Genomic DNA, 144,179 nt, shown 5'->3' with positions numbered 1-144,179 from the left:
CCTTTTCTTAACTCATGCCTTTAGTTTTTTTGGCTTATTTTTGTTACTTCATTTTAGTAATGTTCTTCATGTAAAGCTACATGAACAGCATGATGAATATATATGTACAGAATCAGCTGAATTTCAAACTGGATAATTAATTTTGGGGGGAGAAAGCCCTCATTTTGCTAGATGAGCATAAGACTATCAAATGTATGCTGCAAAAATCCACATGACCACTAGTATGCCCTCCTATTGTCTAAATGATCTTGTATCTCTTTGTTGCCATCTAGTGGTTCTCCACCTTTTTGCAGCCCACATCTGGTTGCTTTAGTGTTACAACAGCCCACGTATTTTGGAATACATTTTTTGGAGCTAAGAGCCACATTTAGTCTTTGATTGGCAAATATAAATAAGAGAATGTGGCCAGAATAATGAAATGCATTTTGCCACTAATTCAGTCAAATTACCTAAACCCAGTTATGCGCTTTTCATGTATTTAGGACTGCTTTCCTTCTCTCATATTAAAATTGTTTAATATAATCTTGTAATTATTATTTTGTGATTCTTAGAACTATAAATTATTAAGTTTCAGATGGAGTTGATGGAGTACCATTTTTATATTCAGGTTTATTTATTGCCCATGAAATTCTGTGCCAAGACACGCCTTTCGTCACATAATCAGAAGGAAATCAGTTATTTACATTTCTGTTTGCACCAATTAATTTTTATAGTGGTAATCTCCTCTAAGGTTAACTCTAACTTTACATTTCCCTTTCTCTTCCTCACCAAACCAAGGCCTATGGGAAAATCATTTCCTATGCTTTGTGCAATGACTTTTACAGAAAGATCCTGTGGTATGTTCAAAAGATGCACTATGAAATGCGATCATAAATAATGAACGCTAAGAGACAGCTGAGATGATGAATAAACCACGAGTACTTTGTGATGTACATTATTTGCTTCACTGCTCTCTCTGATATGCAGAATTTGGAGGGGGGCGGGGTTCTCCATAGTGAACATGTAGATGGTTTCAAAGGATCTGGAAATATTTAACTTTGCATAGAAATGGGCTCATTTTACTAGATGTATAATTTAGAATTGAAGACATTTATGATTTCTCTGGGCACAGTCACAAAGTGGTTGGGTTCATACATTGCACTGAGTCATGGTTTATTGAGTATGCTGTAGTGATCTGGTTCATATATAACATTAGGTCATAAACTCAAGGTTACAAACCATAACAGCTACCTTTATAACATGCAAAAACCACCAATATACATTATGACTTAATATAAGTGTTAACTCAAACTGTGCACAGTAACAGCTAAAAATCAAGCATCTCCGCTTGACGAATTAACCCACATTCTTCCTTTCCTGACATATGCATTTGACTGAAGAAAGATTGCTGAATAAATATTATTTTCTTCTCTAGGAAAAACTCAAGCTTTGTAGTAGCCAGTAAGATCATTTTAAGACAGAAACTCTTGACTCATGTTTTAGCTAAAGGCTAAGAAATGTTTTAGGCAAGTTGCTAGAGTGGTGGAACTAGAGTAAAAATGTCCTCACTTGCAGAGAAAAGATACTTGCATACCACCATCGATTCCACACAAACTGTAAAGAATGTAGACAGAGAAGCTGGAAGGTGAGTAAGAGTTCCCACCATAGAGGGAGTGGAATGCCCAGAAGTTCTGCAGATTTCAGTACTTAAAAAAAAATGACTAGCTTTGTTGCAGTTTTGCATAATTGCAGCAGGGCTACTAATTGACTCAGCTCTGAGATTCTTCCAACACTGTGAGAACAGGCCATTCAGGAGCAAACTGTAAGCTCCAGATTCCAAGGTCCACTGGCCCTTTGGTACATTGGCCCTTCAGTACATTTCATAGTATTAGACTTGGCCTAAATCAATTTCTGCCCTGATTTCACAGCCATATACTAAGTTATCAGTTTTGCTATTATAGCCTTGCCAAACTGGCTGACTCTCATTCCTGACTGATAAGTATTGTAGCCATATAAAATAAATCATTTTCTACTCTCTTCCAGGGAGGGAAGAACTTCAAGAAAACTTCAGCTAGATTTGCTGTTCTTCCAGCCTGCAAAAGATAATGCCTCTTTGCTAGGCAGTGAAGAATTGCATACAAAGTAGAGGACAGGGTTTGACCTACCTGTTCTTCTTGGATTTGTATATCACTACTTTACCCAGAGGGCACTCAAGGAGACCTACAATAAATTAAATCACATTTTTGTCCTGATCCACCCAATTTTTGGAGAGGATCCCTTTGCTCTGCAGCTATCAGCATGGGAATTTTGTCTGAGTTACAGTAGGTGCAGAAAGAAGATCTTCACCTTCACTGCTTGTATGGATGTGTTTCATTCAACTTGTACTTTGGAATGCTGAAGAGTCTAGGGTGTCCTCACAGGCATCTGAGTTCCCTCTGCCATCTAATTCCACCAGACAAATAATCAGCCAACCTTGGCAAGCAGAAGACTCTATGGCTAGAATAAAAGTTTTCATGCCAATGAAATGCAAACATAAGCATGGATCTGGCCTTACCTCAGATGCTGTGGATTGATCTAATGTTTTACACATGCAGGGCTTTCTCTTGTGTGTAGGGCAAGGAGGAAGGCACAATCCAGCTTTGAAGTGATCCAGTCGATGGATTCCTTTAAACTTTATTGTAGTCATTGACCAGAAATGATGCATTGACCTTTTTCATTCCATGCTGTAAAATTAATCAGTTCAGAGTTAATCCTGGGAATGATTTCAGTATTGTCAGTTGCCCTACGCACTGGACCATGGATCTTGGTAAACAACAAGAAGGTCCAATCTAACAGGTAAAATGTGAAAGGGAACAAATAGGTATTTGAAAATGCCTGTGTTATACAGTTTTGCATTTGTTGCTATATAATATTCCAGGATCCGTACATTTTGGCTTTCTTAGTAGCCAAAGCAAAATGGATGGTTGTCAGAAAATCAGGAACAAAGTCAGGAACAATTCCTTGTTACCCTTCCCAGGGAGAAACAATCAGAAGAGCTCAATAGCCTAGTGCAAGAGAGACCACTATTTTTCACTCTCTTCACGTTCACATCCAGAAGAGTGGAAATTGTTACTCATAGTGAGGAGAGAGGAAAGACTTGACATGGGCAGTGATATTGCGGACAGTTAGTAGTGCAATGTGTAAAATGCTCCAAGCTGCAAATGCCTTTGATCAGATGCTGCTGCCCACGCTCCCCTACCCTGAAGGATATCTGCCTTCTTTTTGTCCTTATCCTTCTCTGTTGCTAAACTACAAAGCCTATAGCATGACACTTTTCACAGGGGCTCAATTCATTTAATTTCAGTTACCACAATGTGTCTTGATTTTTCCAGCAAGTTGGCACAGTTGACAGAATCGGGTCTGTTCTGTTCAGGCTTACCATATAATGAAAATACGTATCAAATTGGGTTGAGCATTCACTCAGCATTATGAGTAAGCAGCAGTGGGGCAACCTAACACCACAAGCAAAGATGATACCGAATTTTACTCTGGGCTTTTAGTGCTGATTATGTGGAAGGGTTTCCTTCCTTCTCCATCATGTGAAGCCAGTTACATTTGTCACAAAGACTCTTGAACCTCTTAGGCCAGTCCCCAGAACTCTAACACAATTCACAAAACTTAGCAGGGTGGTTTTGCATCATTTTTTTCCCTATTTAATTAATCTTTATCTTAGAAAAATACAAAATGTCAGCAAAACACCAAGATACACTAAAACGAAATGAAACAAAAAAGAACAATCCTTCAATATCATTTGAAGTGGAAAGCACCCTAACCCTAAGCACAGAGATATAATTAACACAGGTAAATATTTAAAAGCATTTCCAGGCATTACTGTTTCCATCTCCAGTCTCTCCAAACTATTTTGAAGCCGCTGTGATGTGTGATCAGCTGCTTCAGAATCACCTGGAGACCTTGAAATCCAAGCAACAGGCAGGAAGCACCCTGAGCCAAACAATGCTCTCCCTTTATCTTAGTAATATAAGTGCAATGTCATTCTCTCAGTGACCAACCCCAAGCTACAGTAGGTTAAGGAAAAATAAAAGTTCCCTCACTTCCCATTCCATGCAAAAAGGAAAATAAATTACTCAGATTTTTAGGGCAAGTTATGGATCTTTGGTCATTTGCTAAACAAGCAAGCAAGCAATAAATAAATAAATAAATCTGAGTGTAACGCAACTGTTGTTGTGTGGAAAATATATGGCACATTTAAAGAAATCTCTTTCCCTCTTCCTATATGCTCCTCTTTTGACTCAGAGGAGGCCCAACTTCTGGTTTCTGGGAATCAGCTAGAGATTACACTGACCAGGAGAAGGGTGATATCTGGCCAATTTGGCCCAGTTTGTGCAAATCCATTGTTAATTTTTTTTTCAGTTCTTCCTGGGCTTCTCTTTGAGGGAGGTCACCCTGGATCTTGGCACTGATTCTGCATACCTGCTCCAGGCAGCCTGAACACCATACATCCTCCGACTCTACTATTTCCTGCAGAGGGACTTTGTGATGGGAGACCAGTGTGCAGTGCAGCTTGAAATAATCTCATTTTTACTGGGTTGCAAAGGAGCTTTCAGTCATCTTATACTTAAGTGTGGAAAGTGGGAGTGGAGAGAATGAGCGCCATAACTGGTCTTTATGGCATGGAGTAGGGTAGGGAACAGGAGCAGATGGATGAGTTATTATTCAAACTAGTTGTTGCCTATTTTAGATAACCCAACTGGGAAAGGAACTTCTCAGGTCTGGGTCTTTCTTTTTCAAACATCTTGTCTAAGAAAACCAAGGATCTTGCCATTTCAGTCACAATGATAAAAGCAGTGTTGCAGCATTGTGATGCAAGTTCTGTCCCTTTAGGTGTGCATGTAACACACCTGTAAAGCTTGCATTGTGATGCCGTGATACTATGTTCATTAATCTGACCTCCCCTTGTGCCCCCATGTGGATGCAACCGGTTGTCTGATACTTGCCAAGTTTAGGTGTTTCAGTTTTATTTACCTGTCATTAGTATTCCTGATTTAAAACAACATTGTTGTTTGGCTACTACCATATAAATTTGCAGGCAAGCCAAGAATTTTAGGGCTAAAATGCACCCAAAAAATCAGGTTTGGCTTATCTATGGACGGGCTTATTCACAAGTATGCATGGCAATATTCTTTTAAAGTACCCATATTTCCCATATATACTTGTGTATAAGCTCATCCACGGAGAAGCAGACCCTTGAATTTTTAACCAAAATACAATGAAAACTGTGGGTCGGCTTATTTGTAGGTGACACATTTTCCATGGTATTCTGGTTAAAAAATCAAGGGTCAACTTATCCATGGATGGGCTTATATGTGAATATATACTGTACATCATTTTAATTTAACTATTTTTTTATTATGTTGTAAATTGTGTCTCAAGCACCCTTTTAAATCAAATAAATCAGTGTTTCTCAACCTTGGCTGCTTTAAGCTGTATGGACTTCAATTCCCAGAATTCCCCAGCCAGTCATGGTGGCTGTGGAATTCTGGGAGTTGAAGTCCATACATCTTAAAATTGCCAAGGCTGAGAAATACTGGAATAAATAGGATATACTCTTTTTAAATAAATACATAGTTTTGTAAGTCTGTTTTGCATCTGAAATTGTTGGTTTCAGGGTGGAGGGGGTTAACCATTGATGGTGATCTAAGTAGGGGCATCAACATTCTCCCTTTATTGTTTCAGTGTCTCATGATATTACAGCAAAGAATTGGCTATGTAATGAAGCATTTCATTTTTTAAAAAATAAGCAAATAGACCTACATCATTATAAGCAGAAACTTTCTCAAATAATATTATTCCCTATCAACATCCACTATAAATCAAATATTTAAACTGTCAAGGTATGTTTTGTTGAATGTTTCCTGGGCTCTACTAGAGACATGTACAGTTGAATTTTGCATTGCCGTATGAGAGATAATACCATAGAAGGAAGTCAGTCTTAACTTTTCAATAATAAACATGTTATGAAGAGTATTAATAGTAGACTGCACCAAGCAGCAGGTTGGATTGAATTTGAGGTCATTCCCAGTGCTATGATTTGAGGTTTCTCTGTTGATAATGATGCTTAATTGTAACTGGAATTGGACATGTTTTAAAGCTGAGTCATTCCTCTCCCATTGTGCAGATAAATTGCAAAGAAAACGGATGTGTCAACGTATGCCTATTGGAAAGTTTCTTTTGTGGGTGTGACATCCATTGCAACCATCCTTGAGTCACAGCAATATTGGAGGTTACTGCCACCTTTCATCAAGAATTGCATAGGTCAGTGTTGTCCAAACTTGGCCACTTTAAGGTGAGTGGACTTCCACTCCCAGAATTCCCCAGCCAGCATGGCTGGCTGGGGAATTCTGGGAGTTGAAGTCCACTCATCTTAAAGTGGCCAAGTTTGGACAATACTGGCATAGATAATTTCTATCTCGCTCCATCTGAAGAGCTGAACATTTCATGTTGATTGAGAGAGAAAGAGAAATATGAGCTAGAACCTTTCCAGAATGCTAGATTTCTAGCTGCAGAGAGACTTTATATAAAAATACATGGAACAGCTTCCATACCCCCCCACACACACTTTTTTTTTTCTTTGTCACTGTCTCTCTCTGAAGTGGTAACAGATTTAAGTTCTTCCTGCTGATAGTGGTCCCATTTATGATCAGCACACTTGGTCAAGTTTATTATAAAATAAACCTCCATTTTGTTTCCCATTACGGAGACTATACAAAGTGACCCAGAGAATGTTCAGCACTATGGAGTTAACCAAATGTTCCCAAAAGAGACAACTTCAAGGGAATGATGGGATGATTCTTAGGGAATTTGCCTACATGCAATATCTATGATGTACAAGTGTTTCAGCTGAACATAGTGTAAATGTATCTACTAAGCCTTTCTGTCCTTGCAGATATATTATTTCAGGTTAACTTTATACAGGTAGTCCTCACTTACCAACCACTCGTTCAGCAACCGTTTGAAGTTGCGATGGTGCTGAACAAATGGTACTTATGACCGGTCCTTGAAGTTCTGGCCATCACAGTCCCCCCCACAGTCACATGATCACAATTTGGGCACTTGGCAACTGGCTTGCACTTCTGACAGTTGCAGTGTCCTGCAGTCACGTGATTACCATTTGTGACCTTCCCTGCTGGCTTCCCACAAGTAAAGTCAATGGAGAAGCCAGCAGGGAAAGTCGCAAGTTGCTCTGGTAAGTCCCTCCAGCCTTCCTCCGCTCATACCGCACATGTCATCCACCCACCCAGCCTCCCTGCACTTGTGCTATGCTGCGTCACCCACCCCCAGGCCTTTCTATGCTCAGGTGGAGAAGAATGTTGCAAAGGCAGGGGCCATTACCAAAAAGGCATGCTGCCTAGATCCTGCTAGCTGGCAACATTTAAGGGAAGGGATGTGGAGTGCACCCATCCTATTGGATCTGGTGGAGTGGGCAGATACACTCAGAGAGATGCAATCCCACAAATCATCTGGCCCCATGCCATTCTGGACTTTACAGGTGATAGCCAGCACCTTGAATTGCACCTGGAAAGAAACTGGAAGCCAGTGCAACTCGGGCAGCAGCAGTGTAACGTGGGCAAACTGCAGCGTGTCCAAAACTGCAAGTGCTGCTGCATTCTGGGCCAGTTGTAATTTCCAGATGCTCTTCAAGGGCAGCCCCATGTTGTACTAATCCAACAGAAAGTGACTGCAGTGTGAGTGACCATGAGCAAGGCTTCCCAGTCCAGGAATGACTACAATTGGTGCACAAGATGAATCTGTGCAAAGGCCCCCCTAGGCTTGGCCACCACCTGCTCCTCTGCCAGAAGAATGCAACCCCAGCAAGAGCCATAGATGATACCTCACCATACCCAGGGGGACCAAGCCCCAGAGCTGCTCTGGACTGAGTCAAAACTGATTCCTCCCCATCCAAACCCTTACAGCCTCCAGGAACTGGGCCAGCACCGGGACAGTGTCAGTCAGCCAGGGATGGAGATGTATAACTGGGTATCAGCAGCATACTGATGATACCACACCCCATGCCATCAGATGACCTCTCCCAGCAGCTTCATGTAGATGTTGAAGAGGAGGGGTGAAAGACCCAAGCCCCACTTGCACAGGCCTAGGGCTAGACCTCTCCCTCCCTCCCTACCAACTTTAACTGGAACCTATTGCAGAGGAAGGAGAAGAACCACTCTAAAATAGTGCCTTCCACTCCCAACCCTTGGAGCCAGTCCAGGAGGATACCATGGTCAGTAGTATCAAATGCCACTGAGACATTCAAGAGGGCCAGGATGGATGCACCACTCCTGTCCTGAGTCCTCCACAGGTAATCCACAAGCACAATCAACACTGTGTCACTGCTGTAACCCAGTACCCGCCCTGAACCCTGACTGAAATGAGTCTAGATAATCCTCTGAAGCTGAGTGCCCTAAAATCTTCAAAAGATTTTTAGAATCTTCTCTAAAAAGGGGAGGTTGGAAACCAAAAGAAAATTGTTTAATGATTTGGTTCTTGAGAAGGGGGTGCACCACTGCCTCCTTTAAGACAGGCAGCACCACCCCTTCCTGCAATCAGGCATTAACTTGGACTCAACCTTATGCTATCTAACCAATGAGGGAAGGCATAAGTGCAGTACACATATGGCAGAAGTCACAACCCAAGGACCTGTCCACTTCCTCAGAAGTACAAGTAGTTCTTGGGTCACAACCACTCATTCAGCAACCATTCAAAGTTACGACAGTGCTGAATAAGGGGGACTTACAACCAGTCCTCAGAATTCTGGCTGTGTCAGCCTTACCAGGTAGACCAGATAGGAAACACAACACCAGATGAACTAATTCTACTTTATTGTAAAGTCTGAAAGTACAATTCTCCCACTATCACCTTTACAGCCAAAAACTTCAGAAGGGTCCCTTCTGAGCCTCTTGCTCCACCTACTATGCAGCTGCAGGCTATGCTGTCTCTTATCTGACTATTTCCTAGGCAGCATCTCTTTGCCCCATGTCCCAAGGTCTTTCTCACATACCATTAAAGGCTGTTGCAGCATCCCTGCAGTCATGTGGTTGCGATCCGGGCGCTCAGGTGCCCAGATTGTGATTATGATGTCACAGTGAGCCATGGTCACATGATCACCAAAAGCCAGCAGGGAAGGTTGAAAGTTACTCCCATAAGTCACTCCCACTGCTTTTTCTCCTGAGGAGCCCCACTACAGAGTATGAGATCCCAGGGAGTACAAGATCCCAGGAACCTTGTACTCCATAGCACCTCTTGCCCACCTGCATTCCGTAGCAGCCTCTGCTGACCCTCCCATGCTCCATAGCACACACTTGCAGTCCCCGTCAGCTCCCCTGCACTCAGTAGCACCCATCTGGAGTGCTCACCCACCTGCCCACAGCTCTTGCCCACCAGCCTGCTTGTCTAGGGCTTCAGTCACGTGAGGTCCTCTCTTAATGACCCATGTGGTCTCTCGGTTACGACAGCAACCAGGACTGCTGGGATTGCCATTGCTAAGTGATGCAGCCACATGGCATTGTGTTTTATGACCACATCACTTAGTGATAGAAATTGCTGTCATAACCTGAGGACTACCTGTAACCAGCTCAAACTCTTCCCAGATAACAGAGCCCTGTCATTTCCATAGGACCTGCTCAGCCAGATCCAACTCTGAGTGAAGTCAGGTGACTTTATCTGACAGATGCTGCAAATATTCCTCACAGTGGCCCAAGAAGAGCCCCCCAGGCTTTCCAGGTCCCTCCATCCCCAGAAGGGACCTGGTCACCCTAAACAGGGCCAACCTCACAAGGACAGTCTGTCATCTGGTTATGTCTAGGGCAGTGGCCTAAAGGCTACCAAAGACCCCCAAAACCCAGGAGGGAACATTTCAGAGAGGGGGAAACCTGCTCCCCCCATGCCCAACCAGGTTTTGGCCCTCTCATCCACCATCAAATCAAAGATGAGGTGATCTTTACTGGGTTTTTTGGCACTGAATGTCAAATCAAGTCACCTTATGCTCAGAAAGAATCACCAAAGGTTCCAAATGTCACTCCAAACACATTGCTTAAGTAAGTAGGCTGGAGTCCAGCCAATCCCCAGATGAGAATTCCAAAATGGAAGACAGGCGATACACCTATTATTTGATAGGTGTATCGATTAATATATGTCTCTAATTGTTTTATAGGTGGTAAACTTAAGTACATGTAGCTTTCAGAATCAGTAATCAGTGTCTTATATTAGTGAGCATCTGCTTTCCATTTTTATACAATATAAAACATTATTTCAGAATAGGACTCTCAGACAAGGGCTGTGAAAATCTGGACAACTGCTAAATGACGGCAAAGAGTTGCCGTTTTCTGTTTTTTTGTTTTTGTTTTTTTTGCTTCATCCAGTCATCTGGATTTCTTGCAGACTATATCTGGTAGCTCTATTCCACTATATCTATTATGTGAAAATGGCCTGCTATTAGGAACATATGGCAAGGCATATGTTCCATCAATGACTAATTTATCACAGGTATTAGCTTTCATACAACGGGACATTGCATCCTTGTACACATGCTGGACTTGGACAAAAGTGGAATTCAGACAGAAGGTGCTCTAGTTTCAGGTTCCAAATGTATTGTGGATCTCTTTTGGATAGTCTGTGTTCTACCAAGGTAGAAAGCATAGTTTATTCAGCATGCTATTTTAGACCCCTATTCCTTAATCTCAGACGAAAAAACTACTAAAGGTACTAGAGACCATTGATCAACACCTGTTAATGACCACTCATTTAGTGTTCTTAAGAATACACTTCAAGAATACACGAAGGTGTGAAAGGAAGCCCCAAATTACTCATGAAAGAATGAATTATCCTGCTCTGAAAAAGAAGAAGGAGAAGGAGAAGGAGAAGGAGAAGGAGAAGGAGAAGGAGAAGGAGAAGGAGAAGGAGAAGGAGGAGAAGAAGAAGAAGAAGAAGAAGAAGAAGAAGAAGAAGAAGAAGAAGAAGAAGAAGAAGAAGAAGAAGAAGAAGAAGAAGAAGAAGAAGAAGGGTAAGATTCCTCCCTTTTTTCAGAGCAGGACAATTCATTCTTTCATAAATCATTTGGGGCTCCCCTTCACTCCTTTGTGTGAGAATTAACTAAGGTTTATTTTAGATCAGAATTTAATGCAAAGGTAAAACACATTCATTGAAATGCATATTCAATTTCTTCTTCAAATTCTCCTGCAAATATGCATAAACACAGGCGTGCATACTGAGAGACAAAGAGGCTCCCATTCTGCTTACTCAGGGCTTACTCCTGAGTAAATGCAAACAAGATTTTAACATTCCATGAGGTCTTTGGAGGCCATCAAGTCTAACCTATGTCAATACCAAGCTAACTCATCCCAACAGGTATGGTCCAGTCTCTGCTTTGAGGATCTCTAGTAAGAGAGAATATACCTCTTCTTTAGGCTGCATAATTTAGTTCACACTGAATTTCATTAGAGTAACTAAGCTCCCTCTGGTCCACTTGCTCTACACCGTATGCCTCTGTACCAGCCTAAGAGCACACATGATTCGAACCATGGACAGATTGCTAAAATTAATTAGGAGCACAGAAGTTGAAATCCATTATCAGCCATGGAACTAACTAATTTCCCTTTCTAGCCATATCTGCCCCATAGAGTTGTTTAAGGACACATGCATTGTCCTGATCTCCTTGAAGAAAGGCAGAGATAGAAATGTGATCTATAATATTAATTGACCCTGGGTAGTTGTGTTTATTCTTCAGCTAGTGGAATGGTCTGACAATATAAACTCAAAAACTGAGGGCAATGTCATGCTGCACCAACTTTTTAATTCCTGTGGTCTGGGCTACATTTGTTGCATTAAGTCTGAACCAATGTTCTCATACTGTTTCCCAGTATTTAACTCTTCTACTCCAACTTGCTGTGCCAAGGTAGGGCAACATGGGCAGAGCTTTGCAGTTAATAACCAACTGACTGGGTCTGTTATAAAATACTATGGATGTATTCTATAACTTATTACTGTCCTGCAGCTACTGAACAATGAGAAGGAACTATGAATGAACCTTAATGTGTTAAAGGTTTTGCAGATAGCTTAGTTACCCAGGACAGAAATATTTAGTTCCTTTTCAGCTTGTCAGCACAGGCATGATTTCAGAGATATTTTTCAGGCCTTACTTCCAAAAGCAAAATGATTTCTTTTACGTAGATAAAATCAAATTCAGCCAAAAACACTTGGTAAATGCATGTCTAGACTTAAGGAAATTGATATTATGCTTCCTTTTTGCATTGTGCTAGGTGGAAAGAGCTCTTCTGTCTTATCATGATATCTCATCAAAGAATTGTATTTATAATATTACTGGATTTACAGCAAATATTTATTATACTCTTTATCCCTCTTAAACCTGAGTGAGGAGATTATTGTTTCTGTTGTTTGTCTAGGAAAAACAACTCTGCAAGGAAACCACCCTCACAAGAAACCTAATAATACAAAGTTCTAGGCATGCACTTGTTGTCCAGAGGAAATTCCACGAGCCAGCCTTCCCTAATCTGGTATCATCCAGTTGCATAGTGCTTAGTTCTCATTTCGGTCACTCTTAGCATATTACCATATAATACTCCCATTTTTCCTTAGACCTTAGCTTATTCCATCCCAACTTCAGCCATAGCAAGAATCATCTTCCGTTAATTCCATTAAGTTTTTGTTAACAAAGCTTTGTAGTCAATGCTTTGACATCAATTGTCTTATTCAACATGGGGTGAAAAGCAGGGAAAGGTGTCTCCCAATGGATAAGGAAAATAAGGCCAACTCAGAGCAGAGGAAAAGCAATGAGAATAGTCAGGGTCCAGACCGAATGGCAGAAACAGCAGTGACTGTCCTGTACAGACATAGAGGGCAGTCTGAGGCCCAGGTGAGCAAGACAGGTCAGAGTCTAGGTGCCAAGAAAAACATTATCTCAGAGGTTCCCTAATTCCTTTAAACTTGCATGCCTCCTCACTCAGTGTCTGTTTAAGCTGCCTGCCATTTGGCATTTGTGTAAAAAGATACGTTGGGCCTCCAGTCCTCATCTACTGCCTATTTTCCTGCCAGCCTTGATCTTCCTGTTCTACACCCTTGAATAGGGGCATCCATGGAGAGGTCAAAAAGTCAAGATAGCAGCTGCAACCACACAATAAAAGCCCTGCCTCTTTTTATTGTGAGTTGTCCTGCAACATCCCTGCCCTTGAACTTCTCACTCAACTTTGTGGTATTTCTCTCCTTCTCTTCATTAATCTATCCACCCATCTATCTTCTCAGTCCAAGAGATCTTCATTTGACAATTACTAAATTTTCAATGCTGATGAATTTTCTAAAAAATGCACATCCTCGTGCCCTCCTTGGAATTTCAGATCAGAATAACTTCATTACAGTCAATCACCAGGGCAAAAGAAAAAGAGAAAGAGAAAATGCAGCAAAATATCTATCTACTGTACATACACATAAATGAAAAATAGGTAATTTAAGACAGCATGAAAAATTATAGGCATAAAACCGGTAAATCTGTTGAGCTGATCTAGTTAACTAAGCCTATAAAAACTTTTCTCTGTAAAACTTGTCTGTTTTATTTGCTACTTTACAATCCCTGGCAGACAAGAATAAGTAAGAGAAAATGAAGTGGAAGAAGTAAATAATTTTATGGCATACAATATTAAAGTGGGAAGAAATGTAGAATTTTACCTTGGTAAGCCTGCTGATTTTTCTTATCCATAAAGACTTATGCTTTTCTATGGCTTCAGAGGAAAATCTCTCAATTTGTGCTGAAATAATTGGAATAGATGAAGGTAAAATTCTGTGGACCACCCTTTAAATCTTTTAATAAGTAGAGTTACCCTTTGTGTCTGGCTTGCTCACAGAAGGGGCAACTTAGAAAAAGATGAGCCTTGGAATTTCTTCATTCTCTCTTCCTCCAAGTTGAGCATTCCTGAACTAGCTGGTGTTGTCTTCACTATCTGACATGGGGGGTGAGGGTGGGAAGTGCAACTACCAGGAAGATGAAAGGAAGTGGTTCTGTCTCTAAATGCCCAGGTGGGTCTGAGGCCTCAGGTCACTGAGTCACTGAAAAGATCAGGGCAGGAACTTTGAAATTCTAGAGATGTTCCTGCTAGGGGTGCTTTTAGATCGTAAATCAGTTCATCTGGAACAGCAAAACAAAGTGATTTTCACTCTCAAGACTAATATGTGAAACAGAACATAGAATTTGTTCTGTGCCTTTCTCTGATTTTTGCAATATAGCTCTCAGTATCACAATGTGTATAAAATTATCCATTTGGGGCTAAAATGTAATTTTAAAGTAATTTGAGTTATTTGGGCTTTTTTAAAAAACTCTCAGATTGATGAAAAATGTGACAAAACAAACGAATGAATGGAGCCAGAATTGACAGAGACTAAGAAAAAGATTGAAATCTGTTTGCCTCCATTCCCTGCTGATATTTTCAAAACTACCAAGGATATTCAAATTGAGGCAATGCCATTCATCTCCTTCCATTTGTAGATAAAATTATTTATCATGAACTGTGCAAAAATGCTTGAATGCAAATCATAGATAGCAGCAGTTTCATTGCCTAATCACTACTTGATGCTCAGCATTTAAATAGGTTTCATCCTGTCCTATTGATCTGCTTAATCTGTTGACTTCATCAGGGGCAGAATTTCTTGGATAAAAATTGGGCAAAGATGCACCGGTATAAAATCTGGAATCCAATTCTTTATTACAGCATGAAAATATATGACCTGAGGATTCAGTGTTTTATTTATATCCTGCCTTTCTTTTGGAAGCTCGAGATGGCACACATGGAGTTGCCCCTTATTTTATCCTCATGCAAAATACGTTTGGAGAAGTGACAGTCAGTGCTTCAAAAATCACTTAGGGCAGGGGGCAATGTCAAGGAAGTCTTTCTGATCCCATCCAGCAATTTAACCACTAGGTTACACTGGCTTGTTATGATAGCAAACACAAAGACGCATCTCATACATCTTCTGTCCCATCAATGTGCTTTGCAGCTTAGCAAATTAGGCAAAACCAACCAGCCAATTGTGCTTAAGCAAGCCATGCTTTAGGAGGATATGCAAAACCATTCATTCTTTCTTTGGATACTTCCACATAATCAGCCTCACCTTTCTTATCTTTGCAGCAGCTTCCCAGCATTGGAGCCACCAGTCTTCACTGAGGAGATTCCCCCCCTCCCCTTCTGTTGCTGGATATTGCTTCTCCAGTTGGCTAATGGGAGCGTGCAAAACATGGCAGCCAGCCTAATCTTTTCCTAATCATGTTTTCCTTCTGTGACAAGACAAAAAAAATTGTAAAATTTGCCCAGCCATTGTGTAAGGGGAGTGGCAAAGCTACCCTTCAGTGTGACTGTGGCAGATGGAGGCAAATCATGATGGCACTTTGCCTCTTGGAGGGAGGGGGGAAATCCCAGGAAGGGGAAGGCAGGGGTTCTCACTGAAGGGAAAACTCTTGTCCTGTGGCTGCAGCTCCTACAGAAGTGTTGCAAAGCTGTTAATCAGCTTTGCTTTCTAAGCGCCTCAGAAGCCCTACAATATCTGGACATAAGGGGTAAGGACAGTCTCAACTGGCACAGCTCCTGTGTCTTCCTTCTGAGAAGCACAAATTTGCTCTGCACATGGAACTGGTGTCACAGAGAAATTGACCTTACGTTTGCTTTGTAATTATCAAGCAGATGTAGAAGAATTTGTAGAACCACATTCTTTAAGATGTCTGGAGGAAGCTACAGAGAAAAGTTGCCCAGAGACACACTTGTGGGAGAGGTGGGAAAGAAACCTTCTCACCCACTAATCTGCCAATTTCACTCTGGAGTTGGATTATACACCCTGCCTTTACATTAATACATAATTTCCCCTGACAACCTTCACGGAAAGACATTCCATATTCTGCCATAGAGGAAGAGTCATCATATCTTGGAAGTCTATATACAGCCTGCATTTGCTTTCATGTTAAAGAATAACAATCTGCCCATTGCATGGCACAATGCACAAGCATGACTGTCTATCTGTCTATCTACAACCATGTGTGTTTAAGGTGAGCCGCACTAAAACTCCAAGAATTCCCTAGACTTACTGGGTTCCAGTTGAGAAAGGCTAATAGGAAACACCATTGCTACCTGCTGTAATATTACAATTCTTGTGCTTTTTGTTGCATATATTTCACCTTCCTTCAGGGGTGCCCACAGGGTATGTAAAAAAAAGTTGAGATGGCAGCCACAATGGTGCAAGTGAAATTCGGCTGGTATTTTATGTGCAGGCAGCATATACAGTAGTCCCTCTGAAATGTAATTTTTTTTTTTTTTTACTTCCAGAGGAAGAAATGGTGAACTGAAGATGACTCCGCGAAAAGCAGAGCCAACAACCCCGTTATAGAATGAAGAGCCAGTGAGTGGGGCAGCTCTTTGAACCTCATCGGACAAGGAGAGGACTTGAGGTCACCCACAAGGGCTCTAGACAGCTTATTCTCACGAGGAGACCACAAGATAGTGGTCTCCGGTGGGTTCAGAGCTCTGGGAGATGAGGGAATAGCCATCTCGCTCAAACCGCAATAAGGTATAATACACTGGAAGTTTACATTACTAACCTTGAAGTGTAGATTCAGTTTATTTAACCACATATGTGACAAAGTTAAATCTGAGCATGCAAGTACACCTGTATAGCACCTGTGATACCATTTGTCTCCTAATAGCTTCAGCCCCAGAGACGAATTTTGCAACCTTATAGGTAATGTCTGGGTTTGGACCTGATGAAAGGAGGTTAACATAAAAGATATCTGGTCTACCTGGATATTTGCTCAGAAAAGGTGTTATAAGTAAGAGTCAGGAACCCTCATTTAAAAAAAACACCTCAATATAATAATACACATGCCACAGACTCAGCAGAGCCAGAAAGGCACAAACCTAGGGGTTTATCACGTCGGACACCAGCAGATCTACTTAGCAGACTTGCAGAGGGTAAAGCATTTAAATAGGCCAAAGAAAAGGCACACCAGTGCTTGGGGAAAGATCACTAAAAAGGTAAGAAGGTGGAGTGAAAATTTTAGTTGCATTTCCAACTGCAGAGCAACAGCTGATTCTGCTAAGGTCACGTTGTTTTTGATACCACCTAGACAGCACCCATCGTACCCCGCCTGGATTTTTATCCTTGCAATTGTACCGTTCGGCAGGTCAAAATGGAGAGGTCGTGATTGGCCCAAAGTCAGCCAATCAGTTTCATGGCTAACTGGGGAATGATCCTGGATCTTTTACAGCCCAGTCTGACATTCTCACAACCAAACTGTCCTGACTCTTCAAAGCTCAGCATTAACTGGTGATGGGGTTTTTCACTTCCTTTTTCTGCATTAACTTTCTAAGCAAAAATATTACCTCATTGAAAGAGGACATGCGTGTAAAAATTCTCCCCTCCCCATCCTGCACCAGTTTAAAGCTCCAGGACATACAACTTGAATATTCTCTCCCTTCTTCTCCTTGAAATTGCTACATTTCACAGTCTCGCTTATATTGGATGCTAACTCTTAGCCATCCAGAATCATTAATTTGAGAAGTCGGCATGTAAATTGAAATAATAAACAAACAAACAAGCTGGGTATGCTCAGTCAAGTGGAGGAGGAAGCTGAACTGAAGCAAGATTAGCTTGCAATTCTTCTGCAGACAGGTCTCTATAGATGTACTATTTCAAACATGCAGTTCCCCACTTTCCCGTACTGGAAAAAGTGCTGCAAATTCTTGCCTTCATTAGGAGAGAGATCTGAAAATGTCTAGCATTTTTATGATGTCTGCTATTTATTTAGCATAATATATTTTACAGGCAACATTTGGACATGTCTTTGTAGGATGGGCCTATACAGAAGTATTTAGGACGGTGTTTCTCAACCTTGGCCGCTTTAAGCTGCGTGGACTTCAACTCCCAGAATTCCCCAGCCAGCTGGCTGGGGAATTCTGGGAATTGAAGTCCACGCAGCTTAAAGCGGCCAAGGTTGAGATACACTCACTTAGGGTATACATGGCCATGGTGGGTAAGGGCGAAACACAGTATGTCCAGCTGTGCCTACCTCATAAAACCATAATTCAATTAGCCTGTCTCCCATTGCTTCTTTTCTTTCACCTTCTCTCTTTAACTTCCCCCATTCTTTCTCTTCTCTGAACGCTTTCCCATGTCAGCCCAACCCTCCCCCCACCATGCAATAATAAAGGTTGTTAAAAAGTTTTTATTGGCACAATGGAAGCATTTTATAAATATCTTATCCCACAAATATGATTGGGTGGTTGATTGTGGGAGTGGAAGGAGAGTCACAGCATGTGATGCGGAGAGGATGAATCCCCAGTTTCCCTCCCAGCTTCTGAAAAACTATATTGTGTGGGAATTTATCTTTTAATCCTCCTTCTATGTTGTGATCTTGCTCCCCCCAAATCCTCCAATCAGTTATGTGGGTTAGAAATGGACTTTATTGTCCACTCTGGCTTTAAGGCTGCATCACATCTTTACAGAAGCAATAAATATGCCAGGCTAATTATGTTTTTGTGAACAACTGTGTATCGTAAAGCTGTCTGGAAGTTGAAACAAATCTAAGGTAATGTCCTTTTATGACAAGAAGTGTTTTTTTATTTTTTCTCAGGATCCATTCTGGGAAATTTCTCCAGGAAAATAAGAATTTATGCAGTTTCAGAACGTGCAGCCGTAATACCTCTTGCAGATGGGTGTGCACTGCAAATGCATCAGATTTGAAAGCCCCGAGATATATTCCGTAGAGATATATTTTGGCTAATGCCACAGCAAATGCTGTTAGTCATAGCAATCAAAGTGGGTGATTGGATTTCACTGCATAATAGAGCAATGTCACACAGCACAGTACTCTGTGATGGGTTAAAGTACATATACCACCTTCCTTAAAATAGCATTTCGGTTCTCTTGTTCTTTCATCACTTGTTTTTTATCCTGCCACTTTTAGCTGCCATTTCGCTTTACCTTCTGTTGCATAAAATCTTCAGAACGCAGAGTTCCCGTCCTCAGAACTTTGCTGTCGGAACAACCAGACTGCAACACTTCACTACAAAGGTGAGGGAAGGGTCCAACAGGCCTTCTGGCTTACTTAAAACTATCCATCTTGCCATCACCCATGGGGAATATAGAGGGTGGGTGGAGTTCACTGAAGAAAATGGGTAAAAAAGAGAATGAATCCTCTTTCTCCAATATTGTGATCCCATCTCCAGCATCTCCCTGCGTCTTATTTTTAAACAGTGGGAGAGCTTAATCCCTTAAGAGATATAAGGGACAAAAAGTAGTGAAGCGTTTTTTCCCCTTCTCTGGATCTTCCTTCCAGATTCCTTTGGATCACAAATCAAGTATATTAACATTTTTCTTAGCTGCAAAACTGTGCTGCAGTAAAAACTGAGCATCTAGGTCCACAACATTACTTTGGGGGATCCTGAACAGACCATTAAATGAAAGGATTTCATTTATGAAGTAGTACAATCAACTATCTGCACCGAAGTCTCATTTACACAATACATTGCCCTCACTGACTTATACAGGCTGCAGCAATCAAAGATGACTGGAACTATTTCACTATAACTTCAGCATGATTGTAAGCTCTTTGGGCTTTTAAAATTACTTTGCAAAGTACTATATATACTGATGGAGATTATCAAGATGATTATGAATATTAACCAGGAGCTATTTATTTATACATTTTCTCACTCTGGCTTGTGCATGTAACAGCTCCTACATTCATTTGCATGAAGCAGGTTTTCAACTGTTGGGAATGATTGTTTGAGTTTATCAAATTTTATTAGTGTTTGGTATACAGACACTGTATTATGACATACAGTGTCTGACATACAGATACTGTATGTATGAATGTTTGTATACATATGTAAATAAGTTATGAAAATAGTAAAAAAATATCTTTGTAATGTTAGTAGCTCAGCTCCTAGCACTATGGCCAAGGGACATGTGTGCATTTCTGCTCATGTAGTCTTCATGAAAGATCATTTACCGTTGTTATTCTACTTTCTTCACATCAGCAAAGAATTCAGGTGAACAGAGACTTGCAGAAAAGTGATAAAAACTTAGTGCATACTGAAAATATTATATAGACTAGATGTTTGCTGTCATTTTGTCTTGGGACAAAATTAAGATGGGTTAATTAAAAAGTAGCTCAGTGGCAGAACATTTGGTTTCTCCAGTTATCTGAGTAGATAGCATTTAGCTGGATGGACATAGGTACTAACATGGTCAGGCAGTTTGCCTGCAAGACTGTTTCCTGTGCGTGCAATTCCCAGAAGGGACAGCGAAGGTGAGTCTAAAGGAGCAACCGCTCTTGCTATTACAGTATTTGCATGATAAGCTGCTATATCTCTGGGAATGATTCAAAGAGAGCCAACCAAAGACATTTCTAATAATTCAAAGATGTCTTTCTAAAAAGTTGTGCTAAGAAAATGCATTGCAGCAACATGGAAAGTAGATTAGACATTCTCAATGAGTGTTGAGCAATCTGCTCCTGAAGCTGCCTGGTAGACTTTGCCTAAATAATCTGGATGTTGTGGACTCTGATCTGTTGCATTATAACACCCCATCACATGCTAGGCATTTCTGTTAGTGCAGACTAGTAAAATCAGTTGTACGCTAACAAGGAAGCTAGCATGGAAAAGTACCAGCAACAACATGGGGTAAAGCCTCAAATTTCAGGAGGCAAGCCCCCGCAGCTTGTCACGTGCTCAATCGAAGCACATGATCCCTTGCGCTTCATGTATTACCATATATAGTCATGAGCTTGTATTAGGTAGTGTGACGTATATATGCTTAACCCAGCCCTTTGATGTACTAACCCAGCCCTCTGATGTACTCAGTAAAAGAGGTTTCCAGACTCCGGTCTGGGCGCTCTCATCCCCCTCGAAGGAGAATCAGTTTGGTGTCTTCTTTCCCCTCACTCGTGAGAGGCCCGCGGTAACTGCGTGAATGTGGATGATATTTTAGTTGCAGCCCCTGGCTCAAGGGGCACAGTTTTGAAAACTTTACCTCACCTGCAAAAAATTTTACAACAAGGAGGTCTTTATATTGCTTCTGACAAAGTCCAGACCTCTCCTCCTTTTCAATACCTAGGGCACAAATTGCTTTCCTCTCACGCTGCTCCACTGTGCCCGCAGGTACAATTACCCCAAAAGCCGACCTTGCTTCAATTACAACAATATTTGGGATCAATTAATTGGATACGCCCTTATTTAGGCCTCACTACTGTCCAACTTCCACCTCTTTTTTCTGCCTTGACCAAAGGAAAACAACCGGCAGACATAATCCCATTGCAAAAGGAACAATTGGAAACAATTCAATTAGTGAACCAAGCCTTAAAACAAAATGGGTGGATCGGTTGTTGGATGATTTTCCTCTTGCACTCTTGTTAATCAATACTTTGAACCTACCCACAGGTGCGATTGTACAAGTCACACCCTCGCTGTTAGTCCTTGAATGGGTCCACCTTTCGCATACACCTCGTTCTACCTTAACCACAAAACCAGCTCAAATGGCACTCCTCATTACTAAGGGTCGCCATCGTGCAAAAGCACTTGCTGGACAAGAACCAACGACACTTTATGTTCCCTGCTCTCTTGCAACTTGGGAAACCCTTCTGGCCTCCAGTAAGCAACTGCAATTTGCCCTTGCTGACTGGCCTGGTTCTGTCTCCTGTCATCACCCTCCTGACCCCAGACTACAACTTTTGAAAACCACACCCTTTGCATGGAACTCTCCTTTTGCTTTATTCCCTATCCCAGACGCCATCAGTTTTTGCAGATGGAAGCAAAAAATATGGTGCCTGTGCCTGGCAATCTAAAGGCCAATGGCACACAAAAATCACTCCACCACAATCCTCTGCCCAATGGGCAGAACTGTATGCTTCAATTCTGGCTTTTCAACAGTTTCCTGACCAACCCTTTAACTTGATATTGGACAGTCTGTATGTCTCACAGATTGTTTCTTCTATCTATCAGGCCTATCTTTCGCCTTCTATTGAACCTTCGCTCTTGTCTCTCTTCCTCACTCTTCAACACCTCATCTCTCAAAGAACGAACCCTTTTCACGTTTCTCACATAAGAAGCCACCAACCATTTCCAGGCATCATCCAAGAAGGAAATGATGTTGCCGATGCTGCAGCCACTGCTGCACTCTCACCTGATGCTTTCTCTCTTTCTTCACTTACCCCGTGGGAGAGTCACTCCTATTTTCATCAAAACAAGAAGGCACTGATTAAACAATTTGGCATAACAACAGCAGAAGCAACAGCTATTTTACAACAGTGCCCTACTTGCAGTAAACAAGCACACTCCATCCCTATGGGGGTAAATCCCCGAGGGACTGAAAGTTGTCAAATTTGGCAAATGGATGTTACCCAGTATCCTTCTTTCGCTTCATGGAAGTACATCCATGTGTCCATTGACACATATTCGGGTTTCATCATGGCTACCCCACAAAGAGGAGAAGCCACAAAACATGTAATTAATCATTGCATTCGCACATTTGCATCGTTGGGACGCCCAAAGGAACTCAAAACTGACAATGGGCCTTCTTACACAAGCACAGCATTTGCTGCCTTTTGTCAAAAATGGAGCATAACTCATAAATTTGGCATTCCATATAATAGTCAAGGACAAGCCATGGTTGAAAGAGCTCATCAAACCTTAAAACATGCTCTTGACCGCTACATCGGCTCAAGGGGGAAAAATGCCCCTGGTCTCCCAGCAGTGCAAGACACTCTTAACCTGTGCCTTTACACCCTTAACTTCCTTAACCTGACTGGCCAACCTGCAATGTCAGCTGCTTGTCGTCATTTTTCTTCTTCTCCCTCTGCTGAACATCATCGACTGCTCGTCTATTATCGTTGCCTACCAGACCTGACGTGGCGAGGACCTGCAGAGCTCATCACCTGGGGTCGGGGATACGCTGCAGTCGCCCTCCCTGAAAAAACCTTGTGGATTCCTGGTCGACACATCCGTCCCTGTCATCTTCCACAAAAGCTAAAAGATGAAGATACCCCTTCTTCTGATCCTGTCATTCCTCCAGCTCCACCTATTCTTTGTGACGACCGCCGCAATCAGTAAAGGATCTCAGACCGCACTGTCTTCTGAAAGGTCAAAAATGAGGCCTTTTTGGCTTATGCTGCTTCCGCTTGTGCTGATATGCAAGGCCTCCGATAACCCCCACGTTCCCCTCAACCAGACGTCGGTAATCCTTGACTCACATTCTGAGGTGGTGAACTCCTCCTCAGCCAACCGATCTGGACCTTGGTTTCCTGACCTCTACTTTGACATCGCAAAAATGCTCCGACTCACTGAAGGTGATGACTTCATTAAAAAGCACCATTTTTATGTATGTCCAGGATATAGAAAGGAGTCTTCATACAAGAAACTTTGTGGGCTGATATGTACTTTTGTGCAAATTGGGACTGTGTTTCCACCGGACATATTTGGTGGGATGCCCCAATAAAAACTGATTATGTTTCCATTAAAAGAACCACCCAAAGCTTAAAATGTCAACAAAAAGAAGAAGATGGGACTATACAAGGCTATTGTAACCTGGTTCGCATTACCTTCACTGAGCAGGGGAAGAAATATGAGGGTTGGCAAGCGGGACTCACTTGGGGGGTTCGCCTCTATGATAAGGTTCGGACAGGCCATCGTGATAAGGGAAACATCTTTACCATCAGATTGATATCTACCCCTATTACTCCCCCTGTGCCGGTTGGCCCTAACCAGGCAATCATCCCTCTCCTTCCAACTACTCACTCCCCGGGTAGCTCTACCATCATAGAAGGAGTTATTTCTTCTCCACGCATTAGTAACCCATTGTGGGACATTGCCCAGGCCACTTATCAGCTTTTGAATGCTAGCCACCCCAATCTTACTTTTTCTTGTTGGCTTTGTTATAATGTTTTGCCTCCGTATTATGAGGCTGTAGCTTTTGAGGCAGCCTTTAACACGTCTACTTCTGACAAGGGCTGCCGATGGAGACATGGCTCTCAGACCATCCAGGCCATAACGGGTAAGGGCACCTGTATAGGCAAGATACCTTCCCCATACAAATCATACTGCAATGTTACTGTCAGCAACATTGACACCACCCTTTTCTACATTCCTCCGGAAAATGGGTGGTGGGCGTGCTCCACGGGACTTACAGCCTGTGCACATGGTAATGTGCTAAACACCACGGGCTTTTGTATCCTTGTACACATCATCCCACGCATGTACATCCACGCTGAGGATGAAATCCTTAATGCCTATTCTACCACAGAGTTGTCTCGAAGCAAACGAGAACCGGTTTCCACCCTCACCATTTCCTTGCTGGTAGGTTTAGGTCTCACAGGTGCTGGCACTGGGATCGCGTCCTTTGCCCACCAATATACACAATATCAAAATTTGAGAGCTGCAATTGATCTTGACTTAGAACGCATTGAAACGTCTATTTCCCACTTGCAGACATCACTAACCTCCCTTTCGGAGGTAGTATTACAAAATAGACGAGGCTTAGACCTCCTCTTTCTACAAGAAGGTGGCCTGTGTGTGGCCTTGAAGGAAGAGTGCTGCTTCTATGCTGACCATTCTGGAATTGTTCGAGAATCCATGACCAAACTGAGAGAGGGCCTGAATGCCCGCAGGCGAGAGCGTGAAGACCGACAAGGATGGTTTGAGGGATGGTTTAATCTCTCCCCGTGGCTCACAACCTTGGTTAGCGCTCTCGCTGGACCGTTATTATTGTTGATTATAGCATGTACAGTTGGTCCTTGTGTCCTTAATAGGCTTATAAGGTTTTTTCAGGATAGACTGGGTACCATAGAAGCACAGGTCAACATGGTCTGCACTCATAAATACCTGCCTCTCCCAACCACGGAACCAGTGGCACCTGAACAGCTTTTTTGCAAACCTCAACTCACCTTTATCAGTGATGAGGAGGAAGCTGCCCTTTAAAACAATAAAAACAGAGGAGATGTTGCATTATAACACCCCATCACATGCTAGGCATTTCTGTTAGTGCAGACTAGTAAAATCAGTTGTACGCTAACAAGGAAGCTAGCATGGAAACGTACCAGCAACAACATGGGGTAAAGCCTCAAATTTCAGGAGGCAAGCCCCCGCAGCTTGTCACGTGCTCAATCGAAGCACATGATCCCTTGCGCTTCATGTATTACCATATATAGTCATGAGCTTGTATTAGGTAGTGTGACGTATATATGCTTAACCCAGCCCTTTGATGTACTAACCCAGCCCTCTGATGTACTCAATAAAAGAGGTTTCCAGACTCCGGTCTGGGCGCTCTCATCCCCCTCGAAGGAGAATCAGTTTGGTGTCTTCTTTCCCCTCACTCGTGAGAGGCCCGCGGTAACTGCGTGAATGTTACACTGATCGCTCTCCCAAAGAGAGTTCTTGTCAGCAATATGCTTTGATTCTTCTGGAAGTAATCACGAATGGTTACCAGTTGGTGTTTTATAAAAAAGTTACGGCAGTAAGCACATTTTGTCAGGGCCAGTTGTTTTCTTGGATAAGTGACTATGGGAAAAATGGGTCAGCTCAGCTCTCCTGGCAAGACTGCAACTTTAGATGAAGAGGATGCAGCCATTTCTTGTGCCCCAAATATTTTTAGCACTGTTATACATAAGAAAGCATGGCTTTTCTACTGAATTGTTTCCAGGACATTTAGAGTAAATCAGAGGACTCGGGCGGAGATCGTTCACAGGTTGGTCAATTGTATATGCAGAAGCCACCCACATATCACTTAAGCTAGAGCCAAGGGGTATCTGCACGGGGGTCAAAAACCTCAAGGTGGCAGCCAGAACTGCACCATCAAAGCCCTTTCCCCTTTTTGTGCAGATAAGAACATGGGAATATGTTCTGCACATCCAATTTTCATAATAAACATGAGTCCACTGTTAAAGATGATGAAGCACTAACTGTTTTGCCCTGAATTTCATTCCTAACAGCCAGGTTTTTTTAATCAACTGCAATCCATAATCTGTTTCTTATTGTTAAAGATACACTAGAAAATACATTACTGTCCTAAAATAGGCTGCCACCTGGTCAAAATCTATTTCAGCAGCTCCTAGAGGCTTTGTAGCAATTTACCACATAATGTCTACTTTGGTGCAGGGATTCTTTCTTCACTGATGATCCTGAGCAGAACCTGCTCTTCCTTTTGCAACAGAAGATGCTGCCAGCGTAATGATGAATTGTCCTGACTCTCTTCACCGCTCTCTTGAGTTCTGCAATGCAGAAAAGAGCAAGATAAGGGTGTTTCAATCATGGCCTAGAGATGAGATAAGGCAAACATCATGGGGAGAATTGAGCTTGCCAAGTCACTTTGGTGTCCTATAAAACCCTCGTGAAAAAGTATCAGATTTACTTCGGTTTATATCCTGCCTTTCTTCCAGGAATTAGAGGCAGTATACATAGCATTCTCTCCACTAAATCTTTCCCACACAACAAACCTGTAGGTACATTGGATTGAAAGTGACAGATGCAAAGTCACTTAGTGACTGAGGGTGGACTTGAACCTGGGTATTCCTGCATATTAGGAGCCTCCTCTGCTAGCACACATAAGGTGACAGAGAATTAACAGAGAGATTTTGGGGAGAGAGCTCATCCCTGAGTAGTAAAAACATTACTACTGTCTTCCCCAGCCTGTGCTTAATTCCAGAGAATTAAGATGGTTGAAATTCAAAACATCTCGAGGGTACCAGATGGACTGCTGTACCAAGTCTGTCTGAATAGGTTAACAAAGCATGACATTCCCAAAGGGCACAATGCAGGTCACATAAGGACAATTATTCATTCCGGACAGTACTAAAAACTGGGGAAACTTCAGTACCCCATTCCAGTTTGGAAGTAACTTCAGACTTGTCAGCTGATTTGCAGTGTGTTTAAAATCAGAGCAAATCAAGTGTCCCCCCCCCCCCCCGAAGTTTTGCATCTCTGTTGAGCTTGTGGGAGGTCTGTTTCTCATTAATGGGAAACTATAACTCAGCCTCTCCCAGCTCCTGGACTTTCTCCCACCCCAATGATATCATTTCACATTGACAGTCTTTTCAAGATAGCAGAAGAATGGTATTGAGGTAGCTTTGATTGTCTTTCCTTCCCTCCTTCCTTCTGATAGCTTTCATCACAGTAATATGGACAGATCCTGAAGTAGCAATTAATGTTCTAGCCAGTTTGCATGGACTGCAGTTAAGGGGAGTTTTATTGCTGGGGGACCTGCAGTTGTTCCGAGGATGGGATACTAGCTGGACACCATTTTTGGCACCCTTCTGTTAGTCAGCAGGTGGACACATTGATTACTTATGTACATTTGCTCAGTGTTTTAAAGGTAATTGTAGTCAAGATGATTAGAGAACAAACTGTTTCATGAAAGTTTGGAGAGGGAAATACTATGCTATGGAAATGTTCTGGTATTATTACCAGAGAGTAGGGACTGCTGATGGTATAGATTTGGTCTTGTCCTTTAGCCTAAGCATTGAAGGGACCCAGTCAGTTGTTATTTTGTAGCAGACTCTCTTTTCCATCTCTTGGGGCCTGCAGTGAACTATTCCCACTCCATATGGCAGCAACCAGGTCATCAAACTAAGACTGCTATTTTTCCTGCTACAATACATTAGTTTGGTTCACTAAGCTGTAATGTATTTTGTTTGGTTTTGGCTTAGCATTTTGTGTGAACTTAGCCATTTATGGCTTCGTGCTGTGCAGGCCTAGAAACCTGTACTCTTTTCAATATGTCATGGCTACACAAACCGTGGTTTAATGCAATGTATACATGCAATCACTGGTCTCATCTATTTACTGTGCTTAACATTGCAACAGACATTTTGGCCAACTTGCTAGAAAATTTGTGTAAAAAACAATACATGGATCACACAGACACCGAAACATTAGTGGCAATAGCAGAGATTTGCTTTAGATTACAGTATTCTTTATTTTTGGTCAGTTAACCAAAAGACGTTATTTTCAGTCTTTAGCTCTTTTAAATTCATCCTGGGAGTTGCTGGGAATCAGGCAGCATATAAATTTAAGAAATTATTATTATTATTACTAATAATCATTAAATATATGAGCAACAAATAAAAACTGCTACTGTGATCTCTGCAGCCTTGAGCAATGTTTCAGAGAGAGCTCCATTGCCACTGTTTATCCACTTTTACTATCTTGAAATTGAATCAAGACAGGTTGAAGTCAGTGGTGCTGTTTTGCTACTGGTCAACCATTAAAGAAAAAATGCAACCTACCACATAATGGTTCAATTGTGTCTCTGATAATGTACATGCACCTGCTGACTGCATGACACTGATTACTAACAAAAGTCATTGCACGGCAGGCTTCTAAAACTCTGCTTCTTATCCCTAGTTTGGTGGTGGATGACACTCTTATATTAGTGAGTTCAAGTTATGTTTGTAAGCATTTCGTTCCATTGGAGGGACTATCTGCTATGTCCCAACTTGTGTTTCACCCAAGCTTTCAAATGCAATTTAGGTGCCATGAATGTTGTGCCTATGCAATATTCTCAGGATGTGCTAACAAACTTTCACTGCAACAATGATTTAGTGCCATGCAGAGGTGAAGGCATTTTAGGCTTCGCTGCGTACTTGTTTTTGGTTCATCTCTTCTAACCACCTTGTAAAAGCCTACCAAGTTTTCCAAACCAACAAATGTTGCCAAATTATATATCTGCATATGTGTGAGAGAAAGGGAACTAGAAACTTATTTGATCTCTTTTTGAAGAGGAAGAGGAGATGGCTATGTTAGCTTGTGGGTATCCCAGAAGAAATAATCTCAGCAACTGGCAAGTTTAAAGAAGAGAGAATGAGTGTTCATTGATTGGTGTACTCTATGCTCATGCTCAGAAATGATTGGTTGATGGTGCTCTCTGTGAACTCCAAAACCACCAGCATATGGATAAGAAAATCTCAGAAGCAGGAAACAATACCCTAATCAAGGAACTACCAAGGAGACAAACAAGCAGGCAGACAGACAAGCAAGTAGAAAACAATACCCTAATCAAGGAACTACTAAGAGGAAAACCACATCCCTACCAACACTGGCAAGGCAAGCTACTGTATATAAACAAGAAGCAAACCCCCCACACACTAGCATTGATGTTGTTACCTAGTTGGGTAATGAAATGTCTGCAAGCAAACAACCAAGCTCAGAGAGCAGTATGGACTCCACAGTTCAATACTGAGCTGCATATATTCTCTTCTGTTGGATAAGAAAGTACTGAAAGCATTCAGTCTGCAGATGATGAGGACACAATGGAGGAGTAGCAAATTGATTTTAAAGGTGGTAATTTTTAATAGGGTGACCTGGGTGATGAATGGTCCAGATAGGTTTCTGTAAATTAGATCTCACCATATTGTTTATGGGAGAGACACTCTTTGTCTGGCTCCTCTGCTGAGACCTGTCCAGTATGGTTGAACCTCTGCCATAGCTCTCATCCTCCTTGGAGCATTCAAGCCCCACAACCAGGTCAAGGTAGTGCCTCACTGGGGTTAATAAATGTATATGCCGCCTAACTCCCAGTGACACTGGGCAGTTAAATTAACACACACACACACACGCATATATGACTAATTCAGGTTTATTTTTATTTCAGAAAAATTAAGAGCTATTTTACTTTGTGCTTCACTGGAAAGCGTCTTTTTGACATGTCTTTCCCCATTTCTCTTTGACAGTGTTAAGTTCCATAAAGACTGGGTGGGGAGATTGGACCACGTTCCCCATAATAAAGAAATCCTCCCAAAGCATACTAGAGTATTTGAAGTGGGGAGATGGATTCACATTTTTATTAGTAAGATCAACAAGTTGAAATGTAACCCAAGAGTTACTTTGAAATTTCCATACATACTCCCCATTACATTGCCTTTCGTGTACAAAAAAAAAGGCGGGGGGAACACATTGATACAGGCTGGAGGGAGAGGAGTGTACAATGGTGGAGTGTTCAAATAAACATTCTACTTCACGGTCTCTTTAACATTTTGAGAGATTTTAAAGCCACTGGTTCCAAGCTGAATATTCTAAGAGTTGCTTCCCAAACCGGTAGAGCAAAGAGTCCACTATGCATACTTCCATGTTATCAATGAAGAGGCTGCCTTCTCGATAGTTCATTAGAAGACTATTAAAAACAGAATCAGAAAATCTCTACCCAGGGCTGCTGCAGGCATACAAGATGACCCTGTGCAGAACCCCAACTAGCCCTTTCCCTCCAAAGAACAATTTTTCCTGGTGTTCAAAATGTTCTCTCTTTCTTGGACCATCTCTTCCTTTATAGCCGTGCTGCGTGGCATTTTATTCGTTTCCTTTTTAACTTGCAAGTGGGCCCTCCCTGTGCAGTGCCCTTGTGTGGCATGCAGTTTGCATGCTGGATTGTGGTAACACTGACTCTATTCTACTGTACATGGGGATTTTTTGTTTGCTTTTGTTCCTTGTCAGTCTTAACATCAGGCGACTACATGGACAAGTCCATGCAATTTTCTAGCAGCATTTTTTCAAGTGCTTTGCCCTTGCCTTCTTCCTAGGGCTGAGCGGAGTGACTGGCCCAAATTTACCCAGCTGGCTTCATGCCTAAGGCAGGACTAGAACTCATGATCTCCCAGTTTCTCGCCTGGTGTCTTAACCACTGGACCAAACTGGTTCCCAATTGGAAATAGTTAAGCTGCTGGAATTTTTGTAGACCCATTCCATCCATCTCAAAGAATCTTGTTAAAGAAAACTCTGTGATAATCACGCAAGGAAAAGAATCACTTTTGGTTCAGGCAGCTGCAAAGAACTAAACAATATTAAACCATCTTAAAAAAACAAAGACATGGATTTTACCTAAAAAGGTTTCCTGATAAGATAAATACATGGACTATGGAAGAGGAAATCCTGGAAATCGTTTGTTCCTTTCAGGCAGTTTTGACAGTTTCCAGATTTTCCATTCTGGGGAAGAGTCTGACTGAACTTGTACATGGATACAACTAAAAGCGTGGGAGAGAAGGTTTCCTTAACATCTTTTTTTGGAGAGCTTCTACAGCTTTCTGCAAAGACTTCTTAGTTCAGCCAGCTCTAGAAATAGTAGATAGCAAGGTGAATTGGCCTAACTTTTCTTAAGCCTACAGGACATAGAACTTTACAAAACTTTATGAAATATCTTAAGATGCAAGACGTAATGCAGCATAAATGAAATTTCAGTGTTTCAGAGTTATTATTTTTATAACATGTGAAGTCAATCCTTGCATTTAAAAATATTTCGAAAAGATAAGGCAACAGAATGCATATTTGCAACTAAAAATCAATATTGTCAGGTTAACTTAGCTAGCTTAGTTTTTTTAATGTTTAGCTAGCTAGCTTAGTTTTTTAAATATCTGGGTTTCAAACCATACACGAAGAAATTAGGTTTGTGGAGACCTAACTTAAGTCTGGTTAGATGCTTCCAGAAATACAAAATATTGAATATTCCATTTTTATTGGAATTTGAAACAAGTAACAGTAGGCCATCTGGTGGAGAAAGACTGCTATTTTCTCCAGTGGTGAAATAATCACAATCTCTGGTGTCAGTGCATTCATCATTCAGTCAAAAATATACTTAAACTTGTTTAACCCACCTTCATGACTTTGACCTACATCATAAGAAAACTGCCTATATCTGACTAATTGAGACATTGTAAAAAGAGAAAGGGGGGAGAGAGAAATGAATGTACATTGAGGAATATCTGTCTGTTGTGGAGTTCAAGCGGACTCAGGACATTGCACATACTATTGATCTGCTTCGAAGATAAGAATTTCTTAAAGGTAACCATAACATCACAGAATCATAGAATTGGAAGAGGTCATAGAAGTCATTGAGTCCAACCCATGTTTCCATGCAGGAATTGAAATAAAACAGTCCTGATGCTATTAAGCCTCCACTTTCCAGAGGACAGCCACCATCTCACTAGGGCAGTGTTTCTCAACCTTAACAACTTTAAGATATGGCTGGCTGGGGAATTCTGGGAGTTGAAGTCCACATATCTTAAAGTTGCTAAGACTGAGAAACACTGCACTAGGGACTTGGTTCAACTGTGGAACTGCATTTACAATTGCAGTTTTATTGCAGATTGAAATAAAATCTGCACTCCTGGTCATGACTGGCTTCGATTCCAATTTTATATAATAAAAATATTTCTTCTTAGTTATGAATCTAGAGAAAGAACAAAAAAGAAGACAACAACTGCACAATTATCTCATATATTTAGATGACTAAAAGAACTTTGACAATATTTCAGAAGGAGTTGTCTCCAACCATGAACTTCAGAGCTCACCCAGAAGCAAAGGTTTGCTTATAAGGGCAGCTTCTTGGCAAACACAAAGGCTCATACTCCCCAAGGTTTTTGCAACTTCATAGGCTATAATTTTTAGGCTGTTTTTCTTCTGGCATTATTGCTGGAAATGGCCTTATCTCTGCAGCAGAACATGAAGTTTGCCAAATTCTGTGTTAACTGATTCACTAACCCTTCAAAGATTCAGTCATCAGGAGGAACAGCACTGAGTACACGACTGGTTAGACTTGGGGCTATTGTCATAATAAAAGCAAGGGCTTTATTCTGGGTGCAAGATAAAGCAAGCGCACATTAGGGAAACAATCTCCATGATTGTCTGAACCCAGTTGATGTGTTTGCTGTTGTTACAAAGCGTGCTGGAAGAATTGTGAAAAATGTGAAGTGTTTATGAAAATTCTCTGCTACACCAAAAACAATTTGTTCACAGAGCAAAGCATTTTATCTTCATTTCTTTACATGTTAGATACAGTTATCCCAGGAGGGGTATATAACACAGAGTAAAAGGATTTCCCATTTCTAAGTACATTTGAAGGACTATTTTTATCTTACTTATAGTACTGATCTTTGGAATTTTCCAAGACAGTTTAACCATTTGTGGGTTCTCCCCTGAGTAAGAGATCCCTTTCTTACTATTTTTGTGATTAAAATAGGATGTATATGTGTGTATGTGTGTGTGTACACACATATGTACTCATAACACTGTTCTTTTTATTCAGAGTAAAAAACAGTATTCAAACTGTAAAAATGACCCAAAAATATAATAAACCAACAAAATTCAACACATGAGATTGGAGAAAAGAAAAAGGAAACATCACCTTGGATGTTATATGGATATAACTATTGGATATAAATATTGAACACACACATACACCACTGTTCCTCATGGGTTTGGTGAATTGAAGTGTTCTCATTATGCTTTTTAAAATAGAAAAGGGGTAGCTTAGGTTACCCACCTTAATCTTGCCTACATTTCATCAAAAGATAACACACACTCAGGACAGGACTATAAGCCTTGAGATTGCCTTGAGAACATATCCTGGACAGGGATACCCACCTGCATTTGGTCATTGAGTGATGTGCTGGGACTGGGGGGAAATAATATAGCAGGTGGGTGGGCCAAAAGAAGAAGTGGATGGAACTGGAACAAAAAAGCTAAATTAAATTAAAAGCTAAACAAATATAATAAATGTGATTATTTTTATTTCCTATGAATTCTTTATTTTCCCCCTTCTTTTATATTAAAAACAGCAATTTGGTGACAGTTTTGGGAATCTCTGTAGGAGATGCCCAAGGCTTTAGGGGTCATAGGTGGCCCCATGGCTCCCAATTATCATCCCTAACCTAGGACTTAAAACAATCTTCCTCAACCTAGTGCTCTCAATATAACTCCTGGTAACAATGCTGTCTAGAAATCACGGGAGTTTCAATTCACTATACCTGGACGTCAACAAGTTAAGGATGGCTGTGGCCTTCCTAACTTCTCTGTGGCCTTTGTTCATTTCTATTTGAAATATTTCTTTTTCTCATAGTACAAAACACTGGCTAGCAAACTAACAGCTCATCCACACCTAAGAACGTTTTATGCAGAACACTGGGTATAAACAAAAGCTTACTGAACTGCATTTATATTTGGGAGTCTGAGCAAGGAGTCTTTTATTCATGAAGTCCTGAGCAATTTCCTATAGTAATATGTGGAAAGCTTGATACACATGTAAGAAGGCCATATGTTGAGTGGGCTCAGCCAGTGCTACCTTGCTCCAGCAATTATCCAGCTGCATAAGTTGACCTTTGCACAAATAGCCTTGTCAGAGATATCAGTTCATGATGTAGCAATTAGCGACATCAACACAACTGGTTGCACATCTGTTATTTCCCCCTCCCCACTTCTTGCTTTTGTTATCCTTTTGTATCTGTGATACTGTCAGTGTAGCACCCTTAATTTTCTTTCATGCCCTAGATCATTCAGTCTCTCCTCTTTTATCTAACATGTTTGTCCCCGCCATACAAATTGTTCTTCTCTTAATCCTTTCTTCTTCAATACTCTTCCAGCTGAGTGGTGTAAATGGGCATAGGTACATTGCAGCAAACAGAAGCTCAGCCTGTAAATCCTTAAACTAAACCTTCCTCTCTCTAAGGAGGAATCTCTTGCTGAGTCTGCTGCTCCAGAGTGATGATGAGATTCTAAGAGGAAACTTGCCCGTCAGAAAACCTGACCAATCAGTGCAATCTAGGGGAGGGGAATTAAGCACACACTGAAAGTTGCCTGGAGGCTGGCAAGAGCATCTCTTCAGTGTTCAGTTAGTTGCTGTTTCCAGCTCTAGCACAGCAGCCTCAGCAGCTAACCATCACTGAATCCAGGGCAGTCAGTGGGGCAGGCAACTTTTTGGAGGGGGAGGGAAATCAGAAAGCCAGTGTTGGTGTGAAAGAGTTGACGAATCTCTAGCACGAAGATGATGGCATGTACAGAGATGCTGACAATGTGCTTGCTCTCTGCTAAGCATGCTTACAGCATGAAATCCACAGAGACCCCGCAGCACTATGGCAAGGGATTAGCAATCTTCCACGATGTAAGTAGCTGCATAGTGCATGCTTTCCATGTTTTGTTAATAGAGTGGTTTTGAGAGATGTGGGGTAATCTGGACTGTCAACAATATATGCATATTTGTATATTTGACCTGCAATTCTTCTCCCCAGTAATTCCCATTCAAGCTTTCTGAAATGCTGTATGCATAGAAGTCTGATTCTTTTTTAAAAAAACTTACTAAGCATCAAGAAAGAAAACAAATAGAACTCCATATGTTTCTGCCTAGAAACGGTCCATTCTGTACTTTTGCCGAGAAATGTGTATCTGTAGACCCAGGACAGAGATTACAAGCCAGGAAGGTCAGAAATGGAATATTAGAAAAGGAGGTAAAAGAGCTTAGTTCACAACCTTCCTATAAATATAATCTATGATTTGAGTAACTGGTGGTTGATAGTAGGGTTCCTATCTTTAAAATGGGAATGCGAGTGCTCTGCGTCTTCTAGGTCTATCCTCCTGTAATATTTCAGCTCCATTCATTTTTGCCCCTCATAGCCTTGCAATTTATTTATATTTCTTTCTCACCCTACTTTTAAAGCAGAAATTCTAAAGAAAATCAAATTTATGCACTTTCACTTATGCTGTACTAATAAATGTGTTTAATAAGAGAAAATGGGTGGACCTTATAGAAAGTCATGAAGTACTCAGGTTTCATTTTGACTAGTGAGATTGCAATTGCAATGACCAAAATATGCAAGTAAATAAAGCATTATATATGTTTATGTAAGAGCTAGAAAATCTGGTGCTGTCCAGATGTTTTGGAGAACTCCCATCATCTGCTTGCAATGGTCATGTTGGCTGGAGCTGATGAGTTGAAGTCCAAAATCTATCAAGGACATCAGGTTGCCACCAGGTATCTGCATTACACGAGATATCTGTCCAAAGAAATCATGGCATGATCCCTTCCTATAGGCATAGCCAAGTTGCAGCAAAGAATCTTGAAGCACTTTGAAGAATAATACATTTTCCACGGACACATAATATAAATGTGTTCTTATTATACACCTGACATAAACTGTTATGGATTGAGATGTATTTTTTAATCTAGTAGTTTGTATCACCTAAATGAAGGACACTTTTTTCAGGAGAAAAACAGGAAGAAGAAGCACCAATTATAAAATTACACAATTATCAGTAGCAAATTGTGTTTGTGTATTGGGAGGCCACTGAATGCACCCGAAGACTAAATTATATGTTATGTAAATGAAGGATGAAGGAAGAGACTGGTAGGATTTAGACTGTACCAGAAGTGAGCGAGGCAGGGAGTTTAGGCAGAATTCTAAGGTGCCACTCCACATGACTCCCTGCCTTCATTGAAAGAAGGGCCTTTCTAAGGGCTGACATACCAAAATGTTGGACCATTTAACTATTTAAGGGAGAGGGAGTACTGTTAAGACCATGATCTCCAAGATTAGAATTATCTCAGCCGCTGCAGGTAATTAATACATTAAAATTCCTTTCTTTCTGGAAGTCTGTGTCACCTTGAGGTTCCATCTCAGATGCTGCCCAGTTTTTTTCTTGCCCACTGATCATTTCTGTGAGTTCTCCATCCTTGAACTGCTGGCCCTGCAAAGGCAATAAGGACTTTGCAAAGCTTTGAAAATGTTCTAAGTGCTTTATTTGAAATAACTGACATACTTTATTCATAGTATTTGTAGACCACTTTTTTGGCTAAAAAAATGCCAATGTAGGTTTATAATATCAAGCTAGGGAAAGCTTGCAGAGTATTCTGGAATTCCAGAGCTTCTTGAATTCTTTCCAACATCTTTACCTGCAGTGGCCATTGGAATTTATGAGAGTTTGTGTTTTTGTTCTACCCCCATACTGTGTCTGTGCATGTTGTGTGTAAGTGTGAACTGGGAAGGACAGGGCAGGCTGTCTACACTTCACTCTAGGTCATGTGACTAAGAGGGAGAGGGGAGATAGCAGCAGCAGTTGGAGCTGCTGCCCCACTCCTATGGGATGCATGGAGAATGTTTTTCTCTACAACCAGCAGCCTGATCCTGACCATTTTCAGAGACCATCTTTCTTTTGCTGACTTAACTCCCTCTGAAATTTGGTTCCAGTTTTTTGAAGAGTTACCCTGCTGATGGGCAGACAGATGGACACAGTCCCAAGCTCTTTTCCATAATTTCTTTCCAACATTCCAATGGTTTGGAAAGAATAAAAACATACATTCTGATAAACATAAAAACTAAACAACTAAAAATTACAAAGTAATAATGATGTAGTTCTGTATGATGCTTTCAACTCTGAAGTATTATTTGGGAAAATAATGTAATGTGTTTTAGTTATGTGCTCTTTATATCATCGTCGTCGTCATCTTCGTTGTTATTTTCTATGCTTGTATGCTGCCCAGAGTCTACAAGTTACAAAACTGTAAAATAAATACAGAAATAATACTTGTCATGTATGATAAAATGAACACTGACATAAAAGAATTTTATGCAGTTGATAAATTTGCTCTGTAACAGTGTAAAAATGGCTTCTTTTCCTAGCCCATCCAATAAAATATAGAGGAGTTTACATATATTTTCCCAAACTTTTCTCCTAGCCTGTTCTATCCCTGACATTCATGATTGAATAGAAATTTCTTAAAAGATCAACTTTTAAAATTTGCCTGAATTCATTTACAATTCCACCCAGAATCAGAAATCCATAATTGTTTGGATGTTCAGTCAATCCTGGTAAGAATTTCATTGTAGGACTTTAATGGGAAAGTATCACAAATGGATCATTTGGTGGGAAGAACATTGTGGCACCCTCCATTTTCTCTTCTTTTAGTATGCTAAAATGTAACTTTGGATGGGAGTTAATGTGTTAAAATAAGAGCTCATTTCCTTCATCAGTCAGTGATAAATATTAGTTGAACTCCTGGTAAGCTCTGCCTGGGATGAAAAAATGTTTTTGCTAGGTGTTTGACTTTAAGCTCCTAATAAGATAAAACATAGAAACTTTAACATTCTTCTGCAATCATATTTAAAATAATGACATGGGTAACATTTGACAAATACATTTGCATCTAAGTTGTTCAATTTCTCACTGATTTTCATGTATTGTTAAATCATTATGTTTAATACACTTAAGAAATAAAAATAATTCTATATAATAAATGTAGGGTTGAAATGTGGTCCATATTTACCTTGGAGTTAGTCTTACTCATAGGAATTGCTTCCAAGGGAATAGAGCCAGGATTAAATTTTTAGAAGGATAAGAATGCAGTGATTCAGACAGCTCCAAACTTCTGTTAGTATCTTCCCCACTTGTGAGTACAAGGAAGAATCAATCTTTTGTGTTTGATTCCATGAGCACAGATATTAACTAAAAGCCTTCTGGCTAACTGCACAAATGCAAAGCTCATAAAATTTTGAGAAGTCAGACATTTTACCCTAGTTGTGTCAATGCTGTGAAGAATTACCAGTTTTATTTTAGAATCTCTCTCTCTTTTGGAAACTGGTTTAACTTTACAGTGAAGAAGTATCAGCTGCAAAAATGATGCTACCTGTTTATCAGCATGTTTATCAGGTTTTGGTATTTGAGGGAAATTAAATACAGAATTCTCCTGGAAAATTCATAGAATAATTTCTTCTATCATATAAATGATTTAAATATTTACTTATGACAATAAATCTTGGGCACTATCTATTGGAAATAACTCAAGAAATGGCTGAATTTTAAAAAGAAAATAATTTTAAGGAAGCAGGCAAAAATTAATAACAAATTATTAGGAACTATATACACCTACACACAACAATCCAATAAGCTACTTAATAATTATTATTTGACCAAGTATCATTCAACTGCAACAAAATTCAAGTTAAATGTGTGGTTAGAGGTATAACAGACGGTCCCTATTGACAGATTTCAAATTCTAGAAATTTCAGGGCTGGAAAACAAGCTTGTAATTCTATATAAACTTATCTGGAAGTAAGTTTCTGAATATATAGACATAGTCCTGTAAAATACATTAAATTTCCTTACTTGGCTAGAAATACTAGCACAGTAGTGGTTATTAGTAGCAGTAGCTATAGTAATCACAGTAGCATTTAGAGATGCACGGCATTGAAAGAAATTTAAAGGAATTTAAAGATACACGTCTTTTAAGAATAAATTAGTTGATGATATTTAACTATCTTTTCAAATACAAAATTTCAGTATCTCAAATTTATATTCTCTAAGGAAGATAAAGATCTAGCAAAAGCCATAATATGAACTAAACTAACAGAAAGTTGATGTAAAAATTAAAATAATAAATCATTAATAAATAAAATTAACAAAACACATTTAAATATCAGTGAAGAAGAAAGGCATGCTAATGAGTCAAATGGAAAAAAACTGATTTTTTTTTTTTATGGAAGACAATTTCTAATTGTACTAAGCCATAATGAGATTTATTTGGGGTTGGCTTAGCATGTAATATGAATCAAGCTAATTTTGTCTTATTTAGAAAACCATGGTTTAACACAATGTATGAAAACAATATAAATTCTGTTGGGAACTTTCTGGGTTTCAGTCCAATATATCAACAGGGGGTTAGGCTGGTTTATTATCTAAAACTGAAGAGATAGTAATGGCTATCAGAGGGTTATTGTCTCTTGAATTAGGACTAATTAATTCATTCTCTCCATGAAGATGCTTGTAAGACAACAGGATAATTATGATAATGATAATGAGGTTATATACAGCCCCTTCCTGTATGCAAAAGTATGAGAGGGATGAAAGTTAATAGAATAGCAGAAAGTCTAAGAAGATCTTAGGGCTTACAAGCGTTGGACTTCCAAATTTTGGGAGTCTTCTACACAGAGGTTATATAGAAGGGGAATATCACTAGTTGTGAATTTTCCTTGGAATGGGAAAACTTTATTTTGTGGAAAATTTGTTTTTGAAAAGGTCCAGAAGCTATTTCAGCAGCTACTGTATGTTACCACAAGGAAAACTCAAATGCTGCTGATTTCATGTCCATCTCCACGGTGTTTTCTTGGCAATAAGACAGATATGATTTGCTAGTGCTTCCTTCCAGAATGTCTTCTTGATTTCCAGCTCTAGTCTACAGCTCTGAAATTTCTTATGCTCCCTATCTAAGTACAAAACAAGTCCAAGCACACTTAATTTTTTTGAGATCAGCTGAGATTGTTAGGTGCTACAAACTAGCTGGGAACATGCTTCAAAGATGACATCCTCTCCTAATGCATCTTCACTAAGCCATCTTAGCTATTTAACAAGAATTGAAAGTGTGTCTTGGTGAATTGAGCCATTTGACACACATACCTCACATCTCTTACAATTAAGTTATTTTATGGATTTTAGCACATTAAATAAATATATTCAAGTAACTTCTTTAGGAAACAGTTTCTAATTTTTTAAATTGGAAAGATCAATAAACCATTTCAAAATAACAGGTAAAATGCAAATTAAACAAACCACAGAAATAAGCAGTGCAAAACACAAACAGAAGGAAGCATTTAAGCATTGGCTAGGGCGAGGAGCTTAAATGCTCCTCGTGTTTTTAAGTTGTTTTTTTTTTAATTTTGTTTTTCCTGACTATCACGAGTGGAGAGAAGAGTTTGCTAGAGAAAGACTGGGTTTGTGCGAAATTGAGGGGACACAGAAGGTTTTTTGAATTAGGGTAAAGTAAAGAAAAAGCTCTAAAAGGGATCTTGAAGACTGTGGAGATTTATCTCCTGCTGTTATATAACAATTGGGGAAAAAGAGTCAACAACAGAAAAAGAGATATAGGGAACCTTCAGTTCAGAGACAGACATTCTTCTAGAGACAGAAAAAATGGTTCAAAAGATTAGTTTTCCTAAGAGTCTTGTTCAACCAGCTTTTTGAAGCACTATCTGGCTCTATGTAGTCTCTGAAACTACTAAGGCTTCCACAAAAGGGCATTTTTGTGGCTTCTTTCACTAGGCTTTCTCTGGGAAGCTGGAAGAAAGTGGAAAGCAGAGCTATGATCTCTGGGGCATCCACTTCTGCTTATCTAGGAAGATGGATTTGCCCAAAGAGAGTCAGTAGATGAATGTCCAGACTGCTGGACGTGAGCGACGGCAGCTATAGAACTCACAGCAAATTGCAGCACAGATTGACTGGCTTCAGTCCACCAAAATAATATGCTAGAATAATGATGTCAGTGTCAGGGAAAACAATATTAGTTAGAGATACCTGATTGACCCATTAACCAAGTATTCCACTTTTGATCAAATTAACACATACCCAATTATATTGAGAAAGATGATCTGGTGGGGCTCAGGCCCATGTCCTCCCTTAGAAGTATATTTGTCACACAGATACTCATCCCAGAGAAACTATTGCTGAAAGAATATTTTAAAGTATCTTCTGAAATCAAGATTAGAGGGTAAGACTCTTTACACAATGCATAGCTCTTGTCTTTCAGGATTCAGATAGTCGCCTGTACATATTTTTACTTCCTTCTGCAGACTCAGGATGAGGGCAGGATTATTTTTAAAACTTAAGTCCAATAGTTTTATATGCATATATAACGTAACCGTCATAAACTGAGTACTCAGTGACAGCTGGCAAGTTTGGGACTGTGTTTTGTTTTAAACATACTGGTCTTCATATTATGATAAATGCATTTCTTTTTCTTTTAAAGTGTATTCAAACTCACAATTTAAATTTTTTATATAAAAAGAGCAGCTAAAAAATCCCAATCAAGATTATAATGTTATCTGGGAACTTGTCTCCCACAGAAAGACCCTCAAATGTTAACTGGAAACAGCAGATTTGGGGCAAAGAGTAGCTCATGAGAGCAGATTTTGGAAAGAAATAATTGTGAGGTTGTAGCCTATATCCCCTCCCCTCTTTTTATCACGGCAAGTAGCATGGCCCTCAGGCTGCAGCTAATATCTAACTTTATACCTGTGAGTGGGGGAAATGGCTGAAGGTGAATAGAGTTGAATCTGGCAGAGGGACAATCCTATGGGGTTTGTAAGAAAAAGGAGTTTTTAAAATGATGTTTCTGTGCACTCTCCTACAAGACAGCCCAGAATAACTCTACCATAGCCTTTGCTCTCAGCTCTCAACACGACTTTTACTTAATCCTTATCTGTATACAGGGAGGTAAAAGAAACGGGAGCAGATGAGTGTCGGTTAAGTCCCAGCTTTAAGGGAATGGCCTGTTTGCCCATATTACAGCACACGATACAACAGTGCATTAGCATGGCCAGCCTAGATGCAGCTGGAGGGGGAAGGATAGAAGAGTTGACAGGAAGAATGAATGCCAGTACTATCCAATTGCACCAGTGTGCATCAGCTTGACTCAGGCCTAGTTAATGAAGCTTGTACAATGGAAGCACATTACTTTGTTGCAATTAATCAGTCTACATAATTATCTTGCTAATTAGCGCTGAACATCTTGAATTTTGGCTAACACCCTGCTATAATGCAAATTATATTTGCTTCTTAAGCAGATAGATTCTACGAGAGTAAACTCTGCGTATTAGATTAAATGAAGATGAGGGAAGGTCACACTCACACCTATGCATCTATACACATACATCTAATAATCATTCATAATAAGATTTTGCTGTGTGAAGTGCTTTATGGCCAAAAAAAAGATGCAATTATTAAAATATAGTTCATTTGCAAGAGTGCCTCTGCCCAATATCAAAACCAGAGAGCTCTGTATAGAAAGGAGGATAGTTTCCTACTACTACTCTATTCATGAAATTCTTAATGTGGGACAATAAATCAGCACTGCAACTTCAGAAGACTTTAGTGCCAGAGTCAGGGGACTAACATAAAAATAAAACTTTATAGTTTTTGCATAAAATTATTACAGTATTTACATTTGATTCTATTGACAGTAATGATCGATAGATAGCAAATTTACATTTGTTTTTATCTGTGCTAACAATGCAGCACATTTATGATATACTGAAATGGTAGGGCACAAGTAATTTTTAAATAGTTGAGTCTGATTTGAAAGAGACATAGCTGCTTGTGATGTTCACGTACATTCTTCTTCCAAGAAGTAAGTATGGTGGGCTTTTTGTATTGCTTCAAAAGTATGCAAAGCCAGTTTGGCTAGAGAAGAAAAACAATGTCATTATTACTGTGTCAGTTATTAGTTCATATAGCTCTATTTAGGTACACGGTACTTGCCTTAAAAATAGTATTTGCACAGAAGAATAAATCATACATTTTCTGCATTCCAGCTTAATGTATCATTCCCATTCTTCTCCTGCATACAGATCTTCTTTGAAACAGGACTTCTGGCATGTTCTTAGGAACCACAAACTCATTTTTAGATAATGAAATAAATGTAAAACAATAAGAGGTGGATAATATTTTAATCCAAACAGCAGCCCTGTAGTATATTTAGAAATGTGCCCACCTGCCAGGAAAAAAAAAGAAGAAGATAAAGATAAACTGCATTGGGGGCCTAAAGGATGGAAGGGCATTGATCATATTGAACAGTTTACCTCCTGATACAAACTGGGGCAGGGTGACTGGTGATATCTCCCATGGCAGCCATTTTGTGCAAGCACCTGTAACATACTCTTAAATTCCAACTGTGCCCACTAGCATAAAAACATTGGAACACATGCTGTTAGTCCTGGAAAGATTCACACAAGATAAGTACTCCTACAAGTAGTGTATTGCCAAGCTATTTAAAAGTCAAAAGCCCCACATTTTTTTTTCCAGAAGGACCTTGGGAACCAGGACAAGAACAAGACATTTTCTTAGCTGAGGTAGAAAAGCAAAAGAAACTTCTCACCAACCTAAGACAGGGTGCACTCTAGCCAAAGTCAGCCGACTTATTGACGGCATTGGGTGGAAAATCTCACAGCAGAAATCCCAACAATAAATAATTACTTGACTTCTCAAGACACCCAAATCAGTTACCTAAGATAGTTACCTCACTCTACTAAAGGTTCAGCCAGTCTTACCAAGAAATAATTAAGCTCTTACAGCATATATTTAATATGATTAGGACATCATGTCCTGGTAAGAAAATGGGCTGCCATATTCAAATAAAACCATCTGAGATTTTCAAGAGCTTCCAGATGCAAAACTACTCATATTTCATTAGGTACTGGAAGATTAGTTGTAAGTGTTGTAAGTTGTAAGATTTGTTGTAAGATTTTGAATTATGTCTGCATTTAGGACTTCTAGTTGTGATTATGGAGTATGGACAACATCTTTTTTTGAACAGTAAAAGTCTAAGTAGATTGGAAATTTAAGATCTACTTTTGGAAGAATCAGATCTTCAGAAGCACCTTCCAGATTAGCCTCTATTGACCCTTTGTGGCTAAAATATTATCTAAATTAATCTGTAGTTTTATCAATACAACCATAGCTCTCTTTCCTTTTCTTCTCTGCCTCACAAATGCTGCTTAATACTAGATACAAATTCAAATAAGTGCTAGACTTTAGCATCTTTAAGAGACTTTTTAGAGTGCTAAAGTCTAGCACTCTATTTTTTAAAATAGAGACATAGGAAGCTTCTATATACCAAGTCAAACGCTGATCCCTCTATCCTGATCTTGTCAAGTGACTGATGGTGACTATCAAAGGTTTCGGCCGAATTTTTCCAGCTGTATCTGGAAATGCCAGGGATTGAACCTGGAACCTTCTACACCCAAAACATGTACTCTACTAGTGAACCTGGCAGACAAATGATGGACCTGGGAAAGTCTTCCTTATTTTCAAGATCTACAGAGAAGAAAGATTTCTATGAGGAGAAAGCCACACACAGAGATCTTTCCATCTATGAAATGGTCAAATGTGCCAGTCTTCCCTTTCTTTCTTTGCAGCTGCTCCCTACCTGAACCTATGTGACCTGGCCACCTCCATGGCAACTTCTTCTGCACTTTCCCATAGCTGTGAACATGATGCTTATTGTGCCCAGAAGGATCTGTTTGTTATCTCTAGATGTATTTTGCTTCTTTGCAGAGAACTAGGAACACTGCAAACAAAAACAGCCTTATAGCAGGCAGCAGGTGTTATTGCTAAGCAGCAGGAAGTTTTAGAGGAGGTAGCAGGGTTGCCAAGGGATAAAAGAATTGGCAGAGAGACCCATATTATTTAAATCTGTTATATCTGATGTTTGTACTGCTATTATTATCAGAGCATAAAATGCATCCTGTTCTTTATGTGATGAATGGGAGCAGGTTGGGGACAGGTAAGTCAGATGTTACATGGGACTGTTCTATGGAGGAGCTGCTTTGTTTTATTTTTACAATTTCATCTTCTACTCTTAAAATTCAGTATCAGGGAAAATCAGATGTCAGAACTTCCTGTTCTTCAGAACAGTGAGACACAGTTGATTTAATATGATTGTTGATATTTTAGTAAAAAACTCTATACCATTATACAATGGATGCATTCTATTTAGCAATTGGATTATACAGAGTTCAGAGGCTTTGTTGCTGAAGGGTACAAAAGGTGAAAGAAAGGATAAATAGACAGCTCAGGAAATGAAAACTTACTGGGAATGGGAGAAGAAAGAGGAAACCTAGCTTTTATGGGAACCAGAATATGGAGAAAGTCAGAGAAGACCAGGCTGTAGGGCAGGGTTCACTATCATGGTGCCAATGAACTTTAGCACGTCTGCGACAATTAAGATGGTCTTCATGGATCCTCAAATATAAAGTGTATTCTTAATTTAAAAAAACATTAAAAAGCTAAAATAAGAGATAACCACATTACATGAGAATTCAGTATTCACATAGGAGATCTTGTGCAATTTCAGTCAAGAATGAAATGAAATTATGCAAGATTTTAGCATTCTGACTTGATAATGAATTGGCCTGTTGTTTAAATTCGATAGATTCAAAACAACAGGCCAATTCATTATCAGTTTTCAAGTTGCTTTGATGTTGGATTTTCCCATGATTCTTGCCTTACCACAATACTCAGTTTGGGTACTGACTGGGTCATTAACAAAATTCATAAAATAAAGCCATAAAATAAAGTTAAGGCCAATATCCTGATAGTTTTTCTAATAACAACTCAGAAGTGATTTGTTGTTGCCTTCTGGGATGTTTTTGAGATTTCTCAGTTTAATCTAGAGCTCTTGCTTTCCCAGGAGTTTTTCCATTCAAGTACTAAACAGATTTTTAAAAACTGTAGAGGATAAACACTTTTTTGCTTGTGCACATGGAACAGAAAAAAATACTGTAGGAGTGTAAGTTGTCTGATTTCATACTCTGATTTCATACTCTACCCTCTTTTTCATGGTTGAAGTTACACATGGTTACACTTTATTGTGTAATACGGTTCTAGGCCAACTTCCTAGTTATAAATGAATCCAGACTTTATGAGATAACATTGCTGTAGTAATTGAAAGCCCAAGCTATAAATTGGAAATATCATGTTCAAACTGTCAGCTCAAACATGAGCTTCTTAGGTGGATTTATGCAATCCAAAATTCACTTTATTTTATGAATGTTAATGACCCAGTCAGTACCCAAACTGAGCCTCCCATTGTATTGTGTTATATAGCCATATGATAATGTTGCCCAGATCTTGCAGTGAATCAAAAGGCTTATAAAGACCATACATGAAAATGCTTTGAGCAGCATGAAGAGGAGTTAGCAAACATTTACGGTCTTGAATGACTCCAAAATAAGAGTAAATCATTTCTACATTGTTAATCTCATGTGATTTCAGGCAATCCTATGAGATTTCAGAGTTCTCACTCCTGAGAGTCATACAATTTTGTGTGAGAATGCTGAAATTTCTCAAGCTCTTACTTTAAATCTCCACAGATTTTGGAAGTTTTACTTAAATGCCAAATGGTGAAACCTATAATATTTTTTCAGAAATGAATGAATGAATGAATGAATGAATGAATGAATGAATGAATGAATGAATGAATGTTTGTGGATGTCCTCCTATTCACCTATTATGGATACCATGTGGTCAAGTCCTGACCTAAGGGGAAAAAAATTCTGTGAACACTAAATATCATAAATCCCTTCAAGCAAACATAAGAAAGAAACATAAGAAAGTTGTACTCTAGTTACATATATAGCAAAATAGTTACAAATGTGTTGAATCCTGTGTGCTAAAAAGTTAGCATAATGCTACTGAAATCTAGGATTCTTGCTGACAACACATTTACACTCTTAGCACTTACTACTGTAAGTTAATTTCACTCTGACCCTAGTGGTCTTACAATAAGCTCTTCTTTCAATGGTAGTATTATTTCATTGATTTCAGGTGTAACCTCCTCCTATAGATTATGCTAAATGGGTATTCTGGAATTCTGGATTTTTTCCCCCTCTTTTCTACAAAAAGCAGTTATGGAAGAAAAGACAGACCAGCTACACAATGTCTTTTGACTGGTAGTGCTAAACATCTAACTTTTTATGCATATCTAAAATGCTGATATATTTTAGAAGATTGACCACCTTAATGTTCTGAGAGAAGCCTTAGTAATGTCTACTTCAGGGCAACCAGAATGGGGCTAGTTGCCTAACTCTAGCTGTGTTGGGATTTCTTGTGGAGATTTTATTGACAGAAACAAGAACAACAAATGTTGGGTGCAAGAATTTGTATGGAATTGGTGTTCTGAGCATTGCTACATTGTAAGGTCAGCCTTCAAATGTCTCTGGACTTTGCTTTGAAGTTCTGAGCATCTTGGATCTTTACCAAAAAAATACTAAAATTCCCATCAAAATGAATACACCACTGCTTTCTTTGAATGGTTTTAGGTTTTTCTGAAGTGTTTTGAGCTGAGAAGGCAGAGCTTTACAGCTGAAAATAATAAGTAAATAAGTATCTTGCAGCAATAGAGAATGGAGCTGCCCTGTAGAGCTTCATGGGGTGAAAAAGTGACTGGAGAAAATATTGTATAGAGTCATTTTGTGCATATTCTGTGATTGAGTTAGGCAAGCAGAAAAATTGCCATTGCAAAACTGATACAAAGAATTTGGCTTCTTGAAAATTTCATTAAAGAAAAATGGGTTTGACAGTTAAGGGCAGGACTTTGGGAGCTGTGAAGGTGAACCGATGTAGAGCTTCAAAAGGCATGCCCAATGTGTTTGTTTTCTTCATCCCCCATCCAGATTCATCGGTCCTGGATGGACAGACTTAAGAAAATTAATGAGGATAAGAATAAATAAATTTCTGTGTCCGAGAAGCTGTCTGTTAATATTCATGTAATTTTCATCTAGCATGCACAAACCTTAGGAAAAAAGGTTTTTTGTTTCATTTTTTCTTGCTTGGAGACCAATAAATTCAGCTGGCAGTTTATTTCATGCACACTGTTCATGGACATTCTAGGTAGCATTATGCCTTTTGCAAGCTACCTTTCTCATTTATTTTTCTCTGTCCCTGCCTTGATTTCCCCATATGTGAATGAATATTTAAGGTATGAAGGATGGTTCTTAGGGGACTTGGTGCTTAGATAACTTTGGTTAGGAATCAAAAGGTCTGTGGAGGGAGAGGACATCAATGAAACTGGTGACAGGACCGATCTCAGTGGTGCCTTATGAACAGTTTTAGCTATTTAGGGAGACAATCTTTTTTTTTTTTTAATTGGTGGTGATACTGTGAAAGTAGCACTGCCCTTTATATAACCTGTCACTACAAGTTAGTGGAGCTTTCCTAAAATAAAAACATATATTTCGTTATTGTCTTAGACTGTTGTTGTATCATCTTACATATATCTGTCTAGAAATCAATCACATTGTTCAACTTACCAACTTTTGGAATAATACATTTCAGAAGATAGGGAGGGAAGGATAGATAGATAGATAGGTAGATAGACAGACAGACAGATCTTGTCCCTTGTTGACTTCCTGGACTAGTCCCTGCAGTTTTCTTGGGAACATTTTTGGAAATGGTTTGCCATTGCCTTCTTCTTAGGGCTGAGAGAGAGTGACTGGCCAAAAATCACTAAAGCAGAACTAGAACTTACAGTCTCCAGTTTTTAAGCTCAGTGTCTTTAACCACTACACCAAACCGGAGCATTCTGCCTCTCACACACAGACATACATACACACAGAAATATGCACATAGATCTATAAATAAAATACACTGTATTCTGTATTACCACTAGCACTGTGTTTTTGTACTTTGTTGCTGTAGTTTTCTTTCTGATATTTAAGAATTGTATCTTTATTTTTAAAAAGGGTGGGGGGAGAAAACGCCTTAAGATTAGCACCACAGCAAGTAACATTCTGCTTCCATGCTTAGTTTTGGGGGAAGAAAGTTTCTGAGGAAACACGGTCCTTTTCCTCATTGGCTCAAGCCTATGCCACACTATACCTTGTACTCCTAAGATTTTTCCCCATCTCTGTGGCGATAAGGCAGGTTGTAGCAGAAAGATTTTGTCTTGCTGGCAAGCTCAGCCTAGGAACTGAGAGTCATGCTGGGTTGCTGCTGACTCACTCGCTATTATCTGAAACAATAATTCTGCCTTTTGAGCTACTACAGTAGTGATGAAAGTTCCTGAATAAAATCCTGCTCATCAACACAGAGAGGTGTTGGATCCATGGGGAAGGAGAGAACGGGTGGAGGCCAAGAGACGGTTAAATGAGAATCACTTTTGTGGGCCTGTCAAGCGGTCCTCCTTAACCCGTGAGCAAAAGATTAGCCCTGGGATAACACAGGCATTCTAAGATTTAGGAACAAACTAGAATACATATCACAAGCTAAAACATCTACTAATGCTTTGGCAGTGGCAACAACAACAAACACCACTTTTTAAATGCAGAAGCAGCAGGGGAAAACTTGCTTAAGTCCTTCCCTCCTGCTTTTCAGTTGTTGTTCCTTCAAATTGCTCACATCAGTTGTTCCTTCTTCCTGCAGTTCCAGATGTATGTTTTGAAGCAGTCCCATAATGAGAATCTAAAGTCCTGATGGGTCAAAATAGATTGCAGAAAATGTTGGAATGGAAAACTATACCGCAGGGAAAACCATTTGGCACTCCTTCTCTTTGCCGCTTCTCTCCTCAAATATGCTGCTTTTAAAAAAGAAAACTGGGGAATCCAGCAGCAGAAGGTTGCAGCTTTAAACTGTGTTATTTTCAATAGGGCTGGAAAAAACCCTGCCTGAACACTTGAAAAACTGCTACTAGTCAGTCTCAAACAAAGTGGGTTGAACGGGCCAGCAATTTTACTACAAAGCAGCTTCTTATATTTCCTCTGTTCCTACAACCTGAAGGACATTCATTTTGCAGAGGTTTCTGCAGGTGAGGTCTGCAGCTGCAACACATGTAGAAAGAGGATGGGGCATCAATCATGCAATCCCTCCATGAATGCACCTACAGTGTGGAAATGTGACATTCTTCCAGAGTTCAACTTAAAGATCGTCACTGAGATCACTGGGACTTGAGTATGCCTAGTATTTCTACTGTAGTCATGGATAAGATGAGTCACATTTTAAATTAATGGGACTAATTATGACTTGGTTTAGATTTTTTTTCTTTCTTTAATTTCTTAGCTGAAACAAACATTCTTTAAATTGCTGTTTCGAATTGTTTTATATTACTATTTTGTTTTTTAACTACCTCAAGATAAATGAAGAGGCAATTAGTAAATTTAATTGTCCTGCTGAAGAAGATCATTGCTTTCTTCTTCGTAATATAACAAACCAAGAATAAATATTTTATCCTGAATTATTTGAGGAGGGAAGGTCATTTTGATGTGATGAAGCAAATGCCTATGATCTGGCAAAACTAATCCTTTTCTTTATTAAGACTGATGGGCTGTTACTACTAGTGAACAGAAGTAAGTACAGGAAGAATTGGGAAGTGTTTCAAACACATAATGGGGAAATTAAAATAGGACCAGCACTTGCAAGTCCATTTGAAAAAAAACACTGAGTTTAATTTGCTGGAGTCACGATTAGTGGCACCACTTCCTACAATCTATATGTGCAGAATCTTAAGAGTCATGGACACTGGTCCATCTAATTCAGGGGTGGTCAATCTGAGATCTTTGACTCATGCTCTTGCGTCTCCTAGACCCCTGCCTGGCTATGCTGCTACATTTCATTTCATTTCACAATCTCTGAAAATTGACAGAACAATTTCTTACCATTTGGGCATGGAAAAACCCACCAAAATCACAACAGGCTTACCATTAAAAAAGATAGAAAACCACACTACAGTACTAATCTGTTTTTCCTAAACCCCAGAAAAATTAGAAAAACCTGGCCCTGCTCATGTTCATGATAAACATTCAATCATTTTGTATTATTGCTCCTTCCACTTTGCCCTTGCTTTCTCAAAAGTTAAGGGGTGACTAAAAGGTGGGCTATCCCTGATTTACCACAGCAGCATCTATACGTTTCGATATAATCTTTCCAATGTTTCAGGCAAGAATACTTCCAATCCTCTCTGGAGATTCAAGGTGGAATCTTTAGTAGGCAAAACATGCATTCTATGCTGAATAGTGGTCATTCCCCCTTTTCATCCCACATATAAACTTTAGCCTGCAACATATAAGTTTTCCATTTACTTTTGTATATACTACCTTCAGCTCATCATATGTACAACTCTGTGCTATTAAAGGAAATAGAAATTCTTTCAGTGCTGCAATGAGGAGAAGAATCTGTATAAGTCCTAAATCTATTAATAAAGCTGTTGTGATGCCCCCCAGAAAATACAAGATTGACAGCTATTTCCTAGACATGGAATCAATGACCTTCTGTCTCAAGTAGGATCTTCTTGATTAACGTATGGATTAATGAGGTAGTCAAAAGAGCTCCAGCCCCTCTCCTTATGGAGACTGGTTTTTTGCCTTTTAAAATCCAGGCCAGAAACTGGAGACTGGGGCCAGAAAAGGAACTAAAGTGATATTGTTTTTGAGCCTCTAATTAAAGATTAGAACACTGCAAAAATCAGGGAGACCTAGACTTTTGGGATAGGACACTTTCACCCTATGGGTTCAACCCTGCCGCACAGAAACTCAGAAAGTGGTTTGGCTAAAGGTGACCATCCTTCCTACGAATGAACTTTAGCTTCACTAGACAAATTAAATTACAAAACTCTTGCACACAGTTGGGATAACTCTAATTTCCATTCTTACCAGTAGATATTATGATTGGTACTTGCTAGCTAGTAGCATGTGTGGGTGATATCTCTATATCTATCTCTATCCTCTATATTTATCTCAAAAAATCCCACAAGATACAGTATAAGAAAGAAATCAGAGATGAGTCTGACTTCATTCCAGCTGCATTTTTTCCTTGCTTAGCCGTGCTATAACAAGGATGGGAGACAGTTGAGCTAGTTCTTTGTGAGTACTGAGGTGACAATGTAATGATACTATCCTATGATTGGCTTCCTCCACAAATAAGTATTTCAAGAAGTCTAAAAACATCCATATAGTTTTTATTTATATTGCATTAGTGTTTAACAAAAACTTTCCATACCAACTTCCTCCTTCTCCAAATGGTTTAAATGTGGAAAGATTGATCTGGAAGGCTGATCTTGGAGATGAATATGAAGGCTTTCAGATAATTGTGAACATTGGTGATTTTTTTTTTTTACCTTTTTCTTCATGTCATTTATATTTAAATCCAGTGTTTCTTAATCTTGGCAACTTTAAGATATGTGGACTTCAACCCCCAGAATTCTTTGCTGACTGGGGAATTCTGGGAGTTGAAGTCCACATATCTTAAAGTTACCAAGGTTGAGAAACACTGTTTAAATTTAATATAGAAAACAAAAAAGCCCTCAAAATGTGTAACTTCATCTTTATGAAAAACATCTACATGCACTGGGAAAAAATTAAACATGTTCTGTGAAAACTTGATTCTTAGCACCCAAAAACCAATATTGCCCCTCTCTGCAAATGCTTCACTGTTTAGCTGAGGGGCTAATACTGGTTCCTGAAGGGAGGATTCCAGCTGTCATTTAGTGACCCATTCTTACACATCAAGATGGGACTAATTGAGATAACTATTATTAAGCAGACTTTGTTCTAAGGAAGGTAGTTGAGATGGGGATGGCAGGTTATAATTTTCCAGTCAGAATTTATGCTTACATTAAGTAATGCAGTGACAGCTTCCTTCTTGTTGATTTTTCTACCTCCTTGTGACATCCAGTCCGCTATCTAGCACAACTGAAAATCAGTCAGAAGGAAAGTGGCAAAGAATGAGTCCCACACATCTCATTGCTTGTGCACTATTGAAGCTCATCAGGGACTAATATGCATACCTTAAGTATTTGTGGTTCTAGTGATCCTTGGGATCTAGAAGGATCATGTTCCACTGCTGCTGAACTCATCTCTGGCTCCTATACAGTAGCAATAATATGGCAGCACTGGCACGCTAAAGAACGTTCTAAAATTATGTTTCTTGAGCACAGTCCAAGAATCATAACAACAACAACAACAACAACAACAATTTTACTTTCCTATCTTTTAGGCACAGCTGGGCCACCCATAGCAACAATCTTGGATGCCAGGAAATTTGGGCTGGCCCTCCAGGTCACAGGCTCCCTGTTTTCCACTGAGGGCCTGAAATACCTCAAATTCCCAGAGTTGCCCTTGTTCCTCCAACAGAGCTAGATCTCTGACTCAGAGTGAAATCCTGGCAGCAAAAAGGCTGCCCATTTATGTGCTAGGCAATAGTTTCTTTTCTGGCCCCATGACTGCATGCATTCCCCCCACTCATCCCCATCAGCCATGGATGTGGTCATCAAAGTTCTCCACAAGTTTTTACCAAACTGTAAAATTAATGTGATAAAAAAGAACATGTAGAATTGACAGCTTGGGACTACTTATGTTACTTAAATTTAAATGAAAGTGAAACTAACACCATACAGTTACACATCCCTCTTTTCAACTTAGTCTGAACAAACCAAGTTGGCTTGATTTATATATATTAAGCCTTAAGTCATGGTTTACACACCACAACAAACAGATTCACATATCAGACTAAGCTGAAACTGAAGAAATCCCATTATGCTTAGTGAAATGTATGAATCCAGTTTCCTTAGAAATAGGAATAGAGGAGCTTTTAGTCCCTTACTCATTTCCTTTTCCTAGCTCTGTGCAACCTCTGAATGAATATCAGAATCATTTTCTGTGTGGTCTCTTTCTGGAAGAGTTATAATGTAGTTAAGGAGGCAGTGCTTTTTCAAGAAGTAGCAGAGAAAGTCACAGAGCCTCTTGGCATGAGATATTCAGACACTGATTGCAGACACAACTTATAGCCTCACTATTTCAAGGTCTACGGGTCAAAAGAAAGAACAACTGCCAAGCCAATTCATATTTAATGAAATATGATAAAATAATATGTCTGTAAAGGACACATGAAAGTTTGTTAGGAAAACAGTCTCCCTGGCCCAGACAACTGCAATGCATCCTTTTTGTGTAGCAGCCCTGCTCTTAACCATTGCAGCTAGACAAGACTATGTACAACAGTGAAGTTTTTATTAGCAAATGAGGGATAAATACATCCCACCTGCAGTTTGCACCCTACCTGTACCCACAGAGGGGATTCAAAATGCCAGCACACTGGGAGATGCTATTATAGACCTATCAACAGCTGTCCTTGCAGGGGAGAAATAAAACAACAACAACAGATGAGCAGTAATTGTACAGAAGAAGAAAACAAAAATGCAGAACCTGAAACATTTTTGCCAGGAATGATTATTGTTCTCTTCTTGTCACCGCCCCCCCCCCCCCACACACACACCATTTTTGGCATTTCCTCTATCACATGGAACTCTATTATATTTTTTTGCTGCCAGTATGGAAGTCTCATCACTACTGTATTGAATCACTGAGTTTCTGCACTCAGAGATGTCTTTCTAAAGAGCCCTTCAATCATATTACCTTGAAGTTTGGGTCACTTCAACTTCTGACCTTGTAGAAATAAACCAACAAAGGGAAGGCATGGTCAATGAATACCCAATAGTATAAGAGCTTATTAAAAGTGCTTTGGGTTGAATTCTAAGACTGCAGTTCCATATATACTGTATATCCTAAGGTGGGTTTAGGTCCCACTGTAGCCTGTAGCAACTTATCTCCAAGTAAGCATCCATATAGTTTATCTATACAATAAACATATATCAGTACTTTTAATTGGCTTCCAGCAAATGGGGAAAGTGGCACATTCACAGCAAGGTTTGGGATAGAATTCCAGAATACCGATTTAGCATAATGTATAGGAGGAGGTTACACCTGAAATCAATGAAATAATACTACTATTGAAAGAAGAGCTTATTGTAAGACCACTAGGGTCAGAGTCTGAAATTAACTTACAGTAGTAAGTGCTAAGATTGTAAATGTTCCCAAAGGATGTTAGTCCACATTTCCATGTTAGTCCTTTGCAGAAAATATCAGAGAAGATTCTTGCAGAACCTTAGAGTTCACATAGAGAAAATACTAGCATATGTATTTTCACATGAGAGTTTGTGGATCATGTCCACTTAAATAGGAGCGATCCATAAAGGTTAATGGGAAAATGAATTTGCTTGTATCTAAGGTGCCATGAGAGTCTTTTCTATTTTCAGGAAATTACTCTTTGAAGAAATATTGATATTACTCTTCTAGAGAACTTTCCCCATCTGCTTGCAAGCCATATATTCTGGGTTTAAATTATTTTAAAATTGAAATGGTTGAATTCTGTACTACAGAGATGCTTTAACAATTCTATACATTTATAATCAATCCAACATCTCTCTTGGGAAGCAAAATGCAAGACAACAACAACAGCTATTTACAGACAGATACAGTGAAATTGGCAATAACTTATCTCACAGTTTACCAGCTAGTTTTTAGATTTGCTACAACTGACTAATATAGAAGCCATCATACTCCCCCTGGAATTTGTTATACATATAAATACTCACAAGTATTTGGCTATATAAATCGAGTTTTAAGCCAGTATGAACCAAGCAGGAATTTGTTAACAGATCAGAAAAAGTGCTATCCAACAGGCAATTTTAGAAGAATAGATATTTAAATGAATGTGTGTATGTAAGAGAGTATAAAGCTGTAAGGAACATGGAAGCAGGGGAAGATGTTAGTTGACATTAACATTTTCAGTTGGTAGGGAGAAAACTGTTACTTAGGAATCCCCAGCCAAACAATAACCCTTAAAACTATGGAATAGTAGACACATTTATTATCTACCCACTCACCCACACACACTAAGCACATCTGAGATGGCAAGGCACAGCTGAGCCTTTTACATAGCTTTTCACAAAAGGGAGGAATGTTTTGAAAAGATCAAACTCAATGAGAAGAATGTGCGTTGTGCTCATGTTATTCTCTTACTTCTGTTTTGCACAGCCATATTTTTTTAACATTAGAGCTGTTTCCATTTATCTCTAGCTCAACAGTAGAGAGGGAAAAACTCAACCACAATGCTTTTGCTCACAGTAATGAACAAGGTACCTATGAGAAATTCCATGAAACTTTGAGTATTGTTTAAACCCAGCATAAAAATGGCTACCAAATGCACTGCTAGGTGCTGATGTGTGCTAAGGAATAATTGTTGACAAGAAAACAGTCTTGCAGATATCAGAAGATCAGCAGAGGAGAAATGAACCTGGAGAAGAAGCACAGGGATGGAGAAGGCTATACTGCTGGGTGGATTGCAGGGAATGAGGAAAGAAGAGAGGACGATCCCTTGCATCATCCATTTGTTACTAGCACGTGTGTGGAGCTGCTGTCTGGACACAGTGTTTATCGAGATTAATTAACAATGCAAAAAAGATTTATTCCCTCAAGAGTCATGCTGTGTAACAACATAATAAAACTGAAGAGCTGGGACATCGCCATTCTGAATGGGCATGAAAACACACACTTACACATTTCTCTGTAATGGAATGGAAATCTATTACTGAAATGCTCCATCATAAATAGAAATAGAACCATGAAACACTTCTGTTCTCATATCAAGGAATAAAATGCAAGCACTACATACCACACATTAACGAAAACTCTAATTTATGCACTGTTTGTGGCCTCTGATTGAGATGGGTTTCAAAAAAGACGAAATGTTTTCATAGAGGATGAACTATCTAGTCTTGATGGCCATATTCTATTTCTGAATCACAAGCAGCTTATCTCAAATGCCATTTGCTAGGAAGCAGCAATGGAATATGTTTATTGCCCTCAAGTACGGCTTGTAAGCTTCCAGATATTGCAGCTTGGAATGGTGGACTAGATAGGCCATTAGTCTGATCTAACAGGGCTCTTATGTTCTTATGTTTTTATGCTCTTTTAATTTACTCAGAAGTACAGGGCTCATTGTCTTACCATTCGATGGAGTGAACCAATTGTCTTAAGCAGTAAATCTTTTGGCTCTTTCTCCTAACACGGCTGCTGCATGCGTTGCCGTGTTTTATATTATGTTTTGTATTGTTTTTAAATATTGTAAGCCACTCAGAGTTGCTGTTGTGAGGGGGGCAGCCATATGGAAGGAAGGAAGGAAGGAAGGAAGGAAGGAAGGAAGGAAGGAAGGAAGGAAGGAAGGAAGGAAGGAAGGAAGGAAGGACAAAATAAAATAAATTCCTCAGCTGTTGCCTTTTTAAAATCCCTCTACTATGATTGAAGAAACTTATTCCATCACCAGATTTTGTTTTGCCATTTTTTGCTAATAGCAATATAGTCATATCTACAGTATCATCTGTATCTATCTGTCTATCTATCTATCTATCTATCTATCTATCTATCTATCTATCTATCTATCATATTTTAACACTGCACTTTGTTTGAACTGTCAGAAGAATCTTATAATGACCATATGAAATATGACATAAGAAACAGGGGGGAAAAGCAAAACAAAAGAAGCAAAATGGCTGGAAAGTTGTTTCATAAATAAAAAAGGAGATCTGATCACATTGTTCAAAAGTCCTCTTGCTCTTCTGCCAAAAATGAACTAATTCAAAGATTGACAAAAAGCACTTTTCAAAATATCTTTCCAATATTCTATGATAATTCTTTGGCTGAATCTCATGCTCAAAGCATGCAGAACTCTTGATTTGCTTTGATAAATTCCAGATGCTGAGGATAGAAGCAAGAATACCCTATTTTTGACGATCAGTAGTCACTCAAAAGTCAAGCTGGTAATCTTGTAAATTTCAGTCCAAATTATGACAGCAGAAGGCAAACCCAAACTATATGAATGTTCTCTTGTCCTGTAACTGGCTGGGTACCTGACAGCCTAACAAGGTAGACCAGAATAAGAAGCCAATGCCATAAAGATCAGTACTACTGTTGTTGGAACAGATCTAGTAACAGAATCTTGCAAGTCTGAATGTGCTTCCCCCTCCTCAATTTATCTTCATGTCAGCTAGGGAAAGGATTGTCTGAGACATTTTTCTTGGCCCTGGCTCAAGCCCCTTATCTGACTGTTGACTTGGTAGCAGCTCTTCCTTCTGTCCTTCAAGACCATTCCTATGCCCTCTACCTAAGTTTTAGGTTGTCTCAAAAAAGACCTGATGTGCATCCCCCTACTTTTTCTGGTCCTTCCCCTGAACTTTTAAACTGGGAACAAGCCTAGTTATCTCATCACCAGCGCTGAAGATTCTCCTTCCAGTTATTTAAGGAAAGCTTTGTGTACGGACTGAAAGCATGTGCCAGCTTGTGCTTTGTCCCAGTCAATAATCTAACTTGAGCTAGCTTTGCAGCAAAAGACTGCCCTGCTCTCTTTTCTGAGAATTATTTTGCTATTTTGGTTAAAAATATACTAAAGAAAAACTGCTGTTCTGCAATCTCCTATTTCTGACAAGTGCATTTATAGTACATACATTACAGTCAAGAGGAAGACACTTCTTCCTAACCTCAAACCCAAGGAATTTATCTTATATAGCTTGGGGGAGAAAGCTAAGCAATAATTTATCAGGAGGGTAACACTTCAACAGAGTTACAGGTAGTTCCTCTTTTGGTGAATGCAAACTTTTACACCAATTGATTTATGATTCTCTGGGAGGCCATGACAGCATGATGTTCCATGTGTGTGATGCAATTCTTTCCCTACCTATTCTCCACATTCATGACATGCATTCCCCATTACCTTAGTCAGCACATTGATGCCCATGCTGTGAGTTCTAGTTTTAAAACTATCTTATCTGTGCCTTTTAATTATTTCCAAAGAGGGCTGACCTGAAACTCACCACCAGCGCCACTGTTTTATGAAGAAAAAGGTGCCTTCATTACTGGTATCAAATGACAGCCCTTGGTGCTGTCAGTTGTGCAGTGATTCTATTTTCTCTTTTTAATAAAGTTTTTTGTGCCTGACTCTCATCCAGCTCCAGCAGGAATCACAACTGAATAAGCAATGGTAAACATGGGGAGGGGACAAATGAAAGACAGTGATGATGTGAGGTCAGTTAACAAGGAAGTATTGTGTTCTTGTAAGTGTATAGTACATTTCTCAAGAAGAAAGTATTCTGAAAAAAACATGGGGGGAAGGGGGGTGGGAAGAACACTAGGAAGTTTTTTCTGGGGTGAGAGAGTTTGACTTAATCTCAAAAAATTCTCAATTGATGATTCTTCATTTAAATGAAGAACTTTCTGAACTCTTGCTAATTAACATTTCAAAAATGTACAATTATATTTTAATACTAAGACAACATTGCTGCAGGATTCAAAGTCTGCTCCCACAGGTACCCATAACCTCACATTAGTAAGACAACCAGATTAATTTCTTACAGCAACACCAGAGATTACACAGAGGTGTTTTGTTTTGGTGGGAAAATCTGTAATTGCCCATGTACTCTGTAAGTCAAAGATGCCAAAACAGGAGGTATTTAATGAGAAGCACTTTTCGAGTGTATTTATTGTGACAATGTATCTCAAACAAATAAACAAAGAAATCAATCTTAAGGAAGCCAAGGCAGTTTCATGTGTTTCTATTATTCCCCTGTATCAGAAACAGTCATTATGATGTAAATTGTGGGAGGGGGAGGCTGAATCTTGGGAACACTTTGATTTCTCCTTCCAGCCTAAAACTACATATGGCCTTATACAGTATGTATCTTTGTATTTTTTTTTTAAAGTACAATTCATAACTACTGTGGGATTGTTCAGTATCTAGGATTGCTGTTGGTGTACCGTCCTACCTGCTGCTCAGTGGCATCCCTATTTAAACTGTTTTCTGGTGCTTGGGGATTTCAATGTATCACCTGGTGATGTTGAATCCAGGGCAACTCAGGAGTTCATGGCCTCCAAGGCAACCCTGGACCTGTCCCAACTCATCCATTGGCCACTGCATACCAGTGGCTGCATGTTAGATCTGGTTTTTGTCTGAGGGCAGTTGTGACGTGATCTGGTATTGGAGAACGTTAATATCAGTCCGTTGTCATGGACAGATCACCCTGGTTACCTTCTAGCTTGCTGGTGCTCCTCTCCCCCATGGGGAAAAGGCCTATTAAATTGGCTTATCCCAAGCAACTAATGGATCCTACTGGAATCTAGATGGAGCTTGTGGTTTTCCCTGAGGATCTGAGGGGTGGTTCGACTGAGGCCTTGGTTGTTGTCTGGAATGGACAGGTGGCTGGGGCCTTGGACTACATTGTCCCTTTGTGGCCCTTCAAAATGCCCCACTTCCGGGATACACCTTGATTTACTGAGGAACTCCAATAGATGAAGGGCCAGAAGAGACACCTGAAGTGCTGTTGGAGGAAGATCTGGAGCAAGTCTGGCTGAACATGGGTAAGAGCCCAGATTAGGGACTAACCTTGTGGCAGTAAAGACAGCAAAACATTTATATTTCTCCAAACTTATTGCATCTGCCAATAGCTACCCAGCAACTCTGTTTAGGGTGAACTGGTCCTTGGTCCCTTTTGGGTAGGGATGGGCCACCAGATCATTTGCAGGGTCACTGTGAAGAATATTCTAGCTATTTGGTGGATAAAGTTGCTCAGAACACTCTGGGTAAGTCCAGCTGAGGTGCTTGCGGCACAATCTGGTGTGATCTGGGATGAGTTTGAGTTGGTGACTCTCAAAGAAGTGAACAGGTTTCTCTGTGCAGTTAGCTCAGCCATCTATCAGACCCAGGCTTGTTAAGGTAGCTAGAGAGGTCACCTGTAATTGGGTCCATGCAGTGGTATCTGCCTCTTTGACAGAAAGGTGGTGTGCCCCTCTTCAAGAGACCATCTCTGAACTCAACTATTTCAGACAACTTCTGTCCTGTCTTCCCTTTTCCTTAAAAGGGCAAGGTTGTTGAGAAGGTGATTGGGCTGCAGTTACAGAGGACCCTGAAGGAAGCAGATTATCTATACCCATTTCAGTCAGGGTTCAGGCTTAGTATGGATACAGACTTGGGCACACTTGTTGATGACCTGTGGCAGAGTTGGGATGGGGGTGATGCTTCTATCCTTGTGATCCTTGATCTCCCAGTGGTTTTTGATAGCACTGCCCATGGTATCCCTCTGGACCAACTGTGGGAGTTGAGAAATGGGGGCTTCGTTTTATGCTGGTTCTCTTCCTTCCTTCAGGGTTGGTTCCAGTCTATGTTGTGAGGGAGAGAGATAATTCCCTACATCCCTCCTTTGTAGGATGCCTCAGGATTCTGTATTCTCTCCCCTCCTTTTTAACATCTAGATGAAACTGCTGGGTAAGGTCATCTGCTGGTTTGGGGTACAGTATCATCGGTATGTTAATGATACTCAAGTGTATCTTTTGACCCCAGGCTGGACAAGTGAGGCTTTCAAAATTCTGTCCCAGTAGGCCTGGATGAGGAGAAACCATCTCTGGCTCAATCCTTCCAAGACTCAGTGGCTGTGGCTGTTGGAACCACCCAATTCAGAGTTCTTCCATCTTTACTCCTGGATTGGGTTTCACTTCCTTCCCCAGTCAGGAGTAGTGTGCAACTTGGGGGTTCTCTTGGACTCACAGCTCCTGCTTGAATCCAGCTCCATCTGGTGTGCCAGTTGTACCCTTTCCTGTATCAGTCAGTCCTCCAGATAGTCACTGACATCCTTGTCACCTCATGGCTTGACTATTGCAATGCACTGTATGTGGGGCTGTCCTTGAAGACCACTCAGAGCTTCAACTGTTCCAGAATGCGGCAATGCAAGCAGTGATGGGCTTGCCTCAGCAGGCCCATGTGACACCTATGCTCCACAAGCTGTGCTGGTTGCCAGTGTGCTTCCAGGTGTGATCCAAGGTGCTGGTTATCATCTATAAAGCCCTACGTGGCATAAGGCCTGGCAATTTACAGGACCACATGTCTTCCACGGTTTCTGCCTGCCCAATGCAATTCAGCAGAATGGGTGTGCTCTGGATCTTCTTGATTAAACAGTGTCAACTTTTGGGATCCAGGAAGCCTGCTTTTTCTGTAGTGGTGCCTGCCTTTTGGAATGAGCTGCCCCCAAGATCCATATGGCTCCCAGTCTGGTGATGTTCTTTAAAGACTTGGCAATTTACCCAAGCCCTGGGATAGGGTAGACGGGACTCCCCTGTTTGTGAAATTTTATGTTTGCTTTGTTATTGCATTGTCATCTTGTGATCATTTTGTTGTTATTTTTGTACCATTTTGTTTAATTTTTTGTATTCTGCTGTTTTCCTGGTATTTATTGTTGTGAGCCCTCCAGAGCTGGTTGGAGTCAGGCAGCATGCATATTGAATAAAACAGACAAGAGCAAAATCTTATTTTGGTAGGCAGGGATGGGAAAATTAACTTTTTTCCCCTCCTGGGGACTGTAAGGGTAAGCGGGAGAGGAAAGGATTATTTGCCTGCCTCTACTTGTTAAGATTACAATATTCATATATAATTCAATAGTAGCTATTACTTCCATTTTAAAAATGATCATACTGAATGCAAATATTATATTTCTGTAGAATGCTGTGCCTATACATTGCATGTACTGTACCTCTGGGTTGATGTTCTCTAGTTTATTGTGGGTGTATATGAAAATAGGGTCCAGAAGTTAATGATAGCTGCATGTTACATTCCAATGAATAGCCATAATAGAAGGGCCAGAGGAGAGTTTTGAGGGAAAATGTGCAACTTACTGAATGTCTGGGTCCAGAGAGGTAGAAAGAATATTCTGTTAGATGGTATGGATGGGTGAAGATGAGAGAGTACTGAAAAAGTATGTGGGCCATTTGGAAGCCCAAGGATGAATGAGAATGGTAATTGTTTGGTCAGCATTTGCCTAGAAAAAGGACTGTTTGTTTCAAATATGGGGAGTCCCCGGGTTAAAAATGCCCAGTTTACAGACAACCCATAGTTAAGAACAGAGCCCATTGTAGCAAAATTCAAGTTAAATACACAATGGTTCAAGTTAATTACACAATACTACTTATACAGTATTATACAATAATACTGTTCTGGCTTACATACAAATTTGACTTAAGGACAGACCTTGGGAACAGAACTCATTCTTAAACTGGGGACTTAACCTGTATATGGTTTAAGTATTAATCTATTCACATGTACATACATTAAAGGAATAAATATAAATCTAAAAGCATGATTGATTTGATTGTTATGCAGAAGACTGAGATTGTAAGTGCAGGATACAAGGGGCTTTAAATGTGGGCAAATTATATTTGGGTAGTAGCAAGAGTGGATTTTGCAGCAATGGACCTAGAAGAAAAGGAAAAAAAGTGAAAGAAATTGGGGTAAGGTATAACAACTGCAGGAACAGAAAATAGGAGTTTTATATGGAAAAGCGTATAAAATAAATTAATCGCTCAACAGAATGAATGAAAAGTGGATGTATGGAAAGAGGTTAGGGAAACTGCTTGAACCAGACTGAAAAGAATTATGTTGCAAGGTGCCACAGAAGTGTGCAGAGCTGCACTCATGGGAAGTATGAAATCTGATTTTTGTAGAACACTGAAATGAAAAAGGCTCTGAATGAGTAAATGCATGTAAGAAAATGATTGCTCTAAAAGTGAGAAAGAGAGAAAGGCATTGTGTGGTGCTTATGCAGAGAAAAAGATTGTTACAAAGAATGTAATCAAAGAGAGCAAGGAACGGTTAAAAGAGGCAAAGAAAATGCAAAGTGATTTTTGAATGAAACAAAACATTGTTTGGAAGTGGATGAAGAAGGCTAAACAAGAGAGCTGAAATATCCTCCAAAAGAAAGAAGTGAGAAGTGGTACATGGATGTTCACAAGGATGGTTTGCAAGGAAAGAAAAGTATGGAAAGGCATCATGAATAGGATTAGTATGAATAGACTTACCAATATTTCCTTGCCTTTTCTTATATCATGCATTTGTCTTTGTCTTACTATTCTTATTCCTTGTCTGCACTTTACATGCCGGTGTTTATGCAGAAACGGTATGTATGATGGCTATGTATGCAAGTAGGTATGTTGTGCCTGAGTTGTTATCAGCATTCAGCTTCCCTTATCTTCAGAAGACAATTCTCTACTGAGATGAAGCATTGCTAACATCCATGCATTGAGGCACACATTCATGAACACTAAGGTGCCACATAGTATATACTGTAGTTGGTCATTTTGCACGCTGGTGAGATTAACTCTGTAACTAATTGCATTGCCAGTATATATTTCAAGTGTGTAGTACCTTTAGTCAAAAGAATTTCATTTTTGGTAAGAGAGAACAGGTAATTGCAGAAAAACCAATATAACAAATGGAGTAAGCCTTCAGCAATGTTGCTAGAGGCTTTAACATTGAACATTTACTATGATTTGTTGGGTTTTAGAAGCCTGCCTCTTTTTTCATCTGGGAAAGAAAACTGTAGGCATTTCCACAGGGGGGTGTCAGAAAAAGTCATGATGGTGGACACATGATTGAAGCTGCCATCTTGACTTTTTTGACACACTCTTGCAGATGCCTCTGCAAAACTATGCCACCATAGAATTGCTGATCTTTAAAATGGGGTAAGATGGTCTTCCTGATTTCATTGTAGTCAAGGAATTTATGTAGGAGTGAAATTCCATTTCTACTGTAAGATTCAGGGATTTTTTTTTCCCATTTGGTAACAAAATACAGCTGTTAGTGCAGGTCAACTTTTATTATGGTACATTGAAACTAAATCTTCTTTATTTAAAGCTGCTGAGAATTTAAAGTCATGGAAATAATGCAATGATGCAGTGAAGATGCACTTGGTGATGTTTTTTGCTTTGAGAGGCTTCCATATATACCCTTACCTAGAATGTGTAAAACAGTGAAAGGATGTTCCTGAATGTTTTGCATGTTGCTGAAATATAGACAAATCCTCATGGGGGCCTTGTGGGTTAAAGTTTAGAAACAATTGCCTGAGTTAGCCAATGAAAATTCCTTCCAACTCTTTCTGGGCATCTTTTGTAGAATGAATTGTGCCATAAGAGACTACTCCGTAAAAACATAACTTTTGCCACTTGTCCAACCATGGCCTGGACAATCTCTTTCTTCTGCCATGTTCTCATGATATGGCCTTCCTTTCATTTGCAATGAATACCTGAGGCAGCTTAAAGTTGTCCTTAGCTATTCTGGTGTTAAAGTAGTGCTTTCTCCTTTTAGAAAACAGCAGGCAGCAGGAGTCTTCCTGGTGTAATCTGACATATTTCACAAAGTATTTGGCTGGGGTTATAGTCAGATGATCTCAGGGGATGGGATCAGCCCAGCACTTATTGGACACTGTCACTATGTCTGGCGTAGGCATATACTTTTGCCTCTAGTTCTTGGGCATTATCTTCCAGGGTTCTCTTCCAGTACAAGTTGATATCAAGTTTAGAGACCAGGAACAACCTAAACCACAGCTGAACACTGGTGGAACTCTGGGGGCTGCAAGATGGCAGAAGAGAGATAGCCACTCTCTCTCTGCTGCTTCATGGTGCAGCTCTCCTTATACCTGTCAGGTGTTATTCAGGCTGGTTCAGCACTCTTCTCGAACAGTGCTAAATCAGTGTCCCAAAGTAACTTGTCAATAAAGCACTTGTGTAAAAACTAGAGTGAGTTTGGATAGATGGATAACCTATCAGCCTAGCTATATGACAAAACTCACCTCCAGCCCAGCCCAGCCCAATCCCATGGTAAGGAAAGTGATTGGTGGATATTTTCTACAAGCTGCTAACATTTAGTGGGATGGGAGGGAAACAAAGTCAGGGGAATCCACCTTAATGTGGATAAATAAGGACAGTACCATTTACTGTTATTATGTCTTAGCATGAAAGAGATTGCCAGTAGAAAGCAGCACATTTTATACCAGAATAGGTTTTGCCAGCTTCAAGACTTGTGAATAGCACATTTAACTTGGCCGTGAGGAAGATCAACACAAAACTAAACAATGCAGCATAGGAAATCCTGATCTAATATAGTATACAAACCACAGGTTGATGTTGTGAATCTGCAACTGTTCTACAGTATAGTTTGGAATTCACTGCTACAGCTCCTAATTTGTAGAATGATCTATCCACTGAGATCAGATAGGTTCCAAATGCGGTGCATTTCCTCCAACAACTCATTTGTTTATTTACTAGGATTTATATGCCACTCCAGGTGAAACTGATTCTGAGCGCCTTATACTCCACATTGCAATAAAAGGATTAAAATATAATATTCTAAAACATAACATGATGGGGGGGGGGGGAGAGAGAGATTCCTTATCATAAACACAATCACCTGGTACCACCTTTTCAGGAGTGATTCAATAATCCCCACCATCTTGAAAGGCCCTCCAGAACTGCAAGATCTTAATCACCATCTGAAACACAAACAAAAAAGGGCTCTGGGTATATGCAATCCCAAAGGAGGGGGCTGTCCCAAAAAAGGCTCACCCTTGGGGTGCCTGATAGCAGCTTTCCAAAGAGTTCAGGACCCATAACAAGCTTTTCCTGCTAGATCTAACCAGACAAGCAGGTTCTACTTGGAGAAGATGGTCTTGGAGTTACCCAGTTCCTAAGCCATGAAAAACTATCAAGGTGGCAATCGCCACCTTGATTTGCACCTAGACATCACTTGGTAGCTAATGCAATTATCAAAGTATTGGTGTCACATGGGCAAACCCAGCTGAATCTGTTACCAGTCAAGCTGCTGCATTCTGGACCATCAAGCTTCCAAATGGTATGAAGGCTGCCCTATGTAGAATGAATTGCAGTAATTCAAACAGGAGATGACAAAGGCATGTTTGTATGTTCAGCAATGTCTTTGACTACCAGTTACTCTTAATGACTGTACAGTAGTAGTAATATGCTATCATTCTGATTTTTAAAATTCCTATTTATTTGTCTTCATTTACATGTTCATTTTAGACTGCTTTGGGATTTTCAGTGCAAATGTAAAAGCGATACATATTAAATGAAATTTAATAAAAATATGAGACCTTTGATCCACATCCAGAATTGTGAGCCAACAAATACTGCTCCATTTGTTTTTATGGAGGTATCAGATTCAGAATTATCCACTTCCCTTGAAATTAATTCTTCCATATGGTGTTGTGGCACCAAAGTGCAATGAATTCCTATATTTGTGCTTACACAGATTCGGCATTAGGACACATTCACACATTTTTATTTGCAGATTTTGATGTATGATAAAGTACTTCCATCCATGAAGATCCACCCATCTGTCTATATGGAGTGTTGAAGTTAAATTCCAGAGGCTATGTGCATTGTGCAGTTGTGTGCACAAATAAATACAGTACAAAGGGCAGTCTGTCTCTTCCAGGAACACTTCCTTAATTTGCTACAGTAAAAAAAAAAAAATAGGGGATACCTAATTTGGAGGTATTTAGGTGACCAAACTGACCAAAGGAACAGGAAAGACTGTGATGAGATGTTCAATGATGTGCTAAGCATTGATGAGCAACTTCAAGGCCTTACTTCTAAACTGGGCTTGGACTAGACAGTCCTTAAGCTAGAGAGCAGGTTTAAATAGGGAGGTCTCCTCTTTAAATAGGACACATGGCCTCCTAGAGATACCCCTGACTTTATATGGGCTGTGTACATTGATTGAATGGGTTTACTCTTCAGATGTTATTGTATCTTTTATTTGGGTGGGGTTTGATTCATACACATGCAGAAAGTGATATACATACACAAAAGAAGGATTACCCATAAAGCTTGTTTTGAAAACATGTTTTTCTTTTCAGATTTTTCGAAGAGCTGACAAGAACGGTAAGTGAATGAGTACGTGATTGTTTTTTAAGCAATGCCACGTGATTATACAGCCTATCCTATTTCAAAGGCTAGGGATGGGCAATCAAGTCATCTAACAGAATTCTGGATACTCTAAAACATCCTTTTAAAAACAGAATAGGGGGGAAAAAATCACATTTCTATTTCAACTCTCCTCTAAGAAACTCAAGATGACAGATACAATTCTTCCTCACACCCCAATTTTCTCTCATCACAAGATTAGGCTGAGAGACAGTAACTGCCTGAAAATGATCCATAAAATGTAATCATTTTATGGAGACCTGAATCTGCTTTTTTTTAAGATCCCAGACTTACACGCTGTATTGACCCTCAGCACTTCTAAGGTTTGCTCTGCAGTCTTAAGGGCTAGAAACTTTGTCATATATGTAAACTAAGATTCACAGGCTCCTAAATTTTTTTATCAGATAAACAAACTCCAGTCTGTGTATGGGATGATGTAGCATACCTGTAGCCTTAGCAGCCTACTTTATAACCCATGGTTGATTTTTAATTCCTAGGTGTTTTTTCATGGCTTTCTCCACTGCTGCTTTTCACTATGACACTTGCTTGTATCATATCCCTTATTCATAAGAATATGTTGTGTTGCCTGTCAGTCATTCTTCCTACTTCAGTCAACCCACTCATTATGTTCATCTTTCATTGCCATTCGATGTTCTGCTGTAGCCTTTAGATCCCTTATATTCAAACCCCTCTTGCTCCCAAGAAATTGCTCAGAACTTTATGACTTGTTTGTTGTTTTATGCAAAGTTGGTTTTGGTCAAATCCATCTGACAATTCATTTTTGCTTCACGTTAACTATATTTTCCAAGGCTTTTCTTTTCTTTTTTCTTTTCACACAGCACTTGTCATGTTATCCCCAATTTGTAGATGGAAAACTGAGACCACCCTGATTTAACATGTCTAGGAGTAGATTTTAACCCAGGTTTCATGGTCCTATACTTTGGACATATCTGTTTATTAACAGGAAGTTCCAACTTAAGGAGAAAGCAAAGGATCACACTCAAGAAAATCAGTGACAAGCCATGAGGACCTCAAAATGACAACATATCATGACATCATAATACAAATGACACAGCTTAGTACATGTGACATGACATCTGATGCAAGTACATAAATCACATCATTGGTGTGATGATATCATGATGCACATATCAACATTTGACCTACTTGCCACCCTATAGACACCTCTGGCTGCTGTTACCAAGATGTGTTTTTAAAAATTAGTGTTTACATTGATTTTATGTTATTATTAATTTAGTTTTTATTTTTGCAACTAACATTTTACTTAAGGTTACCTGCCTTGAATGTTAAAATTGAACAGTGATATAGATCTAATGTTGATATCCCTGTAAATATAGTTTAACACAGATTATTGATAATATTTATTTTATATGTTTTATGTTTTTATGGTTAATAGTTTTATTGTTTTTAATGTTTTTAATGATTTTTTTTCAGGATTTTGTGGTTGTCTTTGTATTTTTTTTTAACTCTGTAAACCACCCAGAGTCACAGCAGTGATATGGGCAGCTATATAAATGTAATAAATAAATAAATAAATAAATAAATAAATAAATAAATAAAATTTCCTTTTTATTGGAGAGGTATAATAACAAATAAAACATGAATAAATATACTAGTGATTAAACAATATTTAAAAACCTATATATACTCTAGGGATTAAAATAAACTAAACATTAAAAATGTTTTATATATATATATATATATATATATATATATATATATATATATATATAAAAAGAGATCCATATAGTGACAGTTTGGTATCAATGTGGGATTAATTCAGTCCTTAAATTTATCACTAAATATAGAACATATAGTAACATATTGCCTCATCTTCTCATTTTTGAAATATAAAGACATTAGATTACGATAATACTTATTCATACATAAATGTAATGCTAGAAACTTGGTGCAAGTTTTAACAGATACACAAATCTGTTAATTTCAGTTTCTCGTGAGCTTTAAGTATGCGTTCAGTTGCAATTAGTACAGCTAAAGTGAGAACTGGGAAGCATGTAAGTTCTGCCCAAGGGTCCCCCAAGCAGGATCACTGCTGGCCTTCAAGATGCCTTTCTGCAGAATTCCACTTAGTCCCCCCCCCCCAAATTATATATTTTTTAATGTTCAAAAATTATTAAATATAATTACATAACAAAAATAATGCAAGGGCCTACTGGGTCACAGTTACAGACTTTGTCACTGGTCTCAACAGTTGAGTATGCATGCACAAAGTCAGGGAGCCTGTGCTGTTGATATTGTATCTAATTCTCTTTTTTTTTCAACTTACAAGTGGTACCCTTCCTCCATTCAGTACCCTTGTGCAGCATACAATTTGCATATCGGGTTGTGGCAGCCTGCCCCCATGTCCCAATGCTAATGAAGTCCTATCATTACAGGTAGGCCTAGCTTAACGACTGCCCTTTTTAGCAACCATTCAAACTTATAATGGCTCTGATAAAGTAACTTTACAATTGGTCCTCGCATTTGTGACTGTTGCAGCACCCCCATGGTCATGTGATCAACATTTGGGCACTTTGCAACCAGTGGGCGTTTATGACCGTCGCAGCGTCCTGCAGTCATGTGATTGCTATTTTGGCACTTCACAGCCAGCTTCTGACAAGCAGAGTCAATGGAGAAGCCAGCAGTAAAATCACGAGTCATAGTCATGTGATGTCTCACTTAATGACAACGGATGATTCACTTAATGACTGCATCAGAAGTGAGGTCATAAGTCTGTTGAAGTCAGGTGATGTTTCACTTAATGATTGCATTGCTTAGTGATGGAGTTGCTGGTCCCAATTGTGGTCATTAAGCAAGGTCTACCTGTATTTGCAAAGAGTTCTGTTAACTCCCAGTCTCAGTGCCCTTACAGAATATTTGTATCTTCTGAACTCTGCTTCAACAATGATCTGATTATGGGAATTCCATAAGTAGATTCAGCTAATTCATTAGCAAACCCTTCTAGGTTTCACACTGAATGTGTGACTGTGAGTAGGCAGCTGATGATGCAGATACATGGGAAACATATATGCATGTTCTGTCTCCCCACAAGTTTAGCTCAGTTAGAAAATTTTAAAATACTACATTTTTAGCTGCACTCAGCTGGTTTAACTGCACTAAACCACTATCTACCCAGAGATAAGCTGTGAAGTTAACAATGTTTCTATTTCTGCATCAGTTTGTACAAAAATTGTGCTTCATTTTTGTGAGCATTTCTCCTAATAGAGATACTTCAAGTATGCAGGAAGTATTTTCCTTCATGCACTCTTGTATGTTCGGAATTTTTTTGTTCTGAACTGCAGTGCATATATATGTAAACGTAGATATTAGCATACACTTATATTTTATCTGCATTTGTTGTAAGAACTGCATCAAAATTTTCAGAAATGTAAACATTGAAAGAGAACCCCAACCACCCTCAAGTTCATGGAGTAGTCTGAAAGTGCAAACCAAATGAATTTCTCTCCCAATTCGACACTCTTGCTAAAGTTGTGATTCAGAACAGTAATTTAATCAATAAACATTTTGCTGTTCCATAATGTTCTCCTAGTACAGAATATGTTGAATTAAACCATATATAGCATACTAAGTAGAGGGGTCATCCTGTTCTCTCTTCAGAAAAATATAATTATTCCACGTCTTTAATTAAATGTAGATGACGGGAAGCTGTCGTTTGAAGAGTTTAAGAACTGTTGTGCTGATGGCATCCTCAGCTCTGAGGAACTGTGGGAACTATTCAGTGACATTGACAGGCGTCATTCAGGGTAAGTAATAGGACGAGTAATCTAGAAGCTAAAAAAAATGACATGTGTACTTAACGAAATCCCTTCATGGAAACAGCCATAGCTTAATAGCAGATCACGGATTTTTCATGCAAAAGGTTCTTGGCTTAATCATTTGCATTGCCAGATAGGATTACAAAGATACCTATCTGAAATTCTAAAAAGTGGCTGCCATTCACAAAAAGGAAAGAGGATGTGCATTTTGTGGGTGGAATTTTTCCCTGGTTTGCTTTTAGTTGCTAGAAGAACCTTTAGCAAAAAAAAAAAAAAAAAAAGTATGTGGTTAATGGAAATACAAGCATCTTATGATGAGCTGAATGGTTTTGCATCTCATGTTTCACACAATGTTTTCACTGTATTATAGTTCGTATAGTCTTATTCCATCTTGCTTTTTTTTCAGTTCTGAAATGCAGTATATATTCACTGAAATATGCTGAAGAAACTGCTTTAGGTTTGGCCTCAAGTTTTATGCTCAATGACCTTCTGTTTCCATCCAGATTTATAATGGTATGCTTTAATAATTCAGTAAAACTGTAATACATTCTGTCTAAAGAATGTATATGGCTGCTTTATGGGAAAACAGAAGCACTACAGATTTTGAAGAAGGTAGACCTGGAAATTAATGCTGTTTTAAGAATTGTCCAGGCTGATCATTATTAAAATAGCATGTTAACTTCACAGCAGTATGCCTGAATTCCATGAATCAAAATCTGATTTGCTATTTTTGTCCAAGGGCAGATTAAAATAATATGTAAATTATCTATGGGATATGCAAGCAGTGTAATTCTACCTATCATTTCTACAGCATAACAAATGATCTAGTCAGCTTCAGTATGTCCCATACCACACATGAGGATCCTAAGATAGGGTGGATTGCCTGAACATCCTCTGAGTTCACAGCAGAAGAACTGAATTAAGATCTTTCTGATTCACAGCTCAGTTACCTAGCCGCTAGGCTATATCAATTTTCCAACAATATATATTATTGTATTCACTTTTATTGTAGACAGCGATTAAGAGATTTAAACAAATTTCTCTGGTAGATCAGGAGATTGAAGGCAAATAACTGCCTCTTAGAGTTGGGCTTTTTCATGCTGTTTGGATCCCTTTCTAATGATGATTGTTTTTTTATTCCTTGTTTCTTCATCTGTGTAAAATATCTAGTCACTTTATTCCTTCCTGGACAATTTTTCTGGTTTTCAGTCTCATGTCGATGTTGACAACGTATTGTATTCCTATTTTCATCTCTTAAAGTTGGATGTTGCTAAGTGCACCAAGAAAATCCTTGTGACCTGTATATCAGAATAAGACTCCAGTCTGAAATCTAGGAATGTTATTGTCAGTTGGCATAAAGTCATCAACAATACTCAGCTACATAGATCAAAGACATGCTTAAGGCAACATCTTATATTTGTAAGGCCATACAGAACACAATACATAGCTTCCATTGGTTGATTACTACATGGAACAACTAGCAATGCAGTTATTTAGCTGGGTGTCCTGTGTGCAAGTCCTGATCAAATGACTGAGCATGTTAAATGGACAAGAGGGGAAGTAGGAGCAGGGCCTCATTCCCCATCTCCAAACCCTATGGATAGACTAGAGTTTAACTTTATCTTGCTATCAGAATTCCCAACAAGCATGGAAATGGGAATTCTGGGAGTTACAGTTCTAACTTATGTCCCCTGGAGGAAAGCAAGTTGGAGAAAAGTGCTGTAGCTGTAGCATAATACATGCTATAGTATATTACAGTATGCAAATGCTTTACCTGCAGAGGGTCTTTTGCATGATCTATACTTTTTACAGGCTGAGGGCATGTAGACAGAGCCTATGTACATTGTGTAGGTACATCATTTGTCCAAGTAAAGGCTTTTTGCACAAACTATAACTGAAGTGTGAAAATTAGGTTGTGGTGGCCTTCTGTAGTGGTCTTCTCCCTTTTGAATATATACCATGGGCAGTCATTTATCGGGTGCACATATCGTAAGGCGCCAGAGCCAGTTGCAGCTGCCATACTCTGCATCTACAGAATGGAATACATATCTTAGCAGTTATCACACATGGCCGTCTCCCTGCAAATTAGGAGTACAGTGTTAGTCTAGATAACATCCAAAGGCCAATTGAACCGTATAACTACTATAACAGGTGTATTTTGACTGATCTCTGCCCAAGATCTCAGCTTTTGGCACTTGAGGCTAAAAGAGCTGCAGATGCATTTAGATGCCAGAAGCTAATCATGTATACATATTGAATAAATGAAGACTGAAGTTACCACAAATGAAAAGAGACGAGTCATATGACTGTGTGGTAAATGATCATAACCTTTGTCATGAGGAATCATATAACTAGAAGACCTACAAGGTCATCTAGTTCAATCTTATAACACACACACACACACACAAATCAGTGAGTGCGGCTTTTAGACAACATTCCTTATAAGTGATTATGCATTCTCTGCTTAAAAATCTCTAGTACAGTCTAATTTCCACTAATGTCTACTATACTGTCTTCCTCTGTCCATTTTATAACTTAGACAAGGAATCGATTTCACTGTCTGCTAGGTCACATAGTTCATGTGAGCTTCTCTCAGGTTATCCTTGACAAATGTACCCATTTTCATGCCCATATAATTGAGATGTTTACTAAGAAAACAGCACTGCTTGAGCAAGTTGTTTTAGTATTGTGACTGTATTTGCATATAATACAAAGCCAGGATTTGTTTTAACCAATGTTAAAAATACTTTTGCTGAAGCAGTGCACATGGGCCTCCACCAGAAGGAACAGGCTCTGGTTTCTGAGCCATAATCAAGTGAGCAGGCAGCAGAGGAACATTAGAAGCTATGGCATATTCATTCATTCATTCATTCATTCATTCATTCATTCATTCATTCATTCATTCATTCATCATATTTATATAGCCGCCCATCTCACAATCAAGTGACTCTGGGCAGTGTGCAACAAAGTATATTAGTGTAACACATTTATGTCAGTGCAACACATGCACATGCCTGCAAGGTGGTAAGTAACAAGTGGTGAGGTAAATCACTGATTCCAGTAATCTGTACCTCTGCAACAGCTACACAATGGTATACTGTAGAGCCATTCAGAGGCCCCTTGTCCATGTTTACAAGTCATACCGGGAGAGGCCCAGGCAACCCTTTAGTACATAAATGAAAAGCTGGTGATCATCAATGCAGGAACAAAAAAGAAGTAGGCTGCCTATGGCAGCAAAGCAGTAGCCAGTTTTGGAGGAAAAAAAACACCTTTGCAACATGAAACATACATTTATTTTTAAGTAAGTAATTAATACAGAAGCAGTCAAACTCTCATCAAGGGAATTGCTTGTCTTGCATGCTCCTCTCTTTTCCTTAATTTTCTCCTGCTGTTGTTTGGTTCATTTATGACTGGATATATTGCCAGGCCATCATCATTTCAAAATGAGAGCAGTTGCTGTACCAAATTTACATCTCATGCTAGTGTAGCAGTTCACAGCCAGATTATACATTAGTTAAATGATATGGCAATCTTCCCATTGGCTAGGATTGGAACAAAATGAAAAAGCGTGCCCTCTCGCTCCTTTTTGCACGTGTGAGAGAGGTCCTTGCTCTACTCCCGTTCCTCCTCACAGCCTATTATAAAATGGTTGGGTATGATGGGGTTGTAGTCCAACAAAGATGGACAGCACAGGTTGGTTTAGGGTAACCTTGGAGATTTTCTTCCCTTATTTTTTACAATCACTCTCAAGCTGTAGCTTCACACTTTTGTTGTCTCTGATCAGATAGGTTGCAGATTTTTTAAAAGCCTTCAGAGGCTTCTTTCTGCAAAGAAAAGAAATGGATGAGTATAATTACCAAAAGCAGAGATGCCTCATATTCCAAGATCTGAAAAATTACAGCCTGACTAGAATACAAAGGTCTGTTTTTAATATCTAAAGATTTTGGTGCTACAGCAATTCCCCCCTTCCCCTCCCACATTTATTTATTCATTGAATGTTTAAAGCCGTACAACTCTGAAAAGACTTTCTTTTTTTAATTTTATCACTTATCAAGCAGCTTCTCCAAAATGTCATTTGTTGGGTGAAACCACAATAACTAATTCCTGCAGAGTTAGTATAAAGCTGGCCTTTAGGATAGGATATACTGCTATCTCCACATAGATCTCCGTCTAGGTGACAGGGAAATGCTCAGATTCAGTGTGAAATCAGCCATCTGTCTCCTTGATGTGAACCTTACTGGCTGCTATAATGTCATAACAAGTAGTTTTGTCTCTTGGGTCTCTGTTGTTGCAGAAAGCCCATCCGCGGGATTGATTCTTTTAACTCTGGTGTCTATACATTGCAAACATTATTAGAATCAGCCTGTTAGCTGTTACTGCCTTGGGAGCAGAAATTGCTAGTACTTCTGGAGAGAGCAGTTGTTTTGCTGAACAATCATATATGACATTAACTAATGCCTACAAACATAAATGCTTGTAGTTTAAGCCTGGGAGGGAAAACTCTGCCTTTGGCTCAGGGAACAGAAGTCTTTCTGAGATGCCTTTATTCAATATACACCAGGAAATTTATTTATCCTTTCTCATTGAATCATACTGTAACTCAGCTCAGAAATAAGAATCAGTAAACACTGCCCATCCCAAGTCAGGCCAAAACAGCAAATAAGGAGAACCATCTTGGATCAGGCCAAAGTCCAATATAGTCCTGCACTGCATGGCCAGCCAGATGCCCACATGTAGGCAACCAGGGCATTAGAACTCTCCTTCATGTGATTCCCAGCAATGTGTCTCATACCAGAGGTCATATTAAACCATTATGACTAGTAGACATTAAAAGATCAATATAGTCTTGTCTACACTGACTGGCAGCAGCTCTCTTGGGTTTAGGAAGCTAATTTCAGATTGTAACATTAAGGCTGGAACTCTGTCTCTAAGTTGCAGTGACTTTCCTCGTTACCAAGGGGTAGGGTTAATAGATTTGGGCTGCAAAAGGGGTCAATTCCAGAATATTTGATGTAAACATAGCAGCACTCTTCCTCAATTAAATAAATGCTCATAGGCTAATTGTATAGTTCTAGTGTAATAGAATTTTAGTGATTGGTTGATTTATCAATCAACTGCAGCCAAACATTTGTATATAAAAAGGAACAGTTGTTTCAACACAAAAAATTAAGTATATTTGTTGATACGTAGTAGAGACAAAAGATGCATTCTTGGTTTCTCAAAGAAAGGAATGCTTCTTTTAAGATGGTATTGGCCACCTGCAGTATATTTAAACAAGTGTACTAAAAATAGCTTATAGTAATGCTTGATGCATTACGCTTGCTTCTCTCGTAGTTGTTTTTAAAGAAAATGAAATATTAGGAAGAGGTTATAGAATATGTAGTTTTATAGACTGCTCATGTTTTGGCGAACAATGTTTAAATACTGAAGCATATAAAATGTGGAAAATAAATAATTAAAAGCTATTTAAATGCTTTAAAATCTGCTGACCAATGGATTACAGGCACTTTTTAGCCTTTCAGAATGTTGGTAAGATACGGAAGCTTTCTAAGTAATAATTGCCATTTGAAAAGTATTGTTCTGTTATCTCAGGAAGCGAACCAAGTATGTCATGTTTGGATTCAATCTGTATTAAGGACTCAAGCAATCTTGTGCTGTAGAAGTCCTATCATCCCCAGCCAGCAACACAAGGGAGCCTGCTATCGAGGAATTTCAAACCAGCTACTCTGATAACAATCAGGCAGGCCCTGGCAAGCCTCAGTTTGAAATGAAGTGCTTAGCAAACATTCACTCTCTAGTTTGATCATGCAGTAATTAGCAGGATAGTCATTAGACGGAAAAGCTACTTTCCTGTGTATCGGATATAAGCTATATTATTTTTAGATATTGTTGCTCTACAGCATCGTCTTTTTTGTATCTTTTCAGTGTTTCAGTGTTTCCATCTTTTATGATTCCTGTAGTTTAAAAGAAAAAAATCCTTAGATTTTAATGAAATTCCTATTGAGAAAGGACGTTTAAGGAATCTATGTAATGTGAAAGAAATTACAAGAGGTGTGATTTGAGTTACTCATAGCTTATAAAATTAATATTGAAATAACTGACAGGATGGCATGGAACAAGATGAGGGGTTGTGAAATGGTGTAGTCCTGGTACCTGACAGGAATAGCAAAATCTATTATCTGAGTATAGAAAGAATATATGGCATTATCCATGCACAAGATAGAGATATCAACAGGTATGCAAGAACCTGAAAGCTTTAAGATGTATTAAGAAGGAGAAGGAGAAGGAGAAGGAGGAGGAGGAGGAGGAGGAGGAGGAGGAGGAGGAGGAGGAGGAGGAGAAGGAGAAGGAGAAGGAGAAGGAGAAGGAGAAGGAGAAGGAGAAGGAGAAGGAGAAGGAGAAGGAGAAGGAGAAGGAGAAGAAGAGGGGATCCATAAACAGCCCAGTGTTAATGCTAAATGGCTACCAGAAATCCCAATCTCCTGATGGGAAGTGGAATAGAAAACTAGATAGGAGGAAAAAGGAAAAGGAGTACCTTGGAGGACAGCATGACTCTCTTGTGAAATACCGAATAGGAGCATTCCATAGCACAACTTGTTGTTGATGACCTCATTTACAGCAAAGGTAGTGTTTTTAGACCAGGGAGGAGCAACTTATAAGCCTTGGTTAAATGCAGCTCCGCAATCCCTTTTTGTGGCCCCTGAACCTCCACCAATTAGACCATTAAATTTTATCTACATGATTTCCAAAATTTCATAACCTAGTTTCCTGCCACTCTGAATTGGGAAAGTTACAAATTCATTAGTAAATTCCAAAATAAGCTTAACTTGGTTAAATACACTCACACACACACACGCAAAATCCACAATTTTTAAAAATATCTTAACCTCAGCTTGTGTCATCTCCCACCCACTGCACCCTCCTCCCAAATCACATGTCGTGCAGAGCTATCATCTCTGTTTAAGAAAGAGACAACTTATAGGGCTACAGTCACAAATAATTGTACAGCAATTGCATCTTTCTCTTTTTGGTGGCTTTTTGGGTGAATATATACAGTATATGATAAGAAGAAGAAAGAAGAAAAAAACTCAAGATGATTATAGGTCAAAGATGATACAGCTGTGCCCCCCCCTTTTTTTTAAAAAATCATCTGGAAGTACCTTAGAATATCCTGAACTCAGAAAAGCAAAAGATTTGGAGAAAAAGAGTGACAGAAGAACTGGAGAGAAGCTGAATGATGGGGCAGAAATATACCTGCCTGTCATTATGCAGATCTAAATTTAGCTGGCATAACAGCACCTAGGAGGAATTTACTTTTGCAGGTGAATAGAAAAAGGAAATAGACATCTCTAAAGGTTCACCATCTATTTAACAGCTCATGAAGATGGGGATGTTTCATCATAGTGATAGTGAACCTTTAAAGAGGCATGAAAGCCGACTGGGTGACTTTGGGCCAATCACTCTCTCTCAAACCCTGACATCAGGCTCAGGCAACAAGCTGGCTGGTCAATTCTTCTCACAACTAACAGATCAACATTTGGTTTATCGGGGGGTGGGGGGGAGGTGGACCCTGCACATGCAGGAAAAACACTAGGATGAAAAAAAAAAGATGGGGAAGTTTCAAAACAGCACATTATGTTCCATGCATACCTGAGAGCTGGATTTTTCTGTCAATGGTGTCAACACCAATATAATGTGCTTTATCTTCTGGAACATTGCACCCCAGAGAGCAGTAGCATAGCTTCCCCTTAATGATTTCTTAAGCTTGGCCTGGAGCAATTTTTGCAAAAGTGATTAAATTAACCTTAATTAATCCCTAGCAACAAGTGGTGGTCATTTGAAAAATAAATAAAGATACATACTAACTCCAGGATGGAGTTGCTAAAGGCAATCCAAGGAGGTAAAGAGCATACAATTATCTTAGTATAACAAAGATAGTTCCCAAAGAGTGACTGGAGCTGGCAGGCTGCTGTTTTCCCTAGAAAAGAAAGTGACTGAGCAGCTGAGTGACTTTTTACTATTGTTGCCAGAGGAGAGCTGTACAAAGGAGAATGAAAAGTGTCTCTTATGGGGGATCTATCTGATGCTGGGGCAGGTGAAAGTAGTTGCTTTCATGACTAGATACACTACAGAATTAATTTAGTTAAGTCTAATGGAAGTCATCTCCTGCGTCTAGAATATTGGCCATCAACATTCTTCTGATGTTAATTTCTCCAGGAAAGTAAAGACAAAGTTGCTTATAGATTATGAATTAATGAATGAAAAGAAAGGAAAATAGATATATTGCATGTCTGTAAAATTCAAAGAAAGGGGAAAGATGAAATAAATATGAATGGAAGTTGTCTGATATTGTGGAGATAAATACATGCCAGAAAGTGAAGGCTTATGTTTAATTATGAATGAAAGGGCTGCAATGTATGTCAGTAAGCATATGAAAGTACAATTCTATATGTTGGTGGTAGTTACATGTTATGCTGTAGTGAATTATAATAATGGAAGAACCTGGGATTAATTTGGGGGAAAATTGTATAATATTCTGAATTAATATAATCCAGAGGAAAAATGAATGTATTAGATTCCATGAACAGATGAGTGGAAATGGGACAAAATAGTACAGAAGAAATAATTGGACCATTCAGAGATCTAAGAATGAATGAGAATGGTGATTGGTGAGTATCTGCTTAGAAAAAGGTCTGTTCTGAATATGTGGTTGATGCATAAGTCTATTCATATGTACAAAAGTCAAAGGAATGAATTTACGTTTAAAAGCATGAATGGTCTGATTGTTCATGATGAAAGATTGAGAGAATTCGGGAAGAATACGAGGGTGATGAGGGGTTGAATGAGGGACAGATCTGTTTTGGGTAGTGTCAAGAGTGGATTATGGGGGGAAATGGACATGAAGGAAAAGGAAAAAGAAAGAAATGCAACTGAGAGTAGACCTACTAGAAGAGAAAGTATGAGTCTTGAATGAAAATGTATTAGTAGTTTAATCTCCCAGTAAAATGAACAGAAAGTAGGCATAAAAAAGAGCATCTGAAAGCTGCTTGAAATAGAGTGAAGAGAATTATAGATATTACTGTATTATGTTAATGGAACTATGAAAAAGGACCCTTGGTAGCATGATGTAGTGAAAGAGGGTCAAAAATGAAGTTGAGAGAAAGATACTTTCTAATGTATATAGACAGAAAAGGATGTAGTCAATGAAAGTAAGGAATGGTTAAAATTAAAAGAGGCAAAGAAAATACAGAGTGATTTTGACAAAAACAAACACTTCTTTTGGTAGTGGGTAAAAAGGACTAAGCAAGGAGCCTCCAGCAGAGTGGATGGAACTGAGAATAAATGTAATAAAATGATTTGGAATTAAACTGAAGTAGAATTCTGGAAGGAAAAAAATAGAGATTTGTGTGGGAATGATAGTGGTAAGTTGAACAGTGGAATGTTAGTGTAAAACACATATGCGCATGCACACATACACACGTCCCAACCCAAGCCTTTTGATGAAAAGAAAGTCCTAAACACTGTGAGAATATTGAAAAATGGAATGGGTTCACTTGTAGATGGTGTAACTGGAGAAATATAGAGTGGCAGTATGATTTTCTTATGTGTCTACCACGAGGATGCTGTTATATTGTTCCATATACAAAGTGAGAGATAGCAACAGTGAATACAAAAAGTATAGGGGAATTAGTTTAAGTATGCCCAGGCAGAGGCTGGTAGAATTCTAACTGAAAAGATACAAGAGGTGAAAATTATTAAACTTTAGGAAAGGCATGGCAGCTTTATGCTGGGCCGGGGTGTACAGACCAAATTTTTGCTCTTTTGCTAGACACTGAAAATGTATGAAAGTGAGAAAGTTTACTGTATAATTCTTGATTTAGAGAATGCATATTATAAAATGAATGGGTTTGAATTATGGAAGATTTTGCACAAATATAGACTTGAAGGTTAATTGCTAAATGCGATACAGCAGTTTATGATTAATGTAAAACATGCACGAGAAGAAGTGGAAAGCATAGCAAATGGCTCAACACTAAGCTTTGTATAAGCCGCGGATATATAATGTCTATTTGTGGATAAAAATATAAAAATGCTTGTGGTGACATTGGTTGGGGACATAAAAGTATGTATACTTTTCTATGCAAATGATTCTTGGTTGTTGACTAAGAGCCTTAATAATTCTCAATGAGTGTTAGATTGTATGATGAAATGAGGAATATGGAACTGAACATTAATTTATCAAAGACCCAGGTAGTTGTGTTTGATAGTGAAAATAGAATAAATAATTGGAAGTTATACATAAATGGCAAAAAAACAAGAAAAGTAGATGGCTTGTGTACCTTGATAGAAAGTTTACTAAATATGGAAAAATTGTGATATTTTAAAATGTACAAATCCTAGTGCAAAAATTGTAAGGAATGAATGTGAAAAGAAGCAAAAATGGCTATGTGTAAGAGTGTGCTTCTGCCCACTTTATAATATGGAAGTGAGAGTTAGACACATCAGGAGAAACATGAAAGTTGAACACAGTGGGACATGGATACTTAAGAAGTGTGTTTGGTAAAACAAGAAGAGACAGGATCAATAATGAATGGGTCCTGAATGAATGTGGACTGCATACAAAAGAATGTGCTCAGTATGAAAAGAGTTCATTGAAATGGTTTGGTCAAATAGAAAGAATGGATTACAGTCAAATTCAAAGGAATACATGAAGGAAGAGTGAATGGGCTAAGAGGAAGGGTAAGACAGAGAAAGTCATGACTGAATGGAATTGATGAAATCCTGAAAAAGAGAAGTGAGAATTTAGAGATGTTTGTCTCATCTCATGGCTTCCATTTCTTTGCTTATTATTTCTCACTCCTTTTCTGCATTGTACATCATACTGCTTACCCCGAAAAGGAACAGAGTGATCAGTATGTATGTAATTTATATCTCATTTTTCATATTAAGAAAATGCATGCTTAACTCTAAAAGCAGAATCTGTAGAATAGAACACATGGCCGTTCTAATTTTAGTATTAATTCATAGTTTAATGCAAAGAGATTTTCATTATTATGATTTATATAGTATGAATGAAAAATAAGATCATGCTGGTTTCATTTTCTCTAGGAGATTGGCTTTCAAGAAATACCAACTGCTGATTTGTTTTGAGGCATAGCAAGAACCTGGGCTAAACAATGGAATGCAAAGAGTAATTGTGACACACAGATTATTATGGAAAGGCTGAGGCTCATACTTTCCAGTGTGTTTCCAATCCTTTGGGAAAAGGGCTGACATCTGGGAAGATAAATATTTTAGACTGCCTATTCATAATATTTCCTTCCATTCATGCCCCTGCAGAGACACACACCTTCCATCTTTGCTTTAATCCCACAGTGATTGCTGACTGAATATTCTAAGTAAATAGATTTTATCAAGTAGAAAAATATGCCAGTTTATATTCTGAAACTGCCCCCAGAATTTGCTCCTGATTCTATTTGTTTGTTAAAGCATGTCCTATAAAGCATGTCCTTGAGCACCTTAGAATCTGAGTGCTTTAGCGGTCATTGCATCAGATTAGAGCTGAAGAGATATACTCTTTAGTTCTACTTAATCTTGAAGCTTTGGCAACATGTTACCAGGGGCAGCAACGTGTGTAGGTATAGCTTCCTTAATATTTATTTGTTATTACTTATTAATTAATCAAATTTGTATGCCAACAAAATCCCAAGGACTCTGGGTGGCTCACAACTGAAACAAGGAAAATACAATAATAACCAGTTTTAAATAATAATCATCATAGATGGTGAGAATGACAGACCAGACAAGAAGAAAGCAAAGGGTGTCTCCTTGCCAAAGGCCTGGGTGAAGAGCCAGGTCTTCAAGGCCATTCTAAACAGTAGGATGGGGACCTCCTGAACCTCAGGGGGAACATCATTCCAGAGGGCAGGTGCTGATACAGAGAAGGCATGCTTCTGATAAATAACATTATTTAATCAAAGGAACCTGGAATGTGCCAGTCCTGCAGGATTGAATCACCTAGGTAGATACTATAGGAGATGGGGATCCCTCAAGTAACCTAGCCCTATGCCATGTAGGGTTTTCTAGATAACCTCCAGCACCTTGAATCACACCCAGAAGCAAACTGGCAACCAGTGCAGCTCATAAAGCAGAGGTGTTACATGGACATACTGAGGTATGCCCATAACTGCTCATGCCACTGCATTTTGGACCAGTTAAAGATTCTGGGTGGTTTTCAAAGGCTGACCCATGTAAAATGCACTGCAGTAGTCAAGCCATGAAACCAGGGCATGACTGACAGTCTGAAGGGCCCCTCAATCTAGGAGAAGGAGCAACTGGTGCAGCAGATGAAGTTGTGCTAAATCTTGCTTGCCACAGCTTTGTCAGCCCTCCCAGGTAAACCAGACAGGGAACGCAACTAGATGAGCTAATTATACTTTATTGTAAGGTCACATTAACAGGCTCTTGCAAGTCTGAAAGTATAAATCTCATGCCCTCCCTATTTACCACTTGAGTAGTTAGGGCGGGTCCTTCCTAAGTTTCTTTCTCTATTACTCTGTTGCAGACCCCTTTCTCTTTTATCTGATCATTCCCTAGGTGGCACCTCTTCCCCCTATCTTCCAAGGTCACCCTCACATTCCATCACATCTTTCAGCTTCACTTCAAGGAGGAGCTGCAAATCTGCAAATCCAGGAAGACTCCTAGAGTGCACGTACACCGTTGAAAGGATTGAGTCAGAGATGGTTCCTCTCCATCCAAACCTGCATAGCCTCCAGGCACTGGGACAGAATGTGATAGCCTAACTTGGCAAGCCCAGGGTAGAAACATATAATTGGGTATTATCAGCATACTGATGATACCAAACCCCAAACCAGCAGATGACCTCACCCAGTGATTTCATGTAGTTGTTGAAAAGGAGGGGGGAGAGAGTAGAACCGTGCATCACCCCACAAAGGAGGGGCCTAGGGAGCTACTTCTCCCCACCAACCAATACCAACTGAAACCAGTCCTGTAGAAATGAAGATAACTACAGTAAAATGGTGCCCCCAATCCTCAGCCCATGGAGCCAGTTCAGAAGGATCCCATGGTTGACAGTATCTAAAACCACTGAGAGATCAAGGAGCACAAGGATGGATGTACTACTCTATCCCAGCTCTGCCACAGGTCATAACAAGCATGACCAAGGCTGTCTCAGTACTAAATTCCTCCCTGAAAGCATACTAGTTTATCTGTTTCCTCCAGGGTTCTCATCAACTGCAGAAAGACCACCTTCTCAACAACCTTCCCCAAAAAGGGAAGAGTAGAGACTAGTCAACAGTTATCCAAGATCATTGGGTCCAAGGACAGCCTCTTGAGGAGGGGTTGCATCACATCCTCTTTCAGGGCAGGAGGTATCACCCCCTCCATCAAGAAGGCCAACACCATTGCACAGACCCAACCATGGGTCACTCCCGTGGTTGTTTTTATGACCCAGGAAGGGCCTAGATCCCATAAACAGGTGGCCAAGCTGACAGCACAGAAAACCCTCACTCCTGGCCTCAGAGTTACCAGCTCAAACTCATCACAGATCATACCACCAAATCATGCCCCTGACACCTTGGCCTGCACTGCCCAGTCAGAGTCCAAGTCCAAGCGGGTCTGAGCAACTTTATCTGCCAGTCAGCCTAAATAATACAGCAGCCCAACAGATGGTTCAAGTGTGTCCCCCCCCCAATAGGGACTGGGTCACCCTGAACAAGGCCACTAGACAGAGGATGCAATAAGGATAGAGATATATTGATATTTCACTACCCTTATTAAGACTCGCTTCAAGTCTTCCTTCAATGGCATTCCAGGCATTTCTTCTATCACTTCACCTCCTGGAGCTTCTTGGTAAACCAGGTGTAACTTGGTATCAGTGTACAACGAGAGGCCACACAGGGGCAATACTGTCCAAGACCCGCGCCACCTGCTCATTCCAGGCAGCAACAAGGGCCTCAGCTGAACTGCCCATCAGATCCTCAGGAAAAACTCCAAGCTTTCTCTGAAAGTCCATTGGGTCCATCAATAATATGCACCAGGTTTTCTCCACCTGACTTAATTTTTTTAATTATTTTAATTAAAAATAAATATATAAGAAGATGGCATCCTGTAAAGCAAAATTACAGCTTCTAGCATCATCTTTATTTATAAGAATCTCTTGGGCCTACTTATGTTTTATAGGAATTTGTATACAATGTTTTCTTCTAGAAGTGTGTCCACTTGCCCAGCAATTAGATCTCTGTCTTTTGGGCAGTTTGCTGGTAAATATATGTTTTGTAGTTAACCACAGAGACCATGGTAATCAATTCATAAACCAGAAGGTCCTGTCCTGTGGCAACTATTTTCTGAGATTATTTACAGTATACTTTCTCACAATCATATGCCCATTGAGAAGATAAGTTGCAGGGACAGACAATCATGCCTTCTTCGTTTCCTTGGAGGAAGCATGGGAGTTAAATGAAATAAGTACAACAATGATTCCTATGTTACTAATTTGATGTACAAATCACAAAATAATTGAATTTCTGAATCCTACTCTCTTGTTCTGATTATCTCTCTGCAGCGTACATAGATAATAGATAATTTTCATCCAATCTCCCACCTCCCCTTTATGGGAAAGATGGTTGAGAAGGTGGTGGCACTGCAGCTTCAGAGGATTTTGGATGATACGGATTATCTGGACTCCTTTCAGTCAGGTTTCAGGCCCAAATATGGAACAGAAACAGCATTGGTTGCATTTATGGATGATCTCTGGTGGGAGCGGGATGGAGGTGGTGCATCCATCCTGGTCCTCCTTGACCTCTCAGCAGCTTTCAATACCATCGACCATGGTATCCTTCTGGACCAACTCAGGGAGTTGGGGGTGGGCAGCGTAGTCTTGCACTGGTTTGCCTCCTTCCTCCAGGGCTGGTCCCAGTCGGTGTTGATAGGGGAGGAGAGATCGGGCCCACAGCCCCTCCTTTATGGGGTGCCACAGGGTTCGATACTCTCTCTCTCTCCTTTTTAACATCTACATGAAACCGCTGGGTGAGATCATCTGTCTCCACGGGGTGAGGTATCATCAGTATGCCGATGATACTCAATTATACATCTCCATCCCGGGAGAAGTAAGTGATGCTGTGGCTACCCTTTCCAGGTGCCTGGAAGCTGTGAGGGTCTGGATGGGGAACCACAGGCTTTAGCTGAACCCTGGCAAGATGGAGTGGCTGTGGGTTAATGTCCCCTCAGCCCCTAGGAATTTGCCATCTTTGGTTCTGGATGGGGTTGCTCTGCCCCAGACAGACCTGGTGTGTAACTTGGGGGTTCTCTTGGACTCATGACTCCTGCCCAAAGAGCAGGTGGCAGTCGTGGCCAAGAGGGCCTTTGCACAACTTCATGTTGTCCACCAGTTACACCCTTTCCTGGACCGAGAGGCCTTTCGAATGGTCACTCATGCCCTGGTCATCTCCCATATAGACTATTGTAATGTGCTCTACATGGGGCTACCCTTGAAGAGAATCCGGAAGCTTCAGCTGGTCCAGTATGCGGCCGCACGGGCAATCTTAGGTGCATCAAGATCAGCACGTATAACAGCTTTGCTCCGTGAGCTGCATTGCGTGCCAGTTTGCTTCCAGGTCCAATTCAAGGTGTTGGTTATCACCTTTAAAGCCCTACATGGCATGGGTCCAGGGTACCTGAAGGACCATCTCATCCCCATTACATCAACCCATCCCACCAGGTCATGCAGAGAGGGCATGCTACAGACACCGTCTGTAAGAGAATTTCATCTGATGGGGTCCAGGAGGCGAGCCTTCTCTGCAGCAGCCCCTGCCCTTTGGAACACCCTTCCCTGAGAAGGGAGATTGGCCCCCTCCCTTTTAGACTTCAGAAAAAAATTGAAGACCTGGTTCTGCCGTTACGCATGGGGTGGGGATGGGAATAGTCAGCTTTGGGGTTGGCTGGTTCCCTAGTCTTACCTTTGACTGATATAATCTGGTCACAGGCTGAAATAATATCACCATCTCTTGGGTTTTACTGTATTTAATACTTGTATTTTATATTTGTATTATTTATGTTTTTATTGATTTTAAATTGTTTTGTTGTGAACCACCCAGAGCCCCTCCTTTTGGAAGATGTTTCGAATTACACTTACCACTAAAAAGTATTTCCTCAAACCTCAGCAAAAAAAAAAAAGGGAGAGAGCGAGAGAGAGACCATTTATCATCATGGGAAGTTCCCCCATTCTGTTGTGCCTGAACTGGCCATTTTCCTATAAAAACAAAACAGGAGAAAGAAGCTATACAACATAGGACCCATGGGGGGACCCTCTGTTGTGGAAAGATGTTGTTGGTGTTACTTTTGCCTGCCTCACGGTCTCATTTCTGGAATCCTTCCAGGGCCCTTGATGGTAGGTGCCCTACAGGGGCAGATGGCAGGGGGAATATATACCACTGCTAATCCTACAAATCAGGAGCCCATGACTCACATCTCACCCTGGCTCACAATGAACTTATCCAGTCAATGTTTTTCAGTCTTACAGCCTTCCATCTGTAATACAGGAATAAAGTGAAGAACTTCTTTATTAAGTTTTGTAAACAATACAATAACATTTTCTTGAAGAGTTTTGAGCACCAAACTCTATGAATGCTAAATTACCATCCACTTCATAATGATGGTTACTACCATTATCCCACTTTTTATTGCCATGCCTTCAAGAGGTTAAAAGAAGCACAATTTCATGTTGGCAAAACAATTTGAAAATGACTGGTGCCATTATACATTCTTTTGATGCTTGTTCCTAGAGTTGCCCAAGGAAAATTTGGCTGGAGAGAATTAATGCACCATAAACGTAGTCATATACAAGGAATATACTACTGTAATCTATTACTCAGAGAACAATTAAAGCATAATATTTCTGTTCTACAATCTAGGCAGTCAGCATTCCATTTTATAGCATCTTAGCAGCCTGGTTTTTCTTCCTCAGCAATAAATTATTCAGCATTTTAATTATTAATTGGTTAGTGTTTGTTACAAATTCAGAAGATAAAAAGGGCCCAGTAAGTATGAAATGCAATGGAAGCAATATATTCTTATGGAAGCAGGAAGCAATATGTTCTTATGCAGTGTGGTCATTCATACACATACATATCTTTAGCTGTAAAGAAGCTATCAAACACCTTAAATGCTTTTATTAAAATGCTGTAATAAATCCTGAAAGCTTAGCAGCTAAGGTTAAAAACTAATAGTGTATTCAGGAAGCAAAGACTGCCATATATGAAAAACCATCCAGAAAATGATTAATTAGCAGACCCCACTTCAATCTCTGTCTGCCACTACCTGCTTTAAAGCAGCTAATTTCCTTAATCATACTAGCTTTCCATATTCTGATGCATTAATCAAACTAAGCATAACATTACAATTGAATTGATCCTCCTTAGCATTCACCACAGTGTTCAAAGGGGCTTACTCTCAGGTAATTGTACATAGGATTGTAGCCATGGCCTGTGACTAGTCTATTTTCAGTGTGTATCATGTAAAGACTGTATATGAGGGCACAATTGTGGTTGTTTTTGCTACTGGCATCGAAATATAATTCCTCTCTAATGTTCTTTTTCACCATTTTCCTTTTTAAAAATTGTTGGTCTAACAGAAGCATCTATTTTCACTGAAACAGATGGCACAATATTATTACTGAGATGGAAAGCCAAAAACTGCACTGTGGGAAACTTACAATATGGCCATAGGAAACTTAGAAAAGAGTTGTCTTGCGTAACAGAGCTCTGCAACGGTAGGCAAAGTCAGAAAAAGAGAATATGGAATCCTCTGTTTACTTACCTAGCAAAACACCTCACAGAACTCAATGTACTTTCTTTTGAGTAAATATTTCTCCAACTCTCATGTGAGAAGTGCTTCAACAGAGTGTTTTACAGGCAGTTTCCTATCATGACAAAGCTGAGAAAAATCTTTCCTATTTGTTTAGAAGAGGGAATTTCAGTGTGACAGTCAGTCTCATTTGTTCTGTTTCCTCCCTATCCCCCCTCTATCTACTGACCCCACCTTATTTATACAGAAATGGGGCAGGATTGGTGATGGAAGTGGATACAAAAATCATGAACATTAGGGCAAGGTGGCCTGAAGGCTGTGGGCCACATAATACCTGTCCCTTCTGTTAAAGAGGCAGGACCTCTGCCCATGTTTTCCTCTGTCCCCTCCCCTCTCAGAATTCTGGAGAATGGCTCTGATTGGCAGAGACAATGTTGAGTCAGAGGGCCATGATAACAGGTCTTCCCCCAGGGCCCACTCAGACTTACCATATTTGTAGTACAGTATGATAATTGGAAGATACATTATCTGAATAGTATTCTCATAAGACCTTGAAGTCCAATGTTTAAAATTATATACTGCAAAACTTTATGGATTTAAACAGACCAATGCTTAGGCCTACCGTATGACATATTTTGAAATACTTCAAAGAGTACTAGTTTGTGTAATATTTGAAATGAAGATTTAGTCAGCAACTTTAATTGACAGTTGCCACTTTGCTTCTTCCAGCAACTATTTCCCTCAAGCCCCAATTCATCATCTCATGCAAATATTTTTTTTCCTTCTCTCTATGTGTCTTCTACAGCAATTTAGAGACCGAGAGGTTGTGTGGTAAGTAGCTCAATAATTTCCCTTGCTATGGAATATATACTTCCTAACTTTCTCTGATATATTTGGTTTTTTGCCCCTTCTTAGATGTGGTCTATTTTTCCTCCCAGGATACTACAGTGGACAAAAGCTTGTTCCCGCCTCCAGTATGGTGCCCTAGAGATGTGCTTGGACCATGGCTGCCAAAATTCCCAGCAGCTTGGCCAAAGTTATTCTAGGAGTTTCAGTTGTAACACATCCAAAAAGTGCCATGTTGAGGAACCTGCACTTACTATTCTGTAATGCCACGGACAATTGATAGTGATGATGAAGTACAGATTATATGATAATAGAGGCTACTTTTCTTTTAAGAATTGCTTTAAAAACCACCTGAGGATAAAATGGCATGCTGCTTTTGAATTAATGAGCCCTTCTGCATGACAATTTTTATTATACACCCCCTGCTGGTTGTACACTGTTGACAGCCAACCAGTTGGGTAACGCACTGCAAAGTCTGAAACACTCCCTCCTAACTATGCTGTAAAAACCAGAGATCCCCCCCGCCCAGCCCCATGCTTTAGTTCCTGATGAAACTTTTATTCCAGCCAGGTCACCCGGTGTTTGTCAGCTTCTACTTTCTCACTGGATGGACTACAGACTGTCTGCCTCCCAGCTGTGTTTCAGTCAGCCCAGCTTAAGGAAAAGTCTTTGAATGCATCTGTAGCACTAGCAGGATTTGTTGGGCAAACACACTTCATACGGTGTGCTAAATTTATGCTACGCTGAACAGAAGGCTTCTTGGCTTCTTTTTTCATGATGGGAGATGGGTTGTTTGTTAATTCACGGAGCCCTGGGAAAATCTCACAAGGGGGAAGTGAGCTCAGCAAGTGGCAAGTCTGAAGCCAATGAGCACTGGTTGGCTGCCATTTCTCAGAGTTCAGCTATCGGCTAACTTGAGCATTGCAATGATTGCATGACGGTGCTCCCTGAAAGCTCCAAATTTTCTTGAGATGGGAGGATGGAGTAGGAAAATTGCAGGTTGTAATTGAAGTACTTTGAGAAGGATTTGCAAATGGAACAGGTGGTTGTGTGGCAGAATACAATAACAAATGTATTTTCTTCCTTTCTGCTGCAGAGTATTTCTCAGAACATCTTGGAGAATACAGACATGTTTTGTCTGCTCTGGAGCAGCTCAACACTGCTGTCCTGTCAGCTATGGATAAAACCAAACTGGTAAGCGTGAGTTCATTTCCAGTATTGTTTTTATGGACGGCTTTAATTAGCTTCCATTGCCACAATTTACCTACTTTCGAATATACTTGATGCAATGGAATGGAAGTCCAGCTAAGGTACATTCCAAGCATCTATGGCACTCATCGGAAAGGAGTGTGCACTTCAGAGATCAGTTAAAGGAATCATTAGTTTAATCTGTTCCAAACTGGGGCAGGGCTTCCCAGAGGCAATTAGCTAAGCATCTTTGGGTCATCTACAATATCCAAGGTTTTATGAGTATATAAAATGGGTCAGTTTTCTATATTTAATTACTGTCATACCGATAAGGTCCAGGTTTCTTTCTGCAGTCCTAAATACATCTACTAAGGTATAGGTTTAATTCAGAAAGCATGAATTGAATCATACTATGAATGATCCACCACAAATTCTCCTTCCCTGTTCTTTTATCATTATCATCTCTTGTTAGGTTTGTAGGAATGGCAGCAAGGAGGCCAATGGAGGAACAAGGCAGCTGAAATTAAGGTTGCATTTATCTCCAGCAGAGCTTGGAACTTGCAAAGAAACAGAAATTACTAGATTTGTTTATAGCACCACTGGCAGTACTTTGAAAGTTTAGTCATTTATATGAACAAACAGCATTTTGAACTTTTGATTCTGTCTAACTAACTAGTGAAACTTGCTATTATTGTTGAATCTGGTGTCTGTGATGAAACTTAAGTGAATAATTAACAAGAAACCTTCTAGGAAAAAGATTGTATCACAAATATGTAAAAAAAATTCTTAAAAAGTATTTTTATTAGACATTTTAGAGAAAATATATAAACAAGGAAGAAAAAAATAACAAAAGAAAGGGATAGAACAGTTGGATACAAATAAATAAGCAAGAGATTTACAAGTGTCATGGAGATTATAATTTTCCAGTATATCATTAATTGATTATAAGTAATTAAATGTTAAATAATTTTAAACACTTGAAAATCTCTACTAAGTTGTAAACAAAGCATAGATATCAAAAATCATGGTCAGCACAATGTAAATCATAAAATAAAATTATGAACTGCAATAAATTATGTCTATACTAATAAAAATCTGTTCTATTTTAGAATCCTATAAAATTAAAATACAGACTATTTCTATACAGAGAAAAACCTGGATTTTGGATGTGCCCAGTTTAAAGTGATCCTTTTAGAACTTCTTACTATCACTTTTTGTTTCCAACTTCCTGAATAGTTTAGTATCATCTACAAACTTGGCCAGTTCACTGGTTACTCCTAGGTTGAGTTCAATTATAAATAAGTTTAAAAGCACTAATTTCAACACAGATCCTTGAGGGATTTCATTTCTCACTTCTCTTCATTGAGACCATTGCTCATCCATTCCTACTCTCTGCTTTTTGTTTTTTAACCAGTTAGCCATAAACAGACAGGTCCTCTTATCCCATGACCATTAGATTTACTCAAGAACCTTTGATGGGGAACTTTGCCAAATTTATTTTGAAAATCCAAGTATAGAATATCAATAGGGTCACTATCTTTTAACACTCTAAACAAATTCCACTGTCCCACTCTGAAAAAAAAAGTACTTATAAGCACGATAATTGCTGATTATTACATTTCATATACATAAGCTCAAACATTTATTAGGGTCAGGATTAACTGTAGGATAGCTTTTTTTGAGAAATTGCTTTTATAATCTACTGAAATGTACAGTATGGCCTTGTGTGGTATTTGAAGCAATCTAAATATTATGCATATAAAGGATTATTGCTTTTTATGGTGGATTTATGTTAGTTCTATACCAATGTATGATTTCACGTAACTGTACTGATTTTTTTCTTGTTGAAATAATAAGAATGTGCTATAAATAATATAATTTAATATTTTGTATTTACACTGTTTTGTATCTGAGCAGCCACCATTCAGGTATGAATCTAGTTAAGGGTTTTCTCTTACAAGGAATATAGGCCTTCCCTGCTATTATTGCCATTGTGGGGAGATGGGCAGGGACAAGTCCACTAAATAAATAAAATAAAATAAATAGTATGAAAGATGAGTATATTCAGGCAGTGTCTGTGTTAATAGCTTGTTGCTTGCAGGATACTTCTTTTTCAGCTTTCAGAAAACAGTTATGAAAATATAGTGTAATGATCTAGCTTGATTACAGAGTATATTAACACAGTAATGTTGCAATGAATTATACTTCTCTGAATATTCACAGCATAGAAGTTACTTTTGTCCATAGATTTTTCTCTTCTCATATTTACCTTGGGATTGTCAAAGAGATTGAATACAATCAAGCACTAGTGAAGCATTTTAACTCCCACTTTTAAAGAGAGTTAAGAACTGAAATCAATCGAATTTCAGCTGGATAGGAAAAAACAGTCAGAAGTAGAAAGCAAACTGTGCTGTCTTTCTCTTCCCCATTAATGTCTTGCCTTAGATCCATTTTAATGGATGGGGTGATAGTCTACTTTGTCACTGAGACATATCTTTACCTACTTAAATTTCTTGTGCACATATGCTGCTCCATACTCTTGATAGTCTTGTTTTCTCATCCACAAGCTTTGGAAAGAGCTGAGGGAGGCTGCCAAAGAACCCCCAAGCCAAACTGCTATACTTCTTTTGGGGGAAGCCAGAATTTTAATAAAGTATTCTCTACCATGGAATAAAGCATTCAGTTCCAAGCACATCCTCTCTGGAAAACCAGGAAACAATGAGGAACCTCCTGATAACACAACATTATTAATGACTTCTCCTTTGAATTCATCTGGAACCTTCTGCAGACTTTGGAAAACCAAATGATGAAGCCCTGGAGAGCTCTGGCTGAGCAGATGTGGTTTGAACAGTGGCTCTGGGCAGCAAAAGCGTTCTTTGTCTATAGTTAACAAGTGCCCATCAGGGGTCTCAATGCTCACAGGTTTCTGGCAAGTTTTCTCCTGGAGATCCCTTTTGTAGTCCATGGATATATAGCAGTATTTTTTCTTAAGCTGTGTTACCATCTTTTTGTTCAGGGTCCTAAGAAGACATAAATCATTAGAGCTGTTCAGCAACAAGTTATGCATGTATTTGCAGAGACCCTTGCCAGCCACATCCAATCGATGGATGCCTTCCATACAGGTTTGTCCAGAGTATATTGGAGTGACGTGGGAAATCCCTGCCCCAGCTTCTACAGCCAGTCCAGTGATTCTACCACAGTAGCAGAGTGAGAGGAACCCTGTATTGGCCACATACAAAGCTGGGACACTAAAGCCTTCAAAAAATACCTCTGCTATCTTCTCTCTATTTGTGGTGGGACAGGAAGGGGAGTCACTTGTCAATATGGGATGGTCCTCGGTGGAAATTCGCAACCCACAGTAGAAGAGATGGCTCCATAAGTTCTCCATAGCTTGCCAATCTATTATAATGCCATGCTTAAGTGGCTGAGTTTGCAATTTTTCACCACTGAGAGAACAGACAGGATGATAGATAGGAGGAAGATATGTAGTTTTCATGACAATTCTTGGTTTTTCTTCTCCTGCAAAGCCAGATCGACAGAAGCTGCTGCCATTGTCTACTACAATTGCAACTTTCTCCATAATGTTTCACTATATCTCTTTGATTTCATGGATGATGAAATGTCTGGGAAATAAAAGAAGGGGAAAAGAAACCAAACTTTTAAAAATGTATTTATCTTCTCTAGGACTAATAACTGCTATGCCTTTAAACACTATTTGGTCAAGGAAGAGACTCAGGATATCTGATCAATTCTACAGAAGTAATATTCAACATTCAATATTGAAGAAAAAAAGGAAAGTTGTTTATAGGAGTAAGTCCCCATTGGGGACTTTTATATGTGGTTAGATATATGAAGTAGAACCTGCTTTGGAAATACTTTTGCTGGAAAATAAGGTAAAAATTGTATAAATAAAAGAATAGTAAAATATGTTATTTCAGGACAAAATATAACGGCATAGAAAGTTCTTTAATGCAAAGTGATATGTTTCTTCATGGACCAAAGAAACACTAATTGACATAATATTGTCAGAATAGCTAATAATGTACAATATTCCCATTACAGTAAGAGATTGATAATTCTAAGTATTAGTACAATGATGGGGGGTTTGTTTTTTTGGGGTTTTTTTTTTTTTTTTTTGGTGCCTTCAAGTCAGTTTTTGACTCCTGGCAACTACCTGGACTAGTTTCTACAGTTTTACTGGCAAGGTTTTTAAAAAGTAGTTTGCCATTGCCTGCTTCCTAGGGCTGAGAGAGAGTAACTGGCCCAAGGTCACCCAACTGGCTTCATGCCTAAGGCAGGTCTAGAAATCATGATCTCCTGGTTTCTAGCCTGATGCCTTAACCACTAAACCAAACTGGCTCTAACTGATGATGAATGCTGAGAGACAGAGAGAAATTCCAAGATTAAAATACAAACTGGGATGAATTAAAAAAGAATACTCAAATCTCTGCTTGAAAATATATTTCATATTTCAAATTCCCGAGTAAATTTACCTTCAGAGTAAATTACAGCAGCGATACAATTATTTTTATAAGTTACCGATGTAACACCTAAAGCTATATGAGTGAGGGACATGTCACAGAAGCCTTTGTAATGCTGCAAGGAATCCAGAGAAATGTGTTCTCACTTTGCAGCCATGACATAATGTCACTAAAATCCATGGCATAGTCCCTAAGACTCTTAGAAAGTATTACACTTTGCAAAGAATATGCAGGGAAACCCATGACAAGATCCCTGCATGCTACTTTCCACATGTCCAGGAGATCTGCAGAAATGTAGATTGCATCCTGCCTATGAGCCTTGCATCCTGATATTCCCATCCAGATATTTTAGTGAGACTTAAAAGAACCCTTGTGTTATTTTTGGAAGTCGTCTGTATGGAAAAGTAAAGTATCCTATGGTGGTGCCACAGCATACCATCATAATTGCTCAGTTCTGTCACAATCACCTCAGAGTCTGAGAAAGCAGAGTCTATGAGGCCTCTTTTACTTAGGTTCTGGCTTTAGCACAGGGCTTGAATAATCCACCTCAGCTGCTGAATCCTCATGGATGTTACTGCCATCATATAAAGGAGAAACAAGCTGAACAGTTCAGGAGAGCTAGATTATGAAGCCAGGCTGCTTGGAAGTGATAGCCTCCTCAAGCCAGGGAAGGGCTGATGAGCAACAGCTGAGTTTAGGAGAGATTCAACCACTGGAATGTACAAGTAGACACAACAGACCGCTAAGATCACAATTTTTGTGATTACCCATCCTACCTGACCTCCAGAAATCTCAGCCTTAACTTGCTTGCAGAGATTCCTCAAAACTTGCTTGCATCTGTTGTATTGCTGCTTTTGACACATGAATAGAATTTTATTGTATCTTTTTATAGCATCCTTATTTGAACAGATTTATATACTCACACTCTCAGCCAACTTAATTACTGTCACTCTCTCTCTTAATTTTGTTGAGTTGTTCAAGTTCCCAACAACTTTTCACAGCATTAGTAATGTAGTAATTCATAAGAGATGGAATCAGTTCTGTCCCATGTTCCTCCTCATTAATCTTTAACAACACCTCCTGGAAACCTCTAAAGAAAAGAACCTTAGGAGAGATGTTGGCCAAACAGAATCAGTGGTTGTTGGAAGAAGACATTTAAGCTTGCTAGGAATTCTTAGATTCAACTGAAATTCTTTTTCCAAGAAGAATTCACTTCTTTTATGATATCATCAGATTCTATCATGCTTCTTTCCCCTATTCTCAGATCTATTTCAAAAGTATTAGTTCTGTTTGATGTCTGACTCAACAATGTTGGTTATTTTTATCCAACTGGTTTGCTCCCCATCTTTCTCCACAAAGCTCAGAACTCTTTTCATAGGATTTCCAGGTAGACTTCTATTCAGAAGCTATCAAGAACCAGAGTGATATAGTAGCTAGACTAGGACAGGGGAGACCTAGATTCAGGTACATCCTCAGGCACAGAATTCACTGTGTGACATTTGGCCAGTCCTCTATCTCAGTCCAACTTATTCCACAGGCTTCCTGTTGTAGGAAAAAATGCAAAAGAGATCTGGTATTTATGCCAACTTGAGCTCCTGATGGAAAGCTTGGATGTAAATCAAATAAATAAATAAATAAATAAATAATCCGGTTTTTTTAGTGCCAATCTTAACATTTCATAATGAATGTTCAGGTGTAAATCAAACAAACAAACAAACAAACAAACAAATAAATAAATAAATAATCCCTTTTTTTAGTGCCAATCTTAACATTTCATAATGAATGTTCAGGGTTTTTTAATTTTTAAAAAAACTGGGTATAATATAATTATTCAGTCACATTGTGATTAGAAACAGCAGCTACAATATCAATATGATCTAGATAATAAGATTAAAACCAGTTATAAAATAATGAAATACCTCAGCAACTAAGGAGAAAAGGCCTCCATGTATTACTAAAAGGATATCATAGTGGAGCATTCCATGTCTCCACTACTGAAAAATCTTTCTTAGTTACCTCCACCTACTTATAAATTGTATAGGGACAGCCCATAGTGCAGTGAACTTTAGCCAGAAAAAACAACTTGAAAATTGTGTTTTATTTTTGGAGAGAGGTTAATGTATGGATTGGAAGGGATCTTATAGGTCTTCTTGTCCAATCTCTTGTTAGTGCAAAGAATTCATTCAGTCATTGCTAATATATGGTTCTTTAACTCTTGCTTAACAACCTCCAGCAAGGAAGAACCTACTACCTTTTTAGGAAGATGATTCCATTGCTTAACATGTCTTACTGTGAGGAAATTTCACTAAATCTTCAGCCAGAATCTCCTTTCTGTTATTTTTAACTTCTTGTTCTTTGTTCTGGTTTTGGTTTCCACAGAAAATTGGTCCACCACCATTTGCCCATAACAGCCTTTGTGTATTTGTAGATCAGTTTCAGATCTCCTCTTAGTCTCATCTTTTGCAAATGAAACATGCCCAATGCTCCTTTAACTATTCTTCAAGGCTTGTTTTCCAGATCCCTTGTCCGTAGTGCTTTCTTTGGAACCCACTGTAGCTTGTCCATGTCCCTTTTAAAGTGTGGTGCTAGACATTGTGCTCCACATGAGGTTTCACCAATGAAAAATACAGTGGAATTATTAGCTCATGTGATCCAAACACAGTGCTTTACAATGGAGTCCAAGAGTATATTGGACATTGTAGTTGTTGCCTCCTATACCTAGCCCATGTTCAACTGATGGTTCACTAAGTCCCCTTACAGCCTCCCGGTATGCCCTGCCACCAAGCCAGGTCTCCACAATCCTATCCAAAAGCCAGACATTGCATTTCATTGTCACCACTGAACATCATCCTGATGGATTTGGTCCAGCATTCAAGCCTGCTAGAATCATTTGGAATCAAGATTTTGCCTTCTAAATTGCTAGCTGATCACCTTACTGTACTTTAATGTCAACTGTAAATATAATAAGCATCCATTCTATTCTATTTCATCTTTATAATTTATAAAGAAGTTGACTAGCACAGGCTGACAATGGAGCCCTGCAGGACTTCAGTTGATATTTCTCTCCAGGGTGATGCAGCACCATTAACAAGCACAATTATTCAAACAGTTGCAAATCTTCTGGATCACAATACTCTTTAGCTCATTCTATCCACACAAAAATATCATCAGAGACCTTGTCAAATGCTTTAGTGGCCCAGCCTCCCTGTGCCAGTCCTTGCCAACTGCCAGATGAGATCGAGGTACATTGCATCTGCAGCTATATGTCTTGAGAATTTTATGGCAGAGGTAGGCACATTTTTTGGCTGAGGAGCCCTGTTGATGGTTGGCTGGTAAAGTGAATGGGAACAAAGGAAGGCACAAATAGGTTCAGCGGTACATTGGGTCAGGCAAATTTACTGTTACCCTTTATATATGTTGCACATATATGCATTTCCATTCTGAAATATATATTCTTCCCTTCTGGCAGAGACACTGACATCTTTTTCCCTCAGCACATACACACATATCTTTCCTTCTTCTTGCAAAAATGCACACAGATAAGTACATGTTGCATATACGCAATTTTTCCTTCATTCTCTCTTCGCAGCAGAGCTTCGGCAGAATGGTTTCCTCACAACCATGTTCTTTTTGGTCTGTCCTTTCACTGTAGATGTGAGGAGATTTCTAGAAAAAAGAGTGGTGTTTGTAAAATTGGCATTAGATGCAAACCAGTTACAAATGGATAGGGAAGCTCAGGAGTTCAGCAGACTTCAAGCAGGCCCGGTTTTACTATTAGGCAGAGTGAAGCAGTCACCTCAGGTGGCAGATATTGAATGTCATGTCAGGGAAAGGAAGCAAATTGTTATCTACAATACTTTGTTAGCAATGGGAGTTTTACTGGTAGAAATGGAAAGTTGATATTTTGGGAGGAGGGTTCCCATGCGTGCCTAATTTGGGCTCATGAGCATCTTAACTTGGATGAGTATAGGATGTCATTTTCCACTGTGCCTCAGGCAGCAGAATGTCTTGGTTGAGCCAAAGCCACAGAAAAGATCCCTGTGAGTTGGATGGAACCTACTATTGCTTAGCCCATGGGCTTTATGAAAAAGGACCATACCTCAGTGATCCTGAAGCCTACACTGGCATCTTCAGATTCAGTTCCTAATGTATAAAATTAAGAGTGTTATGTAAGAGCTGTTGTGAAAGAATTGTGCTCGAGACTTAATATCCCTGAGACAGATTAACTAGCTGGTATAAAATGTTTTGGATTCCAAGATTTCAAGTAAGGTGCAGTCTCTTATCCATCATCTGTTGTTTGTCCCTAACAACTAGCAAATTACAGATCCAGAATATATAAATTTACAAGCCAATTTCCATTGCTTAGCTGTTCTGGCAAAAACTGGAATAAAATGTAAGAATTTTCCAATCACAAAATGTGTTGAAATGTGAATTTGTGTGTTAGCTAGTTTAGATGTGTACTGAAATGAGAGATGTCTGTATTAACAAAATTTAGTTTCTAGCCAGATGGATTGTTTTTCAGTGAATGCTGAAGTCTAAATAGTTATTCTGGGGATATGGGAAAGAAAATTTATGTGTCTGCTAGAACTCGGAAGCTGTAATCACTGAAATTCTTGGGGGATAAGACCCACAAGGAAACTATGGTACTCTATACAGGATTCCTATATGGAATCTGCAGGAGGTCCTATAGTGTCTCCTCAATAGGCCTATACAAATCCTTCAAAAGAGGTGTTTCAAAGCATATTGGGGTACACATGAAAGGCCTCACTCTTTGAATTATTAAAACAACTGCATCTTTTTCTAGGCTCCTGTAATTGACTCAGAAGCTGCTTCTGATTATTTATTTTCCACCTTTCTATCTTGCTGCAATCCAGAGGCTTTCAGCAGCTTGCATAAAGTATAAAATCAAATAAAACATACACAATATAACAACTGTATAAATAATAAAACACTACTACCCAAACAGAAAACTACAAACAAAAATAGACAAAGTGTAGATGACATAATAAAATCAAGAGAAAGCTCTCTGGAACAACTCTGTCTTTAAAAGCTTCTGAAATATCAACAAGGAAGAGGCTAATCTGATTTCAGATGGGAACCTGTTCCACTGCATCAGTGTTGCCATGGAAAAGCAGTACCTCCTTGCTTCAACCCCCCACCCCAAGAATTCCCCAAAATCAGTAATACAGTAGTTTCTCTCTGTTTGATCTAATTGGTCAGACCAGTACTGGTTGGAGCAGGCAGTCCTCCAGCTATCTTTATGCTTGCTTATGTATGTGCAGCCTTTTCTCTCTGCATTTTTCCCAAACATATGAGCCTGGAAAGACATAGCTATCTTAACAATTAAAAAGGGGATTTCATAAACACACCTATTCTTTCTGAAACACTCAAGGTTTTGTACAGCCCCCATCCCCAAATGCCACAGAATAGATCTTTGTCAATCCTCTAAGACCTGGTTTTGAGATCACTAACATCTGATTGTCCCATGAAACAATATAAACCCAATTTGAAGGGACCCAAAGGAAGTAAAATGCTTAAAAGTCTTCAAGCTTTTGCCATCTACTGTTTATATCTAAGAGTGTTAACTGAACTGATGTCTCCAATCACCATTATGTGAGACTACAATACATACTAGAACTATAGCATCTAGGCAGCTTTTTCTGATAAAACTTGAATGTACTTCACCTTTTCTCTTTTGGATTTTTGAGATATTGTATTGATCTTTCCTAGAAGAGTATTGTCTGTACATGACTAGGTAGCTGCAATAAGAGATTCAATTGTCCCCTTTCAATTTTTGTTTGTTATGTTGCAGTGACCACAATTAATTTTACGTCACCTTACCCTTACTGTAAACAAAATACAGGAGTTTATGCATATGAGAAGAAACCCATGTGTTCCCCACCCCACCCCTTTAAGAGCACACAAAAAGTGACAAGACTTTTGAGATGCTTAAGTTGGTTTATTGCCTTCCCATGTTCTGGAGGTTTTCATTTCCAGCCACTGATTTGGCAACATCAGCTGTTCACAGGCCAGGTTGTCCCCTCATGCCTATTGGATGTATGGTGTACCAATGCTTGATTTTATTCTTGGCAATCGCTGAATCTCCATCTGCGGTTGATTTCTCCGCCTCAACCAAGAAAAACAAAGTGAGTATTCTACGCATCTTCCGCATTTCACCATCTCCACCTCCTCGCTGTGCTGCTGAGGGAAATGGCAATGAGGGGCTGGTTTTATCTCCACGGCATCCCCTCAGCTCTGGTCGGCTGTAAATATTTACCCTGTTTCCCAGGGGAAAGGTGAACAGGGGGAGGACTTTTGAGCCATGAGACAGTTTTCCAAGAGGAGGCAGCAACACTACCTTGACCTGAAAGCAAAACAGAATCTTCCTAATAAATGGCACCCTTCTTTTCTCAGACATCATCAGCCTCTCCCTGATCCTGTTCTACAGCTTAGGCTGGGCTCTTTTTTGAACTGCATAGAGTTAGATCTGTTTTTTTCTAACAGATTTTTTCACATTGCTGGCTTCCCTTGCTGTGATTAACATCTGGCAGAAATAGAAGATCTATCACAGAGGTAGACAGAATGTAGATTAGAATCTACTGTTAGATCTGAATTCTGATTGTTTTACCAAAAGACCTTCCTTATTTACACATGCTTCATATTAAAAACAAAAAACAAAAACACTAGGGTGTTTTCCATAATCTGCAGTATCACAGAAGTGGATTTATGCATATACATGGCTCATCTCAGCAGATGAGTTGGTGAAGTAAGAAATAGTTTCTGCTGCACAAGATTTCATACAATATTTAATTCTTTCCTAAAGCCGCTATTTTTCACTATAATCTGATCCTGGAAATTGGGGCTATAGTAGAGGCATGTTTATATCTCATCTAGCATATTTTTACCAGTAACTTGGATCTAGATTTTATTGTACATAGAGCAAAAAGGTGAAAATCCCCTTAAATTGAGCTTAACTCTTAGTGACTTGGTGTTTTATCCAGACAGTTTTCTTGGTAGATTTATGGAAGTGATTTATCACTGCTTTCTTTTTGGATATTTTTTTTACTGCTCGGTTAGTGTGCAGCCATGGGATTTCCTTGTAATCTCCATGACCCAGGTCCAACACTAAGTTTTTGGGGGATTAGCCAAAGTAGGTTAAGTGCTGCCACCTGCTGTGATTCAGAGAAAATTAGGGAGTGCTGCAGTGAGGAATGTATGTGGTTAGAGTAATTGGAGTAGCTCTATAAAGGAAGAGTGAAATAATGTATAGGAAGTATAAAGCAGCAGAGATACAGGATGACAGAACCTGTAATGCAAATCTGGATGAACTTGTTGTTATGGGAAGTCTAGGTAGAGAGCCTATAGGCCTATCTTTCAGGAAAATAAGAACATAATCCAAGCAAAAAATGGGTTTCAGACATTGGTAAAAATGTGATTTGTATAGCATGAGTTTGATTAATGATATCTCATCAAGTTGTTTTTGATTCCTAGTGACTAGATAGAAATGGATAGACAATCTATCCCTAACCTGTTCTTTCAGGTCTCCATAGCATGAGTACAATGTGTTAAAATGTCACTTAGCTGTTCCTGTAGATGAACTTATAGATCAGATCTAGATGGACATTATATCAAAGAGTTGCACCCATAGAATAGAACTCATGCTGTAGCCCATCCTCCAGACATTATTTTCTATTAAACTTCTGCTTTTCTCCTTTACTGCTTTTATTATGGCTTGGGGGAGGGGCATTTGTGGTTTTGGGGTGCTTCTGAGCAAATATGTTTCTAAGCTGCAATTCTATCATTTATACATTTGGGAAACTTCTATGGAAAGATGCACATTAAATCAAGCTGGAGAGTTTTCTATTAAGGTTATTCATTTGCATATGAAATTGACAAAAGCAGGCAAAGTATGAAGGGTTAATGGAAGAGTGGAGCACCTGAGCTCAACTTTCTCCACCTTGTTGGTGAACTGGAAACTAAGATCAGACAAATTAAGGAATGATTTGAATTTGTGCAGAAAAAAATAAACATCTGAGTAGTAGAATCAGATTATTGCAGTTTCACCACTATTTGATTATCAAACCATGAGGCCTTCCAGGCATCTTCAGTTTTGTCCATACATAGGAGATGTACACCCTGAGTTCATGTTACAGATATGGTTTATGTTCTTCTATACTGTTTGCCATGTGTTTGCTGAGCAGCCACTGTGTTTTAGAAAATTATACAGACTTTCATACACTTTACTCTAATCCTGCCAGAATCTTTTCAGCTTATTTGTAAGATCATTTGATCTATTCACTATCCATGAAAACAGACTGCGCGACAGTGAAAAAGACAGGTAAGTCTTGCTGCATGAACTGTAATGTTTTAAGTGTGTTAAACACTGTATTTTCTGCAATACTGTTCAAGCCAGAAACACCCTTGCATACTTTTTCAGGCCAATTCACCCTTTAAATCCCTTCTGCAATACCATTTTTCTATAAACTTCTGAATAAATATAGCTTCCTCTTTGTTTCTTGACTTCCAGTAATCAATATTTTTCCATCTTCAGTATTCTTCCTTCTTACTTGATCTTGTCTAGATTGTGTTTCTTAGATTTTAAATATTCAGATTGGTACCTATTCATTTGCTACATGATATACTTGTGATACTGTTTCAAAGTTCTTTCTAGTACTGGCTTACAGAAGCTTTGTTTTGTGTTTTGTGGGCAGAGGATTAAATGTTAAGTAACGATATTGAATGATACTGAAAATTGAAACATATTGGTAACAGCTGCTATTTAGAAACTGCCATTTTTTTACATGTTGGAAGAGACATAGGCAAAAGAGAATTCTAAAAGATGAAAGAAGCTTCTGTGATATTACGGGAATAGGCTGGCTGCATTCTGGGAAGGCTTGCATTGTAGAATATGCTGCATTGTTCACACAAAACCCTCCTTTTTAAAGATGCTTCACAAGCAATGTGCTTCTCTGTTTGACAGCAAAGTGACCACATTGCTTTATTTGGAGACTTTCTCTAGCAGTTCCAATAATGAAAAGAGACTTTGCTGTATGTGTTATACAAGCAGAGGAGAGTCCTCTCTTGCTTCCAGGCAGTTACTGAAAATCCAGACATGGTGTTAAGGTAACATAAGCAACCATATTGCTTCTTTGTTCTATCAAGGAGAATCTTGTTGCCTCGTTACCTTGGCAAGGGTGAATTGCATTGCCTCCATGTCACAAAGTGCCTTGATCAAGACAAAGATAAGTTGTTTTACAGACGTTACAGTATAGATGCTTTGTTGGGCTGAAAATGATCTGGGCCTGTCTCATTTTCTGAACAGCAGAAATAAACATCTTTATTATTTATTTTATATCTCCTGTTCTTCAGCTGAAACTTCCAAAGGAAAAGTCAATCTCAAAAAATTAAATATAGATAAGAGTCATGAAATGCAAAAGGCAACAAAATCTTACAAGCCAAGTGAAAACAATCAGAAAGGTTAAAATTCAGTCCAAACCAAGACCACTAGATATGGGCTGCAAAGTTCTGGATAACAGCTAGATGGCAGCACAGACTTTTCTGTATTTCTGTTGCATCAATTGGTCACAGGGATTTATACAGCTCAGATCTTGTAGCATAGTCTAAATGGCTTGTAAAAATGTTATTTCCCTGAGCAACAAAGTGTACGTCTGATGGAGATTTTTGGTCATCATTAAGAAGTCCACACCCATGGTAACCACACACATCACCTCTAACAGCAGTGATAATTCTCTGTTCTGTCTAGGCCAATGTTACAATGCTTTCCCAATGTGCATGACTCCAGAAATGAAGACTTCACCTTTCAGAATTCCCAGTACAAACATGTTGGTTGATGAATTCTGGGAATTGAAATCCATGTATCTGAAATGTAGGGCATACTGGTGAAGCCTCTCTTGTGAGGAGAGAAGATGTGTGGTACTTGGCTATGGAAAACTATAGAAATAAGATGTCTGAGGAACACTGAATAGGTAGGTCAGCTAGTACTTACAGTGGCCTGGTCTTTTTTCAGGAGGATGACAAGCCCCCCTTTCTCTTTGTTTTTTTCTTGGTCTATGATCTTTTCACACTTAGTTTTTTTAATATTTCTGTGGGAGGTGTTATTTCCCATTATGCCACCAAATTAGTGGCCTTTCCTCCTTGGGAAGCAGTTGTAACAGTGTTGATACCAGCTCTACCTGAAGCTGGTGCACTAACACCAGGAACAATTATGATGTCATCCAACTTCACTAGATGATCTTACAATGGTTGAGATATATACCACTAAGCCCTTTAAGGCTATAACCATAGCTAAACTGTACTAAGTGCCCTTCCCAACATGATGCTCTTGATTGGGGTCCCAACACATCTGGATGCTGAGGAAGATTCCTTTTTGTTGAACAATAGCAACCAGAAAACCTGGATAATTTAGAAAAAGAGCATCAAGCCAAATTAAAATAGGGAACAGTGTTTCATTCCAAGGTTCACTTCTAAACTTCATCTTCCCAGCAGCTGAAAGCTCTGTTCCTATACGATGTTTTTAACTGTTCTGCAATAGCCTGGCCTTCACTAATTTAAAAGGCAAATGCAATGACATTTAATTTATTGTTAAGCTTAGTGTTGGGAAAAACTATCCCTGTCAGAAAGTTTAAATCTGAAATATACATCAGCTGCTGATGTGTAGAAAACATCACGCTGTGCATAGTTAATTAGTTAAGATGATTTAAATGTTTTTATTGGAGGTCAACTGTTTTTATATATGAGGGTATTTTTTGTTTGTTTCTTTACTGTTAGTTGTGTGAAATATAAATTGAATAATAACATTATGCATTATGCTGCATTAGCATTCATACTTTTAGATCTTTGGAAATCCTGGGGAGGAGATTTTTCATTTTTCTTTCATTGAAATAAAGCTAAGGGAGTTACACAAAGCCCCAGCTCTTGAATCTCCCCAAATTTATTCTAATCATGATAGTCCCCATTGCTTCATAAAACAATGTTGAATGTTTAGCTTCTTGTCACTCTAATAATTCACTAAGATTAGCTATATCTGGGCTGCAAAAATATGGACAGCCACTAGGTAATAGCAGAGAATCAGGGCTTTTGTCTCTCTTTGCTGCACATAATGTCTTTCAATGTTATTTGAATGGTTTTTGAATCTGAGGAACCTGAGAAAGTGAACAGAATTCTCTGTGGTCTTAGCTGTACCACTTTTGCACTGGCCTCTGTCCCACCTGGCTGGTTAAAGCAGGCTGGAAATTGGAATCAGGCAATAATCAATGCTTCTTTGAGGGAAGAGGAGGTTTGGGGAGCCTAGGAACATGCTCTGATCCATCCAGCTTAGATCCAATGGAACTGGATAACTTCCATGCTACTTCCCCTTTGGAAGGAAAGTTGTTGAGATAATAGTGGGGCTTCAGTTAGAGGACTCTGAAGGATACAGATTATCGAGATCAATGGCAATCTGGTTTCAGAACCAGTCATGGCACAGACTCAATATTGGTTACTCTCATAGATGACCTCAGGAGGGACTTAGAGTTAGGGAGGGAGCACAACCATCATTGTTATCCTAGATTTCTTGGCACCTTTATTATTGTCAACCTGGTATCCTTCTGGACCATCTGAGAGGTTTAGGAATTGGAGGCAAAATTTTATGGTGGTTCTACTCTTCCTGAGTGGGTGGGTTCAGTCAGGGACAGTATGGAAGGAAAGCTCAGGCCTGCAATCACTTTGCCATGGAGTAAACCAGGGATCAGTCCTTTCTAAATGAAGCCATTAGAAGAGGTCATCCATCAGTTCAGTATTCAACAGTATCATAACTAGACTGATGATACTCAATTGTACATCTCTACCCTAGGCCCAATGAGAAATACTGTGGAGTTGTGACTTGGTGCCTGGAGGCTGTCAGGGTCTGCATGGGGAAAAACAGGTTCAGATTTAACACAAACGGTGCAGAGTATCTGTTAATTCAGAAGCCTACAGGTTCCTGGATTGTAGCAGCTCTAATTTCTGATGGGGTTGAGTTCTACCCAAGAGAGCAGACTTGAAATTGGGGGCCTTAGCTTCTGGATTCTCAGATCCAAGAGGACTTTTGCCCAGCTTCAACTTGTGTGCCAGTTGTGGCCTATCTAGAATAGGGCACTCAGAGGACTGTTACTCACATCTTTGTCATCTCAAGGTTTGGTTACTGTAATTCACTCTATACATTGCTGACTTTGAAAACTACCTTGACATTTCTGGAAGCTGGTCCAGAATGCAGTGGCCCATGTACTTATGGGGCAGGCATGATACCATTGTATTACACCATTACTGCCAAAGTTGCACTGGTTGGTTGTATGTTTCCAAATGCAATTCAAAGTGCTGGCCACTAGCTTTATGGCTTAGACCAGGGTATCTAAGAGTCTGGCTTTCCCAGATACTTTCTTCCCACTTAATGCAAACCAGGCATGAAATACTTGCCAAGGGTTCCTGCCTACTAGGACATGAATCAGGAGGGGGTTTGGCAACAGGCCTTCTCTGTGGGAGCTCCTCCCCATGGCAAGACAAGGGTGACCTTCTAGAAACTGGTAAAAAAAATCTGGCTTTTCTGGAGAACCTACAAGGATAAGCCAATTTATCAATGTGTTAATTAATGCATTAATAGAATTTGTAATTTATAACTGTCTTTATTATAATTTATTGTTATTGTTTTTACTAAGTTTTTTAATATCAGTAAACCACTGAGAGTCGATTTAAATTGAGGTGGGATAAATTCATAAATAAAGGAACCTATCTAGTAGTCATCTGGATTTTTGCAGGCTGGATATGATAGCCCTTAAAGCTGAACCTGAATGGGAAGCCTTATCAGCTGTACCAGAAAGCATGCCAAACAAGAAATATTACTAATTATAACTGATAACAGAAAACTGGAGTTCTTTTTAATGAATAGGCACAGTTGCTATATCAAGGCTTAGAACAGCACACATATAAACAATGACAGTTTTTTTCTATTAAGTCCATTTCTGAGAGAGAGAGAAACAGACAGACAAACAGACTGACTGACTGCTTTTGGCTTGATGGCATGGATCATGTATACTAGAAGTGGGCAAGCTATAAATCTCAAGATATTGTAGCACATCAGTACTTAGCCATTCCAGTCAACCTGGCCAATGCTAAAGAATGCTTGGGATGGCAGCTTAAAGTAAACACGCCACACACAAGTGTTCATATCTTGTAATATTAATAGTTTGGTAATGTGGCACCTTGACATCCCCAGATGGGGTGGTTGCCTGTCAAATATTTAAAAGTGAGATTTTAGACATTTGTAATGATTTTTTTATTATTATTTGTATTTTTTGGTGGTACTCACATATCATGCAAAATTGCGTGATGGGATCTGAAAACTTGATTTAGGTTACTATACAATGCCTACCTAGATATATAGTGCAGGTAGTCCTCAGGTTACGACCACTCATTCAACGACCATTGAAAGATGTGATGGCACTGAACAAGGGGGATTTATGACTGGGTTTCAAAGTTCCAGCTGTCGCAGCATCCCCACTGTCACATGATTGCAATCTGGGCACTCAGTGCCTGGCTCATGGTTACAACACTGCAGTGAGCCATGGTCCCATGATTGCGATTTCCAGCTATCCACAAGCAAAGTCAATGGGGAAACCAGCAGGAAGTCAGAAATTGCTACCACTCCTGCTGCTTTATTGCCTGCCTACACTCCATAGCACCTGCCTGCAGCACCCCCACAGCACCCACGCACCCGCCCACACTCTGGAGCACTTGCCCACAGCTCTCACCTGCAGCTCCCACCCACATGGCCTGCTTGCCCAGGACTCCAGCCTCTTCCCGCTTAACGATCTGCACAGTCCTGGGGTTACAATGGCAACTGGGACTTCAGGATCTCTGTCACTAAGCAATGCAGTCATGTGACATTGCACTTCACAACTTCATCACTTAGCGACAGAAATTCCGGTCCCAATTGCCACCACAACTCGAGGACTACCTGTATACTAGAAGTATACTGCTTAACTGATATTAAATATCTAAGTAAAATACCGCTTTTCCAGACATTCACATTTTGCACATGTATTCACATAACATTTCCTGTGTTGCTTGATTTTTCATTAGCTTCCCTGGCCTTCTCTTCATTTGTATACCACCAGTAACAAGAAAAATAAGCAGCAACTTCATAAATGCTTCTGTGACTTAAGATTGCTATGTATCCACTGTTGGAAAGTATGTTTATCATATTTCCAGCAAATAGAATTCTGAAAGCTAGAAGAATGTGGAAGAAAGGATCAATTAGCATATTTATAAGGCTAAAAATAGCAGGACGGAAAGCTCCTGTGGTCACAGTTGATGTGCGCTGGAGCTAGCCTTTTGCTGTGTGGCAGGGCACTGGCTTTGAATAAATCAAAAGACATCTTCCTCCTCCATCTCTCCTTTTCCCATTGAATATGGAGGGGTTCAAAACAATTAACAGGTGAATGGTAACAACTGATGAAATTCTTCAAAGAAATTGTGTGGGGCAAAACTTCTTTGGGGAAATGCCTCCTTTTTTTCTTCTAGAAATTCATTATGAGTGCCTTGGCATTTTCTCCATTCCTTAACTCAGGATGCATTTTGGTATCTCATAATTCATCTGGTCCTCGCCTTCTTCAGTAATTGACTTCCTGTGCAGATATGTTACTTCCTATATTTGACTTTCTGATGATTCCTATAATCAACTTTTCTTTTGCTTTCAATACACAGAATAAAACATAGTTTTTTAGATTTGGTTTCAGATCTTCGGCTTGCTTATAGTTAACCAATTAACCATCGCAAACATGTATTCTAAAACTTTGACTAGATGACTGAAGTTCAGGGAATGCTTAATTCTAACTACAGTACATTGTCCATGTTACATTAATTGTTGCTGTCTTGCTGCTATTTATTCTTAAACTTAATACAATGCTCTTGATTTATGGCTTCTTAAATAATTAAGAATGGCTATTGTGGTAGAGGGAAACAGATCAGTGGTAGAATCCCTATTTGGCCTGAATAAGATTTGGTCTTCTGCACTGGCAGTTATGAATGGAAAAGCCTACATCTGAAACTTCCTTTGTTTCTATTAGATTCAGCTGTTATTTCCATTTTATCATTATTATCCTCAACAGTGGTCTTTTCTAAAATTCCTGGCCATCAGTCATGAGTGGCAGCCAAGAAATTAGGAGGGAGCCAGTTTGCATAGCCAACTGCTTTGACCCAGAGATTTGTGTAGGCTGATGGCACGATCAATATGTTTCAGTCTCAGTCTGCCATGGAGACCTGATATAGTATAGTGGCTAAAAGTCTTGATGAAAACTTAAGAAATCCCTGCTTCATATTTCACATCTGTCAATGAATCAAATGGGTACTGGCTTTAAGCAAGCTGTTTTCAGCCTCAAGCCACCCCCACCCCCCAACCTGGAATATGGGGGTCATAATACTGAAATATATTATATAATTTTTGAAATGTTTTAAACTGCATGGCTAATTTTATTTTCTCAACAAACATGCTGTGCAATGACTGGACTTTTTCTTCTTCCTTCTCCAATAATGATAGCAATTAGTAACAATTATATTAATATCTTCTGTAAAGATGTAGAGTTGGACCATTTCCTCCATTATTATTGTCTATTGATTGAATGAGTACCATGGCCTTTAGACTAGGTATTCCCCAGTGATTTGGGTTCTAACCAAAAGCCTAGGGATCATGGAAGTATCACTGTAATATGTTGAAGGTACAAGCAAGATGATTTTTTTTGAAGGTACAAGCAAGAAGTCAGTAGCGACAAGTCCAGTAAGTTTAAAACTTCCAGATATTTGGTGAATCTCTTTGGTATGGCTCCAAGAGCTCCAATTATTATTGGCATTATAGTGAATTCTTTCTTCCCACATCTTTCAACTTCAATTTGCAAATCCTGATATTCTATTACTTTTTCCATTTGTTTTTCATCAATTTGACTATCTCCTGGTATGGCTATGAAGAATCACACTTTTTTTCTCTTCAGTAATAGTAATGTCTGGTGTGTTGGGTGTCAGGCATCTCTCAATCTGTACAACTCCCACATTTTCTAAAACTTTTTCAGATGTGTGATCCCAGTAGTTGTTCTTAACAGTAAAGCCAAACTTTTAAAATAAATTTCAATGCATGATTTTTGCATTTTTACCACGGCATTGCTTACACACAGTTTGGACAATTTTGATAGGTCACTAATGAGGTGATTGACAGTTTCAGCTTTGAACTTACATAGTCAGCCCTGCAAAGGGGACGCAGTGGTGCAGCGGCTTAATGACGCTGAAAGTTGCCGGCCAGAAATGGTCGACGCTTCAGCGGTTCGAGTCCAGCCTTCGCGTTAACAGGGTGAGCTCCTGTTTCCTCCCCAGTTCCTGTCAACCCAACAGTTCAAAAACTCACATGAGTAGATAAATGGGTACTCTCACTCCGGTGGGAGGAAAAATGCTGGCGGCGCCTTGCAAAAAGGAGTCGGAAGCAGTTGCTGGTAAGCGTGAAAAACCGTGCGCGCCCAAAAAGGGCACAAAGCAACGGAAACCCCACCTCCTGCGCTCGCCAGCTGGGCTCTGCTCTAGGAAGGAGGCACCTCCAAAACACCTTGCCTTGAAAACTGCAAAGGATTTGTCCAAAGCAGTCACTGCAGAGTTGGTAACGACTGAGTGCAGATAAAAAAAAAAAAAAAAGTCAGCCCTGCTTGACAATACAGCATTATTGGAAATATGTTCAATTTTGCCTTTGATTATGTTGTGGCAAAAGAAATTGAAGGTTGGTTCTTAGGACACTTTCTCTGACTTTGTAAATGTGACAGGACCAGGTTGAGTTCCCCACTTTACATAATCCTGAGAGACCCAAAAGAACTATTCCTGCCCTTAAAGAAAGCCCCCTTAATCCTTTTGAGCTGAAAAGAAAGATATTACTCATCCCAACACAAGTGGGATGAAATTGACAAAAGCAGCAGAGTTTCCGCCCATGCAATTGCCTGAGGCAAGCTTCATTATGGGAAAAGGCAATAGTGTAATAAGGCAAAACTGCAGACATTCCAGTCAATTAAGGTCATGCGCCTAATCCTATCAGTGTTCCACTGCTCCTTAGCTGTGTGTTTCCAGCACCATGACCTCCTTGGAAAAGTGCAGTTCTTGTAAACAATAAAATGGCTCTGTTTGTAAAGACTAAGAATAGCCTGGTTTCTTTCCTATGGTGCCAAGATCTTAAAAAGCAGGTAAAATCAGGACCAGATGAACTTGGGGGAAATGTTCTTCCAAAGGGCAGGAGCAGCAACAGAGAAGGCATGTCTTCTGGGTCCCACTGTATGACATTGCCCAAGCAATGGGATCTGGACAATGCTGACCCTGTCAGATCTTACTGGTTGGGGACAACTAATAGGAGATAAATTGTCCTATAAGTAGTCCAGCCTTGCACCATAAAGGGCTTTATTGGTAAGAACCACCACCTTGAATTGCATTGAAAGCAAACTAATAACCAGTGCAGCTCACAAAGTAAAAGCAATATATGGGCATGCCTAGGTTGCCTGTAACTACCTGTGCTTCTGCATTCTGGACCAGCTGATGCTTCCAAGTGGTTACCAAGAACAAACCTATGTAGACCGTATTGCAGTAATCAATTCACGAGATGACTAAAACATGAGTGACCATGCAAGTGACCTTGCAATCTTGACTTGCAAGGTTCTATTAATGTAACCTTACAATAAAGTAGAATTAGTCCATCTTGTTGTGCTTCCTGCCTGGACTACCTTGCTAGGCTGATATCAGTCTTGCAAGTCTGAAAGTACATTTTTCCCCCACCACCTTTATAGCCCAAGAAACTAGGGAGGGTCCCTTCTGAGATGTTTTCCATGCCCACATTCCTTTTGTGGGCTAAGCTGCCTCTTGTCCAACTGTTCCCCTGGCTGTGGCTCTTCCCCCTGTCTCCCAGGGTCATGACCACATACCATTATACTCCCAATCTAAGAGCAGGCCCAACTGGCACATAATATTCAAAGAACCTCCATACCACAACTGCCGCTACTCTTCAACCAGGAGCTCTCAACCTAGGAAGATCCCCAAATTGTGCACAGGGCCTATCTGGGGCAGTGCTACCCTATCCAAAACCAATTATGAAAAATCTCTGAACCTAGTGGCCCTACAATCCACAGCCACTTGGTTTTACAAGGGTTGAGTGTGAGCCTGTTCTTCCCCATCCAGACCTCTACAGCCTCCAGATACAAAAATAGAATCTCAATAGCATAACATGGAGAGGTTGAGGTTGAGATGTACAATTTAGTATCATCAGTAATATATAATATCTAATAAAAATAATAACAATATCTACCCCTATGCTGACAGAGGACTCATCCAGTGGTCTCATAAAGATGTTAAGCAGTAGTGGGGAGTGATTGAACCTTGAAATATTTCCCAAAGCAAGGGACTTAGGCAGGTTGTCTCCCTGCTCCCCTTTAACACTGATTGAAACCAGCCCTGGAGGAAAGAGGAGAACCACCAGAACACCATGCCTCCTACTCCCAACCCTCTGAGCCAGTTCAGAAAGATACCATGGTTAATGGGATCAAAGACCACAGATATATCGAGGAGGACCAGGATAGATGCACCACCTCCATTCCAGTCATGTCACAAGTCATTGACAAGTGTGTCCAATGCCATCTCCATACTATGACCAGATTTGAAACCTGACTGAAAGGGATCCAAATAATTCACTTCATCCAGGGCTGTTTGAAGCTGTGGCTTGATCACCCTCTCGATAACCTTTCCAAGAAAAAGGATGTTAGAGACAGATGTCTTGAAAAACAGTGGCCCTACAAGTGATCTTCCAACCCAGCCTTCCCTAGCAAGGACCAAGTCACCTTAAAAAGGGTTGCTGGACTGCAGTCCCTGGATGCAACAAGAGCAGCAAAATAATTCCATTTTGCTGTCCTTATCACAATGGTTGTTACCCATTCAGTTGAATTCACTCTTCATTCTCCTCCAGCATCAGTCTAAGTGCCTCTTCTGCTGTTTCATCTCCTGGAGCTCCTCTGATAACCAGGAAACCCTCCAGGAGCCACAAACAGAGAGAGGCAACACAGATGCAATCTGGTCTATGGCCATTACCAACCTCTTATTCCAAGCAGTAACTACGGCCTTGGCTGAATTGTGCATCAGATCTTTGGGAATTCCACCAAATGCCCTCTGAAACCAGCTGGCTCCATCAGGTACCTGGGACAGATCAGATGAATGGGCCTTACCTGCCAGCAGAGAGAAAACTGCAAAGCAATCAAAAAGTGATCAGTCCATATCAAGGAACAGAGAGAAACATCCCCCAACTCCAGATTATGTTTCCACTGTTTTGAGACAAAAAACAGATCAAATATATGAACCCCACTATATATAAAGCCCTCAATGACTTAGATCAGGTCCATAGTTACCATGGTGACCATGAACTACCAAGCCACTCCAGTTTCTGCCCAAAAGCAACAGAATAAACCAGGAAATTCCACCTCAAGTAACCCAGGCAGGGAGGCTGCTACCAGCAGAGAGGCTGGTGCAGAAGCAGCAATTCCATCTGTTCCCTGGAGCCCAACCTCACATCCAGTTATCGGGGGGACAACACTAATGAAAGTCACCAGAGTTTCCCAGATAATAATAGCCACTTCCCCGTCCCTGCCCTGAGATTGTGGCTGGTGCCACACCTGAAAACCAGGAGGGCACATTTCCAAAAGGAGGATCCCCCCTTCTATGCCCATCTAGGCTTCAGTAATACAAGCCAATCCGCTTCTGTTGCAAAATAAGAGTTTGCATGAGGAGAGCCTTACTGCAAGCCAACCTGGCACTGAGAAGCAGCAGCCTAAGATGAGGCCACCATGGATCCAGTGACCAAGTCTTGGGGTTGAGAACAAAGAGCCAGAAGGCGGAATCAGTACAAGACAATGAGGACACCTTAACTGTGAGTGGTCTGCTCCTCTCTCCCATCATATCTCATCTGCCCATCACAACTGCAATGCTACTATACACTCTTGCCTCCCCCTTCAAAATACTCTCCTCCGAACTCTGCCAGCTCTTGCCCAGGATGTAGGATACCACCACTCACCCAGATAATGCCAACCATCCCAGGTCAGGCTGCCTGGCAGGGTTCTAGGCACTTTTCCATAGGTATATTTTGGTCTGATTTTCTGGCATTAATTCAACTTTCAGTTCCTTCCTTTTTGTAATCTTTTGCTTCTTTAGTATTTTTTCTTTCCAAAATTCTACCAGTAGTGGTTCCTTGCTGTACCTGATATAGTAATTCAAGCTATGTTTCTCTTCTTCCACATTTTGTTTTACTCAAAATAATCCCCCCCCCCCCACACACACACACACTTTACTTCTGGCAAAGTAGAGTCTTTCAACATCACTTCTTGGGTGGAAACCATGATTTATGGTCATTAATTTTCTTGTTTCTTATAATTTCAGTTAACACACTGTGCATTGACTGGACTTTCTCTTCCTCCTTCTCCTTTTTCTACAATGATGAAAATTAGTAGCAGTAATATTAATAATATCCTCTGTAAAGGATGCACTATTGAACCATTTCCTCTTTTCTATTTCTATTTTTATTAATTTTTTATCAATTATTATTGTTGGTTGCACTGTCAGCCAGATGCCTAGACTGGATTTGGCATTTTTATCCATCTATCAAGTCCTTCCCAAGGACCTGGGATAGGCAGATGTTATTATTTGATGATGATGATGATGATGATGATGATGATGATGATGATGATGACTGTATAGCCTGACTTGTTCTTAAGTGCAAGCAACAGCCATTCTGCAGTTTTGTACTAGAAACCAAGCACATATATCTCCCTGGATCTTGACCAAATTACAAGTATAGAATATGCCTCATAGTTCATGACTAACCCAAGGCAAAATATACAATACAGTACGCCAGAGATAAAATTGAAGACTAAGTTTCCTGGATGACAGTCTCATTTTTTCTCAACTGACTTGTAACAGCTCATCATTATCTCAGTATCTTTTTCCAGAACACAGTTGTTAATATCAGTTTAAGATTAATGCATTGTGGTCTTCTATAGATGAATTAATTTATTTGTTAAGAGCCTGTCCTGTGATTTATGGTTTCTTGCCATATTCTGTGTCTTACATAATATAACTCTTTAAAATTCAGAGCACATGGCAAATTTCTATTAATATGTACTCCATTTAATAAATGAAAATAATTGCTGTTCTTATTTAATTAGAAATTAGAATTCATATTATTTTTTCATGAATAAAAAAGGACAAAAAATTTAACCATCTAGCAAAAAAATACAATTGGGTATACTGCTACTTTTATTTATTATTTATTAAAATGTTCATGAATTAGGAGTGATAAAACAAAATGTCAAAAGATTTATTCCTGAATTAGATTCCTAGAATAGAAATGTAAACAATCTGTAGATTAATCAACAAATGTGATCCATTTTAATTAACAAACCAATTCCAAGAGTAAATTAAGAGCACATCCATCTATTTTTGGATATTATTTGGTTTAAGTTTCTGAAATTAGCATTCTCCAACCTGACTGGGAATTATGGAAGTTTCAAATGAGATTTTGACTGGTTTTTGAATGAGATTGGCCTTGTACATGCTATGTTTGCTGTTTTAGAAAGTTTTAACCTGAATGTAGCCACTCAAAGTTGCAGATAGATAAATAGACAGACAGACAGACAGACAGACAGACAGACGGGACTCCAACACATGTGGAGATTCTTGGGATAGGAAACACTATTATAAATGTTCTAGAAAGTTTTTTCTTCTGAGAATAAGTGGTAGCTTTTCTTTCTTGAATTTTGAACAAACTTGCAAGTCCTTCATTTAGTTTGTAGTAACTGACAGCTATTATTAAATTGTGTGTATTTTCTTTTACCTGTCTTGCAATAGGAATGCAAATTGAAAGCAGGCCAATGTAGATGTTTCTAGAACATGTGATTACCACTAAATAGTAGTAGTACTACCACCACTAAAGTTCAGAAAATCTTATTAAATTGGAAAACCAAGGAGATTTTTGCCTGTACATGAAGTCCTGAGCCTTTTCACTACATTTACACAAACCTCCAATAAAGCAGCTTCTCATTTTATCCAAACTGAGAAATCCGTACTTACTCCCAGGCTTTGGACCAAGTGAGGATATATAACCATATTTTAAACTTTGGTTAACTACATGACTTGTTCTGGAGCAGATAACCCTAACTTCTTTGTATAGACGAAAAACAAACCAGAATTAAAAGAAAAGTGTCCTTTTTGAATTGTTTGCACTGCAAAGACAGAAAGAAATATGCAGTATAATATAAGCCAAAGCCTTGTTCATATATCTAATTATCAAGCCAAACATGAAGAAGAGTTGGAGCTGGACCAAAGTGTCTGTGTGGATAATAGAGGATTTCATGTGGATTAGTGGGGATTGCTACTCCTAATGGTACCTTGAACTTTTCCCTCTTAACAATTAACCCGAATTCAAAAGTGAAGTTAACCTGTCAAGGTGAAAGGTAGTTGTGGGAACACAATTTGAGAGAAGAAGGTAGAAGTGGGGAGAGATCTTAGCAACATGTTAACTTGCATCTTCCAAGATATTCTAGTAACAAAAGGATTATATGGCTATATTTTATTAGACACATAGCTAGAGTATATGGATGGTTTCAGGACAGAAACAGTAATGCTAGATAAATGAATCCATAGTTATATAATGAGGTCAAGTCCAATAGGTATAGGCTCATGATAGTAATTTATCTGAATGGATGAAAACTGAAATAGCTGTTTTATATGGATCATCCTTGTTGCTGATTCATTATAGAGAAAAACAGCACAGGAGAAAAGCTTCCCAGTATTACTGTATATTATTGCCTGGGCTGTGGTTGCATGATTAATATTTTGTAATCTTTTGTAAACAAAAGATTAATCTTTTGTTTCAATCTTCATGAAAGTAAAGGCTCTATACTTGTAGCATAGCTCAGTGATAAAGTACTTTTATGTATTCCATTTCATTGCAATAGAAAACTTCAGATGAAAGTCAGTATAACAAACTGCCAAATGATACTTAACTGCTTTATAATGTGGGCCCAGTTTATACTATGCAAAATCTCCATGTAGGTTTATTTCAAAAGGTTTCAAAGATGGAGTACGTTAGTCTTTTGCATCAGTGGAATAAAATGGCCCAATTTAGAGTAGGTTTAAAAAAAAAAAAACCAGTGGAACTTAAATTATTTATGTTTTTATAGTTAACTGTATATATAAGTAAATCTAGATCAAATCTAATTATTTTTTTAAATAAAAAACCTTTATTTTCAGTTAATATATATAGAACTGTGCTGGCTAAATATATAAAGGCATTTTAAAAAAGGAAATTTCATTTAATTGGATCGAGACTAAATTATACAAAGCGTAGACCTTACAAAAGTGTCAAGTAAATTCCTCTTATTCGCAAGTGGAGGTATATAGGCTGCTTCCTTAATGCAGTATATTTACACAATGACTGGCAATGATTCAGATGCAATAAGTACTTCCAAGCATGCAAGGGTATGAAAATAACTCCTGTCTGCAACTCTTTAAAGCAGACACATCTTTTCCCAGGATTGCGTAACAGCTGCAAACAGTTGACTGGCTACCATTTTTAAACCTTGGTTTTGTTTTGTTTTTTTCCTATTAATGTAATATAGACAGTTACTTCTTATTCTGGATTATGATAGCTATATATTACAGACAGTGGTAAGATTTTCCAAGATAAGGAAAAAAGGCATTATAGCTTTGTTTGGGGAAAAAAAATAGGTGAGAAGTATTATAATATATGTCAAGATTTTCCAATGTGTCTTGCTTTTAAAAAAAAGGCTAGAATTTTTATGTAGAGTCAGATGCACTGGTCAGAGATATTCCAGATAGTGCCAATGGGCACCAATACACCTACAAATATTTCTGAACAAGCCACCAAAGAGTCCTGTTCCACCTGCTTGTTTTGGGGGTGCTTTTAAAAGACTATATTTTTAAAAAATGAGAAGAAACATGTTACAAAGCAAAACACCAAGTTCTAGCATCATCTTTATTTCCAAGAATGTCTGTGGGTCCCCCAAAGATTAAAAAATAAAAATAGTGGTGGCTGCAGCCCAATCCATTTTTTGGAAGTGTGCCTACCTGCCCAGAAATCAAGCTGGGGTTGGTCTAGTGGGCACATTGGAAGACTAGAAGAGCTGGCAGCATGCAATATCACTAGTTTGCTTTCTAGAAATTGGGTGTTTTGGGAGTGGCCACCATCATTTTGGCAGGCAGCTGTCTTGTGATTATTCAACACACACCCTCCCTTGGCATGGTAGCCATTTTGTGACAGTACCAATTATATGTATTAAAAATCTGAATTGTTCCCACTGACCTAAAATATTCTTTTTCCCTACTCTAGCAGCTCTGGGAGAAATTAGTATCAGTACCCAACTGCCTCTTTAACTCCTACAGGTATATGAGAGCTCCTCCAAGATGGAACAGTTTGTGACCCGCTTCCTTCTGCGGGAGACAATGAACCAACTACAGTCTCTGCAAGTCTCCCTAGAGTGTGCTGCAGACACTGTTGAAGAACAGGCTGGCAGAGAAAGGTAAAACAACCACCTGGGCTATCTAACAGAGGCAAAAGAGAAATCAAAAACTTAAGGGTGGGGTTGAACTCAGTTTCTATCCTTTTCTAAGTCTCCTCATCTAATCTATAAAGATTGGTTCTACCATACCTACAGCTTTGGTGTTGTCCCTCCCCCACATTTGTTTGTTTGTTTGTTTATTTGTGTGTGGCTCCTTATCTACTCACAAAATAGGCAGGCACGATGTGGATGTGGTCTATGCAATCTGCATCCAGCTACCACATTGTAGCAAAAAATCTGTACATAGTTCCTGTGTTTCCAGTTGTATGTTTGGTGCAGTTCTCAGGCCATTTCCCCACTACTGACTTATAACATCTTTGTATCACCCAACTACTGTTGAAGATGTAAAGTCTGTCCTCACTATAGTTATATTGACTCAATAGTGGTAGGATTACACTAGAAGATGCTGTAAGTCACCAGTAGGAATCCTGCCTTGTTAATTATACACCTTGTTAATTGTAGCTGGTGAGAAACCGGTAAGCAGAATATTATTAGTATTGGACCTTAGTATTTCTGGCCAATGAAAGAGAGTCTCAGATGGCAAATTTTCTGCAGTGAAGTTTTGCATTATTGGTGAATTAAATAGTTAAAAACAAAGCAAAATAAATGAAAGGCCACATATTTTAGCTCATATGTATGTTTAGATTATGTTATTTATTTCTTACTTTGTATTCTTATCATGAAAAATGAGGAATCGTGCAAGCAGAATCTCAGAGGCAAGCTAGTGATTATTCCTAGGATATGTACTGTACTGACATTATGCTTTTTAGGAATAATATGAACAAATCAGAAGCTTTGACTGGCCAACGCGCTACAAAAAGATGTGGCCGAAGAATTCAGAAGAACCTTTGCTTTTCTCCTACAGATCCTTATTCTGGGATGCTGACCACAGGTATTGACAGATTTCACCATTCCTATTGCCTGGATTTGCATTAGTATGAGAGTACTTTGCTGCAGAGAATTATCTGTAAAAAACAGGCACAGTAATGTCTGAATAGAGAAAACAGTAACTTAACAATTTACACAAATTATTTAATCAACATCATAGGCTACTTTGCATAGCAATAAGCATCACAGAGCAGCCATCCTTTTCAAGGCTGAAGGGTGTTTTTAATGGTTGGGAAGTGAAGGCATGGTGGGTGAGGAGATGATTCAAAAAAATGAGAAGGGCTATATCATTCATATTTCATGAGAATAGGGTGTTCTGTATTTTTTCTCCCAAGTTTCTTTGGTGGAATGGGGTCATTTTATTGTGGAGTCCTTGGGGTTCTCTGAGCTTGGTTGTTTTCTTGCAAACGTTTCATTACCCAGCTAGATAACATCTTCCGTGCTAGTCTGGAATGGGGTTTGCTCTCTGTTTATATATTGTGGCAGGCCCTGCCAGGGTTGGTGGGGGTGGGGGTTTTGTTTTGTTCTATTTTTTCCTCTGGTAGTTCCTTGATTAAGGTATTGTTTACTGCTTGTATGTCTGGTGGTAATCTTGGTGTTAATCTCTGCTTATCTGGGTGATGATTGCTGGTGAGGAGATGTTCTGGTCTTTGTTTCCTTTTTATTGTCTCTTTTGAATAGTGTGTAGATGTTGTTTATCTCTATGTGCCTGTTGATGGCTGCCTTGTCTGAATACCAGGCTTCCAAGAATTCCCTTGCATTTTTGGATTTAGCTTGGTCTAAGATGCTGACAGTTTCCCAGCTGAAACTATGGTTAAGTTTGTCCATGTGTTGCGAGATTAAGGAGTTTTCATCATGTCTTCTGAATGCTAGTTGGTGTTCATGGATGTGCTGTGCAAGCCTTCTACCTGTCTGTCCTACATAGTGGTTGTTACAGTTCTTATACTGTATGTTGTAGATGACTCCTGTTTTTCCTTCTTGGGCTATTGGGTCGTTTGGTTTGCTTAAGATGTTTTGGAGGGCTTTAGTTGGTTTGTGGGCTATGGAGATGCCATGTGGTTGTAATAGTCTGTCGGTAGTTTCCGAGACATTTCTGATGTATGGCAGTGTTATCCTTTTCATAGCTTATGCTGGTTGTGTTGTAGTAGGTTGAGTGGTCAGGCACTTTTTGATAAAGTTGTGTGGTATCCATTTTGTTGGAAGATGTTGTATAGGTGGTCTGTTTCCTTTTTCTGCTGTTCTGGGTTGCATCCTTAATGACACCAGACATATAAGCAGTAAACAGTACCTTAATCAAGGAACTACCAGAGGAAAAAATAGAACAAAACAAAACCCACACCCCCACCAACCCTGGCAGGGCATGCCACAGTATATAAACAGAGAGCAAACCCCATTCCAGTCTAGCATGGAAGATGTTACCTAGCTGGGTAATGAAACGTTTGTAAGAAAACAACCAAGCTCAGAGAACCCCAAGGACTCCACAGTTCAACCCTGAGCTACACATATTTGCTTCTATTGATATCATTTTATTGTTTCTTTTAAATTATGTTTCATCAATTTCAAGTTTATGGCTTGAAATGTGCATCATGCCTCAAAATGGCAGAAAACTGCCATTTGGCAGTGCAGTTGGAAGATAGGGAGCTATAAAAAGGATTACTCATTGTTGATTTCTCGTTAATTACTGAAAGAGTTGGTAACTCAGTGTGAACTGACTTTTTAAAAGCTGTTTTAAAGTTATGTGAAAGTTCTGGGTCTGAGACTTAATCTCTAATGGTTTATCCCTGCAACTTATCATAATATGATGGAGCTAGAAAATACAGTATGTATACAAATCAACTAAGTACCTTCATCATGAGACATATTGTGCCTTTCTTTCAAATGAATTGCTACATTGCAAATACAAATCTAAAAAATTTTTAAAATGCAAAAAGAGCCAGTTTGGTCTAGTGGTTAAGGCACCAGGCTAGAAACCAGGAGACTTTTGAGTTCTAGTCCTGCTGAAAAGCTGGCTGGGTGACTTTGGGCCAGTGACTGTCTCTCAGCCCAACTTACCTCACAGGGTTGTTGTTGTGGGGAAAATAGGAGGAGGGAGAAGTATTAGATATGTTCACTGCCTTGAGTTATTTATAAAAATAACAAAGGCAGGATTAAAAAAAAATCTAAAAAAAAATTAATTCCTAACTAGATATTATCATGGAAACTTATGGCTTCTCCAATCCACATCTCCCTAATGTCATGAGATTTGACCCATTTTGCAATCTGGCTGGGGACTATGGGTGAGAAGTTGCCATGCTCTGTAGGAATAGAATTTCAATCTCCAGAAAAATTTCCAAAGTGGGACAACTAAAGGATATCTTTATCTAGCATTGAGTAAATAAGATATGTTGGGGATACTGTTGGGGTATCAATCTCTCTGTCCAAGGTGGAGGAGGTAGTCTCTATTGTGGCAGTGGAGAGCTCCAGGATAATCCTAGAGGATTTCACGTTCATGATGATATTGCCTAAATAGAGCCATCCCAGGATTTCATGACCTCCATAACAGCCCTAGGTTTATTTCAAATTGCTATTGAACTAGCACATAGGGTAGGGCATATATTTGATTTAGGTTTTTGCCTCAGTACATGTGGAGGTGACCTGGAAACTAGGTTGTCATGTTCAAACCACTATCCGGTGAAGTTTGGTCTCCAGCATCACTGTCCTGCAGAGGTAGATGATTAATTAAATTGGTCTGCCTCCAGAAACTGATGATCGGACAAATTTGTGAATGCTCTGGAGAAATTTGAAGAAGCCAGAAACCATCAGAGCTTGACATTGTTGGTGCCCTTGGGAAAACTGAACAGGTCATTTGCAGGATTGTCCCTAAATGTTTTATATAATACTGTGGAGCTCAGGCTCCTCCCTGGTTTTCTGCTGACCTGCATGGGATGAAACAAGACAGAAAATAACTAAAGCACAAGGCTGATTCAACAAATATTTGTACACAGTCATGTCTACTGTATGCCAGTGAAGATTGCAAAGAAGTTTCCAGACCATTGATATTCAACCAAACTTTTAAAAGAATGTTTAAAGATTCATCTACCCCAGAAAATCCAATATTGGCACTCCAAAGATCTGCTGTAGCAATTTTGAAAGATACCTAAAAGATAAAATATCTAGTCTTCATCTAGATTTAAATGCAGCTCTTAATACAGTGCAGACTGAGACGTACAGTGCACCATCTGGCCCAAATGTATGGGATCTCCTTCAGTTTTTCAGGACATGGGCAATATTTTTGTACTATCCAGACTATTACATGCTCTCTTGAGCTAACTGAGATGTCTTGGCTTACTAGAGCTAACTGAAGGAGATTGATTGGACAGATCCGGGAACTGGTGAATGCATTTTTGCAAGACAGATTGTTGCTGCCAGCCTTGAAGGAAGTAATAATCCATCCACTCCTGAAAAAGTATTTCTTCTCGCCCCGGTTACTTCAGCCCGCCCCATTTGGTTCAGCAGAAGGGGCATGTTGCAGACCCCACCAGTCAAGGAATTTCACCTGGTGGGGTCTAGGCAGAGGGCCTTTTCTGCTGTGGCCTCCACCCTATGGAACAATCTGCCTCCCAAGTTCCGGTGTGCCCCCACTCTCATGGCCTTCAGGAAAGGGGTGAAATCCTGGCTGTGCCAGAAGGCCTGGGGGCCGGATGGGGGCTCGCACCAGTGGAGGTGGCTTGTGGGGTGATTGACCTTGCCCCCCCCCCATCATCATGAAAGTTTTTAGTATGTATGTACAGGGCTTGTTGTTTAGATCTGATTTTTAATGGATTATTTTTTTTAACTATTTATGGGGGATTTTTAATTGTTGATGGGGTTTTTGATTTTAACTGTGAGCCGCCCAGAGTCACCCATTGGGGGGAGATGGGTGGCATACAAATTTAATAATAAATAAATAAATAAATAAATAAATAAATAATAAAAAAAAATTCAAGCTGCCCCCTAGTCTCAAATACCCCTTTTTTGGATTGTGCTTAAGAAAATGGTGTCTGTGCAGATGCAGATATTCTGGAGAATGCCAATTATCTCAACAATTTTCAGTTTAGGTTCAGACCTGATTTGGAAACAGAATCCATCATTATCATTCTGACAGACACCCTACAGACAGTGAAAGTGTGACTTTTGATCCTGCTAGACCTCTTAGTTGCTTTTGATGCCATCAATCATAGTATTCTCTTGACTGTCTCTATCAGCATAAGATTGGGGCCATTGTGTTACAGTGATTTCTCTCCTGCATGTGTAGATTGTCTAATACAACAGTATTGGCTCACTGTCCCTTTGCAACCTCACAGCTGTGAGGAAGTTTGAGGCCAGGTGTCAATATACTGATGATTGTCAATGCTATTTCTCCCTAATATCTGAGTCAGTAGGGGCAAATAACATATTTTAAACCAGTAGTAAATATTGGGTGGAAGGCAATAATTGAGATTAAATCCTGGAAAGGCTAGAACCTTATGGGTGGTGGTTCCTAGACAGAGAAACCAGGAAATCTGAACAGGGTTGTACATGAAGAATAAATATATAGCTTTGGGGCACTCCTAGGATCATCACTGTCACTGGAGGCCTAAGCAAGCTCTGTAACCAGGAACACCTTGTACTAGCTGTGATTGGTATACAACTTATATTCTTTCCTGGAAAGGGCCAGCCTAGCTGCTGCTATTTATGCATTGGTGATGTCTTGTTTAGACTATCAAAATGTGCTCTGTGTGGCGCTGCCCTTGTGTTTCATCTGGAAACTGGAGCTGGTAGCAGAATGGGATACCAGGGCTTAGCCAGGCTTCACCACTGTTGAAGCAATTGTAGTGGCTGCTACCAGCTGAAAGGGTTTGCTTGTGACATGGAAGGCTCTAAGCAACCTGGGACCAGGATAATTGATAGATTATTCTCACCACTTGATCGTTAAGATCATCAGGGAAGGTCCTGCTGCGTGTGTCAAGATTGCCTGAGTGCCATCTTGTGGTTAATAGTGGCCAGGCCTCGTCTGTGGTTGATGTGAACTCTGGAAAGTTCCCTCTGATATTTGTAAGGTGCCTCTTTGTTTTCCTTCTTCTCGCATACATTTTATTTATTTATGCATGCATGCATGCCTTCAAGTCAGTCTTAATTCCTGGTGACTGCTTGGACTATGTTTTCAGCTACCAAATGTTTGAGCTAGACATTTTTGGCTGTTCACTAGTGTGGCTTGATTTTATTGTTATTTTGTTGTATGGGGCTTTATTATGCACTGTGGTATGTAAATTGGAAGTGAAGTATTTTCATCACATTGAGTCACTGATATCGAAGCTGGTTAAATTAACTCAATCTTACTCTTTGTGGTGAAGGACTGCCCCACTTCAACAAGGCACTTCAGGGGATCCCTTTCAGTGAAGCTTTATTGAAGGAGATGTTCTCTTGAAGTTTTGCACAGCTGTAATTATGTAAGGCCCCTTAGGCTTTTGCTCTTAAAGGCGAGTGGGATGTTTTTTAAACAAATAAATGTGGTGTCTCTTATCAAGGAGATACACTAAGGGAGATCTGTCAGTTGATTAACCACTTGCTCCCCATCACATCTAACCAAACACTCAGACTTAATTATAACTGTGTTTTTGAGAACTGCTTGAAAGAGCAGCATTTCTGATTTGTGAATAGGCAACATGCCAAGGCTTTCCCATGTTACAGTTTTCATCACAAGAGTGGCATGGGGAAGGATGCTCACTAATGATAGTATAACCTCTATAATGGTTTAGCAATTTCCAGTCTAAGTTTTGGTCTCTGTTATGGGAAGGAGGAAATTATTTTATATTTGTTGTTTTAAAGAAAATATGAGAGAAAATGGTGCATCATGTTCCTTGGTGGGGTGGAGTGGACAGGGAGTTGAAAAAGAGTAAAATATAGATACATCTGTGTCAAAAAGAAAGTGTGAAGGTTTGTCATGTCTGATGCCTGGCTTTCAATCCTATTGAATTTTTTTCCCCCTATATGCTACTTGGCTGTGGTAAGGTATTTGTAATTTTGGCTGAGTCTTCTCTCTCTTTGCATTATATTCAGGTGTTTGTGTGGAAACTGTCAGCCAGTGGCCATCTGAAATTACCCAGCTACAACAGTTCATTGGCAAACTGGAATGTAAGGTGGGCCAGCAAATGAAACTGAAAAATTGATAAAATTGAGAACTTCATCTTGAAGCATTTTCCCATGACATTGATAATTGTTTAAAGTATTTGGAATCTGGTCAAAACACAGCTCAAGAACTCAACACACAGTTTACATGTACTTCACTTCTTTTTCCAGTCCTGGTATTCTTTTGATATACCCTGTGAGCATCAAATGTAGTAATTAGGTTGCCTCTGGTAACCCACACCTAGCTTCATGTCACAAATTTTCCTACTACTGGAACCTAAAAACTCCTCAGAGATGCTTGAAAGGTTGATTAATTTTTGTACTTAGTTTCTGTTCTTAACTAGAATTTAAAGTCATATTTGGATCAACTTTTAAGAATTACCATCTTCAGTCAAGAAATCCTGGGAAATGCCTATAATAAAATATCAAGGCTAGGTCACAAAGAAATGTTCATGAAACCAATTTTTAAAATAGCTGATAGACTCAAAAGCAACCAGAATTGAAACCAGGCAAGTTTCAAACATCTATGGATGGCCAGTATGTTCAGACGTAATCTCTGAGACATGGAGGAGATATGCATAAAGAATGCCCACCTAAGAGGTGAAGTACTGTATATTTTAAGGACAACTGGGAGTGAAATTTTAAATCAGGTTGTATCAAAATGGTTTTGATTGCAATTCCCAGGATTGTCCATGGGTGAAGAAGTCTTGCAGTGTACGGAATTATTTATGCAGCTATATGTCTCTAGTAATGTATAAACAATACATTATATTCAATGTGAAATAAGGGATGAATGATTCTTACAATGCCAGTTAAGGTTCACACTGGTTTACATACAAGGTGTTTATCCTGATACAGATTTCCATAACTAGGAAGGGATGCATACTAACACTGGTCAGGCTGGAACAACAACAACAACAAAAAATCAACAAAATAATTTATTTCTCTATCCCTTTTCTCTCCTCTTATTATTTCTACCTCCCATTTCATTTCATTTCATTTTTGTTCTGTTTTGTTTCACTCTCTTTTCCTTTCCTCCCTCCCTCCCTGCCTACTAGGCTAACAACTTAGAATCAAATGCCTCTTAATAAAGGTACCATGAGATAACTAAGACTGCATGTGGCTGCAGGTTACTCTCCCCACCATATATTCTTTGATTTGCCTCTAAGATCTCACTTTACAGTTATCCTGGTATCTTAGAACTAATTCACCTGCACAAATATCCCATTCACAAATAGATGAATATATCAACTACCTCCTTTGAAAACAATTGTATTTGATGTGCATAAGTTCTGCTTGTGATGTTTAGTAATTTTGTGTTAATATATGTGTCTGTATCATTTAATCTTGCCTTCACCAGATAAGAATATATATGTGTTGTGTAATTCATTCTCAGACAGAGAACATATAACCCCAAAATACCTGCTAAAATAATAGCTCTTTTATCACTGGACGCTAGTCAAATATCTAGCTTTACCTTTAGCAGTGATCAAAAGTAGAGAATCTCCATGGGAATAGTGTTCCAATCTTATGCTTTGAGTTTATTATTATATAACCAAGTAATTTTCCTGGAATTCTTTACTCCAACATATTTTTATAGTCTTATAGTCAGATCTCTTCCAGACAACCATATTTTCTTCCACCTAGCCCTTCTTAATCCAGTTTAAAACATCTGAGATCACCTAAGCTCTACTCATAATTTGCAGACTTTTTAGATGTCATGAGACCATGAGGATGTTTATGTATTTGCAAATTGAAAGTTTGCAAAAAACAACAACAGCCAGTTAATGTTTTCCTTTTTCAGCCAATAGCTGGCAAAGAGAACTGCTCATCCATAGTGCTCACTTGCTGTCTTTATAAGCAGACCAATAACCGAGAGCCTCATCCCACCCACTCAGGTTTCACCAGGTCTGTGCCTAAACATTCTGCGCTTCTCATTAGCAGAATATACATCTATAGATACATATCCCCCTCTCCTGTGCCTCATGTGCTTTTCTGCATATATTTGTGAACATTTGTCTCTTGTTTTGCAAAAAAATCCCAAAAACAATTTGATAGGAAGCTGGGCAAGAAAATGTGGCTTTTCAAATAAAGAAATAAATGAATTTCCTTAAAACCTTCCTACTTACCATGACAGCAAAGTTATCCTGCCTTTCAAATTCCTAATGCTGGTGTACTAGCAATTCTGCATTTGGACTCCTTTTTCTAACCATGGCTAGACTGTGATACTAGGAGCTGGGAATCAACACAAGCCATGTCAGCCCATCAGTGGCCACAGAGTCTGCTTCTTCAAGCACACGACAAAAATAGGTTGCCATTTCTGTAGTGACATTCACTGCCCTGAAATACATTCAGACTCAGAGCTTTAATGCCGCTGTCACAAAGATATATCTAAATTTCTTACAATTACAAAGCCCTGATTACAATGTTATATGGTCAAGGGTTCATCTCATCTCATTACTGGACTGTAGCTTCATCTGGAAAGGTTCTTGGGAGCAGGGGTGATTGTTATTAGATGCAACCTCAGCTCCCCGCCCCAAGATGTATGATCTCTTATGTATTAAGCAAAACTAAAACTTTATTAAAACTAAAAACATTTAAATAAACGTTTACTTAGCAATAGAAAACAGGGAAATTAAGCATATAAAAGCAGCCTAAATTTCTAAACAGTCCTCAAGATAGGACTATAGTAAAATCCCTGTTCAAATACAGAAAAAGTGAGTACTTCAGACAACTGAATCATTGATAGAGAATGGATGATCTGCCAGCCATATAGTATCATTCTTCCCAACCAAAAAAACATGCTATGCGCAGTTCGGTCATCTTCCTATTTGTTTCTATGTACTGTAAGATAATAGAATCTATACAAAAAACAATCGCTCTTCCAGAACAATAATACAGCACATGACGACAATGAATGAATCAGTGTTGCATTTTGAGCACCGTTTCTTCAATATTTAGCTGAATCCATCTATTTCTTCCTAAAAACGACCTATAGGTATCTAATAAATGTGGGAAAAAACAACTTTTGATTAATTTGTTATAATTTAAAGTTAATAGAAATGTGACAGACAGGTGACAGACTACTTGGAGGATTGCTTAGCCCAGTGTTGTCCAAACTTGGCCACTTTAAGATGAGTGGACTTCAACTCCCAGAATCCCCATGGCTGGCTGGGGAATTCTGGGAGTTGAAGTCCACTCATCTTAAAGTGGCCAAGTTTGGACAATACTGGCTTAGCCTTTCCCAAGCTGGTGTTCCCCAGATGTGAGAAGACTGTGACTCCTAAACTACTTAGCCAGCATGGCCAGGCTATTGGAAGGGCAGCAAGATGAGTGAGGCTGCTCTGAAATGACTGTGAATGCCTAGTGAAGAGGACAGTTGTGTGAAATCAATTATATACCTCAACCACTCTCTTCAACTTATTTCCTTTGGTAGTAATTCTGTATTTTTGTCCATCCAGAGTCCAAGGCTGGAACCTTTGAAATATAATACAGTCTGCAAAGGAACAGATTCTGTAAGTTTCTGGACCCTGCTTTTTGTTATCTGATTGTGCACTGAGGTAGCACTACAAACAAGGCAATTCCAAATGTAATGTGAGAAATAATTCATATATTAGTGGCCATAAAAGAAAAAGATTCCGCAACCTTAAGGAATAAAAGACAAGGCTACTATAGATTAGATCAACACAGAGCAGGTGGTTTAGAAGCTGAAGCTTTCATATAACAGTTTGGCAAAGATGGGAAAATGTGTATGCACTCTGTCCCAGCTTTCAAAACTGTAGCTACTTTGTCCAAGAGTCCTAATCCTGATGCCTTTTCACAGCATTTCCTTTGGAATTGCAGGGCAAATGGTTCCCACCTTGGTCCTATGTCCTGTTCCTGCAATTTCTTCCCTCTCTCCGGAAATAAAAGCTCTAGGTGTCTTAGTGCTTCCCCCCCTCCCCATCTTTCCTGATCAATTCTAGTAGCAGTTCTGTTATTTCCGAAGTGGATAACTCTGCCCCCACCCCACCCCCATTGAGACAGTGCAGTAGACTGGGCAAGGGGGGAGAGTTCTAGATGGGACTCCCATTTGGGGAGTCTTCCATTGGAATCTGAGGAGAGGTGGGAACAGCTGGCCAATATGGCAGCCAGAGATGATCCTAGTAAAATATGATTGTGAGGCTGGGTGGGGATCAAGAACATTTGCTTTTAGTGGGTGTGTAGAAGTGCCTTTAGTGTTATCTCTGACTTGCAAAGCATTTCTAAATCTATATTAATAGAAGTTGCAAACTTTCTCCCCTTTTACTATCTCTTTCCCATTTTTGCAGCACATCTTGGTGGCACAGAGACAGATCTCAGTGGCAGAAAGTGGATTACTGGCATTCTGCCAAATTCTCCAAACCTACACAGAAATCACAGCTGGACAGAGCAGTTGTCTACAGTAAGTCTCCAAGACATTGATTTTTATAGGTTGTTTTGATGAGATATGTGTTTAAGAAAGGGAAGCAAGGTTTCTGTTGGACTCTCTTTCTTCAGCATTATGAACCTCACTTTTCTCTCAGTAATCAGAAAAAGGTTTATGCAGTGTTGTTTTATACCCTAACCCTGATATCCATGAACTTCACTTTCCAGCAAACAGCACCATAAAGTAGATAGATACTGAAATACAAGAGGCAGACTCTTTACAAATACTCTTGCTTCTTTTTCTGTATAGATGAAACAGAAATTCAGAAAACAAATGAAATGGTTCATAATGCTGTGCTCATGTGACTCTGAGTTCAGTCCCATCCTGCTCTTCCTAGCGCTATCATTATACCAGCTATTCAAAAGTATTCTTGGTAATTGAAACATGCTAGTAACTGCCTGAAATGTAGCTGCAAATTATTGAAATAGAGTGTCTTTACGGGAAGAGCAAGAAAGAATCAAATTAATTAATGCTTCATTTGGTACCATTAAAAAAAAAACACTTTGAAAAGGAGGAAATAAAATTGATTTCAAGTTGGAATAATAACCCACCTTTATAGTTTATTGGAATATGTAAAAATGCAAAGCTAGATAAATTAAGGCAGCCCTTTCCAATCTGGTTTCACTAAACATGTTCAGACTACAAGTAGCCAACTGCAGGACCAAACAAATTCTGGAACTCAGAGTCTCTACACATTTTGAAGGAACTAAATTAAATGCTGAATTCAGGCATACTGTATGAAAATGATGAGATCCCAAGTTTATTTATGCATCATCACTGATAAACCAGAGATCAGCATACTGAATGAAATTATGTTTGCTTTGTTGTTGAGTTGTTATCTTGTGATTATTTTGTAGTTATTTTTATACTTGTTTTGGTTAATTTTGTGTATGCTGTGAGCTGCCCAGAGTCGGCTGGAGTCAGGTAGCATCCAAACTGAATAAATAAATAAAATGTATAACTTCTGAGGAAAATTGTATCTGTACTCAACATCAAGCTACCACACAAAACACCAGTTCAGCATTAAGTTCTGTTCCTTCAGCCCTTTCCCATGTTCAGGTACATTGACCAGTCTCCTGGGACATCAAACTCTGTGTTTATCCAAATCACTGACTGCCACTCTCCAGGAAACAATAAGACAAATGACTAAACATTATCAGGAGACAGGGAGCAACTTGAGGGCTAGCATTTTTAGCAATAGTCTTGTGACAAGTATAACTACTCTGACATGCTACTTTAATGGGTCATACTAAGTTAAGTTTCAGGATAATCGATTCCTGTTAATGAAGAATGGTATTATGTCTACTCCTTTTCTTAGAGTCCAAGTGAAGTGCAGCCTATCAGATAAAAATTCTGTTATACCTCCCTACGCAGCATTTGCAGCACCTTTGTATCAGTTTCATGCCCCTGTGATTCCATGCCATTCTGCACTGAAGTTCTGGCTCAGTTGTGGCAAAACGGAAACTGCCCCAGTGAGAGTTTTCAAGCAGAATAATTGGAGCTCAGTGTTCCAAGGTCAACTGCAGTGAGGACAAACATGGGCTGGTATGGATTTGATTCTGAGGGTTTGGAGAAAACCGTGGTGGGGTGGGACCTCTGTTGTACGTAGACTGGGTAATTAACACGACTACCATAACATACTAAATGTTCCTTTAAAAAGAAATAATGAAAATAATAATGAAATATAATTTAAAAATAATGAACAATAAAAAATAGTGAAAATAATTATCTTTTCTTTGAGAACAGCACAGTAAAAAAATTCATTCATGAATCGCTGAGGAGGGGGAGTTACGATGGAAGAGTCAGGCTGGTTGTGGCCACTGGCATCTTATCTATATACGCAGCATAATTTCTGAAATATAGTAATATTTTTTCCTCATGTCTTCCCTTTTTTGCCTGCAGCGTGTCTGCCCACAAACTGGCGAGTGACACCTGCTTCATCCTCTATGAATTCTGGCAAGATGTAGTTTCTTGGAGAAGGTGATTCCTTAAAATTATCTACAATTTACATCAAGGCTAAGTAAAATTCCACAAAGCTTATTTACATAATCATTTTTGATTGAGCAAAAAGAGGCATCTGCCTGGGAAAGATTCCTACTAGATTAAGCAAAGTCTAGACATTCAACTATACAGAACCCGCTACTTGTTGCCCTTAGATATGCAGACTGCCCAAGTCACATGAACACTCTGTTCTCATTTTTTTTCTTTTTTTGTTTTTAGCCATCTACACTCAGATAATAGTAAGAAGTTCCAGCATGCCATCACTGATCTTTTGGATGCTCCAGAGCTCTTGACCACTATGCTGTTCCCAGGTAAGATAATGCTTAGTGATACATTGATTATGTGCCATATCAAGTCCATATTGACTGTTAGCGACCACATAGATAGATTTTCTCCATGAAATGCTTAGTAGACAATTGATTTTCTGTTTCTTCTGGTGAGCAAAAGACAAACGTTGACATTGTAACAACTCTCAGTTTGATAGCCATATCTTAAGAATTAACAACATTTTCAGACTATGGTCACAATTGCGCAGTTTCATACCACAGAGCAGGTATCAAACCCCTCCCCCATCACCAAAAAAACAAAATTCTTCAAGCCAGAATTTTTAGCCATGATATGTTGAAAAACCTATACAGGCTTGATTTGTACATGTAATATTAAACCATAGTGGAGGGCTACCCTAAGTCATGGTTGTACAAGGACTGCTTAACCAATATCAAAACCAGATCCTCAATTTGGAAATGTCAGCCTTTCAAGGTAGGCCAGGTCAGAAAACAAATACTATAAGAACTCTATGGAACTCTATTGTTATAAGGTATAATAACAAAATCTTGAAAACCTGACAGAGTTTCTCTCTCCCTCTCTCTTATACCAAAGAGTCAAAATAAATCAATCTTGAGTTTCTTTGTCATCCCCACCTATCTTTCTGGGCTAAGCTGTGGTTTTTGTAATGGTTGCTGCAGTACTTCTTCAAGGCTGTCTCTGTACTCCTCTACAGAAAAGTGGTTTGATCCACCTTGTTTTACCCTGGGGGTAGCTCATCCTAACTCATCTGAATTTCAGAGTAGTAATTGGAAAAAAGGAGTCTTGGATTCCCATTTATTTAGAGTGGGGGAAAAAAAAATCAACATAAATGGCTATAACATTTTTGCTTTCAATCAGACTAGAATAAAATTTGTAATAAATGTAAACTATTGTAAGTATAGTAAGTATATTTAATCAGTGCAATGAAATTTGTTGCACTTTTTTAAAATCTGTGGGTTTTTTTAGTATATGTAATCTTTTGTGTTTTTAGAGTGAAAATAATGACAATTCTACCAAATGAATCTTATCATAAGCAATACAGGTGGCAAATTACAAACCAATTGATTAAAGACTTGTGTGTGTATGTGCAGAGAAAAAGGGATATAGCAAGAAATAATAATGTCACTTCATAAACTGATAGGAAATAACTGTTAGGAATAAAGAGTGGGGAAAAGTATATGAGATTAAAATTTCCATCTTTTCTATATCAGAAATATAGTCCTTAAGCTAGTCAGGTAAGTAAAATAGATATGAAACATCTAACATCATTAAAAGAAGGGAAATGAGAAACTATGAGGGGAGCAAATGGTTAAACAAGGGTTGTTTATTAAATTCCTTCCTCTCCACTTCTAAGATGTTATGATTGAACTTGCTAATGGTAGACTGGTTGCAAAAGTGACTTTGATTTAAGGACTGACCTATTAGTCAGTCACTGAATCCAATATTATTCCCTCTCCCATTCCCACTAAGGTGTTTTAGAACAGTAGGTGTCAAAATATAATATTCTAAAAATGTCATACTTTTTACGGCATATACCAACCGCTCTATGCAGCATGCTGAGCTCCCAGACTGCATAGGCAGACCTTTATGGAAGACTCTGAATCAGAGATAGAGCAATTTAGACATACACATTCCACTTAGAAGAAATAAAAAAGCTCCGATGTTGTCCCTATTCCACTATGGATTTAGGGTCGGTGCTACTATACAGCCCAGCTGTAAGCCATAATCAAATATGGCTTAGCACATTGTATCTATGTGGAATAAGGCTTATTTTAAGTCTAAAACCTGTGGATTATGAGGTCAGAACTCATGTTTTATAATACAGTATAATCTGTATTGCCTCTTTAATGTTTGTAAATATTTTCTTTTCTTTCTTTAGCTTCCTGGTGGATTATGAACAATAACTGATCTCTCCATAATATTATCTCAATCCAACCAGCATGTGATGGATCATCTTTCCAATACAGCCTTCCTTCCAGAGGTGCCCATTCTCATCCTATCCTCCGCAATGTTGTTTTCCTTTTGTGTATTAATGTGGAATGCTTCCTTTCCTCTGCAGCCATGTGAACAAGATGGGCCTTGCCATCTTTCCTGAATATGACTTAAACCTTTCTTTCGTTCTGATGTACAGTTTTCATTCAGAAATGTATTATAGCCTTGCTAGCCTTTTTGGCTATAAGAAGAGACTATCCCTGAAGCATGATGGACAGTGATACAACAATTGATTGGCCATAAGTGCTGGTGCACAAAGGGGACAAAATTAGAACATTTGGGCACAGTAATTGTGAAGGCTGAAGGAGGAAGTCTTCCCCTGGGCATAATCAATATGTGCTTTTTGGCACCATGAGAAGATATAGCAGGATCTACTTCCCACATCACTGAATTTCATTTGAAATGAAGTCATCAATTAATATAATGCCTAGAATTTTTCCAGATCTCTTACCAGATTTATACACTAGATCAGTGTTGTCCAAACTTGGCTACTTTAAGATGAGTGGACTTCAACTCCCATGGCTGGCTGGGGAATTCTGGGAGTTGAAGTCCACTCATCTTAAAGTGGCCAAGTTTGGACAACACTGCACTAGATGTGGTTGGATTTATACAAGCTCCAAAATTCAGAATTCAGATTTGAATTTGGAAATGTGTATGAATTCAGAAGCAATGCAGTCAATGAGTTTCAATATGATGTTTGAAAGTAGGTTCCTTGGTGCAGTATTGGTTTGGAAGTTTTGCAGTCCAGATGTGATTAATTTCACAAATGCCTGATTATTTAACACTATTTTTGTGTATATGTGATCAGTAAGCAAAACATGGTTGTATCCTTCACTTTCCTTGTCTCTTAATAAACAATTCTGTACTCCTGCTATAGACTGGTTAAATTTTAGTCTGTTCCTTCTGATTAATTTTCCCAAATTTCTTCATGTGAATAATAGCAGCTAGAGAAAGTCTAATTTTCCTAATGAAATTTCTTCTGAAAAACGCTATTTCGTATTCTGTAATAAATGCTGACGTGCTTGAGGGTTTGTTTAATTTTATTTTTTGTAAACTATTTCTCTTGAAAACATGTTGTTTACTAACTATGGGGCAAGAAGAGAGATGGGCAAACTTTTGGTGTCTAATACCTGCACTAAACATTTTCATTCCAGCCAGCCTTCAATATTTAAGATAGTTCATTGATAAGCTGAGTAGGTGCTGTCTGTTTTGTTAATAGACCTTTCTGTTTCTGTGAGCAAACATTCTTTCAACTGTCTTCACCTCTCTGATTTCCCACACATCAATTAAATCCAGGGGAAGTGATCATGACAGTTTTCTCCCATTAGGGAACAACAGGAACGCTCTCCACCAGCTCCAACAATAATAAGTTTAAAAACTCCACCAAGAGTAACTCAAAAGATGTTCTCAAACATCCTGGGATTAGGTAGAAGAACTGAAGCTTCTTACAAAAGATTTTTTACAAAGTGGATTTCAACACACCATTAGTACATGATGCAAAATTTACTAGGGAACTTACAAAAGCATATACCCTTTTTTGGTACTAACATTCCCTCACTGACAAATGATTCTTCTTTTCAACCATAGTGAATCAGTTGTTCCACAACTTAATAGCACTAATGTTTGCAATTAAACATCACCTGAGTCTTATATTTTCAGAAGATGTACTATCTGTTCTGTGTCCTAGTTCCAAGACAGGCAGAAAAATCAATGGCTATTAAATTAACATCCATCATCTGTCCTCTATGATCAGCCTGATTATACCAGGATGCAACTCTGCAGTCGTCCTTCATGAGATAAGGCAGCCAAACAATGCCTTATTCTTCAGCTCTCAAGTGCTATACACAGAGTCAGAGACAGCTTGTCCGGTATCAGCACATCCCTATATTTTTCCAGAACTCACATGCCAAATGTAGAAAAGGGATCTTTTTTCTTTTGCAAGAAAAATCAACCCATATCTATTTGCAAAATTGCTGCAAGAAAATGTAGTTGTGTTGATAAACTGACAGTGGTCTAATAGCACATGTGAAAGCTCAGATTTTGAATGTTTCTAAACTCAGGGAATCCCAGGTGGAAGAAACTTTGGGACTCAATGACTCCAATGTATTACTCAGTGCCAGACTGGCAATAGAAAGTACTTATGCAGCAGATTTCCCAACCTAACTTCTTCCAGGTATGTTGGAATTGCACTCCCATTATCTAGCACATAAAATCGGAATAGCTGGGAATGACAATCCCAAAACATCTGAAGGTGAGAGGCTATTGTGATGAAGAATTGGTTACCTACCTGGAATAGCAGTTCAACTTCAATATGTGAATTCAACATGGGTTATTATTGCCCCATTGAAAATATTCTAGAACTTGCAGAATTAGTTGTGGGCAACCCTCTTCCCCCAGCACACCATGTGACTAGGTACAGCTGCTGTAGAACTTCTTCAGATCCTAAGACTAACATGGAGTATCTGCAGGTGCACTGAAGTTGTGTGAGACCTAGCAGGAAGGTGAATTCACAGATAAGCACTAGAAAAAATTACAGCTACAGGGAAGGACCCAGTTCTTTCTTGTGGTTTCTTATTTACACATATGGGTGAGCAGCAAGCTTCTTAACTGTAAGACAGTCTGGTTATTTTTAAGGTGACTAAAGACAAATCATCCAATGTTTGCTTTTTTCTACGAGTGTGGTGCAATCAATAGATGAAGGTAGATGGCTGAATCCACATTGTTATTCAGTATAACTCCAGAAATTGAATACTCTGGAGTGAGCGTGGATAAGAAGGCCCCTTTGTTTTGACCAGTCCATAATTAAGTCTGATGGTTTCCATTTGGAGAAATACTGGGAGGAAAGACCATGCTTTTACATAGGTCTTGAGCAAGATCGAGCAGCAGGGAAACCATAGCTGCCAAAATTACTAAGATGTATTGAGACTACAATTGGTTGATTCCCTGTTAATCCTTGCCAGGACTCTGGTCAAGTGGGAAAGGCAGAAAAACAGCTTTGTTCCAAGAAAAAAAAAAAGGACAGTGTCACTGAGCAGCCATGATCTGCCCCTTCTCACCTGTAAAAGGTTAGGTATCTACTGCCTGTTATTCTGTGATGCTCAGGAGTTAACTGGCATTGTATGTGTGTATAGGTTTGCAGAGGCATTGGAGCTGTAGAAGAACAGCAAAAGACCACATAATGTCAGCTGGGTTTCCTACTAGTTCCAAGATCTGTGGTGGCTTGGGTGGGGACACAAATAGGAGAAATACCAAGAGTCTCCAGGCTGGTCAGGGAACATCAGCCCTAGTGGATATCAGAAGATTGAGACTCTGGCTTTAGACCATTGCGGGGGTTGCTTGAACAGAGATCAGTGGAGGAGCTGGCAGAGCTTGCCAATCTGGTGTACAGATCAGCTGTGTGGCAATGGCAACAGCAAAGATCAGCTGTTTGGTAAAGGTGATGGTGAGCTTACCAGGCTCATTGTGGTGGTGATGACATTTGGTGGTACAGCAGTGGCAAAGGCAATCCAGGTGTGCCTGATCTCCACATAGCAGAAAGCACTTGTGACTAGGTACCAGGAAAGAGTGGGAGCTAGATTGGGCTTATATTAGGGTTAAGAACTAACCTGAATCATGCCTTGATGACTTCTAATTTGATTTATTGCAATGCACTCTATTTTGGGCTGCCCTTGAAGATAACTCAGAAGCTACCGCTAGACCAAAATGCAGCAGATTGGGTAATTATGGGTGCACTTCAGTATGCCCATGTAACACTGCTACTTCGTAAGCTGCAGTAGTTGCTAGGGAGCTTCCAGACAGAAATCGAGGCACTGGTTATCACCTACAAAGCCCTTTGTAGCATAGGGCTGAGATATTTGAGAGACTGTCTCTGCCCACCCCAAAAGATCAGAGAATCAGCATACTCCAGGTACTGTTTATTACACAGTAACATTTGGTGGGACCCAGCAAGTGTGCTTTCTCTGTCACTGTCCTCCCCTGTGGAACAGCACTCCCCCAGATGGCTCTGTTGACCTTTAAGAAGGTTCAAAACACTTGGCTCTTCCTTTGGGCATTGGGCTAGGATGTTGCATGAGCCATCAATATGTATTAATATACATGAGGTGAATTTTGACCCCAGCACTGTAAGCCTGTTTATGTGTTTTCTTGTACTATTTTTTTTATTTGTATTCATTTTATTGTTTTTAATGTTCTTATGCACCCAGAGTCACTTGGAATACTAACTAAATAAAACAACCAAACCTTTGGGTTGTCTCAGTGGGGTTTGATGAGGACCATTGTTGATAAATGCAGTTTTCCTTCATGGATGGCTGTTTTTTGTACAGCTGAGTGGATGCCCTTCAGAAGCAGAATGGACAGAAGGTAATCAATTACTATCTCAGTAACTGATTTATGCCCCGCCTTTTGTATAGGAGCTCATGTTGGCCTATGTAGTACTTTCTCCTCCTGTTTTTCCCCCTCAGCAATAGCCCTATAAGATAGATGGGGATGAAATACAGTGACTGGTCCAACGTCACTGAGTGAGCATCATGTGGCTAAAGGTAATCTAGAAGTGGGCCTCCCTGCTCCTGCTCCAACACCTTAACCGCTTGCACCATAGTGCAACAGAGATTTCAGCATCTTTTGTGGATGATGTAGAATTTGATTGTTCTTCAAAGAGATGAGGATGCTGCCAGACAATTTGGGGCACATGATAGAAATCTTGAAAAATGAAAAAGGTTTTATATAAGCTTCAGAGTCTTCTACGCAAAAAGTTTACTCCCAGAGATTGATTTGCAAATGAGAACAGTAATTGCAACAAGCCTGTTCAGTAAGCACCAACACTTACAAGTGTTAACTGCTTGTCCTTCACCAAGGCAAAAACAAAAACAAAAAAACACTGTTTATACCTAAGGGGGAAGTTTGCCCCTGCATCTCTGGCACTGATGAAATTAAGACCTTAAGTCTGAAGGCTGGAAATCTGTGACCAGCAAAAATGGTGTCTTTTCAAAGAAGAGGAGGGAAGAGTAAAGAAAATAAGAAAATAAAGCTTTTTGATAAAGCAAAAAGACAATCACCTCAGGGACAAATGTGCTAATGCTGTACTGCTCCAAAACAAATTGAAAGGGATTAGCAAGATTGTGCCTAGTCACTCGGTAAGTGTGGGGAGACAAGGTCCTTCACAAAGTAATTCTGTAAGCTCCAGAAGGTTCCAAACAGAGCTGTGTGCAGCTGCATAATCCATGTATATGAATCACAGAAACCAAGATGAACTTTGTCTACGAAAGTTCTCTATACAATTGAGGATCCTGATTTTCCAGTGCTTGCATTCATATGGAAAGCCCTCAGCAACAGAAGATGCTTATCACTACAGATACTCAGCCTTCATTCATGTGGAAGAACAAGACTAAAAAGAGTATCCTCATACTTCCTAAATGCAATTATTCTGTTGGACTCAGTTAGATGCCTCCTACAACTGGACTGACTAATAAGAATTAGTAGTTGTCTGTGTTTCTTTTTAACTTTACTATTTTCATTCATTGTATACTAACTCATAATTAGGTTTGCATCCCCACTTCTATTCAGGCACCTCAAATCATAGCTAGCTCCAACACAAATGTAAAAGAATCCAGTAACAAATCATTGTATTAGAATTGGTCTGGAGTCTTCCACTGATTTCTGCTTCCCAGAGTGCATCAAAAGCTATGACGGCAGAGAAATGTTCATATGAGTATGACTGCCAAGGAAGAGCCACCCACCCATAGAACCTCCTGCACCCCACTGATTATCAAGGGTTTTGGAAAGGGTTCTGGGTCAGACTCCCAATTCCTGTAGTAGTTCTGAATAGGCCAGTGAAGTCTCACTATTGCTTCTTGTGACTTTAGACCACACCTTATAACCTTATCAGTCTTTTAGAGAAAGAAAATTAGTAATAGTCAATGAATTGACTTACAGAGAGAAGTGCCAAGTTTTACTACTTTCTCGCCACAAAGACATTTTTGATAAACTTACTCAGCACTCCAGTTAATGGCCCCTTTCTTTGAACATAGCAGCTCTGCTTCCCTTATATACTGAATTACAAACTAGGCAGCCACATTTTAGCCTGTTGTGTTGTGTGAACCTCTCCCATGCGGTTTTATTGTGCAAACCCTGGCAATTCAGATAATGAGTAAGTTAGGATTACTCATAGGTAAGCATCTCTCCTATAGAATAGGTTTTCCTCTTATTGTATAACTAAATCATCAACAGTACCTGGCATTATTGTTTCAGTAGATCAAGGATTTCATATGTCAATCTGCTACCTTATCTGATGATTTAGATAATTCTTTTCCAACTCTGAGAAGACTCCTCCTTTGGGCCTTTGCTGGCACCATGTTTGCATAAATATACACATCTCTTTCTTTAAATCCCCTGGTTTCTGACCCTATGGCTAAACAAGGTTACTGCACAGACCCTCACAGCAGGGAGATTGATTCAGCAGGGAGACTGAGGAAAGCAAAGTAAAGAAAGTCCTACTGTTTCTCTGTGCTGTGAGCTCAACCCTTATCTCTCCACCCAACCATCTTGTTAAGTCCTTTGAATAATGAATAAACCAAGCCTTCTACCTGAGAGTGATAGGGAGCTGCTCTTTATTCCCCCTCAGCATAACAGTAGGGCAAGATGTCAATTCAGAGATGATGGGGAAAATGTCTGGCATGTTTAATAAGCAACACATGTCACTGTGCTTACCAAACTGGGTTACTGCATTCATGGTGAAGTTAAACAACACTGGGAACTGGGTAATGAACTGCCAGTAAGCCCTGGCACTAATTCAACCATTAGATGAACAGAGTCTAGAACTCACATACCCAACACAGAAAGAGTTGGTGATATTATAGTGGCAACAGATTTGAGATTTGAGAGCCAGTTTGGTGTAGTGGTTCAGGTGCTAGTCTAGAAACCTGGAGGCTATGAATCTGAGGCCTCCTTTAGGCATGAAAGCCAGCTGGGTGACTTTGGGCCAGTCACTCTGTCTCACCCGACCCACCTCGCAGGGTGGTTGTCATAGGGAAACCAGAGGCAGGAGTATTAGGTAAGTTTGCCACTTTGAGATAGGTAGGTAGGTAGGTAGGTAGGTAGGTAGGTAGAGACAGACAGACAGACAGACAGACAGACAGACAGACAGACAGACAGATAGATAGATAGATAGATAGATAGATAGATAGATAGATAGATAATATAAAGTGGGATAAAAATCTAATAATAACAACAGATTTGGCTTTTAGACTTGTAATTAAAGAGGCTAGTGGATCATTATCAATAATTATAATCACCACCACCATTCAAAGTGAAGATAGCATTTCGTATGCAAATGTATACATATAGATGCATGTATAGAAAGAGGAGTAATGTAGGAATATGAAAGTTTCCATGAACAAACCGGAACAAGGAGACTGAGTGGACTCACACTGCATCTGACAATCATTTGGAGTTTTTCAACCTACAGATTTCATGTTGCCACACAACCAGGTGTTATGGCTAAAGCACAACCATCCCTAGATAGATCCACTCCAGCAACATTCAGACCACTAATTTAAATAAGACTGTGTAACTTTCAGTATTCAGGTTGGTGTGAACTTTTGTACATTGCTTACTTGACTTGTTTTCTTTATATGTAAAACCTCAATGACAAGATAATCATTTCATACAAGAACTAGCCAC

At 39.3% G+C, this 144,179-nt stretch overlaps 1 protein-coding gene across 1 annotated transcript; it reads left to right on the top strand.

Annotated features, from left to right (window-relative positions):
* Positions 1-34,678: 34,678 nt before the first annotated feature.
* Positions 34,679-137,014, top strand: NECAB3 (N-terminal EF-hand calcium binding protein 3). The gene is made up of 13 exons (XM_015888168.3): positions 34,679-34,929; positions 67,876-67,900; positions 71,619-71,727; positions 90,368-90,393; positions 91,505-91,602; positions 120,567-120,703; positions 121,513-121,634; positions 127,688-127,767; positions 131,218-131,271; positions 132,067-132,179; positions 134,106-134,183; positions 134,424-134,515; positions 136,390-137,014. Exons 1-13 carry the CDS (start codon positions 34,813-34,815, stop codon positions 136,416-136,418), a joined length of 1,080 nt encoding a protein of 359 aa, XP_015743654.1. The 5' UTR covers positions 34,679-34,812; the 3' UTR covers positions 136,419-137,014.
* The last annotated feature ends 7,165 nt before the right edge of the window (positions 137,015-144,179 follow it).

Source organism: Python bivittatus, unplaced genomic scaffold, assembly GCF_059951505.1.
Source record: "Python bivittatus isolate LINGU-HERP-01145 unplaced genomic scaffold, Pbiv_v1 ctg000700_np1212, whole genome shotgun sequence".
In the NCBI taxonomy this organism is placed as follows: domain Eukaryota; kingdom Metazoa; phylum Chordata; class Lepidosauria; order Squamata; family Pythonidae; genus Python; species Python bivittatus.
The sequence above is the reverse complement of the archived record's forward strand: the minus strand, read 5'-3'. Positions and strand labels throughout refer to the sequence as shown.

Bases quoted from the DNA above. Each gene is read 5' to 3' on its own strand.
- NECAB3 (XM_015888168.3), top strand. From the start codon at position 34,813: ATGATGGCATGTACAGAGATGCTGACAATGTGCTTGCTCTCTGCTAAG. The intron at 67,901-71,618 runs GTAAGTGAATGA...AATTAAATGTAG, and splicing joins TCGAAGAGCTGACAAGAACG to ATGACGGGAAGCTGTCGTTT. The intron at 91,603-120,566 runs GTAAGCGTGAGT...TAACTCCTACAG, and splicing joins CTATGGATAAAACCAAACTG to GTATATGAGAGCTCCTCCAA.